Source organism: Dermacentor variabilis, chromosome 5, assembly GCF_050947875.1.
Source record: "Dermacentor variabilis isolate Ectoservices chromosome 5, ASM5094787v1, whole genome shotgun sequence".
NCBI lineage: Eukaryota > Metazoa > Arthropoda > Arachnida > Ixodida > Ixodidae > Dermacentor > Dermacentor variabilis.
Window position 1 is genome coordinate 32,302,628 of NC_134572.1, and position 116,871 is coordinate 32,419,498.

Genomic DNA, 116,871 nt, shown 5'->3' on the forward strand with positions numbered 1-116,871 from the left:
CGTTGCCCGGCATATTTGCTCATGTTTACACACCGGCACAAAGCACATGAAGAGCTCGCTAAAAGAAAGACTGCTTTTTATTATGCGTATTTTGCGGCATTCGGCGACAGAATAGCAGCTAGCCATCTTGAAAAGATCGTTGTATACTGAAATAATAAGTGCAATTTGAACCAAAACGAAGTGGGGAAAAGTCACAGTAACAGACAGACAGACAGTGAACTTTATTTGATCCTGCATTCTATTTTTTTCCCTCAAACGTGTACTAAACTTCCAGAATAGTCAAGAAAGAGGGTAGAAGTGGACCGTTGATGCGTTTTCTGTGATGGTTCATGAACAGTGGGTATAGAAAGAATATTTTTGTTAAGTCAAGATATTACCATGCCCATTTTATTAAAAGGCTTGAACACCCTGAAGCAACACCAAGTCTATAGTAAACTATGGGGTAATATTGACCCCCTAGGGCTCATTAATGCGCACTCGAATATATGTACACGACCGATTTTTTTTCTTTTTATTGCATTTTGCCCTATCATAACGGGGCCGCCATATGTGTGGACGGGGAAGTATAAATAGGATCAGTGAAGGTAGAGAGGGTCTGTAGGAAGAGCTTTGTATGGTACGAAGAATAAAGTCAGGTCTGGTAAAGTATGAACGAATTCGCAAGGATGGGCACAGTGAATGACAAAAAAGAAGAATTTGCTTTCATGGCATTGAAAAGCCAGAAGCATGTGCTTGCTTAGCAAGCTTCCCTTTTTTTCTTGTTACTTCGCTTGCCTTTTCTTTATTTCTATCTATGAGCGCACATCATGCGACACAGAAGCTATCTTATGCAAATTGCTCCGTCTTTCACTTTAACCCTGGAAGAACCATGTTCTTTTTCCTTGTAATTGGGCGGCATGTATTCATAAAGTTACTTTCGATTCGATCGCAGTGTGATCAAGTATGTTACCCTAAGTATTTTCGGAAAGCATAGATGGAGTGCGCTTTTTGACGACCCTCTCCCTTAGCCTTCTCAACAGTGTATCTTTCTCAATAGAGGCGAGGACTTACAGCTTTGAAAAGTAAAACATAGCCACTGCAGCGCAACCTTATAGAATAGAAGTTAGGCATTGCCCTGAGCGCCACAGATTCTCATACGCACACCAGCAACCAACACTTCCCTAACGTCCACAAGGGCCGGCGTCAAAACAACTTATATTGTTTAAGCACCCTTTCCTTTCGATTTGCTTTTGTTGTGTGACGACGTGAACCGTAGCCAAGGTCTCGAAGAAGAATTAACCTGATGTGGGTACTTATACATCAAACACCTAATTTTTCTAAATATGTTCTTATTTTCAGCATTGCGCCCGGTGCCCATAGAAATTGTGTTCAGTAAAAATTTGCGTCGCAGATTGCAAAGTGATTTGTCTCTAAAGGGAGTCTCAAGAGCTATAACGAGAAACTATAGCGTCACTCAGCCGTTCGTCGTTAGTTGTGTCAAAAACCCATACAGCAGGAGTATTCGCCATTTTCTAAACGAATAAAAACAAATCTTATTCTGTTCTGAAATCTTGCAGTTTTAACCGTCTGAAGCCATCCGGATGAATGCGAATATCCAAAGGGTGAGGTGCCTACTCAGTGATAGCCTTTCTGCTTCAATTGTGTTCAGCGTGAAGTGAAACAAGTGGCACGTTTTGCAATCAACAAGTAAAGTACGCACAATAAGTGGGTAACGGTCGTAGAAACAGCTGAGTCGTGTTTCTAGCGTTGAGCCTTTTAAGTATCGGTGGATCACAAAGAGTCATATGTCGTCCGTCAATTTTTTTTATTTCCCAATTTGGAAACAGCACGTCCATACATGTGCACGCATTCGAGTTGTCTGGCCTTTGACGATGACATCTTGCGTAATGAAGTGACGCCTCTTCAGAAGTCTTTACTCTCACACCTTTACACAAACTCACACCTCAGTCTCGTTTCGTAGGCCGTTACACAACTGTACTTGAAAGGCATATATGTACAAGCGTGCAAATACAGATACACGCATGCGTGCTTTGAAAAAAAAAAAAAATAAGCTCACGCGTGCCGGAAATGCTTGTCTAGCAAAGAAGGAGGCAATGCTCAGGTTCATTTTTCTACCGGAAGTCAACGGACCTTCTAAAACTGCCTATTCTAAAAGGGCATTGAAGAGCGACCAGCCTGGTGCGGAACCGAGCAGTCGCGCGTGTACCGACGACGGGCCTTCATAGTCAATTGGGGCCTCTTCAGCTTTTCGGACAGGCGTGTTCTGCGAGTTCTCAAAACTCTTCACAAACGCACTCCCACAGAGCCAATCTGCCGACACCTTTGACAGGTCGTCCAACCACCGTTTGTATCGAGGTCATGGAAGTCATGCCGCTGGGTTAATTCGACCTGTGGGCCAAAGTGAATCGGGACCGCCTCTCCTTGTATGCATTTGCCGCAGATTGCTTTTGATTTGTAGGTATTTCGCCTACTGACGAAACCTCTTCCGAAACAAGGACGAACAAGGCTGAGGCTCACAGCAAGAGGTCGCTTACCTTTCCTTGGCAGCCCCTTGACAGCGCTTATTCTCTGCATGCTGTTGGCGTTACGCGAGGCACAAGTATCCTCTTATGTTTGCAGTAAAGCATGTGACAACACAAAAGTCAATGCCACATGTTGCTTTTTGTTTATATTTTTTCGAGGGATCCCGTACGGCAGCGACATTTTTCAGAGAGGTCAGCTATCTGGCCATCTGACATCCGGCACAAACCAATAACGAATAAGTTGGGGATACTAATTTTTGTGTTAATCCAGCTGCTTGCTAATCGTAGAGAACACTGTGCTGTAGAGCGCCCTTGCTCCCCCTTTTCTTGTTTAAGTCCATTCTTCCCTTTCTTTTCCTGTTTTGTTTTTGAAGGTGACACATAATCACTGCTTCTAGGAATCTCGTGCTACGCGTAAGCTGCTCGTTCTGAATTTATTCTCTTGCGTTTTAGAATAATAACAATTACGTAACTATACCGATGCCTGCGTGCTTGACTTTCTGGAGTCTGCGCAAAGGTTTGCAGGAGAGCCAGAGCGATTCTCGTGGTCTCTTCACATCTCCTATTTCGCTGTAACTTGAAGCAGCTGGAGACTGCGTATAGCTTTGATTTCAACTCGTTGAAGTGCGCATCATCTCCATCCGTATAGAAGGGCCACTTTGACGCCAGTTGGACGGGTCACCGTACTAGAAGCACCTTTAATACTTCACTGAATTGCGCGAACGTGAAGGTAGCTTGCACGGTTTGCTCAAACCCGCCGTCGGTAGTTTCCGACGCATCGGCACGCACGCATTCACAGTGTTCGAAATACCGTTTCTAATGCGGATGTTCACCTCGCACTCAACTGTCGTAACATATATAAAAGCGCGCAGCGCCGCTCATATATTTCTTCATTCATTCTCTTCATACGTTATACATGTTTGCTTTTCTCGGATGCCTACCGCCACCATTTGTTCTGGCAGCACGCCCCTCCACTTCCCCTGCCCCCCCGGCCCTCTTGAGCAGTTAGACGCTATTTATTTGACCAGTGCGTTCCGCGAACTCGTCACCGCACCGGAAGCATTGATTGCCTCGACTTGATCTTTGTTTTCTTTTTATTACAGGACACGCACCTTAGTGCCTCGCCGGCGAGTACGCAGGCAAATGAGGTTAGCTGGTTGCGTATCGATTCGGCATGGCTCAGCTACTGACAGTCGCGTGCCGGATGCGATTGAATAACCACGTTGGTCTCGGGCAGAACGCTGGCATTGTTCCAGGCAATTAGAGGGAATCACAAAGTGGGACGCTGTAGCGGTGCCGATTGGCCGCGGTACAAGAGAAAGGTCACTCCTTTGACATTCAAAGCATTTGAAGAGTGTCCAAACGCGTAAAAGACGCTAGGTTTCCGTGACGGATGACCTCAACCAGCGACCATCTGCGCATTCGACGACAGTGGCTTTATATATGTATTGGCGTACGTGCGTATATACGTGTGCGCAACTAGGAAACGGAAAAGAAAGAGAGGAAAAGACAGAGAGGTTTGCCAGTACAAATACCGGCAGGCTACCCTGTGCTTGGGAAACGGATAAAGGGAATAGAAGGAAGTAAAAGGAGAGAAGGAATAGGAAATAGAAAAAAGAAGTCACACACTAACGCGATGCGACGGACTACGGCTATCACAGTCGCAAAGTCAATCCACAAGGCCTCAAGTATCGTAGCAATGCTTATGTGCGGAATCCGGTTCAGACCAGTATATGGGCAACTATACATGTGCTTAGTTTTGCCTGCGTACGTGCGCTCATCAGATTGGTTGACACAAACCATTGTTTTTTATACGTAAATTGAACAGCAAATTTTTTGTTCTCGTTTTCGCCGAGTAAACTAATACTTCGTCAGGGAACAATGGTTGTTCGCAAGCTCAAATAAAATGCAACAGTACGCATTGTGCAACGAAGAAAAGAAAGGTTCGAGTAACAGCAGTTCCGGCTATTTTAACAACTTAGTGGTTCAAATGAACAAAACCAGAAAGAGGGGGGAGAGGGAGAAAGGCTGGCGAAAGGTAACAACTCGATTTCTATAGAAAATTTTACATATACACCCTTGTAATTTTTTTAATAATATCGCGCGAGCGGCGACCGCATGGCCTGTCAGCGAGATTGTAGCAGTGAGGGGCACTCGTGGAGCAACAGTGCAGCAGGATACATTCCAACTTGAATTTGCCTTGCCCGCCCGCACATGCTGTCTTCGATCCCGCCGCCCCTTGCCACTACATTTTAGCTGACACGCGGTGAGGTTGACGCTCACGCTATATTATCAAAAATTCGCAAGAGTGTACTACGTGCGTGATTCTTCTGTACCGCAGTGCGCACGCGGTGAGAAACATGAAATCGTCCTTATGAGATTTAATGAAAAAAAAGCAAACGCGTTCATTGTCAAATTTTCTGTATAAAGGGTGTTTCAGCGAATACTTTCAAAAAATTTAAAAGGTTCCCTGTGACAGACAGCACGATTCTAGTTCATGAGCTGGTCTACTCAATGAAGCGGGCATTACTTGCACAAAAAATTGAAATGCATGATGATCTAATTAATGAAAATAGGACTAATTAACTTTCTTACTAATTACCTTATGGCCCATTATGCAACTTACAAATGCTAGCCGTGGAGTTCGCAAGGCGGATCCACTTGGCACGAATTCTCAGGTCGACACCAGTTTTGAGATATTGATTCCCGAACTTTGCGGAGAAATGCATTGGCGTTCGAGTTACTTTCTTAACAAAACGTCGTTTCATGCATTGAAGCGCAAGAAGTAACTGGAACGCCTATGCATTTCTCCACAAAATTCTGGAATTCATATTTCGAAACTGATGTCACCCCGAAAATTCGTTCCAGAGTGGCCAGTTCGTTCCAAGTGGGCATGTGAGCAGCACTCGTAGCACAATGCCCTATGCGCAACTTTTCTTCGCTTCGCAGATTTTGCTGATGCTGTGTCTTGCTTCACCTTTTGTGCCCATCCATATCTGCCCTACCGTGGGCGTCTGCGTTCATGCTATCCAAGATCGTCAAGAGCTCGTCACCCGCATGTGTGGTCTGCATAATCTTACGTGCTTCCTGAATGTGCCGTTAGACGGACACCTCATCGCTTCTAGGACGACGATACCGGCTGAATTTCCGCCCTTCCCCAACCCCTTCAATAGCAGCTGGCTGATGAACTACTCATTCAGTGGGCATGTGAGCAGCACTTGTTGCACAATGCCTCTTACACAACTTTTCTTCGCTCCCTAGGTGCATAACAATTTGGCTCTGTATGCTAAACGGGGCGATAATCACTTCCTTTTGCTGCTCCCATGCCCACTTGTCTTATATGCTACAGTGTGGGATTACCTCGACGCAGCGATGTTGTTGTTTCAATTGGGTGATGTTGAGGAAAACCCGGGACCTTCAAAGGAACCGAAGTCGGCTCAAAATGCCTCTGCCTCAAGTAGTGTTCTCGAATCCCAGTCTGATCAGATGAGCATTATTTTATTAATTCATAAAGCCATAAAGAAGACAACAGTCGAGCTTACTAAAGATCAGACCGAGTTGAAACCAGCTATGAAGGCTGTCAAAACTAGCCAAAACGCAATTTAAAGCAAGTTAACTGATATTTTCCGCCGTCTTGAATCATATGAAAGTAAATTTGAAGTACTAGACACTATTCGCAATGATTTCGTCATAATTCAAGAGAGCGCTGAGCAGTTGGATAAGCAGCAGGACACCGTAGTCTCGCGCTTAGAAAACTTGGAGGGCAGATCAAGGCGTATAATAACTTGATTTTTTTTACGGCATACCCAACTCCCGTGCATCATGGCTGCAAAATGAACAGAAAACTCTGGATGCCCTGTAGTCAGCGATGGGAAATGCCTTAACACCAAACTCCGTAGAACGGGTGCATCGAACCGGGACTTTTTGAAGTACGAAGTGCCATACGGTTATAATGAAAATATCGAACTTTAAAATTAATGAGAGCATACTTTCGTTACGCAGCAAGCTTAAAGGTAGTAACATTTCAGTATCTGAGAACTTCTTGCCTGCGACAAGGCTCGCAAGGAAGAAGCTTCTCGAATTTGGTAAAAACCAGCCTGATTCCTCCTCATTCAAACTGGATTTTAATAAGCTTTTCATTGATAAGCAATGTTTCATGTGTGATACAACAAGTGACAACGTTGAGCGAGTCAAACGTACTGTTCCAGATCACGCAAGCGTACCTGACGATCTGCGTCATCACCCTGCTACGTAGGAACGCGCAAGGGGCAATGCTGTATCTTTAACAGCACAAGCCTCCGTGATTGTTGCTAACGCTAGAAGTGTGTTTCGCAAGCGTAGGCACTTGACTCGCTCGTTGATAGCTGTGATGCTGGTATTATTGCATTAACTGAAACTTGGCTACAACCTCATGTGCAAGGTTGTGAAATCTTTGATTTGTCTCGTTTTTCTATCTTCCGTTGCGATCGCACAACTCGCCAAGATGGAGGTGTACTACTCGCTATTTCAAAGTCCCTGCAGTCATCACGTCCACATTCACTGTAACCTGAAAGTTGTCTGTGCCTGCGTTGATGTCGGTAACCGTAATATTGCGATTGTTGTTTGCTACCGCCTTCCCTCCTACCCATCCACTTTCACCGCCGAGCTTCAGGATGTGCTTAACACACTTACTTTGCGGCATCCTTCAAACCCCCTTATATTATTGGGAGATTTCAATTCCATCTCATGTGCTAGACTACTGAACTTCCGCACTGTTATCCATTTTCTTCACAAAGTAACGACTTTCTTGATCCCTTCCCTTTATTTTCCCCAACACAATTAGTATTGGAATCAGCTAGGATCTCAGACAGCGCTACTAACCACCATGACTTGATCTTGTGCTCTCATTGTGATATATTTACCAATGTTTCATGCTTACCAGGCTTGAGCGATCGCCTGGGTCTTTCTTTCAATATATCGTCTCCTGTGTTAAAACCAGTTGTCGAAAAAAAAAAGTTTATCGCTATGACAGCGCAAATTCTGACGATATTATTATAGAGTTAGCTAACTTTCTTGATCTCTTCCTAAGCCAATTTGATGATTGCATGGTTGATGAGAATTAGATCGTTTTCAGAAATAAAATACATGAGCTCACCGATAAGTTTATTCCGTCAAGTGTAATATCGTGCAATTTTAAGAAGCCCTGGTTCAAGTCCCAATTAAAGAAGGCTTTCCAACCGAAAAAGAAATGACTATATCGAATAGCGAATAAAAGTGCACCGGCTTCGAAATGGGATGCTTACAAGGAGGTGAACAATACCTACACAGGGGCTAAAAACTTACCAAAAAGGCACTCCAAGTACACCAATTGCCCAGAATAATTGTGAATGACCCTAAAGACTTTTCGCGTGTTATTAATCACTCCAAAAATAATTCAATCACTTGACTGCGCATTTCATTTATAGCAATTATAGCCGCACGTCAAGCGTAACTTCCATGAAAAGCTCCCTGCTACTTGCTCCGCTCTCAGCCCGACGCAAATGGTTTCGCCTTGCTTTACTGCATGAACTATACTTCCACAATGCCTGTCTGCGCGATAACCTTATATTATCTCATACTTACATTTCCTCTTGCATTGACCATAGCCATAAGGTTGGAATAATTAAATTCCACACCAGAACCTGTCACGAGTAAATTATTCCAAGGACCTCTCAGGAATGGAACCACCTTCCCGGCGCATTTGTTGCAATCAAGGACAACTCAAAGTTTCGTGCAGCCATATCAGACATCTTCGCTCACGGATAAAATTAACCAATCAATTTTGCCCTATGAACTAACCACTTTTGCTGCTTTCTTATTTACTTATGTATATGTTTATTTACCCACTACCCGCTGTAATACCCAGTCTTGAGGGTACAATAAAATAAAGAAAAGTGGATCCGCCTTGCGAACTCCACGGCTAAAATGTGTAAATTTCGATATGGGCCACAAGATAATTAGTTAGAAACTTAATTAGTAAATATGTGTTAATTATTCTATTATGCATTTCAATCTCTTGTGCAAGTAATGTCCGCCTCTTCGAGTAGACCCCCTCACGAACTAGAATTGTGCAATCTGCCACAGGGAACCTTCAAAAATTTTTGAAAGTGTTCGCTAAAACACCCGGTATACACGCGCGTTCTTCACCAAAGAGCTAACCATTTCTGATCAAACACACAATACAGCGGCAAGAAAAGATACGCTATTTGTTCTGAATGGTTAGAATATTGTAGCGCGTTACAGCTTGTGCCCTAGTAGCACGTGCCACACACGCGTCCCTACGTCTCTACGTCGTCTCTCATAGCCCCTGTGTTGTTTTTGGACGTTCTGCTTCATGAATCATTCAACCAACCAAACAATTTACAGGTTCCACGCATGTATCTTCCAGAACTGTACTGGCGAGAGCGGCTGATGCGTTGACAACCGCGCACAGTCATCCCTGACTCTGAAAGCTGACAAGTTCTGCGTTGACAACCGAGCGGTGAACGACTGCTGTATCGCACACTGGCTATGCTATATGAGCCTACTGCCTGTTGTGGCTTCCGAAATATATGCGAAGTCATCGCCACTCTCCGAGTATGTTTCGTGCACGCTACGAACCCGGAATAAACAGCAAAACGCGGAGGTTGCCGTTAGCTCACGCTGAATTTCAGTGGCAGATTTGGAGCACTTCCGGAGAAAAATTTACTTTTCTTTTTGTAGCAGTTGTGCTTGAATGGCAGATTGGGAACGTGGGCCGTGCGTTAGAATGGCGAATCGAGACCGATTCTGGAGCCGACATCGCCGTGCGGAGCAAATGCGACCGCTTCTTCGAATTTAGAAAATCAAACTTGAGTAGCCATGCAACAAATGCACGCCAATGGAGCAAGGGAACGACAGACAACTTTGAAACTAGCAAGCAATTCTTTTTTATTCTAGGAAAAAAAAATATGAAACACTTCATCGCATAAGAATGAGCAAAACACACTCAGTATAAGAAATACGAAAAGAAATTCCGGCAGACCCCACGCCCTGTCGGAATCGATGTTATGCGAAGCAGTGTGCGGGGAGCCGTCGAAGTTAACGAAACAACCATGATAGCACCAAGACATAGGTAGCTGTTTCATGACCTAGATGACACACATGTAATGATATTCATGTTATGACCGATCATTAATGTTCGCCACATACTCTTGTCATACTATGCAAATTTTTGTACATACCAAGTTAACGAAACTACCATGAGAGCACCAAGACGTATAGGCGACTAGAGAGGTAGATAATGTCAAAGTGGCAAGTGTTCGCCAAGAAATGCTTCGCATGTAAAAGCACGGAAAATGAAAACAGCAGTCCATATAGTGTAGTCCCTCACCTCTCGTCCAGAAATAAAATACGCAATCACGTAAGACTGACAGACGGCCCAGGCTAATACGCTCTTCTTTCTTTCTTCTACTTTCTATCGTTGTTATATTGTTGTGAGTTTGAAATAGCCCAACTCACGTTGCAGTAGACTTGGCTAGAGGCCAGTGTGACGTACTTCATTCCGCCTCCATCGGAATGCTGCCGCGACGGCCGGGATCTAACCTGGGGCCTCGTGTTCAGCAGCGCAACACTATAGCCACCGAGCTACTACGGCGGGTGAAAACGTTTTCTTATGTGGAATACACTGTAAAATAATTTAACCCTTATTCAATAATAATATTTGGGGTTTTACGTGCCAAAACCACTTTCTGATTATGAGGCACGCCGTAGTGGAGGACTCCGGAAATTTTGACCACCTGGGGTTCTTTAACGTGCACCTAAATTTAAGCACACGGGTGTTTTCGCATTTCACACCCTTATTCAATAAGGACGTAAAGGTGTTAGTTATAAACGGAAATACACCTTTATTCACTTCTAAGGGCTTAAATTATTTTACACTCTACCAGTGAAAGGACTCTGGCATAGAGTGCGTTTAAGTGGCCGCGCAAGATGCGTCGCGTATTCGGTAAACTTGTAAGGCTACCTCCTCTTTTGCTGTCGGGAAGACTAACTTCCGCATAAGAAAAGAGTACAAACAGGTTTGTTCCCACATATTAAGCCATGTCGCATTCTCGCTTAAAGTGGGCACACGTATAACCGCGGAACTCCATGCGAGGGCCGCCGAAGAAGACAAACCCGAAGAAACGATTGATTTTTCTGAAGCACGCGACCATCAGACTCCATTCTTCATTTTTCGTTTCTCTCGTAAATGCCAGAGCTGCCACTTTCCCAGGCGCTCTGAGGGTACAGCGCGAATGTGGGCAGCGCTGAGGTACGAGTGTTTCATGGACCTCATTCTTGTAGCGCGCAGAAAAACAAGGGCGTTAGCGTTCGGGGCGCTAAATCCTCTTTATGCCTCTCCCCAACCCACTCTCTATTTTCCTCTCAACATTGAGTTGACCGCGCGTAGTTGCTGCCCCAGTAATTGCAGCCGCTGCAGTTCGCACAGGCAATGACCGGATCTGCCCGTCAGCGAGCTTCCGGAAGTGACATACTCGCTCGAGCGCGTTCACGCAAAGGTCGCGGTAATTGTTTCCGGACGCCCCAGGGAACAATGGGCCGGCTCGGACCCGATTGGACAGCCAATCGCTCATTGGCAGGCTTCTCACGGCACGGAGCACTGACCGCTGCAACGGAGACCATGCGACAAACGTCACTCTGTGGAAGAGATCAATTGTCACGCGGTTCCGAGTGGTCACGCCGTCGATCGATAACACCGGAGCCGAATCACTCTACATGCATTAGAATTCGTTTCGCCTCGTTCCTTACAATTAGGGGTAAAAAAGAAAGACGCTTCCATGTGAAATTGTTTTATTTCAACGATGACGGTGATGAACAACCAACTAAATGTGGTTGTATTACAAGCGTGATAGTTCAAATCGCCCTTATGGTGTACTTACTATAGCGCCGTTTGTTGCAAGCGCTCCTGTGCTTGTAATTGTTCTACAATGAACTGTGATGATTCAGTGACAGATACCATGAAAACTGGATGAAGCATTCTTGACAGGTATGGCTAAAATGAACGGTAGCCTTGCGTAGTATCTTCTTTTCCAGCTCAGTTACGCTATTGCGAAATGTAGGTGCATCTTGGAAAAAAATCCTAAATGAATGTAGAAACAATCCTCTTGTAATCATATTCGTGTTTTTCATACACAATGTGGCAATCAAAACAAGAGCTGGAGATTTCATATACATATTGACCACTCCGCCTATCTTTGGCCGAACCTCCATAATAGGTATGTGACACTGGGTTTAAGGGCATCGTCATCGTCACATTGGCAGCCTGCAGAACTGTGGCTTTGATTACGACGATTTTAATTATGGTTAGACGAAGGATGGTTATTCATTGATGTCAATTTACAAGCTTATGGGCAACAGAACCCTCAATTAGAAGCAAGCCAGCAGCTTTAGTATCATATACATTTAGTTAATACCATATCAATCCTTAATTATATTTTACAGTCAGGAAATGTAAGTGTAGCTAATTTTTTTGTTATCACCAGCTAACTTTCATTATTAAGCATGCGTTCAGGAGCAACAAGAGTAGTAAAATGTCACACTAAATGTTATTATTATTATTTTGCCCATGACCATGCCATTTACAAGGAGTTCACTAATATTTTAATTCTTTCAGTGTGAAGACACAAGTCGAAGTGATTGAACTTTAGTGAAGAAGAAGTAAATTTTCCCCACCTAGTGAGTAAAGAAATTGCAATATTTGTATTGCTTTGTTTCTTCCCTTCCGTATGATGAAACGGTTCGCGACTTCTGTTTCAAATCTTTCCTCTTTAAATACACTATATTTACATTTCAATACACTCATTTTTATGTAAGTATTGACTACCTCTTTGATTATTCTAGCGCAATTTATGTAATTATGCTAGCTGCTACAGGTGATATTTAAAAAAATTGTGAAACTTGAAAAATTATCAACAGATGTAATTTCTCTCGAATTTCATTTAGCTCGTGCCCCTTAAACGACATGATTCTTGCCTGTCCTCTGCAGTTGACCGCGCCATTTCACTTGGTAACAACAAACCGTATAGCATCGTCTAAAACCGCGAAGAAGAAGAGAACAAAGTTCGGGGTTGGGGCGCGTGCCATCGTTGGGCAAATTTCGCGAGTACCCATAGTTAAAGATTCTTTCGACCAGCGCGAAGTGTGAGTACTCATTCCTTCTCACTCGTATCAATGCAGTCTTGCAGTAAGATTCCACAACTCATTCACAAGGAGAGGCGCGCGCTGCTACAGCATGTGTTGCTATCATTTGGCGAGGAAGTGCCAGCATGCAGCTATATGAGCTTTAGCGTCAGGTTTCGCCGGTATGCACACACCTATGTTTTCTATAAACACTAAATCCGTCCAAGCGGCCTAATCGTGCGGATTCGACACTTTCTTTTTCTGCTGTTTGTCAACTGAATTTCTAATTTCTTTGCTGTTCATTTGCCCAGATGAGACTCCCAATGGTACTGAACCAGATGCATTACCTATGCAAGCCTGTGTGCCTTATGTGACGATTGACCTGACTTTTTTCACCTGAGTGGACATTGACGCCAATGAACGCGTAAAATAGTTCGTTCTTGCGCTGTGCATGGTGATCTGCGAATCACAATTAATATCGGATATATACGCAAGGCTGAACATTCAGGGTCACAAAGAAAACAGGAAGCGAAGTTAATCACTGAACACTGTGTTCAGAACTTTGGTACCTCGGACAAAGAACAAATAAAAAGAAAACGTGATTGCTGGAGAAACAAACTTGTTTTACGAGTTTGAAAAACGCTGTGTACTCTACGAGGTCGTAAAACTGCAAAATTATCTCGCCTATCACGCACATTTTGAAAACAAAAATGACATCTATGTAACATTATATAGTCATTTGTTTCAAATCAGTTCTGCGGAATCCCGCAGGGTGGAAGAAGCATTTATGAAAGGTAAAATAGCCATCCACCACTTTTGTAGCTTCGTGCTACATTCGGGTGGATAACAATTTTGCCTTTCATAGCCACTTATTATATTTCCAGCCTGAAGCGTGCAGTGAGTTAATGTTCATATGATTAAATAATAATTTAAGTTTTCATTAACACAAAACGTAAAATTTGTTAGAGTATTTGTAAACCAGCCGTCCTGGTAGCGTCGCTATCCGCACTCTCACCTCTCGAGGCCTACCTCATTGCACACAGCTGTATCCCCACTTCTCTCTCTCTCTCTCTGTTCATTCACTATGGCTTGTCAAGATTATCTCTAACTACAATTTTGCTGCTTTTAAGCTACTGGTGGCCTCTTCGACAGGTTAAATGAAGTTGCAGACGGTTTTTATGTGCACATCCAGTGAGTGTGTAAATTAGATAAATTGAACTTAACGGGATGGATCAGTCGGGTTTCTTAATTCTTGTTCGTTATTCCTCTGTTCTTTAATGATAACACCACAATAGCCAGAAGCAGAACTTTCTATGCTCTAGGCGTATAACTTATTGTCATTACTTAGAAGATGTAAAGCTGCTGTCCGGCACCTTGATGATTGTATCAAGGAACCAAATCGGTGTTATTGACAGTGTTACATTGCGGACAACATTATTTATTCCCTAAGTTATCAGTTAATTACTTTACGCTTTTGAGTGGTCGTATAGGTTGTCACCTGCTAAGTCTATAGAGCGTATGTTCGGTTTCAGTGGCATGTCCGTCGGAGGTGGAAACCGCGAGAGGTGCTAGGGCACGCCATGGGACGCTGAAATAAGGCGGCCTTCAGCGAGCGACAGAAGACGGTTGGCGCGTTCCCGCTCCATCAGCCCGTGACTGGTGAGTGTATGCCCCTAGCTGGGCGTGAAAACAACAGCAACGAGTTAGAGCTAGCGAGCGAGCGAGTGAGTGAGCGAGTGACACTAAGCGAGTGAGCGAGCAATCGGGCGGACGGGCGAATTTGCGGTACTTAAAATGTTGATTTTGGCTTGCTTATCCCGCTCCGCAATTCACGCAGACGCGGCGCCACAAATACGCCGTAAATGTGCACGAAATACGCTCCACGTGGTTGCAGCTCAACTCCTCGTTTCTTTTATACTAAACACGCGATGGAAAATGTGGGAGAAGAACGTTGGCTATAAAAATGAACAGGCATGAACTTTAATAAGCAGCATAAAACGTAAGAGCGCAATGCCCGGGACCTTCGACCCGGTACGTGGTCTCCACGCATTGACCCCTTGCCGATTTCTCTGTGTAGCGATTTACGCGCAGCAAGCATGTCCACGGCCACGGACGATGGCTCTGCTGCCGGCAGCAGCTCGAGCAAGGCTGCAGGAGGCTCGTACCGATTCGGTGGCGGCGGCTCCGAGGGCTCGTCGGCAGCTGCCTCGGGTGGCAGCGGGAACGCCAAGACGCCGTTCTCGCGGATGAACGTGTCGGTAGCGGTGATCGTGTGCATGGCTGGCCTCATCATCCTCTGGCTCCTGGTCATGGGCGGCTCCAAGAGGCCCACCGTCGCGCCGCCGATGCCCTCGCCACCTCCGGCTCTGGTGCGCAAGCCTTTCATGCCGCACGTGCCCGAGAGGAAAGGACCGGCGTTCCCGGCGCCTCCTGCCAGGCCACCCCGGGTGCGCTCTGCTTGTCGTGCGTACGGCTGTGGCGGTGAAAGTGGGGGCGGGGAGACGGAATGCAGAAGGAGAAGTCCAATACGCGGATAAATCTCAATAAAATGGAGAATAAATCTCTCATGCAGAAAGAGAGAGAGCGCGCGTATAGCGGAGCATAGCACAGAAGTAATTTACGATAAGTTCCTCATTTTGTCATTGCCACGTCACTCTGCAAGCACAGTGTTCGCGAAAGATAGCCAGTTCAGTCGTCGTCATTTCGGTACAGCCAGGTTGTAAAGGTGAACAAACTATGGCATGCACTGAGCACGTGCTGGTGGGAGAGTTGGTTATGCTTGATTATGATGCATGATTATGATGCATGATTATGCATGATTATTGGGCGCCTTCGTTGTAATTATGACATGCATGAAGCAAAAAAGAAAAATACGCAACAGAGAATCAATAAAAATATATGTCGATGAAGTCAAGATTAAGCTGCAAGCCACAAGTTTGTGACGAAGAATCCTTCCATGATCTCAACTGCCCGAGTAAAATGCGATGGGTGCGTCAAGCCATTGGTGAGTGGTTGCAATCACGTATATATCGGTGGAACTGGAAATCTTGAAAGGCACCTCAAGGAGCAATACTGCAAATGCTGCAAGAGAGACGTGTCTTCGTGCGCTATCGTTGAACATCCTTCATTGACAGTACAGTATATGCTATTGTTTGGGCAGGGGCGCACTGATTGGCTGCTGAAAGAAATCTAACATCGCTTCTTCATCTCGAGTCATTAATAATTATAACGACTGATGTCACGACGAATCGCAATGACGTCAACTTTCCTTCCGTTTTTGCCGGTGCCCGGCGCCATCTATTCACGCGTACCAAATCAACCTCTGGTCTCAAGAACTTTTTTTTTAATGCGAAGAAAAGTAAAATATGTTTCAGGTCCTGTACGGAAGCCGAAATGTGTTGTATTTCTTGCTGTTTGGGGTCGTCGTTTATTTTATTACTATTGACTACCTTTGGCGTTCTCTCTACGGAAGGACTCCATTTGCGCGCATTACACATGCAGAACACAGTTTTAACGCGATAGCGTTAAGGAGCTCGTGTCGCAGAAAAGCCGGTGTCGTCGGCGTCGGTGTCGGCGTCCTCGGCGTTGGCCGTGAGCGATAAATCACGGCAGGCACTTCATAAATAAAAATTGGAGGACGCTTAAGCTTCGCCTTGAAGAGTGGAACGCGACAGCGTTCCCGTAGACCCGCCAAGGGGTGTAAGACAATGGGCTACGGCGCAGCGACTACGCGCCCCGCATCGGACGCGGTGAGCGTCGAGCAACGCAGCGTTCGGCGCGACAACGAAATGTGCGCCTGAGCAAGCGACGCACGCCTGAGCCTGAGAAACAGCTCGTTTCTAAGGCAACACCGCGTTCACTAGAGGCGCTTTTGTACCGCTTTGAAGCATCGAACTCGTGGCTCAGTGGTAACGTCTCCGTCTCGCACTCCGGAGACCCTGGTTCGATTCCCACCCAGCCCATCTTGGAAGTTGCTTTTTATTTATGAAGTGCCTGCCGTGATTTATCGCTCACGGCCAACGCCGCGGACGCCACCGGCTTTTCTGCGACACGAGCTCCTTAACGCTATCGCGTTAAAAAGCAACTTCCAAGATGGGCTGGGTGGGAATCGAACCAGGGTCTCCGGAGTGCGAGACGGAGACGTTACCGCTGAGCCACGAGTTCGATGCTTCAAAGCGGTACAAAAGCGCCTCTAGTGAACGCGGTGTTGCCTTAGAAACGAGCTGTTTCTAAGGCTCAGGCGTGCGTCGCTTGCTCAGGCGCACATTTCGTTGTCGCACCGAACGCTGCGTTGCTCGACGCTCACCGCGTCCGATGCGGGGCGCGTAGTCGCTGCGCCGTAGCCCATTGTCTTACACCCCTTGGCGGGTCGACGGGAACGCTGTCGCATTCCACTCTTGAAGGCGAAGCTTAAACGTCCTCCAATTTTTTTGTTGTCTCTGCTGCTTTAACTTTATGAGTATTAACGAATCCAAGCCAGCATGTTCTTACTCGTACATTAAAGTAATAGTAAATTTGCTCTTTTAGCGCCCTTGCATTTATCTGAGTATACGTCATTCTATATTGTCACTGATAACTCGGTAGAGAATGTGTCGGGCTCCTTTCTCACCTTTTATTTCCGTGCAGAATCCAAAGAAGTAAGGGATAAAAACAGCAGAGGACAACGTCTCTCGATCCAACCTTTAATTTACTCACAGATTTTAATGTGAAAGCATGGTCTATCAACAATAGCTTGGTAGGACGTTCCCGATATAGTCCGACCGCCTGAAGTTCTTAATCATGTACCCAAATACCACTACAGGACTTGTTGTACTCCATTCCTCGTCAGATCCAAACAGGAATGTCACGCGAAAGAAAAAACACTTCTGGTCATAGTACATAAGGCAAATATTGACCGCACATTGAGCTTTTTGAGTTCTTGGGATGTAAATCGCCAGGGAAGTGCTAACGACTCTTTTTTCACAACGGCACAGTAAGTTGCGCGCCTTCATGCAGTCAACTAGAGAGTCCGCTATATGGGAAACGTCTCTGTGACCACGCCTAACAAGCAAGCACTGCTATCTAAATACCATCGCAATGGCTGATAATAGAGCTTGCGGGATGTCGCTCAGTGGCAGAGTCGCTGGACCACAGCGACCGAGCTTTGCGAATCGAACATCTCGCATCCCTCTCTCTCTCGCAGCCGGTGATGCCGCCAGTGGAGAATCCCGTTCCTCCTGCCCTGGTGCGGCCGCCGCATCCAGCGGCGCGCCTGCCCCTCAGCCCCAAGACGAGCGACGAGCGCACGGTTCCGGTCGCGCTTCTCGGGAGCCCGGTTCCTGCCACTCAAGGCCCCGAATTATTGTCCGAGCGCACCTATTCGCCCGACGATGACTACCTGCCTCCTCCGCGTTCCGACTTCCCCGAGAAACTGCCGCTCCACGTAGTTCCCCTACACTACGACATCATGATCAAGGTCGGTCAATAGCTCGCTCTTCGTCGCGGTATACCTCGCGCATACCGTTCCTTTACAGCGCCTCTGATGCCCCGACGCCTAGCACAGTTGTAATAATACACATTTCCTTGAGCGTTGCGCGTATCTCGCGCTCCCCGAATTCGGGCGACCGTCCTTGCCTCTTCCCATATAGTGTGGGGTGATCATTTTTAAGCTTTATGGAGTGTTTTAATGTCGTATGTTGCAGATTACATAATTATAGTTCTTGAGCTGGATTGTCCAGAGAGGCGGGCATTACTTGCACGAGATATCAAAACACGTATGCAGCTAATAGACGAAAATTCCCTGATTAACTTTTGAAAATATTACATTACGGCGCATATTGCAATTTAAGAATTGTAGCCGGTGAGTTTGCAAATCGTATCCACATAAAATGAATTCTCAGAATGGCATCCATTTGGAGATGTGCGCCATCAAACTCGCCGTAAACATAACACTATTGTTCCGCTTACTCTAACAAAACGCTCTTTAATGCGCTGAAGCACAAAAGTAACTGGAACACTAATGCATTTCGTCCCACACTTTGGGAAATAACATCTAGCAACCGGTGTCATCCTGGAAATTCATTTCAAGGGGATACGCCTTGGAAAGTCACCAACTACTATTTGTTAATCTCAATGTCTGATGTTAAATAATTAATCAAGAAATTAAATAGTCATTTCTTTGCTAGTTGAACATGTATTTCGCTTCTTCGTGCTAGTAATGCCCCTATTCGAATAATCCAACTCATGGACATGAATTATGCTAACGGCCACAGGCAATTTTTAAAAATTCCGTAAAGCTTAAATTTATCATCCCGTATATAAGCACCTGTAAACGTCGTAGAAGATGTATGTTAACGTATGTATGTAAATGTACGTTGAAAATAAAGAATAAAATTAATTTATATATTTTCATCTCGCTTTGCCTTACTCTGTATATTCTCAACATACGACCTCGCAGCCGACATTGTTGCTTCTTTCAGTAGGTTTCTTGTTTTTTTTCTCTTCCTTCTCCTTTTATTCCCTTTACTCCTTTCCCCAGCACAGGGTAGCCAGCCGGTATTTACACTGGCTAACCTCCCTGTCTTTCCTTCCCTTTTGTCTCTCTCTCTCTTCAGTAGGTGACGCTGGGAAGTTACCACGCCAAACGGATCATCAACATTTAGTGTCTTCGACGCGCTCTCTTGGCACACAAAAATCTAACATTTGTTGCTTCTTCAACATTTCTGCTCTAGCAATGTATTTTTTGCGGCCAACAGTGGATCCCGTGAAAACATAATTTACTCCAAATTCCACGGGCAGAAGTAGTAAGGTTGGGTTTAAAACCGCTTCGCATTCGTGGCCTTTCGCATCTGTCACTTATGCTTTCAGCACTCTTTGCACCCTCTTTGCATAATGCCTTTTCATAACATTAGCTTGTGTTTTCTTCATCGTAGTCACACTGCCGAACCCACCTATATATATAATTCTTTTCTGTGGCGCCCGTTTGGTGACAGTGCTAGAATAAGCGAGGGAGTATAGCACTTTCTGTTGTGGCTCCTGTTTAGCGGCGTCGAACGACTTTGCCCTTTCTTTCTGCTCCCGGTCCTGTCAAGATTGTGATGGACGCGAACCGGGACCAAAGCTTTATGTTTGGCGACACCTACTACCTGGGCAAGACGATCGTGATGCTGCGATGCGTCAAGCCCACGCAAACGGTGTACCTGCACGCGACCGGGTTCACCATCAAGGAGCAGCAGACGACGCTCGTCCGGGAAGCTGACAAAACGTTCGTCGGCATCGGCAAGATGGCCATCAACGATGACCTCGAGATGCTTAAGATCGAGACGGACACGCCACTGGAGCTCAACGAATCGTACACACTCTCCATTGAGTTTGCCGGCGCCATCCGGAACGTACCACGTGGCATCTACAAGTCTTACTTCGTCAGCGACAACGAACGCATGTGAGTGGCCTTACAGAGGTCGGGAAAGGTTAGAGTTACCTTCCTTTTGGTTTTCTTTTTCTCAAAGCAACGAGACACACGTGACACAAAGGAGAAGACATACTCAATTCCAAACTGAACTAAATTGCACAAGGTGTCTTTGTTGCTGTATCCTTTGGCAATTGAAAGTTTTCTACTGCCACTCTCCCAGTAGAATCTTGGAGACCCTTGGCATGGCTTACTTAAGCGTAAAAGCTTCTGAACTTGCTTCTGAACATCTGGGCATACTTGCGTCGTACAAAACCACTAAGCTAGCGTGACGGCAACATAAGTTATTAGAAGGGAAGGCTAAAGCTTAAAACAGATCAAAGGGCCCGATGAGCAAAACATGAACTCGGTAGCGTAACGGGGAAGTGGTTGGTCATCTATCTAGACCGAGCTAAGAAGTGTGCTAAGCAATTTTTCAAGTGAATGCACAACTGCTGAATTTGTTCTGTTTGAGTCCTTGGGAACCATATCTAAGCGGAGAGAATATTCTTGGCTCAGAAAATCTTCCTAAGTTACAACAGTAATCAACTGCGGATGTTAAACTTATGTTAAAAATGCGAGAACTTCTACTTTCCTAGTTTAAAGCAAATTAGTGTTTCGAAAGCAGCAAGTTGACAAGCCAGCGGTCGCTCTGACAGTTTGCAGGCGTAAAACCGACATGCAAGTACAAAGAAAATTCGGATTTCGCCAGCTCAATTAGCCTCTCTATATTAGCCACATCGGCTAAACTTATGCATTCTTAATCTCATCCCACTGAGGTTGCAGTTATAAGAGCGAAATTCTTGCTAATATTGTTGCGGAAGCAATTATATATACTGGCACTCGAGACGCGTTTGCACTGTCCGCGTCACGGCGTGGACGACTGTACCCGGAACCATGTTTAAGTATGTGGGACTACATACTTAAACATGGTTTCAAGTACATGAGGAGCGTGGAGCAATGTTTAGGATAATAGGTACAGCTATATGGAACACTGTTCCGGATAGTTGTGGCTATGCGACTATAGTTTCACTTATTTACTATATGTATTTAAATAGTATGCGATTCAAATGTATGAAACGTTGTTCCGTATACGTTTTCATGGTATGTAGAATGCTGTTCTAATCAGGCAAGTTGAAAATACTTGCGAAAGGTTCCCAATTATAGCTGAAATTTAAGTTGGTCGGTATGTAAAGTGCAATTCTTTGTCGTGGCGCTTAGTTTTTCCTGTGCGATGGCTACAATAACCATCGCTGTCACCGAGTGCATTTCTCAATCACCAATAGCGGGTGCCGTGATTTAGTGTGCGCCGGAGGAGCTGTCATATGCCTGTAATTGCCACGTAACTGGGATGCCGCAAAATCACTTCGACAAACGCCACAAGCAAGCGGATGTGTCACGAACGCTGCCAGTCATATAATGCGAAAATGAAAGCAATAATTATGTCTATTGTTTTATTTTTATTTTATCTAGACTTTCTCATCTGTCAGCTTCATTGACACAGCACCCACGCGAAAACTACATTACACTGCGAATTGGGAGAACACGCGATGACAGAAAAGAAAGAGGCAGTAGAGGTGGCGAGAGGTATACCACTCAACCTATGTTTTCTTGTTTCAGGTTGATCCAGTTCCGAAAAAAGTACGCGTTGTTCATATCTGAACGCTTAACTAAAGATTTTGTCGTCTTAAAGCATGCCTACAGCTCTCACGTCGAGAATGTGATCGCACAGATCCCGAAATGTAATTCGCGCAGGTGCTGAACATGTGACGTATCTGTTTTTGTTTTCTCGGCACAGCGCGGTTGTGGCGACGCAGTTTTTGCCAACGTACGCTCGCTGGGTGTTCCCGTGCTTCGACGAGCCCTCCCTGAGGACCACCTTCGACCTGGTGGTGGTGCGGCCCAGCCACTACCGCAGCTTCTCAAACATGCCGCTCTCGAAAAGCGAGGAGAGGTAACCGTGGACAGGTGCATGCCGACCTCTGCACCAGTTCTTACCGGCAAAATTGTCTTGTCAGTGCATGGCGCTTGCCTTATTTCCTTTTCTGTTCAGAATGTCGAGCTTCCAATACTGGGCCTTTGAAACCGCCAAAGCAAAACATGGGGACCCGTATTCATTAAAAAAAAGAAGAAAATTTTGCTCTATATAGAAGTAATTGTTCGCAAGAGTACCTGCCAGCCAAACGGACACTAATAGCGAGAGTGCTCGGTCAACGGCAAAGAGCCCTTACGAACGAACTGCTTTAGGAATTCTGTTCCAGGGCCCGAATTCACACATGTCTTGGATTGCGAGAACATTTTTCGTCAAGAGGAAGCTTTAGCTCGGGTGCTTCTATCTAAATACAAGGGAAAGGAGAAATAGTTTTTCTCGGCAACCACTCCATCAAATTTGATGAGCTTTGTTGCATTTTAAAGAAAAAGTTAGTATATAGTGACTGTGGTTTCGAATTTTTCACTTATGTCGCCAATTTATTAATAAAAGTTGACAAAAATCGCAAATTATCAGAAAACGAGACTATCATCTTTACAACTCTGTAACTCAGCAATTAAATGTGATATCATAGTTCTGTAAATTGCATCTAATAGTACATCGAAATCGGACAAAATTGATGCATTACACATGCCTCTCAAAAATAATATGTGAATAGAACTTTCGCAAAACCCTTGTAAGCAATGTAACAAATTCACGCAAGATATAGACTGACTTATCAAATCTGCCCGCTTTGGATGGCCTAATGAATGCAGCTTATAGAAATGCATTATCTGTTCTTGACGCAAAGCTACGAATTTGTGAACTTCGTGCTGCTATTTTTTTTAACTTACAAGTTCTTTAAAATATATTTTATAAAATTCAGGCCCTAAATCGAAATTTCGCCTTTAGCTCTCACTAGAATTTAACATTATCTCTCAAATGCAACAAATTTTGTTAGAATCGGTCCGGGGTTATCTCATAAAACCATTTATGCGTTTTACGTGCATTTGAATAGGAGGTGTCAGAGTTGGGCCCGAGCTAAAGCTCCCTCTTAAGTGGCCATCCTCTAATACGTTCGCTATCAAAATTTGCCCGTGCACTTTAGCATATTTTAGTGTACTTTAGCAGACTTCGTACTTTAGAGTTTGAAGTACTTTGTAATTAATGGCCCACCTAATTCTTTGTTAGTATGTAACACTGCTTGTCATAGCACTGGGCCGTGTCCCTTGACCTCTCGTGCTTGTCGGCGTTGTGCATTTTATTCTTCCCAATCATTAGTCTGTTTCATTCTCTGATAATATGTTCGGCAACAGGATTGTCCGGCAGTAGTTTTTACGTTATATCAGTTCGTAAAGTTTAATATCAGCCGATAAGGACAGCAAATATATCACTGGTGAAGACGGCTGAGAAATAAGAAGCATATCTTAAGAACGAAAAGGTTTGCGAAATCGGGTGCAAGTGCCACTTTTCGGAAGAACAAGTGTCATTAAATACGGATAGGGAGCCTATCATTTGCGAAGGCGATCGACCCATGACAAATAAACGAGTGGCTTTGTTAATTCGCCCGCAGCGAATGAATCCACAAAAGTTTTCATTCGCGCAAATGTTTTACCATTGACCTGCCTGTCGGGCCTTCGCTAATAATATGTTCGCTATACCAAGTTGACGCAGTCTGTTATTGCGAACTAATAAGCGGGCAACTTGCTGTGCAAATACGTGTCCGGGCTCAAATTTACGGAAATGTTCTTACGCTATAATTCTTCGTTGGAACAGATGCTAGCTAATCGGGATGTGGGACACGCTATTAGCAAAGGCAACCAACAAATGGCAAAGAGCACTTTATCAGACCGACCGTCACATCGTTTTGTTTGCCACCTTGCACACTCATACAGATGGCAGGACTGCGGAAAAATGCTACTTCCTGGCAGCTTGACGAGGCACGCAGGCCTTGAAGTCAGTGCTTGGTACCGGCGCGATGTCAAGCATACATAGAGACAAGCGTAATCAAACAAGACAAAGTCAAAATCGATGAACGACAAAAGCGTTGCAAAAACAAAAATAAAAATAACTACTTGCAGAACGTTTTAAATAAGTTCACTCAAGGCAGGATTACATCGGAGTGTCAATACAAAGTACCATCTCATTTCTTTTGTCCATTTTAAAGCCTCGCATAATGCTTTAGGAGCGCCTGCGTCCATGCCAAGTTAGTAATGCGTCAAATAAGTAACCTTAACGTACGTACATGGCACAGCCTACACGCTAAAAAAAACTGATAGTTTGACAAATGTCAAAGAACATGATTAAGAGCTGCCGGCCGGCTGGAGTAATAGCCACTGTGCGTTGCGTTTCTCTCGACTCTCTCTCAGTTGTTGGACTGCTTGGCTGTTTTGCTGAACTGCAATTACAGAGCAGATTTTATTAAAACAATATAATGCACCAAAGCAAATATATATAAAACACTCTTTTTCTTTTCTTTAACTGCAGTTGTAGTTTTCTTTCCGCACCATCTTTTGTGCTACCCACCGCGGTAGCTTAGTGACTATGGGGTTGCGCTACACAGCTCGAGGTCGCGGGTTCAATCCCGGCTGCGGCGGCCACAATTCGATGGGGCGAAGTGCAAAAACGCTCGTGAACTTAGATTTAGGTGCACGTGAGGAAACCACAGGGGGCCAAAATGTATCCGAACTCTCCCATACTGCGTGCCTCATAGTGGGATCGTGGTTTCTTATGCGTGGCACTGAATAATTTAATTAAATTTTAATTCACTTCGGCGCGTTATGCTACTCTTTCTCCTTGAACTTTGACCAAACTGCCGAAATCGCCAAGCTGACCTTCTTATATGATCTCTAAGAATATCTTCTCTGCGGTTTTCCTTTTCCCTTCTTTTGTTTTTCAACTACACTCTTATTTTCCTCCAGGTCCCGAGATTTTGTGGCTGACTATTTTGATAGGACGCCTCCAATGCCAACCCACAGCCTGGGTTTTGTTATCGGGCCATACGTAACAGCCGGAAATGCCATGGTCAGTGCGAAGTCATTTTGTACTTTTCGTAGGCGTAAAAGGGCCAACAGCACACTGCTTGCAGCAATCTTATTTCTTTAAAGCAAAGGTTTAGGTTGGTGGGCCAAAAGTAGTGTTTCACATTTGCAAGGGCTCGATTGATGTTTATGCAAAGTAAATCGCACAAAATGTTGGAAACAATATGTGAAATAAGCCTTGCTGTGTGCGGTTGATGCAGTTACAAAAATACAAAAATGTATGACTACTGCCTGCATTTGTGGCTATTGTTGGTATGAGTATAAATACTTCTTCCGCACCAGCAGTTTCGCTAAAGCTAAATCACTCTTCGAAATGCCCTTCGTTCGCACACATTTGCCGTCTAGCTTAACGAACTTATTAGAAATGTCGTAAAGGAAGAAAACAAGAGCTCAGGCAGAAATTGTCGGCAATTTTCATGACATGAATTTCGGTGAGGCGAAGACCATGAAATCAGAGGCTTACTCTCATAGAGTGCTCGGGTACAAAGCGACAACTATAAGTAGCCTGTGGCGTCTGGTCACTCGGCGTCGGCGCGACCATCTTGTGCCGTGTAATAACAAAATTATCATGGCCAAAATGTGTATCACAGAATATCTCTTTTCATCGGCGGCCATATCCTACGCTATTCGATCGCACTTGGAGTGTTCTTCGCGCAGACGCCAAGCGACACCTTGTAACAGGTTCGTTTATCCGAATATGCAGAAAAATAACGATCGAGTTTAAGTCGTCCTTTAGGAGGTGTAAAAAGAAATATTGAGCTTAAACAGGACTATTTCTTTTCTCATATTAGGGAGCAAATTATTTATTTTGCGACATCGGTCTATTGCCTCTAAAATTTGTTAAAATAGATAATTTTCGAAATTAGAAAAAACATAATTTTGAGCTCTCCAGCAATAAAACATATCCACGTTCTGCGAAAACTAAATGAACACCACTAGCACCATACAGTGCAGCATACTTTATAAATAGGCCCTCTGAAAACTTACGCAGCAGAATAGTATTTCGTTAAACGCCCTTCAACGAGCTGATTTGTGCTACTTGAGTGCTCTGTTGAGTATATCTTGAGTTTTATTATGTATTTAAAACTTTCAACTTCCCGCTTGAGAACTGGCCATTTTTGTCGTCTTTGCTGGCACGACTGAACCCAATTCCTTTCCACCTAGTATACGTGGGACTTCATCGTTTAAACTCGAAGGTTTTTCTTGGACCTGACGCACCGCATTCTTCGTGTGCTTGTAAAATGAACTCATTGTTACTTCGCGAGTGAAGCTTTTTTCTTAACAGCGCATGCGTGTACTATGTGGTGCAGAGGGTAATGGCGTAACGGCTTTCATCGCGTGATGACGCACGGCCCTGCTTTCCGCAGATCAAGGTACACGGCACGACGCAGCAGGTGCGCAACGCGGACTATGCTATCCAGGTGGCACCCAAGATCCTCCAGTACTGTCAGGACACCTTCGGCCTGAACTATCCCATCCCCAAGCTCGGTAGGCACACGCATTCAGTGCGCGCATACGATCTCAGTTGATACGAAAAATTGGCGGCCACGCATCGGCACATTCGGACCTGATGTACTCTCGACGTGCAATGCGAACTTGCATTTTAGCGAGAGTGACCTGTGGTACGGGAAAGCGAATGGGCCAGATCAAGTCTTCGCCTGTTAGTAAACCTAGCCGGCTTCCTTGGAGCTCTGACTAAGGAAGGAAATTCTCTTCGTTCCATTCTCCGTACCACAGGTCACTCTCGCTAAAATACAGGTCATTGGTGGAACGTCGTTTCAGCATTGAGAAGGCATGGCAGAGACGTAAATGACATTAAGAATATTGTGAGATAAAGAAACAGCACTGAGTAGGAGAAACGCAGAAATGCACAAAAGCACAGCGCAATGTTTGGTTCTATTTCTAACCTGTGCATATCTCGACCAGAGCGCTGATTTTTTTTTTTTTTACGATGTTTCCTGCGCACTAACACGCCCCTTTGTTCACCGTTATGCAAGCACTATAAGATGGTTACGGCTGCTGGGTTGCCAGACTTCAACACTAAATAAGCCACTCCACTCAGTGTTCGACGCTTTGGGAAACCCCACCTAGCCATAATTATAAAGCAGACGCGACTGGCCACAGACAACACTTGTAAATATTAGTTTCGTAGGGTCTGGTCTGTACCGCATAGCCATCAGTAATGGATAGGAAGGTCTCATACGAGCGCTTAATGTCGGTTAGACTACTGTCATACCCGAGGGGGGGGGGGGGGGAGGGGTGCGGACACACGTTTCACGTGAAAGCCGTTCACTTGCAGACCTCGTGTCCACTCCGATTCTGCCTGCGCCGGCCATGGACCAGTGGGGTATGATCACTTTCCAGGACGTCTATCTCACCTTCCGCAGCGACGATACGCCTTTCCAGATGAAGGTCGATTCGCTCCGGGTTATCGCCAACAAGATCGCGCAGCAGGTAATGAGCCCGCATGCACAAATCTAATCGCAAAAGTGTCCGTAAGAACAGGCACCGAATAATCGCCGTAATGAACATTTTATCACAAAACGCAGCTGGAAAGCGGCGAACAGTATTTTCAAACTGAGAGCGTTGTAAATTGATTCCCAGAGCCGTATTTTCCAACTTTCCATGTCGTTTTCAATTCTTTTCTTCCTTCGTCACTAGCTTGCATGTTGTGGCAGCACTGCCGTTATCAATGGCATCGTTCACTCGGAGTGCCGCACTATGGGAAAATCAGGACTGGCAGGTTACAAAATGCAGGCCAAAGGCACGTTCTCTAAAAACAGTTCGTAAGGTACAGAGTGATTTGCAAAAAGGAAATTCGACCAATTGTGACAGCGGGCATTTATTATTATCAAATGCGAGCCACCACTGGCGAACAGTTTGTACGAACGGAAGGTTTTGTACGAATGGAAGGCGCTGATAGTGTTTTTTTTTTCGTCCTCTTTCTCCCGTTCAATATCACGTGTGCTTCTGGCCGGAGCCCGTCCGCATGAAGCGCTGCACGCTTATCAAGCGGGATTTTAGATTTTAAGTTCCAGCCTTTGTCGTTCTTTGACAGTGGATGGGCAACCTGGTCAACATGGCTTGGTGGGACGACATGTGGCTCAAGGAGGGCATCTCTCGTTACGTCACTTACACAGCGGCTAACAGGGCTGACCCCCAGACGGAAGTGGTACGGCACCCCGCCTAGACGTCATTGCTCATACTTCTTCCAACGACTGCTGCTTCTTGAAAAAGGCGAATCATGTGTGTTAGTAATAACAGCACCGCGGCTGAAGTATAGCCCTGGTTACGACATGTTGTGGGATACTGATTCACTAAAGTGTGATCCGATCGAAATGCTATTGTGTTGCGTAAAGCATGTCTGTACGAAGGGCGGGCCTCCACCGAAAACTTGACAGTGAAAAGCGGAGCCTCGAAAAAAGCCTCATTAGGCGTTAACGCTGCGGCCTCCAGCTACGCCTCGCCATGGTGGCAATACCTTAACGCTTGTATCTGTAGCCCAAGTTAAATTCTCTGACGTGCGTGGCAAGCACGTTCGCTCTCCATAGAGAAGTCTCGTCTAAGAAACGTCTCATATTAATTTTTTGCAATTACGAGAGGCTGAAAAGAATATTGTGCAGTTGCACTTTGCTGCTTCTCAAAAGCAACAGCACCCACCGCTGGCGTGAGGCCTACTGCATCACAATGGCAAATACCGTACACCTAAACAAGCAAAGTTTGGTTTACTGTGCCAAATTTAGCTTAAACATGTAAGCCAAGTAGTCCCTTTGTCTCAGAGAACTCCTGTTCGGCCACTGTTGATTATTTAAAGTCTCCATATCTCCATGACCGTCTGCATGTCCGATGGTGGGTTTTGAACCAGGGTACCCCAACCAACTGCTTTATGCTCTGCTTATTAGGTCACAGAGGCATGCTAGTAGCTTAGCATTGTATAACAGCCTTATCAGTCCTTCTCGTGCAAGCTAACGCTTTGAGATGCTTGGCGCATGTGTCACCTTGCATAGCAACAATTTACTTATACAAGCGGAAGCGCGTCTGATTTCGCTATCCTTTCCTCGCGAAAAACAGCGTTGTGAGATGCCGATCATGTGTTGTGTATACTTTAGTTGTGCGCTGTATAAGTGCGAGCGTTTCCTCATTCTCTCTACACTGATGTATCGTTTTTATACTTCAGGTGGCACTATAGACGTTCCCTCAATCACAGCCAACGCGCCGCACTCGCAAGGTCATTTGTAGGTGTTTGAGTGTGCTGTGAAGCGTTATTTTCCCCCTTAGTTCTCTCTCGTACACAAAGCAGATGATCCGCCTAGTTCAGCGCCACGCATGATGTGTGGTGTTCCCTAGTTGCAATTGCGCTGATGTGTCGAGCGTTGTACTCGAGATGGCATTTCGCGTTTTACTACACAAGGCGTTGGGGAGGCTTCACAATTATGGTATTTAGAACAGGTCCTAATGTGCATGCTCCAATCTGCTTCTGATGTCCCTTCAAGGAGTTTCATCAGTGCTCCATATACGTAAATCGAAACGTTAGGACATGTCACCCAGCACATACGTTTCTCTTCAAACGCTTCGTATTAGAATAGATTCCAAGCATATGTAAGATATGCGTAGTTTTTGTCTTGGACTCTGCTTCGCTAGAATTTGGATTGTGAGCCTTCAAGGTCGCAGGAGTTGTTGAGCGTTTTCCTAAGGTACACAAGAAAAAGTCACCCAAATGAGTGCTTCTCATTACGCGTGCTGCTCTTAGTTTCAAGCAACAGAAATGAACTTCATGTTATCGGCCAGCTCAGAGCGCACTCTTGCGCGCATTTTATCGTCAAACCACGTTATTTTTATGGGTACTATGAGATCCGGAGTCTCAGAAACGTAATGTTTGCGTCGTTGGTCAAACTCATGTGATCATGTTGGCGAGCGCATCCCCCTCGCGTTATGGTTTTTACGTGAACGGCGTATTCAAGCTATGTTAAAATATAGGAAAAGCATAGCACCCTGAACTCGTGTCTGCTTTGTCTTTTTGCAGCTTTAACTCTGTCCCTATCGACAACCTCCGATACTTAGGTGAAGCAGGCAGGGCTTAATCCTTTCTTTTCTTTTACGCAATTTTACTCACCCGACACAATTTTCTGTCCCTATCGATACATGTTTTTTAACAAAGAAAACTATAATGCTGATTGTTCTTATTGCATACATATAATGAAGGCTATGTTTTAGGATGCGCTGGAAAACAAATTTATTCTATTATGAAACAAGAGTTCGAATTTTCTGAGTAGAATTCGTGCCACTTTGCAGAAAGTATTTCCTGCTAAATATTGAGACCTTTCATAAAGTTGCATAGAAGGTCGGTTTTCCCGCAACAAAAGGCACAGTCGTTTAAGCGCAATCATGCAGGTGAACGCAGTGTGGCAGTCATCTTCATTATTTAATTCCTACAAACAGGATGCACTCATCAGCAGAAATTCTAATATTCAAGGAGGAAAAAATCAACAGATGATGTTACTTCTGAAACACATTTTGATCACAAAGTTGCGGTTCCACTAGATTCTGAGCGATTGTCAGGTTTCTGGTGTAGCATACTTAACGAATTTTCGGCGTCACTATCTACAGACACGTCGAGCGACAGCAAATGACAAAGCAAATGAAGTAGCGAAGTGAAGTCAACTTGCCTGCGTTTAATTCGCTATGAACGACGCGTTAAGGAAGGTGCCGCGACACCATGTACTTCTCTGGTCAAGTGGGGATTAAAATGACAAACTACTATAAGTCTGACTTGGCAGTACAGAAAGTGGGCAACACGCGCAATGATAGCATGAGCGCCTGCTCATTTAGGGCTGATGTGACGCATGTGACATGTTTGTGACCAAGAACGCTGGTTGTCGCATGTCTGGCTCAACGTCGCTAGGCTAACAGCACCTTAAACGCTTTCACAGTATAATAATAAAGCAATGAACGCTGCATTCATGTCGCATAATACGCGAATCGTACGCAGAGCTTCACAATACTGGAGGACGATACTCACTACGCCATGGAGGCGGATGGGTTCAACTCGTCTGCGGCAGTGTCCAGGCCCTTGAACTCACCTTCGGACATTCGAAAGCACATCAACATGGTTACATTGTCTAAGGTGGGTATCCTGTGTACCTGCGCTTCGACATGCACTCGCCTGACATTAAGAATGGCTGATATGATGATCGTTCAGATAATGCAGCCAAGAGCAAGTTCGCGCTTGATTGCAAATGTAGGTCAAGTAACTCGCTGAGAAAGTGCATCTGTGCTCTTGGCACTATAGCATACGGCATGTTTGACTCACCTTTTTACACTGCGAAGTTGACATCCTGTGCAATTAGACTTCAACGCCTTCGGAAGGCGCACACACTCTGTACTTAAGTGTTGACCAATTAGTTATGTGCGACAGGGGGCACTGCGCTGGTTCATTACATGTCTACGCATGTATGTCTCTGTTTTTCCCTGCATGTGGCTGCGGAATAGGTAAACTCTTTTGAAGACGTCGGGGCTGATCGTTGTAATTCTCATATTTTTTCTTCCCCAGTTTTTCTGAAATGATCTTCTCATTTTCTTTTTCTTCAATAAAACACGCCGTTCATCACTATCAGTAACAAATCGTTTTACTTTTTTTTTAATTACAGTGTTTAGTGCGTTCTTTTCGCATTGCTGTTTAGAAGTTTGCAGTTATTTGGACGAATTTTATCTCGTAGAGCTCTTGCATCGCGATCATGCGTTGCAATATCTGGAGCATAAAATTGGAGCTAGCAGGCATCACTGTAAAAGAAGGCACGTCGCGTGCTTTGCCAAATAACGTGGCTCGTGCCAGCGTCAATCAAATCGAGTAAGGACACCAGGGCCAGCTTCGCTCCTTCAGAGTGTGTCAGTTAGCGATATCAGTAGACACAGTATGCTCAACCAACTACCATCTTGAGGCACAACCCTCACAAATATTCCTTCAGATCACCAAATAATGCCGACTGAAGTTTTTTTCTTCGAAACCTATTGATTGTCAACAGACAGCATGTGTATTCACGGCTCAATACTTTTTGTCGATTAAATATATCATACTTTCCACAAACAACCCGCTCAGTACTATGTAGACCACAAGAGCCAGACCAAATAAAATACTTTTAAAACCGTACGGTTTCTGTTTATGGACAGTATACACGTATTATATAGCCAGAATGATAAATATATGGTAAGGCGAAATGATCTACTAAATTCTACAGAATTAATTACAACCGTCTATCTATATACTATGTATATCTATATTCATGTAAGAAACAGAAGACAGTTACGAAACAGCATGTGCTTTCGAATGCGATAAACTAAAACTCCGGAATCGAAACTCACACTAGAAAGTCATTAGCTCGAAATTTTTTTTTTCATTGCCTGTCATTTGCGAATTGAACAAGCGGATTCGTCGTGCAAGCCGTGTCTGCCTGACCAAATAATGCCGATAGCCTATTTAGGCCATCTTCTACAGGCGCCGTCATATTTAACCTCTATTCGAATAAAAGCCTTTTTTTTTTACGAACGCCTCTGTCGCTAGTCACCAGCGAAGTCGTCTCTCTTTTCAGGGCGCAGCTCTAGTCCGCATGATGGCGCATGTGGTTCCGAGCAACTTGTTTCGGCTGGCTTTGACGGTAAGTAAGTGTAAGACAACACCTTAGTTATAGTTAGCGAGCGGTGGACCGGCGCTTTGAATTCCCTTCTGCGATCCTCCACAAAAATCGATATTGAGTTCATTCTGTGCTAGCAGAGACCGTTTCCACAGTTGTAATATTTTAGCTGATTGGCCACGCTCATCTTTTTTTTTTTATAAGAAGCTTTCATTTCGAACCCTCCCAGACTTTGCCGACCGTGGCTGCTGGCTGGGTGGGTGCTGCTGTTGCTGTCTTTCCGAGTAGCTCTTGCTTATATCGCCTCCCTCCAGCCCCACAGCCCGATGCTCTAGCCATTAAGCCACGATCGCGCACGCATGCACGCACGCATGCACGCACGCACGCACGCACGCTCGCACGCTCGCACGCACGCACGCACGCACGCACACACGCACACACACACACACACGCACGCACGCACGCACACACACACAAACACACACACACACACGAAACAGTGTATTGGCCAAGAAGTGGGCGGTACTTTTAAAATGAATGAGAAGAGATGAAGAAATACAGGCCAGAATAATAGTTGTCAATGCTCGTAGCACGGGTGCGCGAGAGCACGCGAGCGCGCGCGCCAGTTTCCTTCACGTCAAAGACGAAAGGATGAAATGGGCAAATGTATCGTATATCGTTAACCGCTTCATCAAAGCTTCGCTTCACATAGATTACAACATGTACAATGAATCTGCATAATTTTTTCCCAACGTCCACGACCGTGAAGCGCATGCAAAAGCGACGACTGAAACGTCTGTGTAATGAAATACCATTGACAACGTACATACGGTTTCTAAGATTCAAATAGCGCATATAACATTCAAGGTCTTCGTATCCTTAAGTATAATAATAATTATAAGACTTCATTTATTCGTCATCGTCTAATGGACATGTGATTTGCAGGAACTATTCAAGAAATACAGCTACCAGTCCATTCATCCTCAGCATTTATACAAGGAAATACACATTGTGAGTACATGTCCTTATGAAGGGATTGCTAAACCTATCAGCCGTTAAACCTATCAAGTACTGCCACTCAAAACCCCAAAGGTGCATTGTGACTGTTCATGGGCATGAACTACTGTTCACTGTTAGCATTACCAGCCATTTGATTGTCTGTTTTTTTTTTTTTTTAGTTTGATAGTATCGTGTTACTGTTTTCCCTTTTTTTACATCATTCCCTGTTTTGCCGGAGGCGTAATAGGAAAATATAGTAAAACAGAATTAAACGTAGTTGAAAATACGTAGGGAGTCGAAAGCGCGGAAATTAAATAATTTAACGATTTTGGGGCAGACATTGCTTCACAACAAAACAAATAAATTTGTGTTTCAGGGCTAAATTCTTTTAACCATTCGTTATTGTCTGTACCCACAGAAAAGGAAGAAATAACACAGCCACTGATCCCCATCAAATGTGAGGCCAATCAAAACTCTAATTTACGGTTAACAATCGAACCAATAAAGTCAGTCACACGGCTATCAGCTTCGCATTTTATCCTTTAAAGTGCATAGCGATGCAGATAAAAAACACGTAGCGCATCTGCGAAACTGCACAGGACGGAGTATCTCTGCAGCGCTATACCTATCAGTGTTCACAATACCACAAAATGATACTTTCTTATCACAATTATTAAAAGAAGTCATTTCATATTTTACACCTAAATGTGCCAGCCATGATGTTGCTTTCGTATTGGTAACAGCAGCGTTGGTTCTAACACTTCGGTTCTCAAAGACAAATTTCCAGGAGCAAACGCAATGTTGTTCGGCGAATTCTGCTGAGGTCGATGTGCGATTTTTACGCCTGACAAAAATGAATGCTGATGTAAAAATTAGCGTGGCAATGTTAAAAGTCACTTTTCACGTAATTAATATTCGTAGAATGAGATTATATTAAACTAACTAAATTTTGGGGTATTTACGTGCCAAAACAAGGACATGATATGGGTCGCGCTGTCATGGGGAGCTCCAGATATGGCTACCTGGAATTACTCAACGGGCAAGTGAATCTATGTAAACGAGTGTTGTTGCGTTTCTCTTCGCCCCAGTCGAAATGCGACTGTCACGACTGAGATAGAGCCCGCGACCTCGATCTCAGCAGCGCAACGATAGCCACTGGGCTACATGACAAGGACAAGGAGAGTAAGGTGCATTCGGGACCGTGGTACGGGAATGCAGGCGTGAAAAACGGGGACACAGAAGAAAAGGAGAAAGGAAACTCAAATGTTTGTTTTGTATTTGTGTGGAGCTTTTCCGTTCTTCTTGCGCGCGCGTTTCGTACACCTACATTCCCGTACCATAAATCCTGACCAACTTGCTATGCTTTGCGTAGTTCTGAACTCGGGACCAACCGCGAAGGTTGGGGTACACCAAGAGATTCCCAGTATGTGTCAAACGTTGCCTTGACGTCCGGGCATCGCGGTCACCGGTCACGCCTTTTTCATCCACAGCAACGGGAACTGTGCGAAAAGCCCGTACTACTTAAGTACGTGTATTTAAAAGCTCCCCGTCGACTTTTTTCTCCTCAATACACGGGCAGGCTCAGAAGGCCATGTACGACCGGGTGGCGGTGAACCTGACCACCGTGATGCGGGAGTGGACGTACATGCCAGGCTTTCCGGTGGTGTTCGTGAACCGCTCCTACGAGACGAACACCTTCTCGCTCTCCCAGAGGCGCTTCATTTTCGGCACCGGACCCGTCGACAAGCAAGTGCTGGCTCTCTGAATGTCGCTGCCAGATGTTTAAAGGGGCCCGTAAAGTGAAACGCGAATTCTGTTAGGCCGGTAGAACGCTTCTTCAGAAACCTGTCTGCGCGTTGCAAAATGTTGCAACGTTGCATGCAATGTTGTTCGGCGAATTCTGCTGAGGTCGATATGCGATTTTTACGCCTGACAAAAATGAATGCTGATGTAAAAATTAGCGTGGCAATGTTACAGCTCACTGCTCACGTAATTAATATTCGTAGAATGAGATTATATTAAACTAACTAAATTTTGGGGTATTTACGTGCCAAAACAAGGATATGATATGGGTCGCGCGGTCATGGAGTCATTTTTGTTGCATGTTGCATGCAACAAAAATGACGACCAGATATTCTTGAACTCTGCCCCCAACTCACGGCACGGCTGGCGTGAATGTGACGTTTGTCATCCTCTTGTTCGTTAAACGTTCACTACAGCTGCCACGTTATCTTTGCTTACATTCGAATGCAACCCAACATTACTTATTGATTTACAAACAAATAACATTCCCAGAACAGTTAGCTGCCAAAATCTGCGGCTGCTATTCAACGTGCCAGAATATTAAGGTGCACCGCACCACCACAAATAAATTGTTCGCGCTATCTTTATCTCCTTGTGTTGTGACTGACCTATAATCTCCGAAATCCAGACGTCTTGTTGAACAAACTAGCTAACCACGATACAGCCTTTTCAGTAGCCATTTATGCACAAATTACCCCAACATCTTCGGTAAACACAGCTGCATTGGTAAGAGCGATGGACATGAAAAAAATAAGGCTCGCAATGTGCCGCGTGTTATGCATATCCCCTTTCTCTTATGCTTCGTCCTTCCTTGCGATGCACTCAAGCAAAATGGCCAGATAACCAACGGATAGCTGTCTAATTAGTATATTAAGCTTAGAGCTGTTCCTTCCTTGAATCCGGAGGAAATATCGTGCTTATTATCATCGACTGTTCAGTGATACCAACTCACTTATCAAATTGCATTGCGTTGCGAAAAATGATTTGCAGAAGGTGAATGCCAGTGACAAGTTTTCAGTAAGAATGCGCATCGTTTATAGGCTTAGGAGACTGAGTACACAGCTAGCTGCTTGTTTTTCTAGGTTTTTTTGTGTGTTCTTGTAATTGACGAAGCCTTAACGCTGTGGAACGTCGCCCATGCATTTCTAACTTTCATGATAATGATAGCATTCTTTTATTATGGGCGGTTACGACCCGGGCTGAGAATAGATACTTGACTATTGTATCATGATACGATACAAAATAGTCCGGCAACGAGTATTTGCGGTACAGATACAAGATACTACCGCAATTACCGTATCCGATACGATACTTTCATTTGCATCTTAAGATACTTCGATACATTCGCAAATTTCTTGCTATATATAGATCCACATATATAATGTAGCAGCAAACTCGTAAGCACTAAAATGTTTGCTTTTAAATTTCTTAACTTCGGCAAAACTTGTCTTATTTTAATCAAATATGTGTTAGTATCTCAAAGATTTTGTCTTTCTTGCTCAAAGTAAGATATTTTCGTTCTGAAACAACTTATTGGGGTTGCATTAGCTGCTTAAGATGAAAGCTCTTTATACGCTGCACTGTCAGCGGTTTTTGCTTGTCGCTTTTAAAAAATAGGGGGTTTTACGTGTCAAAACCACGATCTGATTATGAGGCACATCGCAGTGGGGGCTCAAGAAATTTGGACCCCCTGGGGTTCTTTATAACTTGCACCTAAATATAAGTACACGGGTGTTTTCGCATTTCGCCTACATCGAAATGCGGCCGCCGGGGTAAGGATACGATCCCGCGTCCTCGTGCTTAAGCTTGTCGCTTTTGTAATTGATGGCAGTCGTTGCCCTGCTTCCTGACCAGTTAGAGGATCGCCATATAATTACAAGAACGTCATTAAGAAGCCTCTGCACGATGTCACAAATACCGCTGGGGAGTATTAGAGAAATACCACTGTGGAGCACGACCTCTTGACTCTGCTCCACAATAGGGACGCGCAGACCTCATCGCCTGCCCTCGATGGAGGGCTCTGGCGGGAAGATAGAAGAATTTTGCTGCCTTTAGTTTTATTCAGGTGGCTTAGTTGCAGCAGTATCAGCTTGAGAAGCGCAGTTCAGCCAACGTTTATACTTTCGCACGGTGATGTTGCGATAGACAGTATCTTGTATCTTAAGATACGCGACACATACTTTCGTATATTGGAAAAGCAGATACTGATACAACGTCTTGCCAGACGTATCATGGTACAGATGCAAGATACCCAAAGAGTATCTAAGTATCTAAGATAGATGTATCTTCGATACTGCCCAGCACTGGTTATGGCCTCTAATTTTGGTGGCTATAATGAATGCCGAAGTTGTCGAATGAATATCAAATGCCTAGTTGGCGCGCAGTTAAAGCCTTAAGCCAGCATAACAAACGCAGTGCTTGACTGAATAACTCGTTTTTGCAAAACAGTAAATCAACACTGGAGGGAAATATTCGTGTCCAGTGTCATGCTCATTTCATTATTTGGCGATTTCACTCGCATTTTCGACCAGTAGAAAGGGCTTAAGCGGATACAAGAACAAAGAGGAAATGTGAAGCGGAAAAGCAAATGTAATGCTAATTTTTTTCCCGGTCGCTCCAATGTTCTGAAAATAGGAAAAAAATGCGTAACAGTCTTCTATCGTTTGTAAGACCTTGCACTACTTTTCAACTGTTTCTTTCCAATACATTCGACAGCACCGTATGGCACATTCCAATTTCGATCGTCACGGAGGACAATCCTGACTTCACAGCGACCGCGCCCAAGCACTGGTTCAGTACGAGGACATGTGAGTGATCCTTACATTTGCGATAGCATTGTCCGTGCAGCAAAATGTGCCCTTCTTTTCGGACGAACGCTCTTCAAGTAGCATTGTAATAATAATAACATTTGGGGTTTTACGTGCCAAAAGCACTTTCTGATTATGAGGCACGCCGTAGTGGAGGACTCCGGAAATTTTGACCACCTGGGGTTCTTTAACGTGCACCTAAATCTAAGCACACGGGTGTTTTCGCATTTCTCTCCCATCGAAATGCGGCCGCCGTGGCCGGGATTCGATCCCGCGACCTCGTGCTCAGCAGCCCAACACCATAGCCACTGAGCAACCACGGCGGGTGGTAGCATTGTGAGCGGGCGCATAAGTTTAATTGGCGATTGGCGTTGTCTAATGTAATGGTCCTACATTGATCCTATACTTTCCCATACTTCATTTATTTGCTGCGGGTGATACCACTCACACCTTCCCCCTCTATTCGCTGTTTTCACTGTTGTCATATCTCGAGATAGAGCTAGAAAAGCGTATAGATCTAATTAAGCGCATTGATTTTAAGCACCAGCCACACGGATTGATGGGCCAGGCATCCGGGAAGAAAGGACTACCGAAACTGGAAGTCACGTTATTGTGCTTTTCTTTTTTTTTTTGCTGATTTCGCTTCGTTCATCCGCAGCCCCGCTTTTCGGCGCGCCGAGCAAGAACCATTGGTTGCTGCTCAACGCTCAGGAGACCTACTACTACAAAGTGAACTACGACAGGAACAACTGGCTGCTGCTCGTCGGTCAGTTGGAGACTGACCACAAGGTGAACATATTTGAGTTTAACTTCTCGCCAGCAACTTGTCTGTGCTAATCCCGCTTCTTGCTTTCCGACGACCGTGCCCCTATTTTATATCTTCCCCATGGACTCAGACTCAGACAACCGATACAAATATTGAATTTCGTACTCGCATTTCATGTTTGACTAACAATTTGTGCAAGCAGCGCTAAGCAGCTCTAAATTCCTTAAAGCGATACTGGTGCCGCCACAACTGTAGACTTTGACTACGGGAATAATCAAAACAAATAAGATTTGACCAGGAGGCGCATAGCAATGGAACAATTGATACATTTAACTTCACCTTTATTTTTATTTTTATGCGAAATCTCGTGGAGGTCTCAGTAATTTTCCATTATTAGCTCGGCAACTTTCAACTTGAGGCTGCTGTTGTGACTCTGTCAAATGCTGGCTTATGTTTGATATATTTTTATATGAGGTTCGTCAGCGCACATTTTACAGTATTTCAAACGCGCAGAGTGCTTCCTGCGTTTGCCTTCCCCTTCTGCCAGGTGATTCACGAGTTCAACCGGGCTCAGCTCATCGATGATGCCCTCGACCTTGCCCGGTAGGTCTTCGCAATGTTCAATTTGCTTTGTTTGTTTGTTTTTCGTTCTGACCAATTGTTTTTACACTCAACACTCATTAACTTTGTCACTCACTAGTAAGGTTAAACCGATATTTACACCAGTTACAAGCACACAGTAATGAGCTCAGGGACGCCACTTGAGATCATCTTATGTTTTTCTTGCCTCGAAAATTCTCCCCTACATGCATTAACAAACCTGACTAGCACGCGAACCAGAGAACACATATCGCATTCGCGGATAACTATGAAAGCAAATAAATCTTTAACGCCCACTCAGCGACTCACCGCGGACACGACTGAACAACAAAGCGCGCATTGTTTCGTTTTGTCTCTGAGCATTTCGATTGGCACTTACCATACGTGCACTGGTAATACTTTTTCTTTAATTGTACTTGCTGAATAAGAGTGCCATGGACAATATTAGCAAAAAGAAGTAAAAAGAAAAGCGGAAAGGATGGGACTTGCACCTCAGCGTTCTCTGTTATTGTGGTTGAATATAGTAGGTGTGCGGGTACGCAAAGTTGAGTCAGCTACCAAGCAATGAAAGTGCAATACCGTGCCCTGAAAAACTACACGCAGTTTTGATCCATTTTGTTATTTTAACCTGTGCACATAAATCGTGGCTTACAGTACGACCTCATTTACAGTTGATGAGGCCGTACTGGTCGGTGCTAGCCAAGGATGCACTAGTTTTTGTAGCTTTTGTAGACGTTGCAGTACAATTTTAAGCTCCTCCGATGCGAGTTTTTTTAAACACACAAGGAATTCTCAGAAAGACAAGAGGTATTCTCGCGCTACGCAGATGGGACAGGCAGACTGGAAAGACGACTAACTCCCATGGTCCTTTCCGCGTGTCATCCATCGGTGTTATTCCGGACATTGTCGAATACCGCCACGTTGGCGTTTTGAGCCAATCAGAGAGGCCGTAGCAACCCTGTCAACCAATCAGAGACGACAAGATGGCGAAGTTACATAATAAGGCTGAATTAAACAGTGTCCAGAATAGCAGAATAGTTGTTGGCTGGAACTACAATCGTGCCCTATATCTCATACTGTTGATTTCCAGGATATGGCAGAGTCGAATACATAGCCGATAGCTTTGTTCATGGCTAAAAGGACTGACATCATCTGACACTATACGCCAACAAAAAAGTGCAGTTTCACCCGAAAAGCGAAACACTGACAGCGATAGCAGAGTATTAGACTATTACGCGTTGTAAGGTTCGTCGTTTTATTAGCAGCATAAATTGCAGAAAACATTCGCATGCTACCTAAACACGCCTGGTGTCACGCGTCCAAAATACACAAGGCCAGAGGTTTCACTCGATGACAGCGATCCCTCGCGGTCAGAGAGCTGGCGCAATGAGTAGCGCCGGCAACGGAAAGTGCGTGGGCTTGTCCGGAATCGAACGTTCCTTGCTGCCGCTCCCTTCACCATTTCAACTGAGCCGCGCCTCCGAAACTCAGCTGATGTGGCCTCCAGCATTGTGCGCGCGGGAAGACAGCACGCACGATGCCACCAGCTTTCTCGACTCGCCCTCGCATGCTCTCACTGGCACCCGCAGTAGATCACGTGACCTCCAACACAGTGCACGGCCGCTGCGCCTATGGTCTCGGCGAGCTGGCCTACGCTGGCCGCACATGCGCTTTCAAACTCACGACAGCACGGCGGCGACAAACGCGCGAACGCGCCTCGAGTGTCCCTATAATTTCTATCACAATATAACTAAGTGAGCTGCGCGCGCCTGCAGAGGCGGCCAGCTGCAGTACGACCTGGCGTTCGACGTGCTCGAGTACTTGCCGAAGGAGCGTCACCACGTACCCTGGAACGCGGCACTCACCAACTTCCAGAAGCTGGACCCGGTGCTCAGGCACACCAAGATCTACCAAAAGTGGAAGGTCTGTATTCTGCCCACCAGTGGCACTGTGAATGCGCTCATGTGCAACATAACGGCAACAACCACATTGGTTGCCGTTGCCATCAGTCAGACATAGCGCCGCGCGATAACAGCGCTGCTAGATTGACATAAGGCAACAACAACAAAAATTATTATTATTATTATTATTAATATTATTATTATTATTATTATTATTATTATTATTATTATTATTATTATTATTATTATTATTATTATTATTATTATTATTATTATTATTATTATTATTATTATTATTATTATTATTATTATTATTATTAACCAGGGCAAACAGACCCAGGTAAGTGCAAACTTGAATTTATTCGCTGTCGTTGTCTTTCCAGGTATTATTATAACAATGATACATATGACCACATTGAACGTGTTGAAGCCAACATGACAAGTAATTCAAAGTATTTCTGGAACTACGAGAGCTCTCTCGCTCTCTTAAATTGAGCGCCGAAAATGTGTTTCTCGATCAAAATGGTGATTTCTCGAAAACTGCTGATGCCTTTTCAGGACTTTTCTGTTCAGTATTTGGTGTAAAAGTTGCTTCTTTCTCAAGTAACCTTCCTTCTCATCTGTTACGGTGCGCACGCTGTTAGTCAATGAAGACCTTGTTTTCAAGTGCATACAGCGCCTCAACCCTTTCCGGTGTCGCGGATGATATGCCTTTCGCACTGCTTAAGACGTATAAAAACATACTTGTCCCTGTTCTCACAAGCATCTTCAGCAGTTCCCTAAAGTCTAGTACGTTTCCTAGCACTTGGAAGGCAGCATGAGTAGTGCCCGTACACAAGTTGCGGGGCTAGAAGGGCAGTTGCTCGCTACTGGCCTGCATATACCCTCTGCATTGCATCAAAAGTGTTTCAATCTGTACCACATTGCCGCTTTCTGTTAGTGCTAAGAACATTTTAATAGATAAATAGCGTGGAATTGTATCAGGGCGCTCCACAGCAACGAACTTAGTTACATTTATGAGCATTACTTCCAGTGTGGTACGTAGGTGCCAATTAGACATTCTTTCACCGAAGTAAAACACTTGATGTGCTTTGCCATGAGCGCCTCATAACAATTAAATCTCAGGCGAATGAAGATACCGTCTTCCATACCTGCCCTGGTATCTAATTGGTGTATAATCGTTGCCATTAATTGACAGAGCTCTGTTAGCTATGAGGTCACTATAGCAGAGTTCCTAAAGGATCCGTTCTTGGCCCACTTCTCTTCCTACTGTCCATAAATGACTTTTCATCAGCAATTCAACACTCTTCATTCCTTCTATATGCTGGCGATGTAAAAAGTTTAAAAGGCAGTATGGGAGAATTGCAATCAGATGAGTAATTTACATGGTTCTGCCTTTTAAATTCTTTATATGCTATCAGTCTGAGTCGGGCTATTCATAAATATTACATGAAAAAGAAAAAGCTAATTTCAGTTTATTATTATTATTTCGAATTTTTCACAAATGTACCTTTTCTAAAAACTATTAGATGCAGAGCTTTCAAATTTTGTGAAACGAGAGACAATGGTCCGCTACACAACAGGAACTAAAACTATGTAGATCAGTACAAAAATTAGGGCAACACATTTCTTTCTTTTTTACATTGTATACCCTCCACAATTTCATGCTTCTTGTTTGTTTTCTAAACTACCATTGGCGTGTGGATAATCATTATAGTTCAAAGTTTGTACGAAGCACTAACTCAAATGTTCATAAAATTGAGTTCCCATACGCTCCGCAGTTTTTTAACAAAGAAGGTACAAATATGTTCGAAATTGCGTTCTGAAAAAAATTCAAATAGAGGGGTGTCAAACTGCTTGATATATCAAAACGTCCTTGTATTAGTCTTTTTCGTTGTAAACACTACTGTAGCCCTTGTCTCTGCGCTCATCAGCGTTTGCTCGGCAGGTGCTCCTTTTCCGTTAAATGCAATAGCTAGGCAATCTTTAAAGTTATTTAGGGCTGTCAATGTTTAGGACTGCATTTATCTCCAAAAAACTGTTTTTTCACTCTCAAACAGGTGCAGAGACAATAAACTACTCCTAAATGCTTCCAAAATTACGGCATTAAGCTATATGCGGGAAACCCATCGTGTACAATTTTCATAAACCCTTCAGGATGCTCCATGGCCCAGAGTCGATGAAATGAAAGATTTTTGTATGTATTTTGAAAAAGACAAAGCTTCTCTTCACACGCTAAATATGTGGAACAACGTGACCTTCAGGCTCTTGGTATTGATTGTATCTCATGACTTCCACTCTCCTGTTGCCTTTCTGATATTGTATTTTACCGCGTGCCTTCCACTACTATAGAGTATATGTCTCTGTAGTTTGGGACGAAACGTGTAAACCTAATTCTGACTTTCTTGAATGCGTCCAGAATAAATTCGTATCTATATTCAAGCGCCGCTTTTGTCGTTCTGCAGGGTATAGCCCAGTCCTCTCAAGTATACCTAAACTTACGTTCACCTTTAAGATCAAGACGTATTGAACGAGATCTCCTGTTCCTCTATATTGAACCAGATCTCCTGTTCCTCTTTAAGGTGGACCATGGCACTATACATTGTCCAAAGCTTCTTGATCATGTGCAATTTTCCGTGCCACAAACGCATACCAGGCAGCATGCCGCTTTTTCTGCATGGCCTTGTTGCATTAGAGACTGTACTATATGGCTCGACTCCAAAAGACGTATAATAAGTATTCTGACAATATTGACATAATTCACAGTTCGTTTCCTATGTTCTGTATATATGTAGATAAGCATGTTGGGTGATTAACTTCCCTTTTACGTGCGGCCTCCTTGTTTTCTGTTGCCCTATTTGTTTCTGTTTCCCTATCTCACATTGTTTTGTATACCCTATTTGTCTTCTCTGTAGATTTTGTCTCGCGTATTAATTTTTATGTGCACCAGTACGAAGGCTCCGTAGCAGTTCCTGGGCGCTATAACAAACACTGATTGATCGATCGATTGATTGATTGATTGATTGATTGATTGATTGATTGATTGATTGATTGATTGATTGATTGATTGATTGATTGATTGATTTATTGATTTATTGATTGATTGATTGAAACAAATATTTGCATATTTTTACTTTTGACTGTTCTTCCCATTGAAACGAATGTTGCCACTACCTTATTAACTTGCCTGTTTTCAGTGTTATTCTTTGGATTATTTCATTGCTTCTTTGTTTCATCATTCACGTAATAACTAAACGCTATTTATGTATCTCTAACGTATTTGTCTTGAGTTATTGGTGTTTTCTTTTTTCGTATATATCGTACTACCTTGTTACAGCTCCCACATATGTATTGCCCCTTCGGGTTCCTTTGAGGTTACAATAAATGGAACGGAATCAAATTACAGCAAATAACGTACAGTGGAACCAACTTCAAGGAAAACAATGATGCTTCACAATCGTGTCACTAAGAAAAAGCGAAAAAAAAAGAAAGCCGTGAGACACAAGTCGTCTAAATAAGGACAAAGAATTGTGACTGAGCAGAGCACGAAATGACTGTGTGAATGTGTTTTGTTTTTGTTTTCATACCACCCACTCATCTCTGTATTTCCTCGTCCTGGGCGAAAATAAATGAAATGAAATGACTGCTCGAAAAGAACGAAAAGTAAACTTCATTCCTGAGACGAGAAAATGAACGCAAAAAAGATATAATTTCACTAATAAAGAGCACGCTGCAACATTCTTTTTAAGTTATGCAGGGAATGCATACCATGCTTTCCGTAATTATAGTACCTCTTCCTTCATCGGTAACAGGAGAGCGCCACGATAGAGTAAGCCAAAATTAAAATCTGGTCATTCCTCAAGATTAAACGATCGCGTCGACACTACTTAGCGCGCCGACGCGCCGAAAATACGTCATTAGTGTGTTCGATGTATTGTCCACCAATCTCGGCCCCCATCTCCATTTTCTTCCTTTATTGCATACATATTTTCTTTCCTGCAAGGTAGTGCTCTTGGTAAAAGTGACTTGTTTCCTATTTTCCGAAGCATAATCTGTCTATTTAACTTAAGGGTTGCTATATTTATTCTGTTTCCCTTTAAACGTCTTGTGTCGGTCGGCTTTTCTTTCTACATCCAACGAACGTACCGCATAGTAAAAGCCTATTATGCCACCTGCGAACTATTAATTGAAAGTGCATTACATATACTTTCAACATTTCCTTGCCTATATGCGCATATCTCAGCTGTCTGTGGGTAACTAAACACAGCACCATAACATTTTGATGTTCTCCAGTGCTTAGGAACTGTGTTGTTCAGGGGCTAGCCTGTAGAGACAGGATCTCTGATATTTACTTGCATTTAAGTCGTATAACGATTCTTTATACGCATATATAGTTGGCGAGTCTCGCACCTTACGAAAGCAGCGCGACATAACAAATTGTACCGCTTGAACGTACGTTACCGCTCTGTTGTCATTCCGTGTTTCACTCTCCTTCTTCAGAGGTTCGTGAACCACCTGCTCTCGAACCAGTATGAACGTCTCATGTCCGAGGAGAGCAAGGACGAATCCATGCAGATATCGTAAGTCTAAAGTGAGCACCTCTATTTGCCAATAGGGGAGCGGTAGTTAAAAAAGATTACACGGCGGTTACGAGTGTGTAACTCTAATGTTTAAAGAGACCCTCACCAGACCCCTCACCAGGTCTGGCCATATTGAGCTGACAAGCGCAGTGCATACAATGCGCGCTAACGATCGTGTTTGCTAAGTATTACATCGCTACGCGCCGCCAAAAGCGCTGAAATTTTAAACCAAGTGCCATTTGTCCTCCTCCTCGCGGGCGCCGCGTTCCCAGCCGGAGAGGTGACGTATATGCACACGTCTGTGCCGTGACGCCGCTCATAGTGACCCGTGATTTCGAGAATTATTCAAGGCAACATCTGTTATTCGTTCAATCTATTGCTCCGCTACACGAATTAAAGTTTAGAGAAATAATAAAACACACAAACCGAATGTCTATACATGTTCTTGTTTTACTTCGTACCGTAGCAAGAGAGATGTACTTTTGTTTCGTCTGCTTGTTGCCACGTCGCTCAGTCGCGCGCACAGACAACAAAACTATGTCAATTCCTACCGTGTTCCAGCGCGCGATCATGCTCTTTGAACCGCTTGTATCTGCCTCTGTGTTCGTGTAGCACTGACTTATACCGCTAGTCAGGTGTTCTCGTGCAGAGCGCGCAAAATCGTGCACTGAGCAAAACGCGACAAAGGCAACAGCTCGCGCGCGACGCCGTCAGCGGAAGTGCGTCGCGCAGCGAGAAAGCGGGGGGAAAAGAAGGCTGGACTTGTGACGTTTGCGTCACGCGATCTTCGAGCTCCTGTATGGGGGAACGTAGGGTAGGAATTTCTCTTGCGGATGCTAGGCGGTGCAAGTGGAGAGTGTCAATTTTGGTGGTTACGCGCGCCTCCGGAAATCATGGGTTCATGGCACTGCTAATATTTCTATCTCTGCTATTAATGAACTAACTTGTAAAATTCTTGCTGTAGAACGCTCCTTAAAGGCACGTAACTTCCACTGTATAACCAAAATTTGCTATGTGGCCTGGTGAGGGACCCTTAAGCTCTAGCTGTGGTACGGGCGAGACAATCTCGAACTCACCGAATCACTTGTGACAAGGCTCTGCTTTCTCCATGAAATTTCAGTGTGAAGGATGTTCTGCATCGTAGTGTTTTAAACTACTACGTTCCTCTGCGATAACTGAGCGCTAGCTGGCTTTATAAGCATACACTGGCGCAGCCGAGCGCGCAGAAGCTCACCGAGCGTGCCACTGCCGCCGGCACTCTCATAGACACCAAGGGCGCTGTAACGTAAAACTATTCCAAACTTTTCTATTCCAATTCTGCAAATCAGCCCTACTAGATTGGTCAAAAACTTTTTTGGACCAGCCACGCGACCAGTCTGTCAGTCTGTCACGCGACGTCAGGAAAACCGCGATAGCTCCCCATCTGATATGACGTGTACACACTGATTATGCATGATTTGGCCGAACAAAAGAAAAATAGTTATCTTTGATTCGACGCCTTTTAGCCATTAGCCCTCGGCTATTGGTCAAAGCTTTCGGGCTGCACCCACTTCACCTGCCTGTCATGCGACGTCACAAAACCGCAAAAACTGACTGCGTCAGAGTGACGTGTGCGCGTTAAAGATTCATTAATATGCCGAACAAAACTGAGCTTTTTTCTTAATAACCGCAGGCAGCTCCGTTCCGAAAGGAATAAAAGATGGCTGCCGCCGATCGCTCAGGCACTCACTACTCACACCTGCCGGAAAACATGGGCTTATTTGCGTATAATAAAGCTTCTTGCTTGGCCGTGTGACGTTTTCCGGCAATTTCGGCATGTTTATGATCTCGTTCTGCCAACTCTTCTTTGCTGAGGATCCGTTTTAGCGTCATTCTTAAGCTTCCGTTGCATGCCGCCGCGATTTTCAACTAGCCAACGCAAGCTAAGTAAGGGAAAGCGGACCAATCTCAGACGCCGGCACCACTCTCTTCGTCCGGTTATCGATTTTCAGTGCAATGGCTCGGCTCCGTCGAATCCCTCTCCACTTGAGCGTGCTCCTCACCTCTTGCCAGCCAATTAGATAAGACAAGCCGCTCAGCGTAGGCAATGTTATTCGTTTTTCAAGGAAACAAAAGTGACCTCCTATATATGAACGAGGAGAGCGTTTGATTAGTCTGTTCAGACAACCCTGCCGGTGACCGCCCGATGTTCGCATCGGCAGTTACGCAAATTTGACTTCAGGAGATTGGAATAAAAACACATTGGAATAGTTTTACGTTATATGGTCCGTTAACGCAACGCCGCGGGGTACACTTCCACTTTACGGCGAGTGTAGTCGGTAGGCATCAGCACTATTTGGTGGTGTTAGAGAAAAGCCACGCTTTACGTCACGTGACCAAACGCTCCTCTCTCATTAGCGGAAGCGCACGCGGCATCGCATGCGCTTCCATCAATGGAGCACTTTCTAGGGCGCTATCAAGGTCTGCGATGCGGTAGGCGCCGAAGGCACGAAACTGATTAACGAGTTCAGAAAACCTAACGCTTTACTCTCTGTCTCCTTAAAGTGAAACAAAAGGGAAGTATGAAATGGGCACCATCGAAATTTTATACCTCCGCAGTATTTTATATGCGATATGTGCTTAGGGTCAACGTTACACGAGTTCTCTTGCTTGCATGGACGAGTAGGATTGCGGCGCGGTATATGCTGCCGCGACAAAAAGCCGGTATTTGACACTCTTACCTACAGTCGTCGCAGCATGATAAAACAAAATAAAACAAAAAATAACAGTGCAGCAATACGGGCTGTTCTGAAGTTGACAAAGAGATTATATTTTTTACCCGCCGTGGTTGCTTAGTGGCTGTGGTGTTGGGCTGCTAAGCACTAGTCGTGGGATCGAATCCCGACCACGGCGGCCGCATTTAGATGGGGGCGAAATGCGAAAACACCCGTGTACTTAGATTTAGGTCGCGTTAAAGAACTCCAGGTGGTCCAAATTTCCGGAGTCCCCCACTACGGCGTTCCTCATAATCAGAAAGTGGTTTTGGCACGTAAAACCCCATATTTTAATTTATTTAGATATTATTATTTCATATTTACATTCTAAACACATGTGTGCACCGCGTCTTGTTCACTACAGAATACTGCGAAGCTCTGTCCTGACGCTGAGCTGCGACTACGATCACAACCCGTGTGTCTCGTTCTGCCGGAGGATGTTCGAAAACCTCAAGACTAATTATGATGCCGCTTACCACATGTACGTACGTAGTTCTAGCCTTAAGTCAATAACTCAGGTCTCTATGTCTATTTGTTTGTCTGTTCGCATGCCTGCGTATATATATATATATATATATATATATATATATATATATATATATATATATATATATATATATGTGTGTGTGTGTGTGTGTGTGTGTGTGTGTGTGTGTGTGTGTGTGTGTGTGTGTGTGTGTGTGTGTGTGTGTGTGTGTGTGTGTGTGTGCATACGTACGTACGTATGTATGTGTGTATGTACTGTAAATACTGTATGTATGTATTTACATACATACAGCATACATACAGCTGCTATAAATAAATAAAATACGGTGTACCGCAAGGTAGCACTTTGGGACCAATACTTTTTGATATTTATGTCGCTGACTTGGGCAATTTGCAACTGAACTCCAAGATATTCCAATATGCAGATGACACCGTGCTTATTCTAGGTGCCGCCGAATATGAGAGAGGATGCACGCGCCTCCAAGAAGATGTACATAAAATCATGGAGGGGTTTGGGGAAAATTGTATTTTCGTCAATCCTCATAAAACCAAATTTTTATGTTTCAGAAATCCACATAACCATGTAAGCCTTGACCGACCCTTATACTTGCACAAATCTACCTGCGGCACTTGTGAATGTGTGCCCATGCAGCCTGATTCAGTGGTAAAATATTTAGGACTTTTTGTGGACGAGCCCCTAACTTGGAATAATCATGTGGAACACTTGCGCAAAAGGTTACCAACTATGGCAGCTTTAATTTATAATTTGCGTGGGAAATGTCCTCTCAATTTAAGAATTACAATATACAAAGCATTAGTGGAGTCTGTTTTGCGCTATGGAATAACGTTATATGGTACATGCTCAGAATACAAAAGGCAAACGATTAATAAGCTTATCAAACGAATAGTAAATAGTATATCTTATGGAACAGTCTTACACACGGCTTCTGCAAAAGAAAAATACTGTAAACTAGGCATACTCAAGGTAAGCTAAATGTTTCTGTTTTCAGTGGTTCTGCGACACTATATTTCAAGAGATTTCAGGGTAGCTGTCCACAAAGAAGTGACACTAAGGAAAACAGACAGGTACGTTAAGCCAAGAGTTTTCGCAAACTATGGAAAAAAGAACGAGGAACTATTATGTCCCAGCGGTATGTAATGATCTCAATGACGATTTATGCAATATTGCAAAAAGAAGAACACTGGTGAAAAAGATAAGAAAGTGGTGCTTAGAAACAATGCAAGAATGACAATTCTGTGTGGCTTTAGGGTCATGCTCCGTTCCATGTTTACTCTTACGTCATGTGTCTAGTCTACTTATCGCAGCTTGTCAAGTTATACTTGCTTTCATGTTTATCGATTCCTTTCTTTATATCTATTTTCTTTTCTTTATGTCGAGCTGGACGGGATCCTGCTATCTGGTCTTTGTGTTGTACATCATTGAGCCTTGTAACTGCTGATGTATCCACCAGCTGCCAGGTCAGCCGACAAGCCCTATGTGCTTAGGCTGACCAGCAGATTCATGCATGTGTATGAAAAAACGGGCGAATAAAACTGTATTGTATGTATGTATGTATGTATGTATGTATGTGTGTATGTATGTATGTATGTATGTATGTATGTATGTATGTATGTATGTATGTATGTATGTATGTATGTATGTATGTATGTATGTATGTATGTATGTATGTATGTATGTATGTATGTATGTATGTATGTATGTATGTATGTATGTATGTATGTATGTATGTATGTATGTATGTATGTATGTTGTGCAGTACTTTGCATCACGCTGTAATGTTAAGTTACCTGTGGCGAACTTCGTATATGCAACCGTCAGGTTCGGGACACTCAGCTGTAAGCCGAACGTGCAGGCGAAGCTGTCGCAGTCACTACTCACGACGACGAAGGCTTCGGTAGAAATGCACCGGCGTCCGCTCAATTTCGTGCAGGGTGCCGTACTCGTACCGTCCCATCGTGTTCTGCCAGGCCATCAAGCATGGGAACCAGAATGACTTCAACTTCTTGTGGAAACATTACGAGATGTCGCCCAACACCCAGGAGCGTGTGGTGCTGCTCAAGGCGCTGTCCTGTACCACGGATCTCAAGCTACTAGAGAGGTGAGACATTCGGCATAGAAATAAATGAATGAATCTTTAACAGCACAGGATTGCTCAAGGCCTTAATCATGTGAAGGAAAGGAAAGGAAATGTTCATGACTACGAATAATGACCCCGCAGGCCAGCTTCTACGGTAACATTCTATCGCGCAATTGGAGCGCTTCGATTGTCGCCTGCAGGGTACACCCATTCGTTAAAGGCCCCACTGCCTTGTATTGATCCCGGTTTCCATCAAGGCAAGAACACTTCCACAGTTCACAGCAATTGTCGAATGTCCAGGCGGCTGTCTGTAGAACGATACACACACATGGTGCGAACATCGCCGTCTGTGGGGATACCATCAAAGGAGCCCCTACGAAAGTGCCTCCATTTCGCCAGTAATTCCGCAGAGCAGAAGGCAATGCAGAGCTTTCTTGACGCGTTCGCTGACATTGTAAAGATACAATGGCAACCACATGCAACTTATTTCCGATGTCGCGCGGTTACTGCACCTCAATTACGGACGAAATGCTTAACAGTGCGTATTGCTTTAGTTTTTAACCGTATGGGAGCCGATGTTACACAGCCGTCAACTCAAATTTAATGAGGCACTGGCTTCGTTTGTGTATAGCTGCGTAAGCGCTAGAAAGAATTTCCACGTGTTTACTGCTTTCTTGTCCTACACAGTGTTCCGTTGTTCCTTCTTTCACCGCAGGCTGCTGCTGCAGTTGGTGAACAAGAACTCCGGCGTGGAGACGACGCAGAAGGCGGCGAACCTGCTTAACGCCATCTCAAGCACCAGCATATCGGGCAGCAAGAGTGTTATCCGATTCATGACCGACCACCAGGACGCCATGTTCAACCGGTATGATGTTACAACCGTGGTCACAGCCGGGCCCCGCTAAAATACGATGCTTGGCCTCAATTGGACTTGCGAAGTGTTTTCCCGTGAGGGGTTGGGGTCAGTGTGCAGGAGGAAAGGTGAATAAATTTTTCTCTCCGGAAAAGTCAGTCAAACCTCCGTGTGTCGAGCACGGGTTTGTAAATTTTCACTGCACGGAGAAGTTCTAGATACGTTCCATATAAAGTGAAACAGTGCCCACAACTCGGAACGAGCGATAGGCGACGCATCTGATGTGCAGCGCTTGTATCGTACGTGTCCGTGTTTTTTGCGCTATTTAATCGTGGTGTTGAGCCTATTCAACCATACAAGCTCCGAGTTTCCAGTTTCAAGCGGCATATGCCGTTAAACGGGTAAACACCCATCAATAAAGGTAAATTTGCAAACCGGTTTAATTTTCAAAACTTTGTTTTTGAACAGATTCAGTCTGAAGTATTGTGTATTATGCTGTTGCTGGTGTCTCAAAGAGTTCACGTGCCAGCGCTCACCTTTCACCCTACGGCTGCTTCGCAGGTTCGGTACGCTGCAAGGCCTTTTCGATTCCATCATGCAAACAATCGTGGACAACATTCGACATGAAAGCGAGCTCGAAAAGGTTCGTAGCGAGGACAAACATGGGAGCCAATCACGTGCGAACATGTCGTGCTTCTTATTACACATATGGCTTTTTGCTACAAGAAGAGGTAGTGGAGGTTAGTGATGTCACGAACGCCATATGGCTGTCCTATTCGCTGCCTTATACAGTATAAGTGGGAGATAAGCGGACTGAACTAATGCGAATCTTTCCATCGTGCGCGTTTGTTCATAGCTGCATTGCTTGACCTTTACCATGGATGTCCTGTACTTCACCATCACGGCAACCGCAATTGCGTCAATTCTCATGCAATCCAGCTACGACGTCATCTCTGGATGTTACTTTGAATGATATTCATTTAACCTGCGTAGTATATAGTATATTGTACTACACTAACCATAAAGATGTATATTCCATCATCAGGTGCCCAGTTACGTCAGCATGAATGCTTTCCTGCGGTCGCCTCCACCAATATCTCAATGTTGTAGACGCATTTGTGCTTACACTGATCACTGCTTTCTCCGCACGTACTATTTGCATTTATTTCGTTGTCATTCCTTTTTGAGCAAACTGAGGATAGTCCGCGAACGAGAACGTACCGTGAAAGCAACACTCTCTTTACGCAGCTTCACTCAATCTACGAGCGCACCCGAGACGTGCTACCAAGTGAGGAGGAGAAGGTGCAGCGCATGATACAGAACGCGCGCGAGCACATCCGCTGGACTACGTACTTCTACCGGGACGTCGAGTCGTGGCTCGACAAGCGCTTCGTCCTCACCCACCGGGAAAGAGAGCACGTGAAATAAATTGACAGACTAGGGTTTTGTCTATGTGGGTCTGGTTGATTATTTTCTGTGCGCTCACCGGGGTGAAAGCTCGGATCGCCGCAGCGCAAGCTCTGTCGATAACTGGACCATACAGGGGCGTGGAATGACTTGCGATACGGCCACAGCCATAAGGAATCATCTGACCATTTAGACAATGTCTTCCTTTGTGAGTTACTCTCCCTTTTCGGTATTGGGTATGTTTGGTACGTTCCAGCCGCTTTCGTGGGCCTGTCCCGGAGATAGTGCAGTCTAAACATATGGGCCGATCCCGATAGTGGTGCAGTCTAAAGCAGTTCCCGTGGGTGTGTGCCGTCTAAAAATATAAGCCGATCCCGAAGGTAGCGCCGACTAAAAATATGAACCTTTCCCGAAGACAGTGCAGTCAAAACATTTAGGCAGACCGACGCTCCCCGTACTACGCTCACGCGAGGGGTGACGCCGCAGAGATGCGCAGTGATTCCGCCCCAATATACATCGACTACCTAGAGGCTCAATCGCCTTTCAACTTTATTACAGCTGCCACGCAGTTTCACACGTTTGCGACGTGCGAGAAAGGGGCTGGTTTGGGACGCCTGTCTCCTCGCTCGTACACCTCCAGCCAATCAGCGGTGGCCCAAATGGACAATCGAGAATGTGGACTCTTACAGAATACCCCCAGGGCTGTTAAGGAAATGCTATAGCACGTATCTTGCTGCAAGAATGAGGACGAGCTTAAAGTGAGCAGTTGAAAATTGAAGCAGTTAACCACTTGGCGGTTTCGCAAAGTCACTGCCTGCCAGCGCTACAATTTATAGAATTTTATACAAAACTCGAGGGAACTATGAAGCTCGAATCACTCAGCAACCATGGGAATGATGGTTTGTACATGGACTGTCTAATGCTCGTGCTTGTGGCTTCAGATGTTCTTGTGACATTATTCTGGATGCTTTATCTTTCTAAATTTCCAAGTAATCATAGTTTTGTAAATGCGGCAAGTTAGTATAAGTCTTTGTGTCCATGCGTAATCATTACGTTTATAACACAATATGTTTTCATCATTGCCCGCCGTGGTTCCTTAGTGCTTATGGTGTCGGGATGTTAAGCACGAGGTCGCGGGATCTAAACCCTGCCACAGCAGCCGCATTTCAATGGGAGCGAAATGCAAAAACAACCGTGGTACTTAGATTTAAGTGCACGTTAAAGAACCCCAGGTGGTCGACATTTTTCGGTGTCCTCCACTACGGCGTGCCTCATAATCAGATCGTGGTTTTGGCATGCAAAACCGCATAATTTAATTTTTTTTGTCATCATTCCCCGTGATGTAACACCTGCAGCGCGGGTTGCAGTTTTAGCAGTAAAAATGTTCTAGCAACATTTTTTTTTTAGCGACGTGACAGACCAATTTGGTGTCATCATACCTAGCGACTTCGAAGGTTACTTGATTTGAAAACAGCCTTCTAGAACGCACTTAGGGACTTTATTATACAAAAGCTACTAGTAGGCCGCCGAAACTGGCTGTACGGTGCGGCACCAATTGTCATCACGTTGTTAAAAACATGACCTAGCGCATGTTGCACAATTTAGTTCTCCTTTCGCGAGTGCCAATCGCTAGAAAATTTGCAGGCATAACTTGGACCAAGATCGTTTTCGTGTTGAGAAAATTGTGTTACTCATGCTCTATTGAACCTTTCTTGATTTTTCACTTTACTACATGAAAGTAAGCGCAAAATTTCAGTTGCCATCATCCGTTGTTATTAAAATAGGTTAAGTAAAAGCCCTCTACACCCTGTTTATAAATTCACTGCTTAATGGACGAATGTAAAATGTTTCGGTAAATTCTTTACGCTTTGTTAGCCAAAATTATACTTCTCAAATCCACCTACACTATTCAAATTTAATCGATAGTTTTAGCGACAGCAATTTTGTAGGTAACTATGTGCCATTATCGTGATCACATACTCGCTCATGAGTGCCAAATTAAAGCAAAGTACGGCAAGGAAAGCAAGGAAATTACTAGAACACGAATAAGGGACCTTAAATACGAGCACGCAAGCGCGACATAATTGCGCTCTGAAAACGAAACCGGAATATTTTTTTCCCACTATGTTTTGCTACAACATAAATAACTATTGAAACAATGCAAATAGTAGGTTTTACTACAATTATTTACTTATATTTTTTATAGGCGCTACTTTTTGAGTGGACACTAGCAACGATGGTCTGTTTTTAGAGGCATCAGCGGAAACACATAAGGCAGATTATTGGTCTGGCAACGCTAGCACAATTTTTTCTTTTTGTCGTTGTTTGGCAGCGTGGTGTGCGCGTCGCTTCGAAAAGATGGCTAAGAAAAAGGTGATTTCGAAGAAAAAAGAGCATGGAAAGGCAAGTATTCCTGAACTGCTCGATAAACCATGCGTTTTTCGAACTATAATGTCAGACAGCCGCTTTACGCTTACAATGTTCCCACTAGCAACGGTTTAGTTTAGCTGCGCATTGTAAACACGTGATTCTCGACACTTGGCCTGTAGCTTGTAACCATTCTGATTACAAAACCTTCTAACGTATGATGACTCGTGGAATTGGTGTGAGCGTGACGTGTAATGTCATGTCTTTTGTTTATCTTTTTTAGCCCGGACAGGAACAGCAGAAGGAACAGAGACGTGGCGTCATCTACATCAAACACATCCCGCACGGGTTTTACGAAGAAGAAATGAAAAAGTATTTCTCACAGTTCGGTACGGTAACTAACCTGAGGCTGTCACGAAGTGGGAAGGTACGTTCAGAAAGTTGCGCGCGAAAGCTGCTTTTGATGTCGTTTCAATTCACGGTCGTCCTGTTGGTACAGTTTTTTTTTTTTTTGTTCCTGCGGGATTTGTTTGTGACGCTTTACAATCTCCTAAGTCTTTGAAACGCGAAAAACCTATACGCAAACCACCATTACCAGCTCGAATTCACGCTTCTACGTGTGTGGTCAGCTTCTGCATAACTTCTTTCTTGATGATGACAAAATGTATTTATTAAAGGATGGCGCGAAGGCCTATAATGGGGAATAGGAAGAGGAGGGGGGAGGCGTATTCAGAGCCGTCCTAGGAGCTGCGCGTCCTTGGCGAAAGCCAAGAGCGAGTCCAGAATGGCCCTGTCAGAATCCATCGATCCAGTTGCCGGTCTAATCCACTCCTCGTAGGACGACACTCGCACCGCCCTCAGGTGGTGGTCCCGCTGTTGAGCGTGTCGCTGGCACTCCCAAAACAGATGGGCTGCGGATGGCCGCGTAGCCATGTCGCAGTCAGGGCACCTGTGTGGCGTATGGAGCGCTTCTTGGTCCGCGGAGGCTGTGGGATGGCCGGGTTCCTGCGATGGAAGGGAGTTGGGAGACGGAGATGGAGGGCGTCTTTCCCGGCGTGGCCGGTACTGTCGCCATCGTTCCAGCACATCCGGTGTGAGGACGAAGCCGGAACGGAGCCTATGCAACAGCACCTGTCCCGACCTGGGAAGGCCCGCTGGAAGTGGGTCTGGGTCTGAGGGCACACTCGCACGGAGTTCCCTCTTGCGTCGGTTGGCTGCTGCTCTCAGAGCTCTGTCGGGGTCATACGGGGCTCCATTTGTCGTGTTGCCTGTGCTGGTTGTAAGGGCTTCTGAAGGATCCCGGGAGACGACGCGGTTGGAAAGAAGGGCGCGCGCCGCCTCGTGGGCTCTCTCATTTCCCTCGATGCCCTGGTGACCAGGGATCCAATGAAGTGTTGCAGTGACCCCGTGGGCTTCCGCGCGCCTGAAGGCCTGCTTGACGAGGAGTACTTCCGATGATGATGTGTGGCGCGACTTGCAGGCATGCAGCGCATACTGAGAGTCGGTGTATATATCGATGTGTTTTGCTTTGCATGGTGCTTGAAACTCTATCTAATGCCCAGGCTATTGCGCGGAGTTCAAGTTCCGTTGGGTCGTCAGCATCAGCAGTTGTAAAGGTAGAATGTGTCTCACAAGAACCCACTACGTGGTAGGCGACTGCTCCCTCGTTGGTGCGTGGGTCGAAAGCTGCGTCAGTGTACACTTGTTCATGGCTTGGCGGTGCGTCTGCCAATGTCTGCACATGACGCGCAGCGAATGCTGCCCGGCGGTGCGCATGTTGGGCACCCATGTTTCGGGGCGTTCGTGTAGTGTCGACGACAGCAATGTCATCCCACGGTGAGATGTCGGATGGCAGTTGTGGCAAAGTTGATATATCCTTTCCCATGTAGGCCAGTAGAGTCCTGCCTTGTCTGGTGTGCTTCAGGCGTTCCTCGTGTCCTGCCTTCGATGCTTCGATGGTTGCACGGAGGGTAGGCAACTTCGCATAGCGATGTAGCTCCTCGACACGTGTGTGTTTTGGGAGCCCTGTGATAACACGGAGAGCTGATCTGTGGAGTACCTCTAGCTGTGTCCAGTGCCGAGCAAGCAGGTCATAACAGCGCGCTTCGTATATCGCTCGGGATGTCAGCAAAGCACTAACAAGCTTTCGGCTTGTTAGTGCTTTGCTGACATCCTGAGCGATATACGGAGCGCGCTGTTATGACCTGCTTGCTCGGCACTGGACACAGCTAGAGGTACTCCACAGATCAGCTCTCCGTGTTATCACAGGGCTCCCAAAACTTCTTAAATGATTTCTTGCGTTTTCGTGATGCACGTCTTGGTGACCGGAACTTGTCCGAAGAGCAAGGTGGGACGAGCTGCTTCCCTCTTTGTATGCTGAAACGGAAGAATTGTTTGAAGTTCACAGACAATTCTATCAGTTCTAGTGTTTTATCTTCAATGGGATATCGTACCCACATACTTTTGTGGAAAATGCAGTATTTATACTATCTAGTTGTAGCTGTGTGTAATATCCTGCTTGTAGTGGCTGCATTCATGTGCAAAAAGTGTTATTAGCATGCTCGTTCAGCAGGTGTTTCTCACTGGGATCATGTGCTATTCTGCTAAGTCTTAAATCGCATCTCATCTTTGCATCAAGCTTGTAGCTATATGTTAGGGACAAATCTTCCTGCAGGCTGCACTGAGGCAGGTTAGGCAGATAGGCAGAGGCTTACCTCATGGGCAACTTGGGCAGCACAGCTGAAAGGGGGATTAACCCCCCATATGCAGAAATGTGTCTTAACTTACAGCCCATGCTTGACTTGGTCAAGATAACACCCAAGATGAATGCACAGAAACAAAGGCAATGAGTACCTTGGGCACGTTCCTGCCCGGCGTTACCTTGACCAAGTCAAGCATGGGTTTCAAGTTAATGCACATTTCTTAATACTGGGCTAGGCATTCAGAAAGGTCACACAGGCTGCAAAAGACTAGATGTGAAGAGGGAAAAAATAGCACTGAATATCAACTGAATTTTACAGCGTAAGCTGTTATGAGCGTAATCCAGTAGTCATTTCAGTTGGTGATGTCTGTCGCCAGGAATGAGAAAAAGTACCTAGTTCCAGCCTGTATTGTACCCGGGCCCTTCGCTCAGGAATCAGCTACTCTATCACTGCACCATGCTAGTGCTTGCTAGCTGCTGCGGAAACATGCCTTATACAGGCATCCTAGCACCTGAGCAGTCACGCAATGTGAGATGTACGTTGCATAGCGTCGATATGTGGAAACATTGCATTGCAGTTCCATTGTATTCCACCAGCTGTCACAACACGTAGCAGTTGCATTGTATCCTGCCACATGTCAAGGGATGGGACGTGCACCGCATAGACTAAATACCTGTGTTTACTCTTCGGTACATGCTATGCCACCTTCTCACAAGGTACGAACCGCGTCTGAATAAGACGATTGAGCAGCGAGCGGCACAAGTCGCAGCTTGCCGTTGACATCAAGCAGACACTTCAATTTTTTCTCGTGAAAACAACGCAAAGAGACTTACAAAGACCCTCTAGTGCATGCTGCTGAAAATGCAGCCCAACAGATTTGCCATCAAGGCCCTTACGCAGTGTGTGCAAGAAGACCTTGACATGTTGTTTCCAAACACAATGCAGCTCTCCACGCACCAGGTCTTGTTTGGCCTTTGTATTTATAAAAAACAAAGTACCCGTAGGGCCGCACTACTATGTCCATGACCTACTTTTCATATCATAAAGCATACCTGAGTGCATTTCAATGAATGTCTGCAAACTAATACACCTACTTTCCATATACATACTCAGTACTTGCAGTTACCATTCATGATGGTCTCCTATGGAGCTGCTCCTTCAGCTCGCACTGTGACTGTGCTGCGCAGGCCTGTGACTTTTTTTTATTAAGGGGGGACGCGGGTCTTGAAATCGCGAAAAATGGTCAAAAATGGCGATTTTCAAAAATTGCGTTTTTGAAGTCTTTAATGTCCCAACTATGTCTCTACAAAATATTATGGCTCAATTCCTACTCGAAGTATAAAAAAAACGGCAATTTAGAAACGTCGGTGAGCCGAAATTGAACGCCAAGCGCGAATGTTTGCCTCATTTTCAAGCTGCCGTAGCTCCGCGCGACGCGAACCGATCGGCGCCATCTTGGTCTCGTTTGAAAGCTGGTTTCCCGCTCTCCATTCTGGCGCCCCTCGGCACGCTGTAGACTCTCGTGCAGCGGAGCGATCGGCACCCGTTCTCAAGCGGGAAATCGTCGCGAGACAGCCGCTGATTGGGTGAAACGGGCGCCTCCTCGAGGGCAGCCCTCTGATTGGCCGTGACGCATGCTTCGCCTGCCGCGGGCCGCGTTGTTCGACTACTTCGCGTCGTCTGCTCTCGCCTGCACGCACGTCATTTTTCGCGCTCCTCTTTCTTTCCTAGTATTTTTCGTTCTGCCTTTCTCTTTATCGTTCTTGTATATATTTTGGCTATTGAGTCGCTTCTTTTAACCACAAATTTTTTGCTTTTGCGTGCCTGGTGTCTTTGTTCCGCGTGTCACGATGGCGCGAGACGCGCGCTTGAAAGCAAGCACGCGAAAAGCAGTCAGCAAAAAGACACGCGCATGCAATAAGATGAGCGCTACATCGTCGACAACTACAGCTTCGGTGATGCCGCAAGCTGCTGTGCCCTTGGTGGATGCGGCCGGACTGAGCTCGCCAACAACAGCTTCGCCGGAGGACGCGGCTGAACAAACCCCATCGACGCTAGCTTCGCCGGTGGACGCGGCTGGACAGTGCCGATCGGTGTCAACTTCGGTGTTACCGCAAGTCTCTGCAGTGCCGGTGGATGCGCCTGGACTAAGCCCGTCGAAAATACCAACTTTTGAGACGCTGCAAGTCGCTGCGGATTCCGTGTCGTCGGAAGCGGCCGAGCCGGCTGACCGAAGCCTAACGTCGACTTCGGCGTTTCCGCACGCCGCTTCGGTGCCGACGGACGCGGCTGAACCGAGCTCGCGTGCTCAACGCTTCGACATGGTGTTTTTCACGGAGGCGGAGTGCGCGGGGCGCGAAAAAATACGCAGACAGCATTAAAACTTCATTGGCAAAGAATTCCGCGACTTTCCGCAAGTTCGAGCTAATAATGAACGTCGGCACAGGAAGTGAAGACGACGATCGCGGCACAGAGTACATCATCATTGATCTCTGCGTGCTAAAGAAGCTGTTTGCGTCCTCAAGCTGCAGCAAATGTGGGATGGCCACTCTCCAACTCGCAAAGTGCAGTGAGAGAGAGCAGTGAGAGAACCAGCAGAGCTGTTGCAGCACAGCTTGGTTACAGTCCTGGGAGCTACCTCATTCGTAGGAGCCTTGAAAAAGATAAACAGAGGCTCTGCAGGTCTGATAAAAGTCACACCAATGCTGAAAAGATGAAGAAGAGGATGGCCAAGAAGCACATGCCTGACAGAACCCAGCACTACTGCCCAGGACTTTTGTGAATGTGTGGCAGATTCAAAGAAAATAGCAAGTGACTTTCTGAGCTTTTTTTTTGTCAAGTGCCAATGCAATACAGAAGTTTTCACAATCTTTACATGAACAGATTTCTGTGAGTTTGGTGTTATTGTGTTCAGTAATGACTGGGCTGCATGCTAAAGCATTAAATTTTTCCATGTGATAGGTAAACAAAAGTGGTAGAGTCAGCAAAACTTTGAATGCAATTTTCTCAGCTTTGCTTTTTCGATCAAATGCCTTTGCCTTACAGAACTTTTCATAATGTTTGCATCAACTGATTTTATTGAATTAGGTATCATTTTTTTCAGTAAGACCTCAGCTACATCCTAAAGCTTTCCATTTTTCATTAAACCCAATAGACTAGCAATTAAGTCAGATGTAAGCTAATTACTCCCACATTGTTTTTTTCTTCCTACTTTGTTATTCATTCATGACCTATATGACGACTTTTTAAAAATTTCTTTAGCTTTAGGATGTGCAGTGGGCCCTTGAAAATGACAGCTATTCTTTAAAACTAGTTTTTTTAATTAAGAAATTATCATAATGGCCCGTAAGAAAAGACCTATGTGGGATAAATTATTTTGCAATATCTTCATTTCTAGATGAGATATATAAAATCTGAATATATATTTGGGATCAGCATTCAAAGATATATCTGCATGCCAATTTTCAGAAAGATATGTTAAGAAATAAAAAAAAAGTTTTCAAGACCCTCATCCCCCCTTAATGATAGGAAACCACATTAAGGGCTTTGCCAGACTTTGTGGCAATAAATAAATGTGCAACGCATCAACAAAACAGACAGGCTATGATATCTATAGAAATAATATTTCTTTGATGGGGCAATACTTGGCTGGCTTATACAAGACTCTGGTTCTTTGTCAATATGATACACTTCAATAACCTCCCTCATGTTTTGATGGCAATGCCTGCACAATATTCCAGTATTCTCAAATAAAGGAACAGACTCGTTTTCTTGCCTATAACCATAAGTGAGATATTGCATTATTTTTGCTGCATTCTTGTTTTAATTAAGGCACACAACGCATTGCACAGTCTGACCAGCATATGTATGTTCACTTGATAAGGATATTTTATGCACAACACCCACACATGAAAGGGTACAAACTGTCAAAGCAGTATGAACCAACGCGAACTTGCCCAAATTTCGATACTGCTGCTACAGGGAAGAGGTTCATGGGCCACAAGGGGACCTCCCTTATCCCAACATGGACTGTTAGCCTGAACTAATTTCTCCTAAATTACTGAGTGCTTGCTTTAAGTTTCAGTGCAGCACGTAGGTCGGTGCCGGCTAGGCTCAAGTTATCAGGCCTTTTCAGAAGTTTGTGTGGAAGGCTACAGTAGACTGCACCCAGTATGGGAGCAGCATTGCAGAGGTCTACTTTTGTGCCCCGTAACAGTACTTCTCATTGCACACAGAGTGTCTGTAGCGTGCATCATCAGCTGAGTTACATGCTAACAAATTACACAAAATTCGCAAGGTTCTGTGAGAAATGGGTAATCAGCTGCGGCATATTGTAGAACTAATATTTTGCAAACATATGATGTGGACAGTGACTCCGGATAGCCTTTATATCACCAGGATAGTGCTGTGTTCTTGACTGATCATTTTAATAGAAGCTTTCACTTTCACACAACATGGTGTCCAGTGGGGCACATCACTGGAGCGATGGCCATTCTGCCCAGTGGCTTAGTCAGCATTCACAGCATACCTTAAAATGACCGTTGCAGAATATGGGCACTAGGTTTTGTAAATGTGACTTGTTGCTTTTCTCTGATAGGCTGTTGCTGCATTTGTATCAGTGATTGTCTTTCTCTGGCATGGCAAGTTGAGGACGTGTGCCGTAGTTCCTTACTACTTCAATATTGTTGACGGCTTATTATTATCAACTCTCATGCTACACGGGCCTGTGCGCTAGCATGACATTGGCCATAAAGCCACATAGTGATTAACAGCCAATGACAAGCATGCCATCTCAGACCTGGGTTATAAGTTCATTTTGTTTTAGTCATGGTGTATTTTGAGAGGTGCACTTTTGAGACTGTAAATATGGCTGTGATGTATTTTTTCTATATTTTGTGCACAACATGAAAAAAGGAAAAAAAGAGAACACTGCATGCAAGAAGCTGTTTCTAAATCTTGCTTAAGTAGCAAAGGCTGTTTGAATAGTGAAACTTTTGAATTGAGTATGAATATCAGAAAAAAATGACCGAATATCAAATATTCTCTGTTCTTTTCTTTTAAAACATCACTGCCCCTTCCAGTCCGTGAAGGTCATCGAACAGTGAAGCTGTGTTAGTTACACGGAGTGTTATACCATGCAAGTCAAACTTCGCAAGCAGTCTATATTGTAAATTTTTTGTTTCACCATTCTTTCACCTCATTTTTGCTTTTGCATGCTTAGCGTGGTGAGCATGCTCTTTAGGAGTGGTCTTTTTTTTTTTTTGCGGTTCTCCCAGTGTTTTCTTTTTCTTGCACGGGAGGCAGGCCCTACAACGATGAGCCCGTTCACAAGCCAGCTCTCGCTGACGCTCGCAGTAGGCAGCTTCTTCCTCAGGAGTACACACTCCTTGTGGTCTTCCCATAGTTGTAGCTGGGATGGAATGTACGGAACCACTAATCGAAAGCTCCATATATTGTGCACAAGGCCCACCACTGGAGATGTGGGCGCTGCAATCGTTATGACGATTCGTTGGATTGGTTTGACGATTTATGTTTTTGTGTTTCTTAATGAGGATACACACACATTTGGCTGTGACGGAAAGAACAACGTCAGTGACGGTATGCCCACAGTCCGCCGTTGTCGCTTGCGTTCAGTGTCTAGAGTTTGCTCGGTGACGTGGTTAGCAGCATCCACCTGACATTGCTGCTTGCGTTTCTTCAAAATTAAATCTGTCCATGACGTAAAACAATAAATGGCTCATACCCACGTAAACGCGACTTACCCATTCTGATGACAAAAGAAAAGTGAAATTCTACGCTGGAATTACAAGCGGCAACAGAGCCAGCTGTGGAAGAAGACTGCGACGAACGTGGGAGCAGTGGCGCGGGCGTGTTCACGCAGTAGCGCCGAGGGATGTCAATGAGTCATCTGTGGAAGAATATGTTCGAGCCTGTGCTGATGATGTTAGTTTTAGCGAAGTCTGACGACGGCACAGGGTCTGCATGAATAGCTTCTCTGTAAAAGGAGTAAGAAGCTTGATGGAGTTTGTTTGGCAACAGAAAGGCTTCTTTACATTACTATTAGGTATATGTAAGGCCATTAACGACTGGATTCCGGTCAGCTGAGGAGCTTGTAAATAAAAAAAACAAAAAACAAAGTATGATCATATCTGGTGCACGATGACAGTGGCAGTAGCGAAAAAGGAAATAGCATGTTCTAGATGCATGTAGTAGATTGTAGTGCAGGTTGAATGCGCTAAGGGCAATACTACAGCATCCTGCACAGTTTTGGAGGAATTGAACCATGGCGAGCTTTGTCTAAACAGACAGCAAATTCATAGGCTGCCTAAGGCAAGACATGCTTACTCACCTGCTAGAAACTATTATGTAAATGTATGTATGTAACTGGTCTGTTCCATGTGTTTGTTCACAAATTGGATCATCTGCACAACTGTGGTTCTCCTGCACCGTTATTCAGACAAGTCACCATTTGTATATATCTCCCTCCCTGTAGGCTGCCAGAACTGCTGTTGTTCCTTATACGTAGTATTCAAATGAAAGAAACGAAAAGTGAATTCTTGAATCAAATAGCAAAGAATATTCTATTAGTATTCTAAATTTCTAATATTTGTGCACCCCATAAATTGCAGATTAATAATTTAAAGGGTAACTAAGTAACCAATCCAGCTAACTAATCAGAATAGAAGGTGCTGGCAGATTCCTAGACAATGTACAGTTAGTTTCCCCTTTTGTGTTCCTTATCTTGTTGCAAGGCTACTGAGAAACCTTTGATGTTTGCAGAAAGGAAAAAGTTGAATTTTTGTAAAATGTTCTTGTGCTCACTGACTTTCATGTATTTTCATTTGCAGACTGGTGGCAGCCGTGGCTATGCATTTATTGAGTTTCTGTCTGAAGATGTTGCCAAGATTGTGGCTGACACCATGGATGGTTATCTCTTCTTCAACAAGATAATGAAATGTGAGCTGAATTTGTGGGCGCACTTCAAATGAAGTTTCCGCTCTTTACGGTACACAGAATGCACATGAATGTTCTAGCTTTATTGGTAGTTTATGGTGGCTGATATCAAGAGTTTTTGTTGTGCCAACAGATGTCTAAAGGGTCCTTGAAACAATTTTTCATTGTAAGAATGAACTGCATTGTACTCTAAAGAAGCCAAAAATTGAACTTGGCAATGTTGTTGAAAACTGTTACTTCTCCACAGCAGCTCAAACACAGGAAAAATGTTTTAAAATTCAGTAAGTGGAAGTTTTGTCTTCAGGTTCTGTTCTAATAATTGACCTCTTGCTGTGAAATTTACTCAGAGTTTTGAAAGGATATATTTTATCTGTCTAAACTGATTTAGTGCTCCTCTCTAGTTGTCCTTTTAAAAGAAGATATAACTTTGCTCTGCTGGATAAAGGTTAGAATTTCTTTTTTCAGCTGATGGTAACACTGAATCACAAAGTGATTTTTAGTGGCCTAAATTTATATGTTTCGTGTTTTGCTGCTGCTGCTGCAGGCAGCGTGGTACCTAGGGAGCATGTGCACGAGGGCCTGTTCCGGCACTTCCGCTACCCGTTCCCGCTGCGCAAGGAGGTGGTGCGCACTGTCCACAACCGCCGTCGCACGGCTGAATCCGAGAAGCGCAGTGCCCATCGCCGCTTGGCCACCTTGGAGCGGACTAGGGCTCAGCTGCGCAAGATGGGAGTACGCTGTGACTTTGTCCCTGAGGTGAGCAACCACCTGCCTACAGTCGTCCTCTGATAATTCAGACACCAATAATTCGGGCTTGCTTAATTGAACAAATCCGTGGCACCGCCACTGGCCCCATAGAAATTTCGGACACCTTGCAGTTTGCTGTGCGATAATTTGACTGCATGGCTGCATGCTAATTTGGCCGTGGAGTCTAGCAGAAATAGGGATATTTTAGTATTGATCCGTTGCCGGAATAGTCAGCTATGTCATCAGCGCCTCCTTGAAATCGAAACTAGTGAAGCCTAGCTGATCTATTAGTCACCCAAACCGCAAGACAAGCCAAGCCACTAAGTTGTAAAGATTGAATTTGTGATTTGCATAGCTTGTTGTATGAGTTTCATTCCATGCGTCCACCAGTTGCTAACTTACATGGTGAATTGCTACAAGGTGCTCGGTGATTTCTTGGACCTCTTTCAACTAATGCCAATTCCACCCTCGATGTCTGCGCCGATGAGGTTGGCAAGGGAAGCGCTGGACAATGACTGTTGCAAGGAAATACGTGATCACTCAACTATTGCATCGCAATCAACTTTTGGTATGTTGCCAGGAGATGAAGATTCGATGGATGCAGTGAGTGTATTTGTATGCCGACAACATGACAATGGTTGAGATGCGAGCCAAGATTTTGTACTGATAACTTATCATCCACTATTCATGGCTGGCTGATGCTGTTGATAACGCGGGTGAGCCAATGTCTGACGCAGCGTAAGAAGTGTGAAAAGAAAATCGCTACGAAATCCTTACAAAATTGCAATCATGGACTGTCTTGGCGAAAGGCAAACACATATGTGCGCAATCAGCGCTTTTACAAAGTTTGGCCGTATTGTTGGACAATAATATTCAGATACACTTTCACAATATTTTGTATGGTTAGCACTGGATATGTCGACGGGTGACAGCATTTCTAGCACTGCGATAAGACAATTCCGAAAACGCCTGCGTGCGTATTTATGAAATAAATATGGAAAGTGAATCGGGATCGTCATTGGAAATGCCTAAAGAAGAGATGTTGAGTGAATGCTCGCACTGCTGGGCTGACTCTAATTGCTGTCACTCTTGGACGACTGTGCTAACTTTTGCTGTGGTTTAACTAAGCTGGACGGCGTCGGCCATGCAAGCAGGAGCCTCGAAGGAAAGAACTTCACTTGTTGGGATCCGTTTCGAGACTTGTTTTTTTACAAAAGGCAGATCGAAGAAAGGAGAAAGGAAAGAGAGAAGAAACACAAAGTTCACGTTCTCTTTTTGCCGCACCGACGCCTTCGGGGGCGCCGGCAGCTCACACTTAGTAGGCGGTTCGCCGAAAAGCCGGTGGAATGGGTCAGGTTGCGGGTAGAGGCGCCGGCCGGGACGTGGTGCAATGGTGTGCCCCTTGTCCGTTCGCCGGCTCCCTCTCTCTCTCTTGCTTCGTCGGGTCCCCAACCACGGGTGCAACAATATATGGTGGTCATTTGCGACTTTCAACAACCTCCCCCGCAATGAGCGCCGGCTCATTTCTGGCCACCATTGTTTGCGCAGGCTGGCACCTCGCTGAGCTCGATAGGGTACAAGGCTTGTATGGGTCGTCGCAGTTCCCTTTGGTTCGGGAGAAGGATCTTGCAAGCATGTATTCAGCGTCTCTTCCAGGAAAGGTTTACAAAACACGACACATTTTCCACATCTGGTGAGGAGCCTGATCATTCCTGAGGAGAACTATGTCTCCCTCACCGATGCCTCTTCCTCTGCCTGGCTTTGTGACATGAGCTGAGCGAAGCTGCAGTAGGTATTCGCGTCTCCACCGTTGCTAGAATGAGTCAACAAGCCCAGCCCGTCGCCTCCATTGTGTCTCTCTTGTCGATTTGATTTCGGTGGTTTCTAGGAAGGGAGGCAAGCTCGTTAGCCTGTGACCAACTAGGAAATGGGCTGGAATCAAGGGCATAGGCTCCCCCACGTCCGGAAAGACGAAAGTCAACGGACGAGAATTTACGGCAGCCTCGACTTGGGTTAGAACCATGGAGAGGCTGTCACGGTTAAGGCAGCTCCTTCCGAGCACTCTGCGAAGGGTAGCCTTCACTGTTCTCACCATTCTCTCCCAAAAGCCACCCCACCACGCCGCTCTTTCAACAATAAATTTCCAACTAATACTGCACGCACTAAAGAAGGACTAGACCTTGCTTCCCTTTATGGCGTGAAGCATCTAGTTCAGATCTCTAGGTGGGAGTGATATCTGCCAAAATTGAGGAAGCTGTTGGCACCATTTATCCCATATCTCATTTAAATCTGAAGGAAGCCTTTCGTCCCATGCTGTACCCCGCTCCCAGATGTTCTGGAACATTATCTTCGCAGTGATGGTAATGGCCGAGAGAAAGCCAAATGGGTCGAAAAGGTGCGCTGAGGCCTGTAATTGGAATCACTTCGCATCCTGCTGACTTGCCAAAAATACAATCAGGTCGGGCATCTTAAGAACGAATTCATCTGTGTCAGGCCTCCACTCCATACCGAGAATATTTGTTGGGCCCAGCTCCGGTAGAGCTTTTTGGGCGCTTTCAGTCTTGGCAAACGATGCAATCAGTTCTGGGTGGTTTTATCGCCGTTTCCTGAGGTTCATACCTCCAATCTTGGGTATAGACGGCCATTCCCTGATTATGCGCTCTGCCTCTTCTACACTATCAGCACCAGTAACAAAGTCGTCTACATGCAGGTTTTCACTCAGGATCTTAGCAGTGCGAGGAAATTTCTTCTATAGCATTTTGAGATGAGGATGCAATGTAGCTGCGAGGAGGAACGGGCTACAAGTAGCGCCGAATGGCTGGTGTCATACGGTACTCTTTGACTGGAGGGAGCGCGTCACCCTGCCTTGGTGTACTTTGATACCACAGAAAGCGGACGGTGTCGTGCTCACTCTCTGCAAGCTTGATTTGAAGAAAAGCCTTTTCTATATCGGATGTTATGACCACATTATACGCTCGGAATCGAATCAGGATGTCCACTAGGCTTCAATTTAGATTAGGTCCTGTGAAGAGGACGTCATTCAGTGCTCCAAAGCAGCTTTCCCGCTGCTTTGGAGGAGGCATCGAATACAACTCTCAACTTGGTTGTTTTGCTACCAGGCCGGACAACACCTAGGTGTGGCATGTAGTAAATGGGCCTCAGCAGGGACTCGCCCAGTTCGTTCGCTTCCTCGGCATGTCCAGCTTGCAGGTAGTTCCTGATCGCCTGATCGTAGTCTGGAATAGTTTCTTCATGTCGCAGCAGCTTAGCCGTTAATGAGTGAAGTCTGTGCGATGCTATGCTCTTATTGTCTGTCAAGTCTGACGCGTTCTCTTTCGATGGGAGAGCTACTTGGTACTACCAATCTTCTGGGTGATAGTTTCTTCAAAGGCCCCACGAACGTTGTCATCTTTGGCAGTCAGCTGTGCATCGTCGATGATACCAAGGTGCTCCAGCTCCCAGAATGACCTCAGTTGACGAGAAATTACGTTGGGTGCTGTGGTGCTGCGCTGATGGGCTGACTCTAATTGCTGTCACTCATGGACGACTGTGCTAACTTTTGCTGTGGTTTAACTAAGCTGGACGGCGTCAGCCATGCACGCAGGAGCCTCGAAGGAAAAAACTTCACTCATTGGGATCCGTTTCGAGACTGGTTTATTTACAAAAGACCAATCGAAGAGAGGAGAAAGGAAAGAGAGAAGAAACACAAAGTCCACGTTCTCTGTTGGCCGCACTGACGCCTTTGTCCCTGTCGGGGGCACTGGCAGCTCACATTCAGTAGGCGGTTCGCCGAAAAGCCAGTGGAACGGATCAGGTTGCGGGTAGAGGCGCCGGCTGGGACGTGGTGCAGTGGGGCGTCCCTCGTCCGTTCACCGGCTCCCTCTCTCTCTCTCTTGCGTCGTAGGGCACCCAACCACCGGTGCAACAGCGTATGGTGGTCGTTTGCGACTTTCAACAGATGTGTCACGCCAAGCGCACTAAACAACGATGAGCTCAGTGACAGAGGCAGTGGGAGTTGACTGATGAAGATGTCGCCAAGTGATTGTGCCTGTAGCAACAAAGACAATCCATGGCGTTGAATTGTGCGAACTAAACTGCCAAAGACTGACAGAAGTGATTGGAGAACAAAAGATTGCGAAGTGTGCCAAGTGTGCTGCCATAACAAATGAACAGCAACAAGCCCTAGCTGCAGACGTTGCATACCTGTATCGCAAAGCCGAGGAACATCTGTCTTTGGCAACAGGCTGCAAAGGCCAGCTTCAAGCTTGACTTCATGGACAACCAGTTTGGCTTTGCGTGTTTTGTATGTGATAGACTGGCACAAAAAGGACTTGGACTGCATTGTGGCCTCCATGTGTGCGATCTTGGCTCTGGCCTTTCCTGACATGATCTTCGTTTAAGGTGTGTAGAATGTGTAAGCCTTCGCTTCCCCACACTAAAGTGCCTTTGTACTCTGTGAGCAATGAGTATAAATATCCGGTCAAGCCTGCTCACCTCCCTCCACTCAAGTGTATAGCAGCGCGCATGATTTTCCCTCGCATACCCTTCATCCAAGTGTGAAAGCTGCTCTACAACACTGGCCATTAGGGTTTGAAACCACAGAATGGTCTTTGTGCAAGTCTGCAATCCTCCTGTGTCCACCAAGTAATCCTGTGTGCATTATGCAACCCAGTGTACTTGACTATGCGTATCGTGTGCAATAAAACAGTTTAACAGTGACATTGCAACTGCAAAGGATTTGATTAGCAACCGGTCAAACAACAGCCTACCAATGCCTAACTTGGTGCAAGAAAATGGCTAAGTTGGCCCAAGAAAAATGTGCGCAGCTTGCATTAGTGGTGCAAGGCTGGAGTCAACAGTGGAGCTTGTCATCACCTAGATTTTACGTGCCTTGCCTAAGTTTGTAGGTTTTGCGAGGTTATGCTAGGTTTTGCAAAGTTGTTAGTAGGCTTGGCTAAGTTTTTTCTAGTTACTGCGCGGTTATGCTAGGTTTTGCTAAGTTGTCGTGACGGGCTTCACGCTGGAAGTTTTCGAGCAGTCGCAGGCTGGGATCGCTTTCTCAGAGACGTCGAGCATTCAGGCACCAACTCTCGCATCCTCTGGCCTTAAACTCTGGATCCTCGACTCGGCATCTCCTCTTCTCAGCCACAACTTCGGCGCGGTGTTCCGTATCAGCTCGGCGGTGACGCATCGCTTCTCACTTGGCAGTACGGCGCTCTTCGTGGTAAGCCGCTTCTTCAGGCGTCCGGACTTTCTGCGGTCTTCCTATGGCAGTGGCATGTACGCATGGAGTAAAAGAGACGAGAGGTGTGTCGCTGCACTGGCTGTTGCAAAGTTTACTTTCCTGTAACGTCACGACTATGCCCTACGCGCATGGGGTGCGAGGAGGTTACGTGGCTCGGTGCTCTCATAGGTGGTTGCTGCACAACGCGAGCTGGCTCACAGCTGGGCTGAGTTTTCTGGTAACGCTCCATGGTGGAACTAAAGCTTAAACAGCTCTGCTGTTACAAATGTGCTTTCACACGGTATTCCGTGGTAGGTGCAGCCAAACCACCTGTAATTTATTTTTTCTTCACTGATGACGCTTTTGTAGGGAAGACCACGCCTTGCTTTGAAGCAGTGGAGCCAGCCACGGGAAGCCTGAAACCCATCGATGCCCAGAAAAAGCACCATCTTGTTGGCTTTTTCTTGTAAAACATTACCATCAATGTTCGTGCCAGCCACAATCACCATTAAACTATATTAATAGAGCTTCCTCCACTCTAACGTAGTGGGCTGTCTTTGTCTCTTTTGCTTCTGCACTGAAGAGCACATTCTTCATTATTTGATCGCGTTGTCCAACGATTGTGCACAATGTTGAGAGTGCGAGGTTCAGCTTTTTTGGTATTGTCATCCACCTTTTGTAATATGTCCAACTTCTCTTGAAGGGAGAGGGCTTACCGCTTGCAAGGCATCATTGTTTGCTAGTGGGTACCTGCTGAAACAGCACAGCTATCACACGGCACAGTGTACGGATGCAAACACAAAGAATAAAGAAAAAATTTGGACTACACTTAAGGCTTCGCCTTTAGGAGTGGAATGTGATAGCATTCAAAGATCCCTGACTGCTTCTCATGCTTCCTGGCAACTGCAGCTTATGTAACCCTAATGTTTACTGGGAAACGCTGTTGGCAAACGCCATGCACAAAGGTGAGCTTCCTGGTAGAAACATGGCCTCTTGCGTGGGCCAGGATGTGGCGGAGGCGAGCGCCATCTGGAGGTGTTGCAAGGAACTGGGTGTGCTGCATTATGGCCTTTGAGATTTGCACGCCAGCAGGAGCCATGGCTGCTCTATGAATGGTAGAAACGCTGGAAAAGGGGTTTGTTTTTTGAGTTTCCGCATAACAGAATTGTGTTTTCTCGTATACTGTAAAACCCCGTTAAACTGTCAGTAAAACCTCATTAAACTGTACCCGCTTAAACAGTAGTAGTAAAGTCGAATCCCCAACTCAGGGGCCATTGATCATAATGCGTTTTGTATCCGCATAAACCATACCAGCTTAATGCGTAAGTATCGGTTAACCTGTAGCGTTTCCACTTTTCGGCGTGCAGTCACAGCGGTGCATCTCCCCATTGGGCAGCCCGTCAGAACAACAAGCCTCAGAGATCGGAACAACGGCATGCAATAGCCCTGTGCGTTTGCACTTGAAGCCACATCAATATCATTTCAGCGTCACGGAAGCAAGGACTCGCGTCATGCCGAAGCTCAGATAAAGAAACACAGGATGCTCAGCATAGAAGAAAAATTGGACATCATTCATGCTATCGAATGTGGCACAAAGAAGTCAGCACTGGCACACGAGAGGGATCTGCCATGGTGTGTGGCATTTGGAATTCGAAGTTGTTTATAAGCTCTATTTTATCATTTTTCTGGTGTATTTTACCTTGAGAAATGCAATTCAGTAACTTTCTTGTGCTACATGGAGGGCCTGCATGGTGGGTATGCATGGTTTGAAATCATTTTTGTCGAAACAACGGTCGACGCTGGATGTGGGGCGCAGAATTTTCTGCGACACGGTGCCTTTTACGCTATCGCATCAAAGAGCAGCATGGCTGGCATAGCCAATCCCAGCCCTTTCCAAGACCTACATCTGTGCTCGAAAAGTGAAGGCGCAACTAGGAGGTGAGGCTGGCAACCTGTGCAACGCTGCATGGTCATTCAGCTGAACTGACAGCCGCTGCTGCTGTCCGCTGCTGCTGTCCGCTTCTGCACCGCCGCTCACAACTTCTGCATCTTCCTGGCTCGGGGGTCGGTGGAACGTCTTCGGCAGCTGCATGGGTGGCCGCATTTATTCGCATCAAACACCACGAAACGAAAATGGGAATTCTAGCACATTGTACTCTAATGGAACTTCATAGGGGCCAACAAAAATTTGTATCACCCTGAAATTTGTACGAGCCATAATGTTATCGCCAAGATTATGCTTTTTACTAAAGATAGTGAAATATTACTTTCGTTCATGTTCCTTGAGGTGCTTCTTTGAATTTGCACATGAGAATTCTCACAAATTGTAGGAGCAATCATTACTGCTAGACATTCATTCAAAACTAAAGTTATCAGGCTATCATTTTATGTATCACAGTACACGTTGCGTCCGCTATGTTTTGAAGTAACATGTTAAAATATAAATGCACTGAAAATGAGCCATTTCTAAGAGCCATAAAATTAAGAAGTTTTGAACAAGTAGGCCATTTTATTGCCATATCCACCTTTTTTCTCCCAATTTTTAAAAGTTTTTGGTTGATACTAATTTCGGGTGATATGAATTTTTGCGCTGTCCCAAGAGATTTGTATCGTTGAGACTGTACCGTACTTTCAACTAGAATATTGAACAGCTGTTGTACAGAGAAGTTGCTGCAAACTTGTATGTATAGGAGCTACTGCATATTGTAAGTAATCATGTGTTTGTGGAAGAATGAGACCAATATTTATTGCAGTACCACTTGTTAACTAAATGTTGAAAATACAGAGGTTAATGAATAGCAGAGCATGAAACAAGTGCCTTCAGGCATGTATGAAATTAATAAGAAGAGCACAATGGCTGCCCATAGCAATGCATGCAGATGTGAAGCCCTTTGTCTAGATACATATACAGTAGAACCCCGCTGTTACGTTCCTCACTGCTGCGTTTTCCCGGCTGCTACGTCGTTTTCATCCGGTCCCGGCATAGCTTCCATAGGATCCAATGTATAAGGAACCCCGCTGTTACGTAGTAGCTTTGAAAACGTTCCCGCATGATACGTCGCAACTTAGCACCCTGAACCCACCTGGGCTAAAGTAGGCAACGCGCTTCAACCGCCATTTTGGCTTTTGACGAGTTATGGCCAGGCATGGCCAGGCTTGGCTATAGAACTGGCTGCAAGAAGCCGCACGCCAGTTCGAGAGGCCGCCACTAAGTGGCCATTCGTGAAAAATGCTCTCACTATCATCACTGTGATTACGGTCACCGCGTCGTTTTGGGATGGGTCGACTCACGGAGGAAGGAAACTCGGGAGAGGCGGAGAGGCCCACACGTCACTCTTTGTGAAGCTAAAAAGAAGCCGGAAGTTGGCGTTGCTCCGCCTATCGGGCCAGCTCTCCTCTCTTGTTTATGTTTCTCGCGAAACCACGCCGCGCCGCGCGCAACCGGACTGCTCGGACGTGCGCGCTCCGCAGCAATACTAAACAATCGTTAGCACGTTAGCGTGGCTACGCCAAATAGGGCAAAATTTCCCGCGGATGTTCCTTCGTTCGTTGCCATTGCCGTGGCGCGGTGACGACGAGGAGCACGAGCCGTATGATGCCGGGGAGTTGCCAAATCCTAGCTTTGGAGAAGCCGTCGCGGCTCTGCACCTCCTCTGCAGGTACGTCACACCTCACAGCGATGCTGACAGCAATGTGGCCTTCCAGTTTACTGAGAAACGTGTGGTGGTTTCTAGCGAATGAAAGAAACGGCAAGCCACCATTCTGGAATTTTTTAACTCCTAAGCGCACAACTGTAGACAAATAAATTGTCTATAGTTGAAGCTGCACTTTTTTCATTCATTTTCGGAGCTTTCCTCACTGTTGCGTTTTCCCGGCTGTTACGTTTTTTTTCCCCGGTCCGGTGAAAAACGTATGAACGGGGTTCCACTGTAGATACAGTACCAATACGCTAAGTGTAAATTTGGAAGCGTTAACAAGTCTGTTTGTGGAACCATATCACACTGAAGGAGCACATCCTGTATCAGCCATTTTTCTGTGGCTATATGAAATAGGGAGATAGATAGAAATCAGAGTTTGGAGGTATCAAAATTAGTGTATCAGAAACGGTGCGTTAGGCTTTATGGGGTTTAATTAAAACAGGCTCAAAGCTATGTGCAATGATTGAATTATGGTGTGAACACACATGCTCCCTTGTAACCTGGATTTTTTGGTTGGACATGCATTTTTGCATGAAAGCACATGTCAACGCTGACACCTGGGAGTGTTTTCTGTATCAGCCACTTTTCTGTAGCTATATCAGATAGGGAGGTAAGGTCTGTGTATATGCAAGTGTAGAATTGAGGTGTGAGCCTACCTGCTTTCATGTAATCTGCTTGTTTTCATTGGGCACGGATTATTGCGTGCGATTTTCTTGCACCTCTATGCCCATTACAGCTTCTGTCTATTGTTATGAACAGGTTCCCACTGAGCTCTTAGAGCCACTGGACTCCCAGGACACAAGCAAAGCTAGTGTGACCACTGACTCAGGTTTGCCATCCTTCGTGGTCGACTCTAGCGATGACAGCATCACATTCAAGACTCCACCCGGCACACGCAAGAAACGCAAGGTAAAACCCGGCAAACCAGCCACTACCCTTGTGGATGTGACGCCTGGCAGGCATGCTACGTTGCCCAAGAAGTCTGCCAAGCTGCTCACCTCGCCAGGATCCAAGACGAGGCGTCGGGGTCCCATTGTTTCCACCCCTCAGGCTCTCTCTCCCAAGGTGAGTGGTAGCATTGTGCCACGTCAATTTGTTGTCTTATTAAAGTCGTACTTACAGTTTTAAAGGAATAGTGACACATATTTTCAGAGTTTTAGAAACTCCTGCCGCATGCTGCTTGTATGTCAAAGGATGAAACTTACCATATTTACTCAATTCTAACGCGCCCTCGATTGTAACATGCACCGGTTTGCCGTGACCTAAAAAAAAAAGTCCATTACGGCACTGTGCACCTCATTCTTTCATGCAGAAATACAACTTTCTCTCATTTGGGAAAAACAAAGCATTTACAGTCAACGACTGAATTTTCGGACGCCCAAATTTTCGGACATGCCTGATATTTCGGACGTCTTCGCGGCACCGCCACGAGCCCCATAGAATCAACGTGTAAGGACATCTGAAGTGTCGGACGCTCGAACCCCCTGCCGTCCAATTTTCCTGACTTTCTGACGCGACGGAAGGTCCTTTGGCTCCTCGCACAGCGCCCTTGCGCAGGAAATCGACTTGCAGCCGAAGCATATCACCGCTTTGAAGCACTAGCCAAATCTAGCCGTCACACACCGATTTGTTCTGGCCACGCTGGCTCTGTTCATCGCCGCACTTCCGCTTTCGCCTCCGGCGGAGTTTCCGGAGCGGCGCCATTGGTTCTTTATTCTATGATTTGTTTGCATAGGCGCGTAGGCCATGTTTTGGCTAGCGTGGTGTGGGGTTGTGCTGTTGTGTCAAGTGTGCTCTGCGACGCTAGGCCTAGGTGCTTCGACGCTCATCTGCGAACTCCACTGTTCGCAACTTGAGGATTTCGCTTGCCTTCGATGGCCCCCACTCCGTCTTCATCGTCCTCGCCGACGGTATCGAAGCGCGGAAAGCAGTACCGTCGGTTAACGATGGAGAAGAAAGCCGCCATTATTAAGCAAGTCTTGAGCGGCCCATTGCAGGCTGACGTGAGCAAGAAATTCGGCATGGAGCAAGGAGTCAGGTTGTGGGGGATTCAGAAGACTCCGATGTTGAAAATGAGGAGCCAATGCCTGCGCTACCTACAAGCGCCAAGTTGACGCGAGCACTGTTGACTCTTTTATCGGTGTACAGTGCTGACATGACCCTTGCTCAGATCGAGGTGAATATGATCGCATGCAACCGGAACGCCGTCCAAACAACAATCAACAAGTTCTTCAAGCCACTGAAGCAATAAAACTGACTGCCCGACGATGCACATGCTGTACATAATAAAGCGGCAGTCGGCTGCATACAGAGTTTTTGAATGTGTTTTTTTATAGCCACTTCACTGATGCTTTGGCAGGGTTTCGGAAACCTGGTACTTCGCCCTTTACCTCTAGATCCGGGAAAAAAAGAAAAAAAAGTGCATTTTCTGCATGAATTCATATTTTCGGACTGCCTGAATTTTCGGACGTTTTCACGTTCCCTAGAGGGTCCGAAAAATCGGTTGTTGACTGTACTCTCAATGCACTAAAGTTGCAATGAATAAAAAAAGTCGCAGTTTCGCCCGAAAGGCGAAACGTCGATTACGATAGCAAATTAGTAGGCAGCTATACGAAAAGTAAGGATAGTAGTTTTATCGGCCATGCAAACTTTTAAACATTCGCTTACTAACTAAATTAACAAGCATTGTGTCACACACGCACAAGCAAACATGAACACGTCTCACTCAGTGACCGCGGAAACTCTTTTGAACGCTGGAGTGAGGAAGTGCGGTAGCAAGAGCGAGGGAATTGACCTTTGTGTGGCCTCTTGCTTCGACGTGAATGAAGCGATGAGAACACAGCACGGTGCACCTAGATGCGTAGACTCTTGTCTATGTCAGAGATCACTTTCAAGATAGGAGCCCCGCGGCCGCGCCGTATGTAGCAGCCACCGGTGTAGAATTCCTCTCCTGTTTGCACCAGTCCCACACGCATGTTTCAAGAACTCTGAACGCTCGTGATACGGTCCGATTTCCATCCGTCTCTGCTCACGTGATCGTTTTCCTTTTAATTGAAACATCGTGATGAACTCTGCATGTCTTTGCAGTTGGCACTTCCATGCTGATAGACCAAACACAGAAAACAGAAAGACGAACGGCGCACTAACCTAAGCCAAAGGAAGCGTTGCCTAAGCTTACATACTAGAGCACATGGAGAAAGCTACGCCAGCTAGGCTCGAAACGCGTAGAAGGTGGCCATGTTGAAATGCCGATGGTGATATGGTAATGCAGATTTAGGGTCGTACTCAATTCTAACGCGCACACAATTTTTGGACCCGTTTTATCTGGAAAAAAGTGCAGGTTAGATTAAGAGTAAATACGATAATAGAATATTTTAATTTGATACTAAGGTACAGTAATCCCTCGTTATAATGAGATCACTTTGCTCAAAATATCGCTTTATTCAAAATTTCTTCTGGTCCAGACCAAAGCGCATGCATGTTAAGCTGCATTACTCGAAGCGCGCGAAGAGCTGGACTCGCTTCGAGCGAAATGGCGAGCAGAGGCATCGCTGCTGCCAAGTGGTGGCAACCTTTTTGCGTATACAGTGTGAAATCAATACCACCGATGAATTAGTCTTGTGCAGGCACAGAACAGGCCACAAAAGTACCAAACCCATGACCGATGACCGCCTAGTAACGGGTACCAAGCGAGTGCCGAGTGCTCCCTCCCAAATGTTTTACTACGGAGCGAACAGAAGCTGTCACCTTCCATGGTGCAGTGCTCCTGAACCGTTTATCTCGGTCGCAGTCACATCATTGGTGTCCCTCGTGGTAGAATGCACACGAAAATGGTTTTCCTGACGCTTTGTGATGCCAGAAAACTGCGGTCTCTTGGATGATGAAAAGTGGCCAAAAAACCACGGGCAGACTTGCGGCGTAGCATTCCATGGGATGCGCTCAATGAGCAAAGTTTTACCTCTCTAAAGAGCATTTCTAGCACTGAAACATGCCGAAAAACACAAAAGAACTGTCCCTCCGATTATAAGTGCCATGTTCGACGCGAGGAGCTACGTTAATAAATCCGGAAGACGACTTTGGAGAAGCTGGTCTAGAAATTTGCTCGCCACTTGCCATAATCGGCCTGCATCGCAATAAAACATCAGCTGTAGCTTTGTTGCACTTTTGACGGTGCAAATTGACCAATAACTTGCCAAAAACCTGAAAAATCTGAGCGTTGCCAGCAGCGAGTCAGGCTGTTAACATGGCGGGTCAGCACAAGCTGGTGTTTTACCAGCGATTTTTTTGAGCCGGTCATACTTGATTCGTGCCATCCGACTGACTTTAGACAAACGGTTTAAATGCGTGGTAGGGTCATTGAATTTTGTTTATAGACATTTGTTAATGGTGCGGATGCGACAGTGTGCGAACACTGACACTCAAACTGTAGAATTAGCACAGTTTCGTTGACATTGGTGCGCTGAAAAACTCTCATTTTGCAAACTTCACGGCTGCAAACCTCGGGGAAAAAGTGCCCAGTGATCACGCAAAGCCTCTATTGCAAAACAGTTTTCACGATTGCGCTGTGTACCCACAATGAGCAGCTAATTGTTTTTTGAGCGCAACAAACGACCTCAGACTCGAGCTATGGCACTTGTGGCGCTTCCCAGCACAATAATTTCATAGTCTTCCGTGACTTCCGCACCCCCCGCCCCACATTCGCTCTTCAGTCTGGAAGCTGTTTAAATGCCAGGCACTCCTCTCACTCGCCTTCATGTCAACTCTTTGCTGCCAGTTTCGACGTCTCTGCTCCTCAAAAGCTGCTTTCTTCCAGTCTGCCCTCTAAAGCACAGTCTTCCACCAATGGGTGCCCTTCCACAGTTCCTGCTTCTTGGACTCACAACTCTGATCACCTTTCTTCTGCTACATGTGAAGTCTATGCCATACACACCATTGCAACTGTCGCCATCACCAGCGTGCACTGACGAGGAAAGCGAGATGCCATGACGACATTTTGAAGCTTCTGTCTTCTGTGTCTTTGCCAGGTTCAGTCACTTTGGTGCCAACGGCGCATGCACTTGGATACGTGCTGCAGGCTATGTGATGGTGTGTTATTCAGAGTGCTTCAGGTTAGACAGGATGCAAGTGGTACACTTCAGACAATTACAAACGGATTCTTACAGAAACCCCAGACTCATGCATGCCATGTATCCAGACATGTACACTACAAACAGATGCACATTGTGTGGCGAGGTTGCCACACTTAATCACATGTTATGGGAGTGTCAGGAGTTAACAAACAAGTCAGGCAGCGCCGACCCCTCCGTCTCTTCGACCGCCAGCCTCCGCTCGCGCTGGAAGACCGCACTGCTCAGCTCGAACCTGACAGCACAACTCTGGGCTGTCTAGCGAGCCGAGGAAGCCGCTTCGAGACAAGGTCTCGGAACCGCGTTCGCGGCGGGTGCCCAGACCCACTAAAAGGACGCCGGACTCAAATCTTCTTGATTTGAAAATAAAGTTTACGCTCTCGTTAGGCGTGCCTTGCATGTGCTTTTGTGATCTACAGTGATAAATGGCTCTGTCAGCCTCCGGGTGAAAGTGTCTGACTTTGGAGCAGAAAGTTCTGTTGATAAAAGATCTGCAAAAAGGCAGCCGGCAAAAAATTGGCATCGTGAAGGAATGCGGCATACTGCCATCTACCTTATCAACTGTATTGAAAAACAAGAAAGCTGTGTTGAAGGCTTTGAAAAGAGCTTCTTGGCAAAGAGAAAGAGGAATCACAATCCGAAATACCTCGAAGGAAAAGGTGCACTTATTCAGTGGCTGAAGAACGCCAGGAGTGCAAATATCCCTGTACATGAACCTGCACTTACTGTAAAAGCCGGAGCTCTCGCCCTGCAAATGGGTCATAAAGATTTCAAGTGCAGCAATGGCTAGCTTGAGCGGCTGAAGAAACAATACTGTGTGACCTCCAAGTTGACTGTTAGCAAAAGTGCAACCGTGAACCGCGACACTAGAGAATTTTAGTGCATCCGGTATTCCGGCAAGCACGGGCCATTTGCCGGTTTAGCGGGGGCGTAAACGTGAGCGGCCAGATTAGTGGCGCAAAGCTCAACCACACAAACACAAAGCTATTTATTACTGTATTTAATCGCATAATGATCGCACTTTTCTGTAAAAAAAATTGACGCAAATTCAGGGGTGCGATCATTACGTGGGTTAAATTTCCTGCAAAAAATGAAAATTTTTTTTCATCCCAGGTCAACAAATAGGCGGCTGCCGCTGTGTCTAGTGAGGGACACCAAAACAAAAATGGTGGCCAGCGGCGCAAGCCGAACGTGCCGAACACGATTTTTTTTCTTCTCAAGAGTACATTACGTGCATTGAAACAGTTTCTTCCATATCAGTAATGAATAATATCGTTAATATCAGCAAGTTTGCGGCAATAACATAGCCATGTCCACTTTGAGGGGACAGAAACAGATGGGCGTGCTTAGCTACTAGTGACATAGAAACACATGGCGGGGATGCTGCGGAAACTGCGGCATTTGTCTTCACTACTATCCTAATACGGCACGTTCCGCTAAGGGTGGGGAACATCTTAGCTGTGTTACAAGCGTCGGCGTATGAACAGGGTACACTTCTAACGTATCAGTGTAAATGTAGCTGCTATCGTTGCCACTCGCGGTTTGTCGCGTGCCCACAAGTGCAGACGAGAAGAATCGAAAGGCGCCTTTATTGTTGTTGTCCTTGACCATAACCATTACAAAGCCTACACATAATAAAGGCAAGTTTGGTTGTAGCTTTCTTTTTGTAATAGAAGTGTGGAAACTGCTGAAAGGAATGAAATGGAGCATCTGCTTAAGAATGTTTGGTGTGTGCAGACCGATTGGTTTGTCTTGTAGAATCGTTCGCGTAGCATTCGACAGATGGTAAGTGTAATCATTATTAGCTAGACTTGGCACATGGCATATTGCTGCGGCAAGTTCGGGGTGCGATCATTACACGGGAAATTTAAAAAATTGAATTTTGATGACAGAATTCAGGGGTGCGATCATTACGCGAGTGCAATCATTATGCAAGTAAATACGGTATATTCTACTAAGCTGCTGGTGTAAATTTTTGACAGCGGCATAATCGTGTTAACCATTATGCCGCTGCCAAAATTTTGCAGCAGCAACGAAGCAGAATATAGTGGGTTACTGCAGTTTTAGCTCTGTGTTCGTCTGGTTGAACTCTACGCCACCAGGCGGCTGCACCGCTCCGGCCGCTCACATTTGTGCCCCCGCAAATCTGGTAATCCGACCAAACCGCCCCCGTTTGCCGGAATAGCAGACAGGCTAAATGGCTCTACTGTAGACGTATGGTGCCAACATCGACTCCAAGCTCTACTTGAAAAGTATGAAGACAAAGACAACCTAGATGAGGCTGCATTTCTAGAAGATGCTACCAAATCGCACTTTCACTGCCACTGGCGGATCCTCATCCGGAGAAAAACAGAGCAAGGAGCATGTCACGGTGCTGTGAAGCCACGGTGCTTCCGAAATGCAACTACTCCCTACAAATGCATCTACAGAAATGACAAGCGAGCATGGATGACTGCTGTCTTTGAAGACTTCGTGCACCTTCTAGATAGACGGTTTGACGCAAAGAATCGGCAAGGTCTTTTCATAATTGATAATTGTCCGAGCCACATAAAGTTCGACAACATCAAGGCGATCGCGCTGGAATTTTTGCCTGCAAACACAACTGCGATGCTGCAACTGATGGATCAGGGCATCATTGAGACCACCCGGAAGCTGTACCGCAAGACTTTCGCTGCACATGCTCACAGCATATGACGCCAGCAAGAGGTACAACATGGATTTGTTTGGTGGGATCCATTTGCTGAACTTTTCATGGAAAAAATTCGCACCTTTGAAGGTTGCCAACTGCTTTGTGCACGTCGGCATTTCTTGCACCGTCATCAGTGACTTTGACGATGACCAGCCTAATGATGACTGGACTTGCAGTGATCTATACGAGGCTGTTCATAAAATTTCTGGCCAAGAGGTAGAAGGCAACTTTGAAACATTCGCGTTGGCTGACGATGCTGCTCCCGTGGTCGCCCCAGCGACGGATGCACTGATAATTGACATTGTTGGGAGCCCCGACGACGTTAAAGAGCCACGTCAAGTGCCAACTATGGTGTAGACGCGAGAGTAACTACGCCTGCTGCGAAATAAGATTGACTGCATGGGCAGCAGCTACAGCCTTGTGCAATGCTTTGGCAAAGTAAAGCAGTTGTTGCTTGCACCAGTTTAGAACTTGAAAGAGCCATAGCTCAATGCCTTTTTTGCACCTGATTAAAGTTTTGCTTGACTGAATACATTGTATTTTGACTTCCTCGCAGTTGTAATGCAATTAAAGCTCGACTGCATTAGCTTTGGTCGAGTGGTCGCTTATATCGAATTACCGCTTATAATAAATTTTTTCGTCATCCCTCTGACTTCGTTATAATGAGGGATTACTGTAAGTCTCAAAATGCCAGACCTGGCGTGAGATCTGGCAACTTGGCAATATTACTGTGATGTTGATGTATAGCAAAACTTCCTAACACCAAGTAGCAATGAAGCTTAGCATGATGATGTTGCTGATAAAAAAATGCAGAAAAGAGCTGTGCATGTCTTTTCTGGCTGTGTTCATGTGTGGTATCCACATGATGTCTTAATTTTTCCACCCTAATGAGTACTCAAGCTGGTTTGTACAAACATTGTTGCAGTAAATTACTTAGGGAGCTGCGACACTTGCCAGTTCTCTGAATATGCCGATGAAAACCACAGCTCAAGTGCACTGAAACATTGCAATGTGGAGCAAGGCACAGCTCTTTTTATTTATTTACTCTAATACCCACAGCGCCATTTAGGCATTACAGTGTGGGGGGGGGGGTTACATACATCAATGTAAACAGCTTATGGCATCCAATAAACAGCATTAAACTATGCAATACAATGATACAAAGGCAGGAAACGACATCATACAATTAAGTAATAAAGCACTATGTAATGATAGCAAATTCTACAATTACTATATACTGTAAAATAAAGAAGAAAATTTCAAAGAGCATTTGAAAAATGTTCATTATTAAGTATACCAACTACGGCAGCAGGCAGTCGATTCCATTCTAAAATGGTTTTGGGGAAAAAAGTGCTTTTGAAAAGCTTAGTTCTACCTTGACCTAACCTTGACCTAACCTAACCTTGAGCTTGTGATCTCTTCGTCTGGATATATAATGTGGCTGAAGAATATACTTATTATGGTCTATTCCAATTTGGCCATAAAATATATTGTGAAAAAGTTTCATGCGTAATGCCTGCTTTCTCTTTTCTATGGTGTCCCATGTTAATGTTTGTTTTGCACTAGTAATACTAAGGTTTCTGTCATAGTTGCCGATTACGTAGCGTGCTGCTATATTCTGAACTCTCTCAAGTTTATCTCGGTCGGTACACGTAGGAGGGTCCCATGTGGTACATCCATATTCTAAAATGGGTCTAACATAGCTTCTGTACAGAAGATCATGAGCCTGCTGGGGAAAGAGTTTTGTATTGCGCCGTAGAAATCCTAACACTTTGCATGCCTTTGCTGTAATGAAATCAATGTGTCTGTGCCAACATATGGACGGTGTGAGGAATACAGCCAGGTACTTGTACTCGGAAACAATCTGCAAGAAGACCGCTGAAACCTGCGGTTCGCAGGCACTTTTCGTAAGCAACACTGTGTATCACAGCGGCGTGTGTTGTGCCATGACGGAGCATGTGAAATGAAGCTGCATCTGTGTGCCGCGGTGCCGCTCAGCCGCCACGACCACTACCGCACTGTTGCTTGCATGTGAAGCAGGCTTAAGTTGCAGCTCCTGTTTCTTTCAGTTTATGCATAACCTTGAGTGAAATCTTGCAGATTTCTCCTGGGATGTTGCTGACACTGCCATTAACAGATGCACTTTCCATTTTCACTTTGCTCATTGCAGGTTGGGTTGACAGAGGCTCCCATACTGAAGACGACACCAGTCTCAAAAAGAAAACGCAAAGCCACGACTGCCAAGACATAAATACTTTCCTTTCTAGGAAACAGCTGTCTAAACTCAAAAGGATTAGTAAAGAAGGATGAAAAATGTGTAAGATGGTAACTTCTAATCCTAGTTGTGGCTTATTCATTATAGTATCATAAAGAGATGATTCTTGGACCCATCGCCAGTGTGCCAAGAAAATGTAACATCTTTTTAAGTCTTTTACAATCTATTCTTGCTTAAGGGCCACTTAGTTTTTGGTTATGAATTTTTTTGGACATGACCCATGTACAAGTAAAAGGCAATATGTTTGTCTGTTCTGAAAAGCAGATGTGCTTGCCACCATATGCAACAACCTCGGAAAGCATTTACTTTAGCTTAATTTTCTACCTCATTCATAGTCGCTGGCAAATAGCTGCAAAGCTAAAGCATCTAAAGTCTGGTTCATTGCAACCAGACTGTTCAAAGGTAAAGCTGTCCTCGGATATAGGCTTGTCAGGCTGCATGTAAGGCACTAGCTAACAGTCCCAGGCCTAATTATGTACACGTACACAAATACCCAAGAAAGTTAATTGGATGACGGTTGCTGGGGCAGCTTAATGGTAAAGCGCTGAACGCATAATGTTATAGATGTGGGTTGAGCTTTCACCTGCAGGAAGTCGTCTTTTCATCTGCTTACATTACCCTTTTCCTTATTATTTCTGCATTTCCATGAAAAAAGAAATAACAGTTCATTTCTCATATGCTTTCTCCAGCTTAATGTCTGTTGGTTCATCTGGTTGTAACTGACGGAAGAACTGAGCCCCTTGGTTCCCTTTATTCTCACTCATTGCGTGTAAGATTGCGTCACAAAAAGCCCACCACATTTTTCAATTTAAACAAGAATGGAATGTGGCAGCTAGTAACACCCGCACGTGTTACAGGTGACGCGGCGGTGAAGTAATCTCAGGGTGGTGGGCAGTGGCAGGCTCTCCCTAGACAAGGAGGCATATGTTGGATGGTTGCTTCTGCACAGGAGGAAAACTCAGTGGGATACAGCATGGGGCTCTGTTATGCAAATTTCGTGACGATGCCCAGTCCTCAGGCTTCCAGCTATCAGAAGAAACGAACAGATGTAAGGAGAGCCCAGTAAGTATCTGTGTGCTGTGCTGTTGCTGCACAGGCATGGATGACAACATGCTTCACAAAATCCAATACAACAGCAATGTTGACCGTGCTAGAACAGCCTAGAGGAGGTTACATTGCATTTGAATGTGAAAGGAAAAATTTGCCGTAGTGGAAGGCAGTTAAATGAAGTTTGTCAAGCGATAGCACAGCTTGGCTTGCTTTGGGAAAGGACACAGACGCCGCTTGATACCGTCGGCAACTACCGTATCGAAAATTGCACCACAAGACAACACACAGACTCTGCTCGACGCGGCAGCAGCAGCAAGTGAATTGACCTTCATGCTGCATTTTGCTTCAGTGCAAACTAAGCATTGAAAGCACAGCACATACAATGCTACCAACACTCAACATACTTTGTACATGTTGCAGATTGCTTTGAAGATGAGGCACTTTGTTCACGTTGCAAATCGCTTTGAAGACATGGGCGCCCACAGCGTACGTAGCAGCTGCCGGTAGTGGCAGGCTAAGTCTCAGTTTGACCTTGGCTGAGCTTGAAGATCAGATTTATGGAACCAGGCATTTTCTGGGTTTGTACCTTGAGTAGTAGACCTGTCACTAAAATGCAGCCTGGCAGATTGTAACATCTTGAGATTGCTACACAGTGAGGATTTCTTTGCTGTGGCAAGGTATAGATGGCAGGTATGGTCTTCTGTTCTTTGGCAGTTTAAGTTGAAGGTTGCAATTTCCTCCATTAGGAAGTCGTTTCTTGACACATGGCAAATGGTAACAGATTCTTAGGAGTGTAAGCTGTCACTCTGACTACATTTAATTGCTTTTATATGATTTCTGTTTCGAATGCATCCAATTTATGAAGGAACCAAACATACCAGCCTTCTGCTCACTGGCAAAACGCCACAGATGCCTGGTGCCATGGCGCTAGAATGTATCCTAATGATAAAGAGCAGCTGACTGATGTGAAAGACAACTACAGTGTTGTGATTTGTGATCAGAAATTAAGTGAGGTCATGGAACACAACTCAAATCTCTGCCTCGGGACATAAGCCATTGGTGTGAAAGCGAAAAGGACAGTCCATAAGGCGCTCATGCAACATGTCCACGTGAAGCAGCTGGACCTACCAAGTTATTGGCTGATTTCATGATCATGCGAATATGTCAGAAATGCATAATTGCTAATTTTAAGTTAAATAAATGAAGCTTGTATGTGCTGTAATCTCAAAGACAAAGATCATTTCATCTTTGCACGGCCAGTCTGCACACAACAGTTGCAGATGGCGTCTGAGATAGCAGCCTATATAGATATATATAAACCTATATAGATATAGCGTAGTCTACCGCGACTGCCGTGCTGAGTCCTTTTGCTGCCGAGACACTAAGCTTTTTGGGCAGGGCTCTGCCCGCTTTGTTTCTCCTGTGTAATTTGCAGCATACTAGCAAAGACGAAAAGAGAGAGAAAGGTACATATCGGTGCAATAATTCTACTTACCCTTGAAGGATTTGAGAAATTTTTGCGGCATGAGATTCGTGAGATGACGGCCTTTAATAGTGAGGCCATTCTATGATTAGGTAATTTGGCAGTGGCACAGACCTGTGTGTATGCCCTTATAAAAGTATCTTCTTTTCTGTACATCCTTCAACCAAGTGAAACAACAAACCCATGCAAGTTTCATTATTTCAAAAGGCTAAAACTTAGATGCTATCACGTACCTACCAGGTAAAACTATTTTATGGTTTGATGTATGGTTCATAGATACCGATTATATAATGACCATGTGGCACTGCAACCACAAAGTAGCTACCAAAGTTGTTTTTATTCTATAGTATAGTCTTATTTTGTAAAGAACCTGCATTGATGGCTTGTAACAAGTAAATGTATGCTAAACGTAAGATTTCTTGTAGTTCTAAATAAAAATATTTATTTCATAATCACGTACATATCTGGATACGTAAGTACCTGCATTTTACGTCACGTAAAGGACAGCCTTGGTTGCACAAAAATTGACTATGTAATATGTGTCAGAATGGAGTTGAGGTTACTTGAAGTCATTTGAATCTTGCCTGTGGTGTGGGAATTATTTGCCAACTACAGGAGGCTTTGAGCCTTTATTCAATGTTTCCTGTCTGATGGTATGCCCCAGCAGAGGACTCGCAGGGCAGTCTTAATTTGTTGAACTGGTTCGAAATGGTTCCTTGAAAAAGTTCCGGTTTGGTTTGGTTCTAAGATGATGTAAAACACATTCGGCAGAACGCATATCACGATGACTATCAACAATAACGCGTTTAACATTGAATCAATGTAGCAACAGAACCTGTTGCCACCATCGAAACATGTACGAAACGTGTACTGCAGTAGGACTCCTCTTTTGCACTTACCTAAGTGCATCTTTGATCACCATCACAAATCCTGCGAGTGGCCTCTGAAATGCATGGCGCGCTGGTGCGGACACTTAGAAACTAATCATATGGCAACCAGGCTCCTCTATTTTGCTTTACATGCTGTGCCATCTAGTGGTGCTGCTGAGAAGACAGTGCTGAGACAGCCTCAGACAAAAAGTGTGACACAAAGGTGCATGCAAATGCTTAGAATTGTTCCCTCACTTGCCGCCCGCCCAGTGGCACATACTTGATGACCCGATTTGCCAAGAGGTTCATTGAAGAGTGGCACATACTCAGTGCCATAGAGTTTTTAAATAAATACTCTAGAGGGAAATGTGGCGCTAGTGTCTACGGGGTTCTCCTGAGCCTTGCCTCAACCTACATGGGACTGATGGGTAGTACAGGCTTCGGATTGACTTCGATCTTCAGACTAGCAGCGTTTGCTTGTGGCGCAGTAAACGAAGCTCTACTCAAATATTATTGCGTAAAATCTCATCTTATTTCTGCAGTGTCTTATATAATGCACAACACGTTACAAAAACTTTGTATGACTTTGAGATTGAAGCACGGTTTACTATGGTTTACATCAGGACACACCAGGGTATGCATTCTTGTGCAATTATGTTCCCAATTTAATGCCAAAGAAAAATTATTTTTACAACAGCAATAACAGCTATGCGTGTACTTATATAAAAATACTCGTCAAGTATTTATTGGAGCAAAAATATTATATTGTGAGAAAGTGTTCCAAATATTATATTGTAGCATTCTACCCTTGAGTAGAATGCTACAAGTGTCTGCTACGACGACGCCTGCTCGCTGTGAACGCGATACTTTTCTCGCAGACGATAGGCACTTGTGAACTCTCTCGCTCTTTCGAAAGGCTGCCTCAGCTTTCACGATTGCTGAACATCTTCAAGTACTTCTAAGCACATCTGCTGCACTGCTAGCAGGGATGCTTCAGGCCTCCTACGAGTATGCTTCATTTTATTTTGTCTTGACATACCGCTTCTGAAGCGTTTCGGCGTAGCTTTGCGCTTAGCCATATTGCGACACTAGACTACAGCCAGGAAGCAGCAACCTTTCCTACCACAAGGAAGTTTGTGTTCGCAGAGTCCTAAAACACGCATTCCAAACACGCAGTTCCAGAGGCAAGAACTGTGTCACCTACAAACAGACCACGGCCTCTCCCTTCTCCGACTAATGTTATTGATGTATATGTGGACGGCGTCGCTGCACTCGCCCTCATTGATGCTGGTGCCGCAATTTCAGTTATCAGTGTCGAACTTTGCCGTTCACTCAGAAAAGTTACCACGCCACTGTCAAACGTGTCACTTGTACTGCCAGCGTAGACCGCATCACGCCTGCAACTGCGTGTACTGCTCCCATTGTAATCAACGGCCTCCTCTAAATCGTCGAATTTTTGGTGCTGTGTTGTTCCCACGATCTTATTTTGGGCTGCGACTTCCTTTCTGCTAATAAGGCCGTCATCGACTGTTCTCGTGCTGAAGTGGAATTTCAAACGCTGTGTCATGCCCCACTCATTTACGCTCGTGAACCTGAAGACAGTATTTGTTGCCGAAGACGTTACAATTCCACTGCACTCATCTGACCTTGCGACAGTGTCATGCAACATTGTTGGTGATGCCAGCGCACTTTTTACGCCATCTGCAATTTTCGCTCGTTGCAGATGTTCCTCACTGCCTTTCGCTCTTTTGGACATTCATGCCGGCGTCAGCAGACTGCTCGTTGTTGACCGATTGTCGTGTCCTCTCACTTTGCTTCGTGGGGAGTACGTTGGCCCTTTCCAGTGTGTTGACCCTGCTGCCATCATTGACATGCCAACTGGTTCCATTGCCACTCATGAGGTCGCCGGAGTGACCTGTAACCCCGCGCAGGAGCCGACTTCGCCCGATGTTTTACATAGCTCCATCACCGACACGCTGACTGTTTATCAACGCGCCCAGCTTCTACACCTTCTCGACAAGTTCCGTTCGTCTTTCGATTGCCAGCATGTTCCCCTGGGCCGCACGTCAACTGTTTGTCATCGCATCGACACGGGTACCAGTGCGCCATTGCAACAAAGACCATATCGTGTATCCGCGACAGAACGCCGTGTTATCGACGACCAAGTAGCTGACATGCTCAAGCGCGGCATCATTCAGTCTTCGGATAGCCCCTGGGCATCTCGCGTTCTTGTTAAGAAGAAGGTTGGATCGATTCGATACTGTGTCGATTACCGTCGTCTTAACAAAATAACTCGTAAAGATGTTTCCCCCCTTCCGAAAATTGACGACACCCTTGACTGTCTCCAAGGCGCAGAGTTCTCTTCTATCGACCTACGCAGCGGCTGTTGGCAGATCCCCATGGCACCCGAAGACCAACCTAGAACGGCGTTTGTAACACCAGATGGTCTATATGAATTTCATGTAATGCCTTTCGGGCTTTGCAACGCCCCCGCAACATTTGAGCGTACGATGGACAACCTTTTGCGTGGTCTCAAGTGGAAAACGTGCCTGTGCTACTTAGATGATGTGGTTATTTTTTCGCCCAGTTACCCACCCATCTCTGTAGGCTGGAGGAAGTGTTGCAGTGCCTAACTGCCGCCGGCCTTCAGCTCAACCTGAAGAAATGCCACTTTGGCGCAAGTCAGCTCACCATCCTTGGCCATGAGTATCTAATCACGGTATTCTTCCTGACACCACCAAGCTCCGTGCAGTTGCTGATTTTCCCAAACCTTCCTCCATAAGGGAACTTCGCAGCTTCCTTGGCCTGTGTTTTTACTTTCGCCGCTTCATTCGGAATTTTGCATTCATCACCGCTCTCTGAAGTCAGCTTCTACGGAGCGATTTGAATGATTACGCCTGGTCGTCCACTTGTGATTTACTTTCGCCGCTTCATTCGGAATTTTGCATTCATCACCGCTCTCTTAAGTCAGCTTCTACGGAGCGATTTGAATGATTACGCCTGGTCGTCCACTTGTGATAATGCCGTCCAAGAGTTGCGTTGTCTACTGACCTCGCCGCCTATACTGCGTCACTTCGAACCGACAGCTCCAACCGAAGTACACAGCGACGCCAGTGGCGTTGGACTCGGCGCTGTGCTCACGCGGCGCAAATCTGTATTCAACGAGTACATTGTTGCATACGCAAGCTGCACCCTCACCAAAGCCGAGAAGAATTACTCCGTTACGGAGAAGGAATGTTTGACCATAATCTGGGCACTTGGTAAATTTCGACCCTACCTCTATGGCCGCCCCGTCGACGTGATTTACAGACCACCATGCACTTTGTTGGCTGTCCACGTTGAAAGACCCTTCAGGTCGATTAGCTCGCTGGGCTTTGTGGTTGCAAGATTTGAACGTGTGCGTTGTCTACAGGTCTGGCCGCCACCACACCGACGCCGACGTGCTTTCCCGTTTGGCCGTGTCAATCGAAAGCGATGCCTGCCTCTCTGCCGTTGACCAAGTACTTTCGTTCCCAGCAGGCTGCGACATGGCTTCGGAGCAATGCACGGACAACGCAAGGATTATTTATTTATTTATTTACACAATACTGCAGGCAGCAATGCTGCCCAAGCAGGAGAGGGTTTACATAAGAAGCTTTATCAACATATTTTCAAATGATACATAAGAAGTGCATTCAACAACACATTCCGGTAAATGATTCCATTCTTCGCTCATAAGTGGAAAAAATGATTTCTGATAGATTTTAGTTCGAGCAAAGTATGACTGAACTACTTTAGAATGAAAAATATGCGACGACCTTTGTGGAGCATGGGTAATATATGTGGCATTTGCTAAGCCTGTTTGATTATGAAACGAGTAAAAAAATTTCAATCTGGCGATATTGCGGTGCACGTGGAGAGGGTCCAGTCCAGGTTGGCCTAACATGCCAGAAACTGATGAAGATGTTTTATAATCAGAGCAAATAAACCGTGCAGCCAGGCGCTGAATTCGTTCAAGTTTGTCAATTTCCTTTTTAGTGAACGGGTCCCACACTATGGAAGCATACTCTAGGACTGAGCGTACAAGGGAACGATAAGCTTGCAGCTTGACAGATGAAGGGGACTTCTTTAGCTTTCTACGTAGAAAGCAAAGTTTTTTGAAAGCTTTGTTGCATATGTTGTTAATATGGGTCTTCCATTTGTGGTTACTGTTAATTGTTATGCCTAAATATTTAACAGGTAATTGATTCAAGGTTCCGATTGCCAATGTGGTAAGTATAAAGTAGTGGTTTTCGTTTCAATGTTATTGTCATTGACACTGTTTTAGAAAAGTTTATTTGCATTCCTCTGTCGTCGCACCAGTCCGAGAGTTTACAAAGACTATTGTTAAGTGTATCCTGGCATGAAGAACTCCTTACAGTGGAATAAATGACACAATCATCAGCAAACAATTTCACCTTCACATTAGGATCCAAATTTTTAGCAATATCATTTACATAGATAAGAAACAGCAGGGGTCCCAACACTGACCCCTGTGGTACACCGGATAAAACAGGCAGGCTATTAGATTTCACACCATCGATTTCAACAAACTGAACACGATTCGCTAAATAAGCTTGAATCCAATGTACTATATTTTCTGGTAATCCAAGTGTTTTAAGAATTTCAATTAGGTTTGCATGTGGCACACGGTCAAATGCCTTTGACAAGTCTAGGAATAAAGTGTCAATCTGCAGGCGGTCATCAATGGCACTGGCAAAGTCATGTACAATGGATAACAACTGAGTTGAGGTTGAAAACTTTCTACGAAAGCCATGCTGAAAATCAACAAAAAATTTATTCGCTTCCAAGTGGTTAGATATGTGATTAGTGATAATATGCTCCAAGAGCTTACAACATGTGCTTATGAGGGAAATAGGTCTATAATTGTTAGGAATAAGTTTATCACCCGATTTAAACACCGGTATTACTTTGGCCGTGAGCCAGTCTTTCGGTACTGAGCTCTGTTGAAGAGATGCATTAAAAATAATGTATAGGAATTCAGAAGTTAGTTCGGAGTAGCATCGAAGAAAGTTGTTAGGCAAACCATCGGCTCCAGGCGATTTTTTTATGTCAATATCAAGCAACATAGTAAGAATTCCTTCACGACTAATTGAAATGTCAGGAATTGATTGAGATATAGATAGTGTATATGATTTATCATGGGCGCTGAAAACTGAAGGTCGAGTGAATGCTTTATAAAATGTCATTTAATTCATTGACGATATCATTAAGATTATAACTTACGCTGTTGTTTATTCTTAGCTGCTGAACACTACGATTAGAGTTGGACAGGAAACGCCAAAACTTGTCTGGGGAGCTTTCTAGGAATGTAATCATAGTCTGATTATGAAATTTGTCATGGGCGTTGCGAAGCTTGACGAGTAAAGCATCCCTTAAAGAGCGGAATTCGGTACTCTGAGCTAGCTTATACTTGCATTTGCGCTTTATTCTACGTTTGAGATGAATGATTTCACGAGTGATCCATGGATTATGACGTTTAGTTTTCTTTCTACGCGTCGGTACGAATTTATCAATACAATACTTAACAACAGAGTTAAACTTGTCCTAGAGAAGCATGACGTCATCATCGCGTTTGAATTCATCGAGGGAAAGGTGTAAGCAATCCAAGATGGATTCGTCATCGGCCGATGAAAAGTCTAGAAAGGACTGCGTGATAGGTGTATCTTGGACGCTTTTTTGTATTTCTAAGTCCACACGTACAAGTTTGTGGTCAGCTATACCTTCAGTTAAGACTACAATAGGATTTTCCGACAAGCCTTTGATAAAAACAAGATCAAGAATTGATTGGGTGAGTTCTGTGACACGTGTGGGATGTAGTACAACCTGTTTAAGATCATGAAAGAACATAGAATCAAGGAGAACTTGTGCACTCTCAACATCATGAGAGCCAGAGATTGATAACTTCCCAATCAACGCTAGGCAGATTGAAGTCGCTGGCCATAAGAAATTTATGATCAGGTCGGAGCATGCGCTCTGGGTGGATGGCAAGGGATTCCACGAATGACACTACTGGGCTTTTGGGAGGCCTGTACACGACACCGACTAAAATAGAAAAATCTCGATATTTAACGTTACACCAAATGCTTTCATGCTGTGGTATGTTTGGAAGCTGGACACAGGTTACCTCCCTTTTTGCGATCAAAGCAATGCCCCCTCCTCGCCCAGTCCGGTCATGTCTAATTATTTTGTGGGATGGGGGAATTATTTCAGAGTCATTTATCTCCGGTGTCAACCAAGTTTCTGTGACTGCCAAAATGTGTGGGTCATAGAGGATGAGGATATCTTCTAATTGGGTTGACTTGTTGGCAAGACTTCTTGCATTAAGCAAGATAAAACGGAGCGTCTCTGTTTGCAATCAAGGACCAGTTCTAGGGAAATTAGTCTGAGGTAGCATAACTGGCTGCGAGGTGGCCTCATCCCAAACGTAAACGCTGTCGTCTACCCGAAGTCGCTCATAGTACAGAGAAACTTTATGGCCTATAGCTTTAAACTGTTTGCCATGTTGCCATAGTTTAGAGCGTTTCTTTAAAGTAGCCACACAAAAGTCGTGGCTAACAGAAATAGTTGAGCCTTTCAGTTTGAATGAATTGTGTAGGATGCGCAATTTCTCATTGTAATCAAAGAAATTCATTATGACTGGTCTATGTTTATCAGGCCGTTTTTTTCTATTCTATGCACCCTTTCTACGGTACTGACCGATAATACAAGCTTTACGCGGATTAGGTCTTCAGTAATTGCGTGCTTTAAAGTGCTAGGACTCTCATGATCAGATTCAGGAAGGCCAAAAACAACTAAAGTGCAGCGCCGACTTCTGTCTTCAAAATCGTCCAATTTCTTTTGTTGCGCATTGATCACCTTCTTAAGAGAAGCAACTACAAATTGCAATTGGCTGTTTGCTTCGGTATGCTGAGCGAGCACTTTTAGCGTATCATTTAATTCATTGAAACAGGTGCTTATAGATTTTTCGAGATCGGAATGCGACGTAGCTAGGTAATAATGGATGCTCGTAAGGATGAGGCCATATTGGAAAGAAGCTTAATCTCATCCCTAGAAGGTCCGTATAATAAGGACGAACCTGTACAAAGAACACAAGGCGGTTCATGGCTGCATCTGCGATGGTCTCGCCGTGCCTTCTGAAGGATTAGTGCTCATATCCGCTTCCTTTCAAACCTGTCGACTGTTTCTTCACCTTCTCTAGCTCGTGCCTTCCGGATGACTGGCGATGTGGCTGCAGCGCCGGGCATTCCTTTTCACTGCAGAGCATATAAACGAGCAATGCATAATTAAGCCCTTAATAAAATCTCAAGAAAACCACTAGAAGTACAACTGTTTATGTCTTGTATCAGTGGTGCCTTCTTTTTCCTATTCTGAAGTTTCATAAAGCACTTAACGCCACAGCGCCAACCTAACACAATTAACAAACCAAAGTCCAAATGGTCAAGACATCTTCTTTCAACGTTTGTGATGCCGTCACTTTCTTGTCAGGGCTTCTATGCCACACTGCGATACAAACATCGTCCCAGCTGCTGGCCCAGCATGCTATCGCCACTTTGAGCAACAGAACAGAGGCAGAGAGCTTTGCGTTGCACTGTCCCACTGTAGGTTATAGCTATTACACTTGGAGCAAAACCAAAACTGCCAAAAAATATTTGTAGACTAGTTTGCCAGTCAACAGAATGCCAATCCATAGCCTATACTTCCCATCATTCCCATGATGGTTGAACGATCGCAGCGCCAGATTTCCCTCTAGTTATACTAATATGAAACTCTATGCTCAGTGCAGTCATGGCACAGCTTGCTAAAGCGTTGGAATAAAAGATGTTAATTGAAAAACGGCACATAGCCAGTGCATTTGTAGCGCAGCCTGCTTAAGCATCGGGTTGCTGTTCTTGAGGGACCCTTGTGAGGTGTGGTCGATTCCACTCAGCATCGGATGTACTTAACCGACCTTTTCGTCATTGTGGAGCGGCAAATTTCCAAGGCACATACCTATTACCCAAGTTGGTGTCACAGCCGTCCATTGAGGAGCGGCACATACCTACTGGCAGGCATCAAAGAGGTTCAGTGAAGACCAGCACAGCACAGAGCACATACCCAGTGCTCCAAGTCAGCGTCAAAGAGTTTTATTGAACAGCTGTACCATCCCAGTTCCATATCTGCAGTGACCTATGTCAGCATGGAAGATGTTCATTGAAGAGTGGCACATATGTACAGATTTCCACATACTCAATTACCTAAGTTAGTAAAAAGGTTGGTTTTGGACCCTGTTGCCTCCGCAGAGCAACCCAATGTGCTATCCATTCAACCATGGGCTACCCAGTAACCCAGGTAAGAGGACGGTTAGATGCATACATACAAACCCAGCCCCTGGAAAGTGCTTGCAGTACCTGAAGAATCCTAACGCATAAATAAGTTGGTACCAGTATAGCTAAAAAATTATGATTCGGCTCCAGTTTTGAGCTCGGTTCCAGTTCAGCTCATCATCCTGGTTAGCACTAAGAGGAAGAATTACAGTTAGCTTGGTAGATGTGGGACAGATAACCAGTTGTCTAGTAGAGTAAGAAATGGTCCCAAGGGTAAGAAATGCAGTCGGGGGCGGCAGAGAATTATATGGGGCAAGAAGACCACAGGAACATTGCAACGATATAGTGTGGGTTCACTCTACACATGACAGAAAATGCCTGGGTGTGCCTTCGTCCTGCAGTGAACCTTACTAGGCTACTGGAATTCAGAACCGTGTAGGCCATGCTAAAGGCAATAATCGGAAACATATTAGTTGTGCACAAATATGGTAAACGTACTAATCATTTAAGAAATACATTGGCATGTTGAAATATTGCAATGTGTCCTCAGTATTGTGCAAGTGCCCCTTACCATTTCGCGCTTTGTCTTGTTTGGATAAATTGACCAACACTTTTCTTGCAGCATACCTCATCTGCAGGCTTGGGAGATGAGAAGCTTAACAGCCGACTTTTAACAAATACATTTTGTTTCCGAATCGGCTGTACTTGTATACGTACTCAGGACCACATGCTCAGTGACCTCGGCACCCTATATTGTACTACTATGCATAAAAAAGAATTTCTATAACAAAGGCAAAACCAAAATACTGGTCGTTCATTGCAGATGTAATCACCCCTCCACGAATGTGCAAGCAATCAAGTAGTCTAGCGGACAACGACAAACGAAGATTGACTGACGCATTGATCAGCGGCAGAGAGGATGCGCTAGGCTTCTATGATTAATCCAGAACATGAATATATAAATAAATATTCCAGAAATAAAAATTCAAGACAAACACCACCATTCTAAAAATCCTACGAAAACACTTGCTTTGCATAAAAAATCTTATGGCGCCGTACATTCTGTTACAATTCTTGACACATCCAAAGATCCCCATTGTGCGGAAGGTAATGCAATTCCTTGACATCAGCTGCGAAGGCTTCAAGGCACCTGTCAGCGTGGCACTTCCCAAAATTAAGGAACTCGTCAGAACTTTTTATAAAGGTCACGGATATCTAGAAGGTTTAGCTTTGAAAGCAGATAAAAGGCTGGCTGCTTTTGCAAGTCCCCTTCCCTGAAATTATCTTGGGATAGAATGTCATCTTTGTGCATCTTAGCAGTAAATATGCATTCAGGTAACTGTCAGATTTAGGAATACTTTTACAGGCTCAATTTGTTGCTAAGTTCAATTGCTCCTGCTGCTAGTGAAACATCTTTGTGTTCATTTAGTTCCGCCTATACATATTGTAGGCGCGAGTAAATGTGAAAGTGCAAGATTAATAATATAAGCCGAGTCATTTGGCCGTATCTGCAGAAGAACGACATTTGCATAGGTCCGTGGCCCGGCTCCTGTTTTTAGTAACCACTATTTAGCTCAGTTAAGTAGGAACATATGTGAACGCCTGACGGGATCTCCAGTTTGCATGAATGCTTTTAGATTTGTCGGTTCTGGTGTTTCTTGACTGCCCTAGTCGAAGTTTTCAAAAAGTCGCAGTTTCGCCCGAAAGGTGAAGCATTGTTTGCGATAGCAAATTAGTAGACAGCTATACGAAGTAGGGATAGCAGTTTTATCTGCCATGTAAACATTGGCTTGCTAACTAAATTAAGCATGGTTTCACACGGGCGTAAACATATGAACACATCTCGCTCGATGACCGCGGACACTCGCTGTCATAACGCTGGCTTGAGGAAGAGCGGCAACAGCAGCGAGAGAATTGACCTTCGTGCTGCCTCTCCCTTCAACGCGAAGCAGCGAGAATACAGCAGACGAAACAATCAGCCCTCCGCGCACCTAGTCTGTACTCATCAGAGATCGCTTTCAAGATAGAGCCCGCGCGCCGCGCCATACCAGTGCCTTCTAAAAAGCAAGCCTGTGCACTCGGTTTTATGACGTCAGGCTACTTGGAACGAAATTTCCATTGCCAAGCCCGCGGTGAAGAAAGCGATGACGTCAAAATCGCTGCGGCTTATTCGGGAACGTTCCCACTAGATTTTATGGCAGACGGACGAAGTAGCATGACACCACGGATCGAAGTGCACCGGCCTTGTGCTGTCAAGGAGGCGTTGGTCATACGCAACCGCCGCCGGAGTATAACGGCCCCGACCGGTGCCTTATGCGCGGCGGAAGACGGCGCGCTACCTCCCCGCGTTTCTCCCTTGCGTGCGCGAGATCAATCCACCGTCCTCGGGTTCCACCTCGCACGCTTTCATTCGCACCTACAGCATACGGAGCGCGGGCACGGTGTTATCGCACTTGGACTTTATACGGAACGTCGCGGTTACGACGACGACGGGAATGCGCCTGCGGTGTTCATATAATTGGTATCGCAATAAAAAATTTTCGAAGACGTTTTTACTAGTATTCGCGAGTGTTTGGGTCCCTTTAACGTGACTTCTGAATTACCTGTCCATAATAAAGTCTTTGGCTCCTTGACGTTCAGTTTGTTTTAACTGACAATCTAGCCTGCTGGTCTTGCAGCCTGCGAGCTCACATTCTCCAATTTCATTCAACTTAACGTTGGTGAAGAGGGGCATAACTACCGTGTTCTAAAGATTCAATCAAATTATGCCCACATTTAATGAAAGGGAGCTTCCAGCAACAGACCGCGCGTCTTAAAGGGCCCCCCTCGCCAGGCCACCTTGCAAATTTTGGTTATAGGCTGGAAATGCGAAAACAGCCATGTACTTAGATTTAGGTGCACGTTAAAGAACCCCAGGTGGTCTAAATTTCCGGAATCCGCCACTACGGCGGGCCTCATAATCAGAAAATGGTCTTTGCACGTAAAACCCCATAATTATTTTTGAAATTACTTGTTTTTGAAGAGTTGTACAGCAAAATTTTCCAAGTTAGTTCATTAATAGCAGAGATAGAAATATTAGAAGTGCCGCAAACCCATGATTTCAAGAGGCGGGCGTTACCGCCAACAAGACACTCTCCATTTGCCCCGTCTAGCCTCCGCAAGTGAAATTCCTTCCCTGCGTTCTCCCATACCGGAGTCGGAGAATCGCGACGAATACGTCACGGGCGTCGCCTCTCTTTCTATTTTTTTTTTTCGTTTTTGCTGAGTGGTGCACTTCCGGTAACGGTCTTGCGCGCAAGCTGTTGCGCTTGTTTCGTTTCCCGCACCGGTCGATTTGGCGCGCTGTGCACGAGAAGACTAAAGCTTTCTAGAACACATGGCCGGCACCAGAGGCAAATCCTCGTGCGCTCGTGTGACGGCGCCAGCGCTCCCGAAGGCTGCAGCGCCACTGCGGTCAGGTCGAGCATACTTTCTGTGTCTTCTCTTGGTGGTTATCTTGGTGAACATTTTACATAATACTGGAAGTAAGCTAATGGGCCTATAATTTTTCAGTTCTTTAACGTCGCCCTTTTTGTGGATTAGTATAATGTCGGTATTCTTCCAGTTCTCTGGGACCCTTGAAATCGACAGGCAGTTCGCATAAAGGGCCGCCAGTTCTTCAAGCATTATGTCTCCTTCATGTTTGATTAAATCGACTGTTATTCCACCTTCCCCGGCCGTTTCTTCCCGTTTCTTGTTTCCCCTTCTTGCAAGGCCCTTCTAACTTCATCGCTAATTATAGAAGGAGCCTCTGTAACCTGTTCATTACTACTTCGAATGGAGCTATCGTGGCTGCTCTGAGTACTGTGCAGGTCAGTCTGGAATTATTCCGCTGTTTTTACTGTATTTTCGAGATTGCTGATGAAATTACCCTGATTATGTTTCAGTGCATATATCTTGGTTGGTTCTATGTCGTTTCCTTCTCACTGATTTCATGCTGCGTCCATTTTTTATTGCTTCCTCAGTCTTTCTCACGTTATAATTTCGAATATGCCTTATTTTCTCCTTGTTGGTCAGTTTTGACAGTTCCGCGAATTCTTTCTAATCTCATGAGTCGGGCACTTTCATTCTTTGTCGTTTCTTTATTACGTCCTTTGTTACTTGGGAGAGCTGACCTACTGGTTGCCTTGGTACTTTACCTCCCACTTCAGTTGCTGCTTCTGAAGCCAGCCTAGTTACGGTTTCATTAATTACCTCTGTCATCTCTATCTCTCTGTTCTAAGGCTGCATATTTGTTTCCGAGTGCCAGCCTGAATTGGTCTGCCTTTACGTTTACTGCGTATAGGTTAGCCTGTTTCTTCTTGACCAATTTTACTCTTTCTCTCTTCAAATTGAGGTGAAACCTAGACCTTACTAACATATATGATCATGGCACCTTACCGTACCTAACACTTCTACATCGTGCTGGGATCGGCAGAAAGTATGAAATCTATTTCATTTCTTGTTTCACCATTAGGGCTTTTCCAGGTCCACTTTCTGTTGCTACGCTTCCTGAAGAAGGTATTCATTATTCGCAGCTTATTACTTTCCGCGAATTCTACCAACATCTTTCCTTGAGTGTTCATAGAATCGACGCAGTAGTTGCCAATTTCTTGTTCACCAGCCTGCTTTTTCCCCACTGTTGCGTTGAAGTTCATGCGCTCTGTTTGTTTGAAAGCTTGTTTGGCGAATGATGAAAGGTGGAAAGAGTGTGGCGACGGCGCCTGTACACGTGGCCTGCGTTTCTGTGGTTATAACATCACGGCCGTCGGAGGTTCCGGCGCGGCTGCAGCAGCGGTTGCGGCAGGCGGCATGGGAGGGGCGGTGACCGCGGCGGGGCTTGTGTCGGTGTAGTGGGGTGCCGTATAAAAAAAACAATTATTTCATAATGTGTGCAGCCTATAAACAGCTTCGCTGCTAATCCGTCCCCGTATGAATGTAGCAGCCCCGCAATTTTTTTTAGATCACAGTTAACCTGCCTGCACAAGCGCGACAGCTCATCTGGCGCCGAAAGTACGATATCAACCCAGCATGTCGACCGACTTTCTTGAGATTATGGGACAAGAAAGCAGCACGATGTACTAGAAATTTACTCTTGGGAATCACACTTCTAATACATCGGGCTCCTTTCTCTTCATATCAGACCTTAGTCTGATTGCCACCCTCGTCGCATCTTCTGTGTGCCGTGCTCGGATTTTTACATTCTGCATCCGCCACAAGCAACTGCACCCTGACATCGACCCTCTTCGCGGGCTTCTGCCTTCCCTTAACCATGGGACTAGGTTGTGCAAGCTTGTACCGCGAGCTCCTTGTCCTGCGTGTGGAGAGTTCCGCCAATGCCTATAGAAATGTGGCACGCTGCCGACAGACCTCCAGAGCCAATGACCAGCACACCGATCATCTGTGGCAGCGAACGCTGATGTGTCTTTGTGCTTACCTGCCCAAAAAGAGTGAGCAGCGCGCCGATATTGCACACGCTGGATGGTGTAAATGTGTGAACCTTCCCGTACAGGAACGAATCGCTCACTTATAAAACCGCAGTGCGGCCCATCTTGGATTACGGGTGTGTTATTGGGAATCCATATCTAAAATCCGACATAAAAAAACTCTAATCCGTCCAAAAAAAAGAAAAGCTATTCGATTTATATACCGGCGTTATACAACAAGGACCATCTCCCCCTCTTCTAACCTTCCCAGCTTTAACCTATCTTCGCTATGTAGTTTAGAAGAACTTGTTGTTGGGTTAGTTGGTAGATATAAGGGAACATTGTTTAACTGCACGAACAAACGAACCACAAAGACAGCATGGGACATGGACAGGAGCAGACTTGCAGCTGATGTTTATTCCACAACGACCACATAAGTACACCCCCGACATACACCACTGCGCGTGCGCGAAAAAAGGCAAGATAAAAGAAAAATAGAACCTTGTATAAGCAAAACGCGACCTACCTACGCTCGTCAATAAACCTCATCTCACTGTCGTGTAAATAAAGTGAGGTGTCACTGACACATTCTTGTCCCTTCTTTCTAATATGGTACGCCTCGAGTAGCTCTCTGGCTCGGCTATCTCGGCAGTGGCACAAAATCTTTACTTCCTTCATGATCGGCTTGCACGTGCACGCCAAGCAGTGGACAGGCAGGTGCCCATTCGTTTTATTTCTAATTGACAATTCATGCTCACGCAAGCGCACATTCACACACCTTCCTGTTTGGCCTATGTAAACTTTGCTGCATGATAGAGGTATCTGATAAACTACTCCAACACTGCAATCTACGTGGGAAATTGAGTGCTTTGTTCCGCACCCTTGTAAGTTATTTTTACTTCTTCCTATGCGCGAGCATAGCCCAGCGAGCTTGTCGGGAGCCGAGAACGCTATCTCAATTCCGTACCGTTTCACAACCTTTCTTAAGTTGTGGGAAGTCTTGTGAACATAAGGCACAACTGTACGTTTCTTATTTTTGCGCTCCCTTACGTCTTCAGTAACATTGCCTTCCGTCTTTATCTTCTTAAGCACTGCCTCCACTACTGCTGAAATGACTGATTGCGGGAAACCGGCTTCTTCCAACCTTACAATCTGCCTGTCAAAGCTTTCCTGTATTTTGTGCGTGCAGGACTGTCTTAAGGCTGATATGATACACTGGGTGGCTATTGCCCGCTTTACCGTTTTCGAATGAGCCGAATTGTAGGCGGACAATTTCTTTTGGGATCTTGGGTTATATTTCCAGCACACATGGTCGTCACAGAAGCTTATAGCGTTGTCTAAAAACTGAATATTATTATCCTTTGTTAGTTCGTGGGTGAATGTTAAACCTCTGCCAAGGCGCTGAAAAATGTGTAGTACACCTGCGATGGCGTCGTCATATGTGTAACTGGCTTGCCTTTTTAAAAGTACAAGAAAATCGTCAACATAACGGAACACGGTAACAACCTGGTCACGATCGGTCCCTTCGTTTACCGCTCTGTCAAATTCCGATAAGTAAACATTGTACTAGATAGGAGCAACGCAAGATCCTATACGTAAACCTTGTTGATACATCTGTCATGCGGCAAAGTTTACATACGCCAAACAGGAAGGTGTGTGAATGTGCGCTTGCGTGAGCATGAATTGTCAATTAGAAATAAAACGAATGGGCACCTGCCTGTCCACTGCTTGGGGTGCACGTGCAAGCCGATCATGAAGGAAGTAAAGATTTTGTGCCGCTGCCGAGATAGCCGAGCCAGAGAGCTACTCGAGGCGTACCATATTAGAAAGAAGGGACAAGAATGTGTCAGGGACACCTCAGTTTATTTACACGACAGTGAGATGAGGTTTATTGACGAGCGTAGGTAGGTCGCGTTTTGCTTATACAAGGTTCTACTTTTGTTTTATCTTGCCTTTTTTCGCGCACGCGCAGTGGTGTATGTCGGGGGTGTACTTATGTGGTCGTTGTGGAATAAACATTAGCTGCAAGTCTGCGCCCGTCCATGTCCCATGCTGTCTTTGTGGTTCGTTTGTTCGCGCAGTTAAACAATGTTCGCTCTCTTCGCTAGTAGAGTGGCGTAATGTAGAAAGTCTTTAACTGTTTTACACCACTGTTAACTCTGAACGTTGCTCTTCCTTGGAATAAATTAAGTTTGCTAAAGTGTCTAACACGGAATTTTCACCCACTAAATATAACACCCCTGTATGCCTGCACTGACAAATTCAAATATAGTTTTTTTCCCCCGATCCATTGAATTGTGGAAGTTATGTTTTACACAGCACACTTGCTGTAGTAATAAATTCGTTTTGTTTTGGCGTTAAGTTCCGTACACTTTTACTCGCAAACTGTACGTGCCTAGAGTTACGTCATTCCTCAAGGGGCTGAGGAACTGGATGCGAAGCTGTGCATTATTACTGTTTCGTAAGGTACCTTCGCTAGAACTTGCTGTGGTGCAGTGGCAGATTACGCTCACGAGCCTTAGAGACAGCGACGATGTGCCCGTGGCAGAAAGAAGAACGAAAACGAAGGTTAAAGAAAATAAAGACGCAATACTTACGGGACATGTGTGGTTTGTTGAGCCAGCCGAGCTTTATGCGTGACGAGAGGACGCCAGTGATGACTTCTTCCGGGGGAACGGCAGCGCTCTCTCATTACGTGCTATAAAGACCGTGGCCGGAAGGACATCCCACGGTTCCAATTCGAGTGCATCTTCTCACACTTCGCCTATATTACGTAAAGCCGGCGGCTTTCCTGCCTGAGCCGCAGAGCCGTATACTCATATAGTCGTTGCTCGGGGCCCGGCTTGCTTGTTCTGCGTTAGGTTTGTCTTCATTCTCCTCTTGGGCGTCTATTTCGGCAGTTTTGTTGGCGACATCACTTAGATATAGTCTCTGTCTCACAATGACGTGGTACTAATGCGGAAGTGACAGCTGACGTCAGCTAATCAGGAGGGCGACTCTATGTACGTCAGGGCGTCGGCTGCTCAGTCTCGAGCACGTCTCGAGCGCTAGAGCATTGTGCCAGATTATTATGCAACGGAGAAGTACCGTGAATAAGGTTGCGTAGTATCCGTAGTCATTTTCATCTGAGTAATAACAGAAAGAAAGAAAAACTAACTATGATGGTATGGAAGGCAGCGTATGAGCGTATATACCGGGTGTTCAAAATTAAGCTTTATGGTTTTCTTTAAATTACGTACTGGGAGGCACGCGACGGCTACCTGTGCAAATAAGTTATGTGGACGGAGGGACACAAAGTGAGATGGTAATTATCGCTCTCAGCAAACCAATTAACTAAAATTAAATAGTAAACGTTTTGTTGACAGCAGTTAGTGGGTATGTCTGTATTGGAAAGTTTAAGGCAGCCGTATTTCTACACAGTATCAGTTGGAAGAACTCTTCTAGCGTGCCTGTGCTCTGAGATATCCGACTCCAAATTTTAATTGTCGCTCGCATGATTACGTATGCAAGATATTGAGGATCAGCGCAAACCTCCTCCCTGATGTGGCGCGTCTGTTGCATGCGACAACGGGGTGGAGACATCATGCGACAACGGGGTGGAGACATAGGAAAAGATGATAACTGTTCCCCTTCCTCTCTCGGCTGGCGAAATCAAGATATGACAGCGCGGTGTGCCGTGCAGCTGTTGCTCTTGATTTCAATAAAACTTGCAATACTTGTAAATCAGCAGCCATTTTATTTGCGTAGCCCAGGCAAGGACCATGCCCGCTCGTCTATTCGCCATTGCGCACGCGCACTGCCCTCCGGCTTCTCAGCTTGCACCATTACCTCGGCATGGCAGCTGCCGCCATCGTTACAGGCTGCGCGGTCGCGTGTTAGCACAGCGGTTCCGGGTTCTTCGATCTTTTATTTAGCCAGCCGAGAGGGGAAGGGGGACAGTTATCATCTTTGCCTATACCTCCGCCCCATTGTCAGTCTAAACGCCGCACGCAACAGCCGCGTGACATCAAGGAGGAGCTTTGCGCCGATCGTAACTCTCTTGCATGCGTAATCATGCAAACGACAATTAAAATATGGAGTCGGATATCTAGGAGCACAGACATGCTAGAAGAATTCTTCCAACTGATCTGTGTAGAAAGACGACTGCCTCTAACTTTTCAATAAAACATACCCACTTAATGCAGTCAAGAAAAAAGAATTATTCAATTTTAGTTAATTGGGCTGCTGACAGCGATAATTATCATCTCACTTTGTGTTCCCCTGGCCACATAACTTGTTTGCACAGGTGGTCTTCGCGTGCCTCCCAGTGCCTAACTTTAAGAAAATCATAAAGCTTAATTTTGAACATCCTGTATATAGCTGCGTATGTTGGTCGCATGATTTCAGCTTTCTACGGCATACTTATTTCTCGGCAGCCTGGTTATCTTTGACGTTTACCTTTCTCGTTGAACAAGATCTTGGGTCCTTCGTCCTGCATATCACAGCAGAAGGCCACGAGAGCGCTGATGCAATTAATGAAGGCAGCAGGACTGAGCAACTACATGTCATACAGCACTCAAAGTTTTTACTACGTCGGCGACATGTACACTTTATTGCCTTTGAATATTTTCCTTCCCCAGTGGAGTGTAGCCAACCGGGCTCAGTCCTGGCGGACTTTCATTAATTTCTCTCTCGTTCTCTCTAATCATAACCACGTCGCCCTTCTAATCCCCGCTCACCTCTCGCCATTCCGTTGTTCTGTGAACTCTGTCGCCGCCTTCGGGACGCAAACTTGCGATATTGTTATCTGCAGCGGGTGATAGAAATCGAAGAGGTCCGTCGCTCTTCAGTTCCAGCTCTTACCTCCCTGTGTATAGTGAGCGTTTCGAGTAGTTAGCGTTCAGCGACCTTTTAACAAAATCAACTCCCCCCCCCCCTCCCCCTATCCGTCTCCGTTTTTCCCCTCACGCTGGAGTTCGCGCCTGATATTCCTGGCACTCGCTCGCTATATACTATATAAGCCCACGGGGGACTCTCGAAACAAGGTTGAGCGGGCGGCAAGTTGTGCGAGCGGCGTTTCAATTCATTAACAGGCACCCGAAACCACGCGCGGCGCACCAGCATCTGTGCAGGCTGGCAGGTCGCGCCTTAATCCATGGTGAGTTAATTACAATGTTATTCCTCCGACAGCATCAACTCGCATGGTAGCAGCTGCCCCGAGCCGCCGCCCTCCAGGACGCGCGCCGTTCTGCAGCCTGCTCGGGTGGATTTCCTCCAATGTCCTTGTAATTGGATCAAGCTTCTTTTCTCCGGTCTTCCCTCAGTTGCGCACGTATACCTTTCGCTGATTGCCGGGGTCCTTCCTCTCCTACACATGGCTATACAAGGGCCCAGTCTACAGGGCTTGCTTTCTTTTCCTGGTTGTTTCGCTTCGGGCGACCACTGTTGCGTCCGTTGGCGTCGTATCCGATTACGCCTTATTGGCCTCGTTCATTTGTACGACTCGCCGCTTGTATTGAGACCCTGTAACGAGCAAAGTCAATAAAATGAACCCTGGAGAAGCGGCCTGCTCTGGGGAAGGCTAAGGGAATCAGCAGAAATTTGTTTGTATACGGTTTTTATACTGTGGTTTGGGGGATATGCCGAGACCAGCTCGGGAGAATTCAACGGTGACCCGTGAGCGTTTTGTATTTTTGGGTGCTTGTATTTTTTCGAAAGCAGCATACTAACTAGAATATCCGTTAGGGGACTGAGCGTTGTATAGGTTGAAAAAGAAAAAAGAAGTAGCGCAGTCAGCACACACACGCCATATATATATATATATATATATATATATATATATCTCTCTCTCTCTCTCTCTCTCTCTATATATATATATATATATATATATATATATATATATATATATATATATATATATATATATATATATATATATATATATATAGTGACTCGGAGGTTATTTAAAGTGCCCTACAACATTGCAATTGATATGTACGCGATTCAAGCAATAATTAAAATGTTAACTAATTAAAGGTAATTAATTCAGTAATACTTCGTGATGAAAAAAATACTGGCCGTAACTACATACGATTACGGCTACTATGCAGTCGGTACGATTTCTCTGGAGCTCTTAAGTACTTTTAAAATCATGGTCCAAGTTAGCTGGGACACCCTGTATATGCGCATGTAAGCTGCGACTGGGTACGAAAAGCATTTTGTTTACTTCTGGGTAAGAGAAGACAAGAAATGTACGCGCGGCAAAGTGCAATGGTTAAAAGGCAAAATAATGTGAGCTGCATTAAAAATTACCATTCTACAGTACCAAAAAAGCCACTTAGTGTGAGAAGAAGCTTCGTAAGTCAGAAAAGACGTAAGAACAAAATGCTGGTGGCGACGCCTCCCTGAAGCTCTTGCAGCTACCCGCCATGACTTCACGGATTTCGACATCGCCTGCTTGGGCCTAGTTAATCTTTAATAGCGGAGCTAGCTGTTTAAGCTTTTAGTTCCGCCGTGGAGCGTTACCAGAAAACTCAGCCCAGCTGTGCGCTGCCTCGCGTTTCCTAGCAACCATCTGCGAGAGCAGCGATCCACATAACCTCCTCGCACCCACACGCGCAGGGTGGAGTCGTGACGTCACAGGCGAGTAAACGTTCGGAACAGCCTGCGCGGCGACACACCTCTCGCCTCCTCTACTCCGTGCGTACGTGTTGTTGCAGTTGGAAGACTTAAGAAGCTTTAGCTCGGGTGCTCCTATCTAAATACATCTACAAGGAGAGTTCGTATTTCTCGTCAACAACTGCACCAAATTTGGCGAGGTTTGTTGCATTTAAAAGAATTTAAAATCTAGGGACTCTTTGTTTCAAATTTTCAATTTAGGTCGTCAATGTTTTACTAAAAATTTGCAAAAATCGCAAATTATCAGAAAACGAGACTATCAGGTTTACAACTCTGTAACTCATCAATGAAAAATGATATCACAATTCTGGGAATTGCATCTAATAGTACATTTAAAGCGGACAAAATGGATATGATACACATGAATCTCGAAAAATTCAGTAAGATGAAAATACAGCTTTTGCTGAAACCTTGTACACAACGTACCAAATTCACATAAGATATAAAATGACATATGAAATTTGTCCACTTTCAATGATCTATACCGTTTACAAAACCTCGATATCTGTTCTTAATGCAGAGCTATTAATTTGTAAACTTCGTGCTTCTATGTTTTCGAACTTTCGAACTTTTTGGCAAATAAATTTGGCTCTAAACCAATATGCCGCTCCCAACAGTCACTAGAATTTAACTTTCTCTCTCAAGTGCAACAAATTTCGTTAAAATCGGTGCAGGGGTTATCTCAGAAAAACATTTTCGCGTTTTACATGTATTTGAATAGGCCGCAATGGAGTTGGGCCCGAGCTAAGGCTTCCTCTTAAGAAGCGGCTTAGCAGGAAGAGCGCTGTACTGCCAAGTGAGAAGCGATGCGTCGCCGCCGAGCTGATCCGGAACACCGCGCCGAAGCTGCGGCTGAGAAGAGGCGACGCCGAGTCGAGGGTCCCGAGTTTCAGTCCAGGGAACGCGAGAGTCGGTGCCTGAGCGCTCGACATCGTCAAGAAAGCGATGCTGGCCTGCGACTGCTCGAAAACTCCCAGCGTCAAGCCCACCGAGACAACTTAGCAAAACCTACCATAACCTCGCAATACCTAGAAACGACTTAGCCAAGCCTACCAACAACTAAGAAAAACCTAGCATAACCTCTAAAAACCTACAAACAACTTACACAAGCCACGTAAATGCTAGGTGATCACAAGCTCCGCTAATGACCTCAGCCTTGCACCACTAGTGGAAGCTGCGCACTTCTTTTTGTCGGTAAAGGTAAACTGACTGTATTCTAAAAAGAACAAACAATGAACTCAACAAGTAGTTAAAGAAACATTTACTGAGCCATAATAGCCTAAATACGGAAAAGTAATCTGTTACTGACGTACCAGCATTGGGATTTAGGTGCGAAATAAAAAGTAAAGAAGTTGGATATATATTCTTTTATAATTCAACCATGCAATTACCGCGAAATTAACGAAAACATTGTTTCGAAGACTATCAGCCTTAACAGACGTGTTTTCCTTTACTGTCTCCCTAAGTCCCAAGTAGAGTAGTATTCACAGCCAGTGTGGCAATTCTAGTTCTAATATCGGAAAGTATTAGCCGCATGTACTCCCGACGGAAAACCTAACGCAGTGAAGTGTTTCGCCAGTTTCCACTTTTACGGCTATTAAAAAAATACTAAGTTGATTCTACTTCGACATCAAGGCCGGCTGTCACGTATAGTAAAGCTTTCCTGGCGTCTTTCAAAGGCTGGATAATGGTTTCAGTATCGATATCACCTCGGCGTATAACTATCTGATTCAGAGATGGACGGCTGAAATGCCTCCGAAGTAACGCACTCCTCAAGGGGTGTGAAGCGCGCAGCCTTCGTCGCAAGGGGATATAATTTCCGTTTTAGTGTGAGTGACAAAGTTCCGAACAGGTCGATCCTTAAGACGTCTCTTCTTATTCTTGCACCTTTCTCGTGTGCTACATATGAGAATTATCTGCGTGTTTCAATCCTACTTTAGTCCCTTGATCACAGATGTTGAACTCCGTGACGCCCCGAATGTAGTGTCAACCATGCTTCTTTAAGGACCTTCCTTGTGACTGAGGACGGACATAATACGATGCGGTAACTTAGACTGACATTCGTTCTGATCTCCGACTACCACGTCGAGCTTTTCTTTCTTTCTTTCTTTCTTTCTTTCTTTCTTTCTTTCTTTCTTTCTTTCTTTCTTTCTTTCTTTCTTTCTTTCTTTCTCCTTTTTACTGCCGTCTTTGTCTTCTTATAAAGCGCAATCGTCGTTTTTTTATGTTTTGACGACGTTCCAACATATTTATTTGATGATGCGTGGAGGAGCGCAGTAACTGCCTCCGTCGGAGGGCTCCTCAACGTAACCGATAAGGCTGGCTTCTCTGATGAGATCCGTTTAGGAAATGGAAGATTGTTTCTCTCGTCACGAGAGTGGAATCAATTTCCGGCCTGTCAGCAACCGTCAGTATACCTCCTTAAAAAAGAAGAAAAAAAGAAGTTGCAGTTTCGCCCGAAATGCGAACCTTAGATGGCGATAGCAAGCTAGTGGACAGCCATACTAAGTAAGGATAGCAGTGTTATCGGCAGTATAAAGTTTAAACATAGGCATACTAACTAAATTAACAAGCATGGTGTCACGCGCGCACATGCAAACATGAACACATCTCACTCGATGACAGCGGAAACTCGCTGTCAAAACGCTGGAATGAGTAAGCGCGGCAGCAGCAGCGAGCGAATTAACCTTCGTGTTGCCGCCCGCATTAAGGTGAACTAAGCGAAAAGACAGCGTGCGGTGGACCCTGTACATGCCACAGATGCCTTTCAAGACACAGCGGCCCGGGCGGGCGCGCGGCCGACAGCGCCACTCCGAGTAGAATGTGACAACTTGTGCGAGCGTGCTGGCATTGTTAGGAAAGACAGAAACCGTAAGGTACATCGTACTTGACATTAAATACAACTCTCATTGCGGGTATCGTGCGAAGGCTGTGCATGGTCTAGTAGATTACCGAGGGCTTGATCTTTACCGATGTCCCTGGACCAACCATATTTGTTTATCGGTGTATCTAGACATTACAGAAGCGCTGTCAAGAACAGCACCGTAAGTGATATAGACGGAAGGTTGTGTGAGATGCGGGAACTGCAAGGGGTAGCTGTCTACCGTCAAGTAAAGCAGGGGCGGTGAAATTGGCCGCCCGACGCGGGCACTGTATGTAAAGGGCTGTAACAAATGATATGGTGCGACCATGGCCTCCGACACCGGCGTGAACGCAACGTAGTAGAAGTAAGTGGTTTATTGAAATAAATAAATAAAGGAAAAGGAAGGAAAGGAAATTATCCTGCTGACCGCACTGTGATAGTCTAGCACATTATGGTGACATCTGAACAGCGGTCAGCAATGAAATGGGCGGGAGGAGAGTAAAAAAAAGGACAGAGTTAGAGGATAGCAATGAGGATAGAAAAAATAAGGGAACAGTCACATTTTTGCCGCCTTCACCGTCACTGCTACGTGACAATATACACTGGAAGAAGCGTTTGCTCCCTTTCGGCCTCTTCCCCAAACAGTAATCGTCACAGTACCTTGCGTGGCATCCTTTCCTTTAACGCTGCGCGCCCGCTACACTTAGGCCACGAACGGCATGCGCGCTATCAGAGTGACATAGCATTATTGACCGGAAAGTAGCGTGCGCAGAGTTTTCAAAAAAAGGAAACGCAAGACAGATGACCATTATTGTTTTGGGCATGACATACAACTCTTAAAGAAAATGGCACACTTTGGGCCGTATCTTGCCACACAACAATATTCGTCATGTCTTACACGCTTTCCTTTTCTTTAACGCTGCGAGCCAGGTACTTCCAAGTCACGAACGACATGCACGTTATCAGCATGACAGAGCATTCTCGACAGGAAAGTAGCGAGCGCAGCGTTTTCAAGTAAGGAAATGCGAGGAAGGCAGATGACGATTATTGTTGTGTAGCAAACGTACACCCCAAGGGGTGTACATTTGTCTAAAAGTGTATGCCCCAGAGGGTGTAAACGTTTTTACAGTGTATACACTGTTAAACAAATGTACTAATCTTAAAATTTATTAATCCAGCTGAACTTGAGGTTTGTTTTCAACGTCCCTTTAACGAGCAAGCCGCATCTGACATTGCCCAGTCCTTATTTTCCTATCCCTAGAGAGCGTTGCAAACTGCGAAAACTTGTGTGAAGGCTGTCCGGCCCTATAGTTGAAGAAGAAGAGAGAAAGGTTTGCACAAGGGGCTAAGGAGTACTCGGCCTATGAGTAAGGATTGACAATCTGATATGAAAAATGATGACTTGGATGAAAGCTAAAGATGTTAGGTTGGTCACAGGTATGTCATGTCGGTCGAGCTGAACGGTTATAACAACTCCCAAGTGCTCTGCGCATCACGCTTGCTCACTGAAAGCATACGGCCCAGCTTATGAACTCTCTGGCAGGACGCTTCGAGCTAGAAATGTTAATAAAGCCTTGCTTTCATTTCCGTCGTAGCGCCATGTATCCTGACTAGCTGTCATCAGGCGTTGTCCGCGACGCTGGTTCTCCTGTACACGCTGGTTCCTTGAAGGGGATATAGCGAAAACATCTGGTTTCATCTCGGTTTTTCAAGTAGCACGATCACCCTGTAATATAGAACTAGAGGAGCGGGCCGCCTCATAAATCGTCAAGTGCTCCTGCTGCGCACTTTTTTCAGCACGACTCACTGCCCGCATCTGACGTTCCGTATATCTGTATGCGCGGCCGAATGACTCCGGCATCGCGACAATATTGTCAAAGCCCGGCCGAGTGGACACGACTCCTGTGCCCTCTCGGTGCCTTATGGCCCGCCTCGCAAAGGGCAATCGCGGAGTAAAGCGGACAGACGGCTGGCGGTGAAGTAGTATATAGGAGGCAGTTGGGGGTGTGTAGGCTGTGCGAGGCACGACCTGCGATCCTATCCTCTCAGTACGGTGTTGCTCTCGCGTCCGATCAAACACCGCGCAGATAACGGCACGATCGGGCGCACACAAGCTCGCTCGGCTGCCCCAGCTAGATCTCTTTTTCCGCGGCGGCGGCTCTCTATGAGCCTTCTATTGTCACAACTGCCGTTGCCCGCATACAACAGCCTGTTTCATCGGCCTCTCGATCGCCCTCGTCGCTGTTGTGTGTGCGCATCTTCCCCTCCGGAGGAAGCCGGCGCAGTCTGTTGACGCCGAAGCACTGCCGCGGCGGCGCGGGCCATGTGCAAACACAATCAGGAGAGAATGCGCCCTTTTGCTTCGAGATTCGGCCCCGAATGGCCCCGCACAACATGGTACGTACCCAGTGTGCAACAGGCCGAGCAACGACTTCTAGCGCCAAGGACGATGTTCCCGTAGGGTTGCCCGCGTCGGCGGATAATGAGGGCCACAGGGCGAGAGCGCAGAGACGAGAAACGAGTATATATACTGCGTAGAGGACAACACGAGTGGAGCTGCGCGTATTTTGCCGAAGAAGGACAGCGAACACTCGTAAACTGGATGAAGCATCGTCTGTGTTTGCAAATTAGATTGTAATGCTGTTGTGCGAAGATCGGCGTGCATTGTGTCGGCCGAGAGTTACCTAACACTGGGGTATAGACACGTTGTATGAGGTATGCAATGTGGCAATTGTTAAGGGACTGATCAATTTTTAACGGGCACTAAAACCAACAGGATTGGTGTCCGGTGAGGTTGCCAACCCGTCATATATCTGCTCCCCTTCCGAATAAAAGTAGGTCCATTTTTGAAGTAATTAAAATTGTGCACATCCCGGGCATTGTGGGAATTAATGCTATGCGAAGAATTTTGCAGGTATATCATAGTTATTCAGCGTTGTTTGGGGTTCCGCAAACCCTTATCAGATGAACCAACGTGTTTGTGTAAATTGAGCAGCTGTGTGTGTGTGGGCTGCAAGCGAACGTGTGTGTAACGACAGCAGCACGACGACGAAAAAAAAAATATCAGAGAGCGATCGTGGCCTGGTGCTCAGAATGCCGGTTTGCAGTACTGCCCGGCTGAGGTTCTATTCCACTATCGATCACAAATGATTTCCTTTTCATTGAAACGATCTAAGACGAGAACCTACCAACATACCTACTGCAAAGTGCCAAGAATGAGGTAAAGAATGCTCCGCAAGAGTCAAAAATTTTCTTATAATAATGTGGCCTCTCAGTCATATTTTGAGCATCAAAGCTGATTCTGTTCCTTGTTTCGCTTTTGAGCATGCAAATTAAATTGTGGACTATTCATGCATTTTAAAAACAAGCTTGTGGGCTTTTTGTGAACTGAGAGTGATTTATCGACTGCTGTTTAATATTATGCGAATTGTTAGCACCAAAATACACTTATTACTAAATTAAACCAAGCAAATTTTTCTCTATTTCTCGTTTGCTTTGGATTTTTCATCGAAGTGTTATTGTACTGCTAACCGCTATCGCAACTCTGCTTTTGACCCGCCATGGTCGCTTAGTGGCTATGGTGTTGGGCTGCTAACCACGAGGTCGCGGGATCGAATCCCTGCCATGGCAGCCTCATTTCGATGGGGCGAAATGCGAAAACACTTGTGTGCTTAGATTTCGGTGCACGTTAAAGAAACCCAGGTGGTCCAAATTATTGTGGAGTTCCCCACTAAAGCGTGCCTTATAATCATATCGTGGTTTTGGCATGTAAAACCCCATCATTCAATTCAATTTAACTCTGTTTTTGAATTATAGGGTTCTGGTTGTATATATGACAACCAAGGGTGTGCGAAATTTCGAATACGAATCGGATAGTCTTCCGTATATTTTGTGCTTCCGAATATTTCCGAATATTTCAAAAATTTCATTATTCGAGCACCCATAATGACAACTTTTACGTGTTTCGCATTCAGCATGAAATTAACTGCTTGCTCTTCTACAGCGAAGCTGTACATGCCTGGGCGAAACGCTCGTGGTCCGACCACAGAAACCTTACTGCGGGGATATGAGCCATTGTTTACGGGGTTATGAGTTATTGAATTTGCCTTACGTGAAGGACGGACAAATTTCTCGTTGGGTAGGCATAGAAATGCTTACGCATTTAAAACAGTTACAGCGAAGCTGTATATGCCTAGGCGAAACGCTCGTGATTCGAACACAGAAACCCTACATGCGGGGTTATCAGCCATTGTTTACTGGGGTATGAGCCATTGCATTCGCCTTACGTGACGGACGGACAAGTTTCTCGTTGGGTAGACATAGAAAGGCGTACTCATTCAAAACATTTACAGCGCAGCTGTATATGCCTAGGCGAAACGCTCGTGGTCCGACCACAGAAACCCTCCGAAGGAAGGTGTGGCGCGCCATTGGCTATACACCGATAGTGACGCCGTTTCTATCTAGCAGCAGTGGGCTCGCGCTCGCAGCAGTTTCTCTCCGACTTCGCAATACGTTCAAAAATGTGTCCCTGTCTTTAATTAAATGAAATATGCGGCCCCGGTGTGTCACTTGGTAACTAC

General features: G+C 45.2%; 2 protein-coding genes across 2 annotated transcripts; both read left to right on the forward strand.

The window, feature by feature from the left end:
• The first annotated feature begins 12,623 nt into the window (after positions 1–12,623).
• LOC142583489 (aminopeptidase N-like) lies at positions 12,624–53,821 on the forward strand. Its single transcript, XM_075693976.1, has 24 exons — positions 12,624–12,701; positions 14,213–14,339; positions 14,758–15,127; positions 17,863–18,135; positions 19,751–20,100; positions 21,905–22,060; positions 24,997–25,099; positions 26,484–26,604; positions 27,416–27,570; positions 28,175–28,288; positions 31,106–31,240; positions 32,703–32,768; positions 33,690–33,755; positions 35,323–35,489; positions 38,217–38,353; positions 39,012–39,142; positions 39,667–39,722; positions 41,495–41,642; positions 46,121–46,200; positions 49,318–49,434; positions 51,392–51,559; positions 52,254–52,403; positions 52,953–53,034; positions 53,640–53,821. Exons 3-24 carry the CDS (start codon positions 14,777–14,779, stop codon positions 53,817–53,819), a joined length of 3,306 nt encoding a protein of 1,101 aa, XP_075550091.1. The 5' UTR covers positions 12,624–12,701; positions 14,213–14,339; positions 14,758–14,776; the 3' UTR covers positions 53,820–53,821.
• A 2,275-nt stretch (positions 53,822–56,096) lies between these two features.
• Positions 56,097–85,641, forward strand: LOC142582413 (MKI67 FHA domain-interacting nucleolar phosphoprotein-like). The gene is made up of 6 exons (XM_075692106.1): positions 56,097–56,201; positions 56,449–56,592; positions 65,716–65,824; positions 66,366–66,577; positions 76,250–76,555; positions 85,476–85,641. Exons 1-6 carry the CDS (start codon positions 56,157–56,159, stop codon positions 85,554–85,556), a joined length of 897 nt encoding a protein of 298 aa, XP_075548221.1. The 5' UTR covers positions 56,097–56,156; the 3' UTR covers positions 85,557–85,641.
• The last annotated feature ends 31,230 nt before the right edge of the window (positions 85,642–116,871 follow it).

Excerpts from the sequence above, each read along its gene's own strand:
- LOC142583489 (XM_075693976.1), top strand. The coding sequence starts at position 14,777 with ATGTCCACGGCCACGGACGATGGCTCTGCTGCCGGCAGCAGCTCGAGC. Across the intron at positions 28,289-31,105 it reads CTGACCCCCAGACGGAAGTG|AGCTTCACAATACTGGAGGA; the intron begins GTACGGCACCCC and ends AATCGTACGCAG. Across the intron at positions 46,201-49,317 it reads GACGAATCCATGCAGATATC|AATACTGCGAAGCTCTGTCC; the intron begins GTAAGTCTAAAG and ends TGTTCACTACAG.
- LOC142582413 (XM_075692106.1), top strand. The coding sequence starts at position 56,157 with ATGGCTAAGAAAAAGGTGATTTCGAAGAAAAAAGAGCATGGAAAG. Across the intron at positions 65,825-66,365 it reads CTTCAACAAGATAATGAAAT|GCAGCGTGGTACCTAGGGAG; the intron begins GTGAGCTGAATT and ends CTGCTGCTGCAG. Across the intron at positions 76,556-85,475 it reads CTCAGGCTCTCTCTCCCAAG|GTTGGGTTGACAGAGGCTCC; the intron begins GTGAGTGGTAGC and ends TGCTCATTGCAG.